This window comes from Coloeus monedula, assembly GCF_965178545.1.
Source record: "Coloeus monedula genome assembly, chromosome: Z".
NCBI classification, from domain to species: domain Eukaryota; kingdom Metazoa; phylum Chordata; class Aves; order Passeriformes; family Corvidae; genus Coloeus; species Coloeus monedula.
This window is the reverse complement of record NC_138822.1, coordinates 1,098,133-1,242,311: the sequence shown is the minus strand read 5'-3', so window position 1 is coordinate 1,242,311 and position 144,179 is coordinate 1,098,133. Positions and strand designations below refer to the sequence as shown.

The following is a 144,179-nucleotide window of genomic DNA, read 5'->3' as shown; positions in this document are numbered from 1 at the left end:
CAAGTGTAAGTGGTTTGAATAGGACTTACATTAAATGGGATCCTGATCCTCAGCGTTGTGAGGCTGCACTGGTTTTGTTTTCTCTTGATGAATGAAGTTCTGTGTGAACACATATCAGCTTCTAGGTATTCCACATAATTATATTCCATGTAATGCAGCAACATTCTGCCACCATCCATGTGTGAATTCTGCTCTTCTTGAGTTATCTGTGGTGCTGAGTGATTTTTAGGGAAAAGAAAGGGGGGAGAGGGAGGTAAATGCCCATGGGTCCGTTCAAAGAGACAATTGTAGCAAGTAGAAGTCATTTTTTACTTCTTTATTTAAACTTCTGGGCACATGTCCTGCACAAAATTCACCTGAATTCTTTCATAGCTCCTGGTTCACCAAACTGCATTTTCCTTTCCCTCTAGTGACCCTCCCCAGCCCTCTGAGGGTCAGTGACTGCCTTTGCAGCATGACTCAAATGATGAAGTACGGCCACAAGAGACCCAATTTCACTGCTCTCTCAGGATTCTGTCCCCCTCAGAGCTATGCTGGGGTACCAGAGCAAGGGAAGAAGCACCAGCAGCTCACCTCCCAGCCAGGGCAAGGGCTGCCAGACAAGAAGGAAAAGAAATCCCTCCCTCCCTCCCTTCAAACTTGAGTGCCTTTGGTTTCTGGACCACAGCTACCAAAAATAGTCTCTGTGACTCCTAAACAACAGCAGACAAAACAAATGGGAAACTGTTATTGTTGCTAATAGGTGGGAGGGAAAAGAGTCACTCACTGCTCTTTATTTTTACTTATTATTGCTGATTTTTTTTTTCCTTTTTATTTCACTAACAAATGCAGAAAATGAACATCTGCTTGGAGAAGGAGCATGTTTAAGTAGCTCCTCTTGTTCAGGATTTTTGTTAAAGTTGCCCTTCTCAGAGCCATAAACCTAAATACATGGCCTCTCCTGGTACTCTTCCTTGGAAGAAGACATAATTTATAGCTGATCAGACAAAAGAAACCCCACAGTTTTCTCATCTAATAACATTAGAATTTTGGAAGTTTTTATCTTCTTTATTCAGGCAGGAAAGTTTGAATTTCACAGTCCCCCCCAAAAAAAAGCTGAAAAAAAACTTTGCAGGTGAGTAGCAGCATATGTATTGTTCACCACCCTTTTAACTTCAACCATACTTCCCCTGCTATGTTTTCAAACAAAAACAATGACTAAATGCAATGTCTCATCAATTTTAATTTTTTTCTCCCCTTCAAAACATTTTGTGCATATTCATCCAAGCTGAACTACTCCCAAAAGAGAATCTCCATTTCCACATATCAAATGATCTTTCCTAAACCCACCACTGCTTTATTGATGTAGACAACACTCCATACCCTTCTTGTCAGCACAGACCAATGCCCAGCTCAGTCTTCCCCATCCTAACCCTGCATTTGTGAACCATCTGCAGGGAGAGGAAGCGGGAAGAGTGAGCACAGCTGTCAAGAGATTTTGTGTTCCCCTCTCCTTAGCTACACAATGTTCACCCCAAATCTCAGAATCAGCTTTTGTACGCACAGGACAATTCATTCCTTGCTTGTATCATCCTCTCTGGAGCAGGGATGCTGAGTGAGACACGGACACCAGGATTAGAATAGCTGTTGAATAACCTAAAGTGCTTAAGTGGAGTGAGGAATGACTCCTGCAGTCAGAGAGACTCCAATAAAGTGTTAATTTCAGTAAATTGCAAGCCCCTTGAATGGATAAGGATTGTTCATCACAGTCTCACAAGAACAGGGTTGGATAGGTAGAGTGCAATACATATGCAAAGACTTTATCTCTCCTTACTTTGATAATACACTCATTGTCTGTGATGGAGATCCCATAACTTCCCACAGGAAAAGTCAAAAGCTGTGTTCTGGAGGGGAGCACTCCAATTAGAGTTGGAAATTTTCCGACCTGACTTTTTCCTTTAGAAAGATATCGATTCCATGAGATCAGCAGGGTCCCTCAGAACATTTTGATTTCATCAAATGCTTTGAAGAAAAGCAGCTGCCTGGTTCCAGGCCAGTGTTCCAGCTGGCCCAGCAGCCCACCCAACAGACAGCCAGGACAGGAGCCACGAGATTCGGGGCTTCTCTGTTCTGCCCACAGACACTCTGGAGATCTGCAGCCTAAATCCCTTGTTTGCACAGCAAAAACCACCCAGATACCTGTGGCCAGGGCTGAGGGGCCTCGTGCTGCATCAGTGTTGTTTTGAAAACAGGTGGAAGGAAACGTTCCGTCCATGAGAAATTGCAAAGGTTTGTGCCAACACAGAGCTGTTTCTTTTTTTTGAATTTCCCACAGGCCAGACACAATCAATGCCATCTGACTCTGTACCACCAGATGCAGCTGTCACTGGGTTTGGGTTGGGAGATATAAATACATTAAATTTATAGGAGGTAATTGGCATCACATTTACAAAAGTCTCCAAGTGTCCTGTAAAATGCAGGAGAGAGACACACATGGACATGTAAAGCCAAAGTCTAATTGAGCAGGATTCCTCTTTAATACACACCAAGCGAACAAAGATGATACTAAAAAACAAAGAGAGAATTACTCAGAATTGTTTATTTAATAAACCTTAGAGAGAGAGAACCATCTTGCTCAAAAGAATAGGAGTGAATTATTAGCAGCATAAAAGTCATCCAGGAAAATGTCTTGGCTGAGCCTGTAGTTTTTTGAGCTGCGCTTCAGGCCCTTCAAAGAGGAATCCCAGGAGTGCTGAGCAAAGGCTGTAATGAAATCTGAGCAAGTGGAAACCTTCTATCAGAGAGTCTAGAGTAGCTCAGAAGTAAAAGGACACAGAAATACACATATTTCTCCTGTTCTTCCAGCTGCAGTAGTTACTGGGCAGTAAATGATGGCATAATTAACAAAATGTAAATGGGGTTCAGTGCGAGAAAGTAATTGCCACTTCACCTAAGGCAGGCTTTAAATTATATACTTTCTGGTAAATGGGAGCAGGAATCCGGGCTCCTCCATGACCTGAAGAGAATCAAGGAGGCCTTTTGCCCCCACAGCTCACTCTCAGGGATATGTATCACCTTTGCTATTCTCCTGCTTAAGAGAACAGAAAGTATCAAAGAAAAAAGAAAAAACCTGCAGCTTTTTTCCTACCAGGTTTTTAAATAGAGGCATAGAACCATTAAGGTTGGGAAGATCAAATACTTGCAAGGTGAGGGAAAGATTTGTAATAGAAAGTGCTCATTGCCATGAAAAGCTATAAGCAAGGAACACGGCTGGGAAATTCAGGATGTTACCAGTGGATCATCCCAGCCTACAAACCCTCCAGCAAGATGTAAGGACCAGCATTACAGAAAAACAGGACTAAAAGGCTCATCTTTTGAAGGGCTAAAGCCAAGGTAACTGAGAGCAACTCTTATGCTGTAACTGTTAAAGATACAAATCCAACACAGCTGCACTGTGCTATAGAAATCACACACAACCACCCCCATAATAGGGCTCAGCTGTAGATTCCTGCTAAATTATTGAAATAGATTAAAGATATCTAAAAGAGAGATTCCTCTATAAAATACTTGGTTTGAATGCCACCAAAGAGGGATCTCAAGCAAAGAAGCCCCTGGGCACTCTTATCCTCACAACCGAATTTGTCCAGCTCTTCCACGATGGTTTTGACCAGAGGTGATAATTGAGTCTGGGGTCTTCCCATCCTTCACTGGGCCCTTCCACTGTCTCTGTTTGGGTGGTTTGTTCTTTTACCTCTAAGGTGGCAGCTTCCCCTAATGAATGTGGCTTCCACATGCTTGAGTGGCTCTGAGGCCTTTTTATTGACAAGGTAAAAGTTCACCATCACAGTGAAAGTTCACTGCCTGCAGCCCAAGGCTTGGGCAAAGTTAGCTCCTGCTGGTGAGCAACTTATGCTGAACAGGTTCCACATAAGTGCTAAAAATGTTATCTATAAGTGCAAACCAAGTCCTACCTAACTAGTGCACCAAAATCACAAACAACTGAATAAAACACTGACAGACTTGGAAAACAAATTGCCCCAAAACTGAGGCCACAAGAAAGGCAGAGACCAGAAATGGCTGTGTTGAAAAGAAAGCCTGTGAATTAATCATGTAAGCATACTAGAACATTATTAGTTTTGAACACTGAAGGTGAAAGAACATTTGTTCACCAAAGGTCATTCTCCCAGCTCAGGGGGGGAGTTTTAAAGAACACATGTTGGAAAATTTGCCTCAGTATTCATGTTATTTCACCCCTGGGCATCATTTGCAGTGTAAAGAAATTAGTCTGGTAGCCAATGAGCATCCTGGTGTTGAAACCCTCCAGGAACAGTCAGCATCACTTAAAGTAACAATACCTCACTGCTGGTTCTCACAAGTATTTACTCCTTATTAAAAAAAAATAAAATTATCCCAGGCAGGAGATTGAACAAACCAGACTGATATAAAAACTACAGATCTGCTGCCAGCAGCAGAAAGGGAGCTGCAACTGTGAATCTCAAAGCCGTCACCTTTGGAAAGGGGAGAAAATTAATGACAGCGTTGTTTTAATGGGTGGAGGAGAGTGTGAGCACACGTCTGGGAAACAGGCCTTTCTGAAAGAAGCTGTCACTGTGAGCGGGGCATCCCGCACCCAGCTGGAGTTTCACAAGGATTTCTGTGGAGGAAACACCGTCAGAGTGGCTGTGACAAAGGACATGGTGAAGCAGCTACAGAGAAAGTCTGACTGCCATCCAACCGCATGTCACTGTTTCCCTGACTGTCAGTTTCGAAGGAAAGTTAACATAAAGTAGCTTTTTCCCCGTTTAGTTTTCTCTAACGGAGGCAATAGTAATCTCCTTGGAATTTGGTGCCTCTCCAATGTTTATCACACCATTTATCATCCAGATTTCCAACTTGCAGAGATGTATAATATGAAGCACAACTGTTAAATCATGTTACACTTCTGGCAAGAGATACCATTTATCGTACATGAAAGGAGTCCAGGGGCTGATTTATTCAAATGGTTACATTAGTTACTTAATCTGACCGAAAAGGCAACAAAAAAAATGCTTTAAACTCTGATAAGGCACACTGCACGAGTGTTCGTAATGCGAATACATACTGAAAGTTATTTTTAAAACTAACATACTGTACTACTGTGGAGCATGTTTTTCCAAATGTACACTCCATATACTTGGGAGTTTTGCCACTCTAATTTTATGGAGCATCCTTTACCATCCCAAAAGGACAGTTTCTAATTCCCCTTTTGCAGAACCAGAATTTTTAAGAAAAACTCACCCAAGGATCCACCAAAATAATGCACACTGACAGCCTGGCTGGCCCATGCTGAGTTTTCCACACTTCCAGCTTCTGGAAGATGCCTTGAAGGTTTCCCTGCAGAAGTTGGACGCACACACTGTATATACTGTAATATATGCAAATTAATGTGCATACTCTATGTACATTAATATATGCAGTCACTTGCATATCTGAACATAGGAAAGAACAATATAGTGACTGTCAGAAATCCTGTATTGGTCTCATCACAGACAACACTGAGCACTTAGTGCTGTGCAGCCACTCCTCTGTGTAAAGGAGGAGCATCTTCCCCTGTTCCCCACAGGAACAACTCAGTGGCTGCAAGCACATCTTAGGTATTTTGTGGGATCATTACACTATTAACAGAAATAACTCTAATTTTTTTCTTCGTAGTACAGCAGCCTGCCAGGTGCCCTGCAGTTTTGCCTGGTAACTAGTTAAGGACTTTAATAGTTGGACTGCCCCAGAGCAGGATTTCCAGCACTAAAATAGAAAAGAAGTCTCCAAGTCAGAGCTATTTAAACTGCAGGTTCCCAGAACTTGTAGTCCCTGGAAGAAGAAAAAAGAACAAAAACATCAACTTAAGCATTCACTGGTGGCATGGGGGTAGGGGAGGGAGAAACAAGTACCTGAGGAAGTCTGCTGACTCATTTTCACTGCCAGAGAAACCTCTTTCACCACCTCCACAAACCTCTCCAGCCTTCGTGTGTCCCTGTGGCCAGACTGTTCACACGTGGTCAGTGGAAGCAGTGAGAGGTCAGCACTGAGAGACATCACAAACTAGGAAACACAAAACTAGGATATGAAGTGTGTGGTGTGGAAGAGGGGTTGCCTTGGAGATGGTCCTGGGTGCGCAGCAGGGATGGGGAGGGACTGGCAGGGAATTCAGCTGGACCAGGGGCTCCATGCAGAACAAGGGCTTTTTCAGAGTGCAGGCCACATCAAGTAGACAAAGGAGCCTGCATCCTTCAGGAAGATGCTTCCTGCAACCCAGCAGCAGAAGAAACAATAAAAAACACCAAAATGAGGGTGTAGCCCAGCTTGTTCTAACAAGAAGTGTAACAATTTAGAATTCTTGTTCTAACAGCCCAAAGGTTGAGGAAAGAGGTGCAGCCACGCAGATAAACGTGGAGCTGGTGAGACCATGACACAAGATAACCAAGCTGGTAGGACCACAGCTGAGGCTGTGTGAAGGACAAGCTGGGATCAGTGATTGACAGCTCCTTCAAAGGATGAATGATGATGATGATGTTTGTGTGTCTGTTTCATCAAGAGGACAAGGGGAAAGGGCCTCAAACTGTGCCAGGGAAGGTTCAGGTTGGGCATCAGGAGGAATTTCTTCACTGAAAGGGTAGTCAGGCATTGGAAGGGGCTGCCCAGGGAGGTGATGGCAATAAAAAAGTGTTCAAGGAATGACTGCACATGGCTCTGGGCTGGGTGATGAGGTGAGGATCTCTCAAAGGTTGGACTCGATGATCTTGGAGGTCTTTCCCAAACTCAGTGATTCTGTGTTTCTGTTTTCAGAGCATCTTTCACCAATAGAAGAGCTCTGAAGCTCACAGGCTTCTGTGTGTAGTTGAGGTCTGGGTGAGTCCTTACTAAAGTCAGGACTACCCAAGCTTCTGCTCCTCAGCCCTGTGATGTGGTAGAGGAGCTGAAAACAACACCCAAATTTCTACACGGTAGGTAATGTTGAGTGCCACAGAGACACAAAGAGGAGAGAATCCATTTAAGAATGACAACAAAAAAGTAGCCCATGGTAACCACTAAGCAATAAAACTGTCAAGATGTTGGAAAATAGCGAATGCTGCAGTTTCTCTCACCATACCCAGTAGCTGTTATGCCTTACAACACTTCACGGCACAACCACAATTCCCCTATTATTATAATGAAAGGTATAGCAGGAATTACAAAAGTTTAGGAACCACACAGCACCATTTGCTGAGCAGCAGATGCATTTTTACTCCGGATCTACCATTTTCACTGCTGTAGTTATCAAATAGTCACCTCTGCAATAAAACACTTCATGGTAGCTGCAGCAAGCAGCTGAGGGGAAAGAATTATACAGTCAGGAAATGGGCAATAATCACTGAGGCAGCAGAGGAACCAGATGTTAATATGGGATTGTAAACCTGCTAAAAAAAATACCCATAGTCAGCTCTCTGATGCGAGGCCTGTCTATGCCAGAAGGAGGTGAACAGGATCACTGCATGGATTGCAGGCAAACAGAACATGGCTGGGGTATAAAGCACATTTTTCTCTGATATAGCTGTGGGGTAGTGCGTGTGTTGAGAGGTTATCCAAGCCTTGCTGCCAGTCTGGAGGAGCTCAGTGCAGGCTGTGCTGGGATGTTCCTTCACTCTTTGCTGCAAACTAAAGGCTGGAATTGAGCCTCAGGAGTTAGGAGAACAGCAGACAGCCCTCAGTCTGCAAGTTCTGAGCTTTTCCTGGGTTGGGTTTCTCAAGGGAAGTGCCATGAGGGGAGCTGCTGACTAAAGTTTATTCAGTTGATGCCTTTTCCTGATCTTAAAATCAAGAGGCATACACGGTTAGAAAGAGAAAAGGGATTTTACCTTGGTATTTATTTGAAGGATCCTTAGGTGCACACGTCCAGGTCAAACGCACCGAAATGCACCCCGCCAAATGCCCACCCCAAAGGAGTGGGTATAACATTATAGGTGTTACTAATTAGCAGATCTATCAAAGACTCCCCAATGAGAGGCTCAAGTGAGCCCCCTTCTCTAAGGAACCTTCCCCTGGATGGTTCTATCTTGGTTTACAGAATGTGTTCTGGAGAGGACCTTGGGCTCTGGGGCACACTGATCCCTGGCTATGAAGCTTCTAAAATGTTGAGTCTCTCAGCTTGACAAACAAGGCCAAGAATGTAGGCAAAAAGCACTGGGAATACAGAAGTTGTAAAAAGGGATAACAGGGGGATAAAAGAAAAGGCAAAAAAATCTTCATGGCATCACAGTGGCACTTATCACTGAATCATGGAATCATTAAGGCTGGAAAAGACCTCCAAGATCAAGAAATCCAAGCTTCACCTGAGCACCCCCACATCCACTAAACCGTATTGGCACATCTGCTCATTTTTTAACACTTTCAGGGACAGTGGCTCCACCACTTCCCTGGGCAGCCTGTTGCAGAGTGACTTGAAGTCATTCTGAATTGCTTTTGCAATCATTACTTTGATATTTGATGCATAAATGGGGGGGAAAAAAAGTCCAGAAAAATAATCACACCTCTTTTATATTTTTGTATTTGTTGTCTTATATTTGCATTCACTTATTTTCTGAAACAACTCCAAAATAAATCAGAAGTACATATTATTAAAAGTAAAACCAAGGTTGCTAGAGGCAATGGAAAAAAAGAAAAGCAGGGTAGCTGGAAAATCTTTAAATGGTGTCTTGGGAGTAGAAGGATGGACAAGAACAACACACTTTTAAAAGAAAAAGTGCAAAACCCATGCAAAAGGCAGAGTCTGTAAGTCCCATTCTCTGTCCTATGAATTGTTAACCTTGGCAGTGAGCAGCTGACTCACTGTACATTGGATCCCGACCAAGTAAAATAATAAGCAGGGTTTCAATCAAACCCTACATGCTAATAATGCTGAACCAAATACTGAGAGAGATGTACAAACATAATCTATCATTGTGCAACCTCCTTTCCTTCCTTTTTTTTCTTTTTTTTTTTTTTGCTTTTCCTTAAGGTGAATTTAATGCTTATGAATGCTTCCAGATTTATGACCCCAGACTGCAGTTTTCTGGCTTTTCCCCATACAGGAACAGAGAAAGCATCCAGCATTTAACTAATCAGAGTGTAACATCCACCAGTGTGGCTGGAAAACAGCACAAAGAGCTGCCCAAAGGCCCACAAACCCAGAATCCTGTGTACTCTGAAATCACTCTGCTCCTCCTGCATCACCAGCTCAGGAACAGTTGGAAGAAATTGTGGTTCATTATTGGAAAAGAAATGCTGTCGCTTATGGCACTTCAGAGCTGAAACAGTTGTTGTGGTTGAACGTATTTTCAAAAAGAAAATTAAAACTTTGGTTGTTGGCATGTAGAAAAAGAGGCTGAATAAAGCACTGAGGTTTTTCCTGCTGATTAATAGCCAGAGGAAAGAACTTAGTTGAAACCACACATGTTCACAAGATGATCCCTGTCTTCAGAATTAACATTACTCGACCAATAAAAATCTAATGTGACGTTTTGGCCCAGCCGTGAAATGAGAGAGGCTCTTGATCAATGATACCATAATCTAAAATAAAGTACATCTTCAGTGGCTGTTCAGATCAGAAAGAAACCAGAAGCTGTGAAAAAAAAGACCAGAGAGTGGTGAATGAAGCAAAAGCACCATGAAGAATAATGTTCCTTCCTGGCAAAAGAAATTCACAATCACCTTCTGCAGAGGGAACTCTGTGAGGAGCCGTGGTCCTTCACCAAAAAAACCTAGGGCAGGGCACACAGGAGTGAAAAGGGGGTGCTATAGTTTTAAATAAGGAAAGTGAAACACAAATAAAAATAATGCTTTTTACTGTGAGGAAGGAAAAAAGATCTCCAAATAATGCATCAGGAAAATAACAGAATATAATATGAGAATAAACACCCATGGGGGCACTGCAGGTACAACTCTGGATAAAAGTAGATAGGGTTTGCCTAGAGCTGGTCTTTATAGATGGAATCACAGAACCACAGAATATCCTGAGCTGGGAGGGGTGCACAAGGATCCCTGAAGTCCAGCTCCTGGCCCTGCACGGGACACCCCAAGAACCAGACCGTGAGACTGATGAGGTTGTGATAAACTTATGATAGGCACTGAGGGCTGAAGGGGCTTAGAAAGGTCCTATGAGCAAGGAAAAGAGTATATTTCAGATACTAAGGAAACATAAAGGGCACAACAGAACTTCTCAACCTCCTGAAAACAGAAGGTGATGCTTCCTGGCATCGCAGTGCCTCTGCTGAGAATTCGAAAAATTTGTCAGTTTGTCTGTGCAGTGTGGTCGGACACATGATGCACTGAAGGATCCCATTTTTCAGGTATTAGATAGTTTCTGGTATCCATACAGTCAGCAGGGAATCCAATCACGTGTACACGCTGCCAGTGGTGTGGACTGGAAATATCTCTCTGGTAGCCCACTCCTTGTGCAGCTCCTCAGCCAGATCTTGGTGCTTGAACCGTGAGTGATGCTGCCCAAAGCAGTGAACCCCAGAGCCATGTCAGTGTCCACCATGGCAAATCCTACACCCCTGCTGCGTCTCTGCCTTCCTTTGATGCTGCTCCAAACAGCCAGTGCGTGTAAGCTCATCGTTCTTTCAGCTGTAGGGCCTGAAAATTGCAGGAATGAGCCACTATTACAGTAATTATGAAGAGCATTTTGGAAATTATCTTCCTTTTGATACAGGCCCTCTCCTGCTGTGCTTCAGAGGATGCACAATTGCTGAACCCAGAAGGGTAAATCATCTTAAGGAATAAATGACAGCTCGTTCTTTGAAAGAAGAGACAGCTAGTTTCAGCACACTGCTAATCTTTGTGATTTCATGTTACAGCTTTCATTTAAGGCAGGCTATAAAATAGACATCTGAAGAATTATGAAAGAAATTATTCTTTTCATAGCTTTAAAATTTCAAAAGAATTTGCAGTGATTCTGTAAAACATTTGTTCTGCAGCTTTTCAGAGACGAGAAGCCAAACCAACCTCATTACGGACAAAATTATGTAAGTGTGGCACTTAAACCTGTGTTTGGAACTCCAAATAAAAAGTGCATGATGGTGACCTCCAAATAACCCCTGACTTAAATGCAATCCTTAGTCTCAGCTGCTTTAATAGCTCCATAACTCCAGCACAGCCAAGTTTTCCTCCTGGAGTTTCGTGATGATGTTCATTTATTCTGGGGAAATAAGCAAGACATCTACAATGACATCATAATTTTCCCAGTGCTGTGCTCTTTGGAGAGTGTCCTAGCAGCTATAGCTGGATGTAACAAACTTAAATGAAACTCTGACATCGCTCGTTAGGGAGAAACAGATTTGGTGCTTTTGGTTTATAAGTTGTTTGTTACATTTCCCAAAGACAAATCACCAAATATAAAACCAGGGCTAGCAAACAACGGTGGGGAAAGTAGGAAGAGAAGTCCCAAAACTTATCTCACAGCAGGCAATTTGTCTTGTAGGATGTGCTAGTCATCATTTGACAGATAAATTGAAAAGCAGATAAATTGGCAGATAAATTGAAGATGAGTCTTTCCCTTGAGTAAGTTAGTGGCCCAGTTGCTATTTTACAGGTTCAGGACGTTCCACTTGATGTCTAATGCTGAGCACAATTTCTTTGTCAATTTATTTCAAAAAGTGTCCAGTTGACGAACCTGAAGAGCCTCCTCTAATATTTTCCAGCAGTTTTTGAGGTCACTTTGACTTTTTTAGGGCTTTGCATCTCCCAGCAGTACAGGGACACTGTGAAACCTTCTCCAGCTGAGATGTCCAACAAGTGTGCCCAGAAAAATGAGGAGAGATTCCTCCTGACCCCTTAATTTCCTCCATGAAATCAATGATCTCTCATTTCTTACCTTAAAAACCCAGCTAAAATTCCTTCAGAAGGCAGCGGTATTATCTTACCACTGCCACCTGTATTGGGCTGCCCCTAGAAATGGAGTCATGAAGCTCAGGGTATATTATATTATATTACATTATAATATATTATATTATATTATTTGTATTTTATTTTTATATATATACACATATATATATACACATATAATATGTGCTATATTATATCACTTTAATTTTTATAGCTATTAGATTTTTTATTTCCTTTTTTTTTTAAAGAGAAAAGCTCTTGGAATGATCTTGCAATGAATGGTCATTGCAAAATCAGTTGCCCACTGCCTAGTGCTATAAGGGACTGGGGCTTCTGCAGAGACCAGCATTGCATTTACATGAAATTATCCCAGCAGGGCAGAGACAGCGAGAAAATGGAGCGCCTAAGACAAAGGAAAAGCGGAAAACAAATTTAATGGTGGCATCTAGCCTTGAGAGGGAGGAAATCCAGAGCTAAAGATCACAGGTTTGGATCTCTGAGCCAAGAAATTTCCTGTTTCTACTGGGTTTGGGCTAGGACTTGGAGATAATGAGGATTACCTGACTGCTGGCTTTCTTGTGTAAAGCAACCTGCCAGTTCCCAAATATCAGCCACCCATATACCCACAAGTAAACCTTCACCTTACATCTGAAAAAGCAGGACCCATGTGTGACACTTTTCCTGGTGCCATTGTTAATTTAAAAATAAGTACTATTTACATCTTCATAAAGAGCAGCTAGGAAGTCAGTGCTTGTGCCCAGAAGCCTACCAGTCAAAAAAAAAATCCCCATTTCGTTAACAGGAGTATAAAGCCAACTTCTCCACACCAAAAACTGAGTTTAAAAGAAGTTCGTGGGGTAATTCAGGAAGGCAGAAGAACACAATGAGAAGGCCAACAATAAAGCAGCAGCACCTCCTAGGCAAGTCTCCTGTGACCCAAAGCAAACTCAAAGATACCAGGCAAGAGTGGCCCCTCCACCCCATGAGGTTGTTCTTTCCCCTTATTCCACCAAAAGAGATGCTGGGTCCCCTTTTCTCTCGGACTTCAGCTTGCTGGACTCAGATAAAAGCACAGTGGCGACAACAAACGTAGTAGCAAGCAGAGTCTGGAAATGTTGTTTATTCTGAAGCAAGCAGAACCCAAAACTTCTCAAAACATTCAGGGGAAGCAACGGATATATGTCCTGGAAAAGCAAGTGCAAAGCCTGGGGGTGGACACTCCTGCCACCCTTTTCCTCTCAGCAGAGGCACACACAGCCCTCCTGAGGCTGAGAGCCTCATCAGGAGGAGACAACAGAGCAGAGCTGAGAGTGAAACACCTCCCTGGCTCCTGCAATAATCCCAGAACCTGTTCTGAGCACAACTGTCAGCAGAACTGGTGCTTTCTCCCCTTACAACACTTTCCTCCTGATACAGGCAACCTTTTACACAGGTAACCTTCCTTCCTCAGATGTAGGAACCCAGAGTGCCCAGAATATTTCTCTGCCTGTTTTTAAGGGTTCTTACCCCCCTGAACAACACTGTTTTAAACTCCAACCTTGGAAAAAATTACCAACGGTCAGACAAGAACTAGAAAATACAGTGGTGTGAATTAGGTGATAGACTACGATGTAAGACTGTCACAGGGTGAAAATTTAGAGGTTTTAGGCTTCTCTTTGTAGTAAATAGATAAGAGTAAAAAATATCAAAATGGAGGATTGTTGTTGTTCTCTAGAAGACCTTCTTCTCCTTCTTCTACCACTCCATGTTCTGCACTCAAAGTAGTTTGGGATGATTGGATAGAGAATTCTGCAGTTCCTGCCCGTGTTACTGAATAACTGGTAGGAAAGTCAAAATAATGTACGTTCTTAGTAACTATTGGTTAAAATATCTTTCAAAGGCCGTGTAAATCTTGACAATTAGACTTCACTCCTGCTTTCAGTGCTCTATGCTGTACCTGGGTCACGCTAGTGGCTCTGTTCCTCTGATAAGACTTCATAAACAACTATCTGGAAGCATTGAAACTCCAGGAAAAGTTTCAGTTTATCTCTGAAACTCCTTGCAAGGACTTTTAGAAAATTCTCTCCCATCAGGAGAGACTTGATTTACAGCACGGTAAAGTGTCACTCAGATGTCCAGTGATTCCTTTCACTGCTTTCTGTAAATATTTAATCCTAATTTCATAACAGACTCTTTCCTTTAAGCAATATCATAGAACCATAGGATGCATGCTAACAGTTCCTGAAGTTCATCAGGTTTTTTTACCACTCACGTTTTACCATTTATATTTATATTCCAGTTTTTTCTCTTTCTTTACCATTTTCCCCAGTGTTACACGAAATTAATTTCTCCTTATTTTCAACTTTCTTTTACATTTCAAAGAAGCAAAAAATTAGTAAGGGTTCATTCCCACCTAAGCTCCCAGCTACCTCCTGTAACCCTATTTTGTTGAATGTCACTTGAGGAACTAGAGAGATCAGCAGATTAGGCAGTCATTCAGGGATCAAATCAGAAGGCTTATAAACTGCTCCTCCTGACATCCAAATGAACCTGTTACTCAACTTTTCTGACAAAGGGAGATTTTATCTCACTTAAATCAAGGGAAAAGAGCAATAGGGCAGAGTAATTATGTCGACTACTCTTTCCAAGCAGCATTACAATGAATTTGTCTTCTGCTGTTGTTCTTGTGACTCATTCTTGGGATATTTGAACCAAAACAGTGTTGACCTGCATCAAGAGAATCAGCAATTAGAAACAACAACAAGCACATTGCAACTCTGGCAATTACTAAGAAAGGCACAGTTTTTTACTTTGAAGTAAAAATTCTGCACGTTTATAATCTGCTGTACAAAAATAAAAAGCAAACAAACACAGGAAGTAACAGAATAACAGACAGAGAGCATGTGCAAATGCTCAGATGAAATTTACCAAGCAGACAAAATTAATTAGGTACACAAACATTGTTGAACTAATATTTTGGTTTATCAAGCCAGGAAGACAACAGCAATACATGTGCACAATTTGAAAAAAAAAAAAAGTTATTACTATAATTATTCTATTCCTCTGTTTCCTGGGCCTTGTGCTTTAACGAGGAATTATGCATTACCTGAAAATAACAGATAAAGAAAACTTTGAGGAAAAGGTGATAGATTTGAAGGATAAGCCTGAGCTTAGGGAGCACTGCGTATACCACAGCACCAGAAGATAAAGATGGGAATGGCAGATAATGCCCAGCATAGGACATTGTGTTCCTCACTCCCTGTTTTGCACCAACGATTCAGCCACTTGCAAAAATTGAGGTGGTCGAGGCAAGGAGGTGTCCCAGAGGCAGAATTTCCTGACCTTGGGTCAGGGAAAAACCCTATCACACAATGTTTCTGAATGGCTGCCATAACTCAGTAAGGATCAAAACGTTTCCTGATGTTAAAACATAAAGGGGAGAGTGGTAAAAATGAGAAAAATAGGGAAAGAAAAACACTCCTGGCACATGGTAGGTATCAGAAGAGAACCAGCAGTTTCTTGCAGCCAGCAGGACCTGGCACGAGTGCCAAATTTTACCTCGTCTAGTTTTTGGGAGAATTTTGAAGAACCTCCTGCAGAGAGAGCTCCAGGTGATTTATCTCATCTCACTCACGTGCTCTGAGGTTTTGAGTATCTGTTTTCAATCAACTCACCAGCACTGCACCTGGAGGGGTCTCATCCCTGCTCATCAGTGGTTTGGGAGTGAGAGAGTAGTCCTGCTTAAGGTTTTATTTTGCACACTTCAGAGCAGGGCACTGAGTCTGGCTTGTGTTGGTGCTAGGGAAAGGGGACAGACTGAACCAGAACCGAAGTAAGGGTGCAGAATGCCCGTGTTTCAGGGAATAAAGCACTCCCAAATTCATCTTATAATGCTGTGATATCCTTTCACAGACCCCATCCCGACTCAGGTCGCTCACACACAGCACAAAGCTATCACTCCATCAGGGAACACCCTCCATTATAAATAACCTCCTACTTCAAAGGCTAACAAATTACTTTGATGCACTTTTAAAGTCCATTCTCCAGCCTTCTTGCCTGATGGGAAATCATTAAATGGCTCAGAACACGTTGTTTGCATTTCCAGCTGCTGCCTCTGCGAGGAGGCACTGGCCCCTTTGCCCTCTGAGATACCACTGTCAGTAGCATCCACATCAAACAACCTCAGGGAAAACTAGAGGTCCAAACACTGCACGTGCCTGTATTTTTCCAGGGAAAGCTCGGATTAGGCCGTGGCGATCACCAAATCAAGGAAAAATCATGGCTAGGAGTCCTTTGTAATCAACCAAGCAAAAGTGTCACAAAAGCACAGTAACCAGCTATTAATCACATCTCTTTGATAACCCTGACCCTGCTAAAGCACAGCATCTGTCTTGTGTTTTTTGTGGCTGGAAGCCAAACCTGGGATCAGGAAACAACTATTTCACTGGTCAGATGTTAACATTGCACAGCATGTTGACTTTATAACCACCCTATGAGCTCAGAGAATTTAATGGAACTGTCTTTTATTTGGCCCTGTCCCATTTATTAATATTACCGGAGTGAGTAACTCATATGATCACACATGCACTTGAGAGAGACATGTCTAGACAGACCCAGAAGTGCCCACTCTCTCTTCCACAAATAGGCAAAACCTGAAGCTTACAGCAAGCAGAGCTGGAATAGCTGTTCGAGTTCACACTGGAAACACTCCCATCATTTACTGTCAAGGTGGATACATGTGAACAGTAGCAGGCAAGAGCTTTCAACCAAGGGCCAGATGGTAAAAATTAGTGGCATTTATGCCAACTGAATGATTAGGGAGAGAGAGAAGTGATGATCAAAGGAGTCCTATCACCAGAGGAAAAAAAAAAAACCTAAACAAAATTAATTATTGCAGTCCTTGAAAGTGGAATTAGCTAGCAACTAGTAAATCCATCTAGGCTCACAAAGCCACCTACCACTTCTTGATACCCCTGTGCCTGCTGTTTGGCCAGCCCTGGTCTGCATCCTTTATAACACAGCCAAGACCTGGTTGTCACGGAGGCTCAAAGCTTGTGCTCTACTGGCAGCTCCTCCTTCTCCTGTGTGGGATTAGTTCTTGCACCATTCTTGGTTTTTTTGGCATTTCATGTTGCAGGAACAAACTCTGCTTTGGGAGACCAGCATGGGCACGATGACAGCAGCTGTGGTGGGCTTAAATGGCCAAAGGAGACAAAGGGGAGCAAGGAAAGATGGGAAAGATGATGAATCGAAGCCCAGATAGATATCCCAGGTAGTATCTCTCACCCAGGGGATCTGTGGCTGCCACACCCCTGGCAGTGCCCAAGGCCAGGCTGGACATTGGGGCTGGGAGCAGCCTGGGACAGTGGGAGGCGTCTCTGCCCATGGCAGGGGGTGGAATGAGATGAGCTTTAATCCAAACCAGTCTATGATCCTGTGAGCCTGTGGTTTGATTCACCTCACACCATTAAATCTGGATGGAAACTGAGTTTGCTAAACAGAACTGCCCCCTTAAGTCAAGGGAAAAAGGTGAGTTCTTGCCCCAAAAGCAGCCCCTCTTACCTGCCTTCCAAGGGGTGATTTGCCATTTGTCTCCACTGACAAACAAGGAATCCAGGTATGTAGATGAGGTTCTCACCTTCCTTTTAAGATGGTTAAACTCCAGACATTAGAAATCTGTGCTTAAACAGAAAAAACTGAGTGAACCTTGGCTTCACTCTGAGCCTAAATAGACAGAAGTCAGGGCCTAGACATTTCCAGGCTCACTGTACCATGTATTTTGAGCATTTTCATTTATTTCACATGAGATTTAGTTATTCATGCTCGAACATGCCTGTTAGAGTAAATTGGAGATCTGACAAAACAAACCCATCTTGCAAACACTTGAAGCACCGCCAGCTCTTACACCCATGATGCCTAATACAGGCTGCTAAACTTTCCCTGAATAGTCCTGTCTTTGTCTGTCAGAGACATTTCCCTGATTATCTTGTCTCTCCTTTCCATTCAGTAAACTTCACTACATCATTTAAATAACACAGGTGCAACCCTGAAATATGCATTGTTTTGAGCAGGGGAGAGGACCAAACACCTGGGAGCCCTGTGTTGCCAAAGTGCTCTGTGTAGTCACTCAAATGCACTTCCATATGGTGCTAATTCCCAGATCAGAATTACTCTCCCAAATCACAGTTATCCTCTTTTAAATATGCGAAACATTTAAGCATGTGATTAATTTGAAGCCTTTGCGGCTTTCTCCTGGGCTCCTGCTGGATGACAACTTTAGTTACTCGAGTGAGGAAATAAGTGATTCAGCAGCCTATTGGTTTGGGGCCTGCCTCTTCCCTCTAACTAGGGGATAAATCCACATGGAAAGGGAAAAGCTTCTTTGTTGGGGAGAGAAGGAAGGAAGGAAGGGAAGGAAGGGAAGGAGCTAAAGAGAGAAATAAAAAGATCAGGCAGAAGCTGATATCCCATACACACCACGAAGAAAAGAAAACAAACTCGGTCCATGACCTCAAGAGGTGCTTATGTCACTTGGCATTACAACGTTTTCTGTAGAATCTACCAACTGCCTCCTTTTGATGGTGTTTTCCAAACATTTAAGGTCCTGAAGGACCTAACAGAAACTAGAAGCCTCAAGGTAACCATTATTTTTATTTAAAACAATAGGGTTAAGAGCTTTTTTCCTCCCTCCTCCAGCTACACTCAGCTCCCCACACAGTACCCGCAGTGGGAGAAAGTGCTTGGAAAGCAAACACACGCCAGAAGGGTATTTAGATTGAATCTGCAGTGTGTAAGACCACAGCTCATGCAGTCTGTCAGCATCCACTCTGACAGCACTCAGGCACAGCACTCAGGTGTGCCCCTCACCTGCCACCCCTCCCAGGGACAGCCAGCCTGTCAGCAGAAGCTGTCTGGCAGGAGACTGGGAATGAGAAGGCAGCTGGGCTCTTTTTTTCATTTTTTTCCCTTTCTTTTCAGTTGAGACAGGGTTGTAATTATCCAGATGTTCATTGCTGGAATTTGTTGTGGGCTTTTCTCCTCCCTCAGCAGAACTAGGCTCCGAATTCCTCATAAACCCAAGTGGAAAAGGGGGTCTGGAGTGGAGGAACACACATACCAAAAAACCCCTCTGGCCACACCAAAGGATCCCACTTCAAAATCAGCAGGTTGCAATTAGCTGGAAGAAAATGAGGTAGGCAAAATGGATTATTTTAAGTGTATTTTTTATATCATTGATCTGTACAGAAAATCTTCAGTGTTTGTCTGACTCACAATAAAAGGAAGTACTGAAACACTGAAGACTTTTCTGAGGTTGAACAACCATCTCCTGGGTACGTGTAGTAGGGACAGAGATTTTAGGACAGCGAGGAAAGTGTCAGAGCTGGGGAGAACATAAATCCCAGCTTATAGAATCACAGATTCATTAAGGTTGGAAATGACCTCTAAGTTCACTGAGACCAACAAAGAACGAAAACGGGGCAGGAGGCCACTTGTGAAACCATAATGCGTGGCCTGTGCAATTAGCATGCTCTGTGCACAGAGCGTGTTTTAATGAGAACAGATCTTTAATTGAAACTGTCTTTACAAACAAGCTGACCATTTTCCTTTTGCCTCTCTCCTGTGTTTAAGCACAGGTGAGTGCAGATGATCAAGAGCCAGGGACTCCTCGATGCTGAGCTGCACTTGGAGCTAACACCTCCTAAATAACTGAGGGTAGAAGAAAAGCTGCTTGTACTCACAGTCCTGGAGGGCTGTCCCAGCCCTGCCCTGGCTGGGGACATTCTGTGCCCTTCCCCAGGTGTGTCACAGGGGCTGGGCCATGGGCACTGCCCAGGGACCCTCAGACCTTCCCCATGGCATTGGAAAAGCTGAGGAACAGGAACACCAGGGGCTTGGGTACCCCTCACACGCCGTTTTTGTGTAATTTGACTCCCTTATTTTGGGTGGGGTGCTCCTGAGCAAACAGGCAATCCCTGCTGGCCAGTGCAAGCAGAAGTGTGTTTTGGTGATACAGCAAGTCGTTGAAGTAAGTGAGGAGTTTCCTTACAAGAAAATCAGCTCAGGGTCAGTCTGACCTAAAGTAGATGGTTCCTCCTGTTTTTTAAAAGATGGAAAATTACCTTGTGGCCCTTGAAGTGCCTTTCCACAGCACAAGGCCTTGTATGTCCAATGTATCCTTTCAGCACACATATTTAAATGCTAATGGACAAGCAAAATGAACATAAGGGCTCCAAACCCTGCAATTCCTAGCTCACATCCATTTCCCCAAAGTCAACCCTCTTGACAGCTGCCTCAGCGGGCAACAAAACACATATAAATACAGACAGAGTTGATTTTGGGCTATCTCTGTTAGTATTTACATAGCCTGCCACCAGGTGTTTCAGCAGCACAGCTGCTTCCAGCTGATAACTCTCTGCCTGCAATCACAGCTGCACAGCTTTATATTGTGGGGAAATATGTATAATCATAACCATGATATGAGTGTCCTGCCTGGTTTATTAGTCTGGGTATCTCCAAGGGTCACTTGGACATTCCAGATGCACTGAGTACTCAAGAAAATCTGCGGGGACTTCAGGGACTACTGGATTTCGGAGGGGTCCTGTAATGTTTCCTAATAAAATTGCCAGTGTCCTCATTACAGGGATGCAACTGCAATAAAACCCAACCACGAGGCAGCGAGGAGTGACTGTCAATCCCTAATCACACACAGGGATGCAGATGAACAGGTAAATTAAAAGACAGGCAGATAGATACATACACACATATACACACAGAGAGAGATGCACAAGGAATTCCAAGAAAGGAGAACTTATAAGTGATCAGAAGCATCTAGCAGCCCACAGAAAGATTTCTTTTTCTTCCTCTCCCTCTCACAGGAGTCAAAACCTGTAGAACAACACTTCACCACCAGTGAAACAGAGTCTGGGTCCTTCTCTTGTCGTGTTGGTTCATCTGCAGGAGTCAGGGAATAAAGCCATGGGTGTGAAAAATGGATCCACTTCAGAGGTGTCCATTCCTTATCTTCAACCAGGTGGTTTTACCTGCCAGATCCAGGGCAGGTGAGATGATGTCATGAAGAAACTCTGCTTAACTGCTCCTGGAGGGCAGGGAGTCCCAAATCTGATGTGAGACTGCTAGGCTGATCCACAGCACAGCATGGCAAACCCTTGCATCTGTGCATCATCCCACCAGCTCCACTTTGGATGCCAAAGGACTGGATAAACGAACAAAATTTTTCCAAAAATGCCCCAGATTCTTTCTGCCTTCTTCCTCTTTTTGAAAAGGGTGGCAGCTGCCTGTGTGTGATCCCCAGTGAACAGTGCTTTGATGTGGAGCTCAGAAGACGTATCCTGGTGGTAATTCGTTTATACGGGAGCAGACAGTGAGCCTGGTGTGTTACGTACACATATTGTCTTCTCAGATGCTGACATTTCATCTTTTTTTCCCAATAAATCATCTTCTGAGCCAAACTGAGGATTTTCTTCTAAATAGCAGAGCTGACAATGATACATTTCAGCACAACTGGATTATGAAGCTGTCAGCCCCAGCTCTGCTCCCCAATCTCTATCCCTGTCAGCAGTGGCTGGCTGTGGAAATTTCAGCCTGGAAACCGCTCTGTTACTGAGCAGGTTTTTGCAAATCTGCAGAGGGAAAGGGAAGCAGGGAGAAGAGCATCCCCTCTTCTCTGTGGTCAGTCTTGAGGCACAGACCAAGGCAATCAGAGAAATGGAAATTACTAATTGCCTTCCACGACATAAATGATATTTTTGTGCACCTTGGCAGGCTGCGTGTTGGGTGGATGCTGATCCATCATTAATCATCACCAGATAAATTTAATCACATATCACCACCCTGTCCAGTGGGTGCTCTGTTTGCACTATGAAGGCAATGCTACTACTGTTGTATCTGCTTTTTTTAATTGCAGGGGAAGCCATAAAATCTTCTCTATGAGAGAAAAGCGTTCCTACAACTCCCCCCCAGCCAACCAACCCTTGTGCTACAGTCAAATCTCAGCCACCAACAGCCTGTGGAGCTCAAACCCCACCTCAAAAACTCAGCTGAACAACTGAAAAAGTGAAGGGTGGGAGGAGTGAACACAAACCCAGCCCATTCTCTGCAGCCACACGTGAACTCAGCCTGACACAAAACAGGGAGTGGGATTTCACCACAGCCCGGGCTGCACATAAACACGTCTGCTCAGTGAGTGTAATCCATGGGAGACTTCAAAACAAAGCAGGAGACAATACTCAAGCTATTTAAAAATCATTATTAAACGAGCTAGAATCCAATTAAACCATTGTTCCATTGAAGTAAAAATCCCAGAGAGGACAGTGCAGCCGGGAGCACACAGTAACATAGAAAGGCCCAGAAATTTCTGTGGTATAAGAGATCTGACAACCACCAAATGCTTCAAATGAGGATTCATGATCTGTTACACAGAACCAGGATGGGTGATTTGCTGAGTAAAATCTCTTATTATTTGCAAGACATTAGAGATTAATTTAAAACCTCAAGAGACTTTACAGTCTTGTCAGGAGCATCTGGCTCCAAATGTTCTTTTTACAGGCGTGACCTTTGATTTTCTCTCATTTTTTAGATGTAGGAGCATCCCTTGGCAGTGAGTCCACAGGCAGGACACGCTACTGGACAGAGTATTTATTTTCTGTGTGCAAAGTTAAAAATCCTGCAGCTTCAAAATTTAATGTCTTCCCTCTTGTGTGTTACAGGAATGAGAGAAAGGTGGCTCTCATCTCTTCTGAACATCCTTCTCCAAACTGGTGGACCTATTAAGACCTTTTACACTTTATTTATTCCTCTCCTTCTATCACCAGCTATCTCAACCTCTTCAGTCTCTCATCAGAGGGACAATTTTCCAAGTCCCCAAGTGTTCTTGTCACCTTATGCTCAACCACTTGTATAAAAGGTAGTCACTCATCCCAGAGCTGTGACCAGACTCTGACACAAGAAAAAAAATGCTGACAGGCTTTGTGAATCACATTTTTTTTAACTGTGTCCAGGTTTGCTTGCACCTCCTCCAGTAAATTTATTTGTCCTCTTCAGAAAATGTCAATTGTCTTTGTCAGTGTAAGTTTTTCCACTGCAATGAGCTGCAGGAATGCAAAGCTCCAGTATTTCTTTTTGTTAAGTTTGGGCATCTGATCCCTGGGAAAGAGCTCTGTTCATCTCTTTACATCAATACCATTCCATAGTTGTTTCATATTAATCCTTTCTTGGGGAAAAAAATGGATGCATTCTTCTCAATTATTCATGTGGGGCTAAAAATATGTCAGCATGTAAAAAATAATTACTCATTTCAGCAGGCTGTGTAGCAGGTGAAGTCCAGCTGGAAAAACTAAGCACATGTTACGTATCCGTGTAAAAAGAGCTTTTCCTTTATCATGGAATCATGGAATGGTTTGGGTTGGAAGGGACCCTAAAGATCAGCCAGTTCCCACTCCCTCACACTCCTCTTCACTGGATTAACTCCTTCTCTGAGCTTCCCCCTGCAGATTGACTGATACCCTCTCTCCTGAGCCCAAAGTGTGTGACCAAAAGGCAAAGCTACTCCAGAGAGAAGAAAAAGAAAAATGTTTTGTTCGCTCCTGCTGTGTAAGATGCTTTTGTAAGCCCCTCCATACAAGCACAGCACTTGTGGCTGGAAGAGGCTCTGTGTCCCCAGCCCACCCCCTGCTCCAAGGGCCTGTCACCACCACTAGACCAGCTCCAGAGTGGCTTTGCCCACCCACTTCTTGTCCATCCCCATGGAAGGAGATTCCTCTGGGTAGCCCAGCACAGTTCTGCAAGACCCTCCTGGAGAAGAAAGCCCTCCTGGACCCAGCCCAGTGCGTGGTGTTTGCTCCCTCTTGTCTTCTCTGCCAGGGCTGCACTTTCGGGTTCACCTTTAGGAAACACCTTCCAGTGACCATTTACACCTCAGTTTTCCCAGTAGGACCTGGACACCTCTTATCAGCTGATAGATGAGTGACCACCTCTGGTGTGGAGCTGACGTGAAGCCATCCAGAGTCACAGCTGCTGCCTTGACAACACCAATCATCACTCTGGTCGTTATTAATGAGACAAGTTGGGCTCATAATTGCAGCCTCTCCAGATGTGGCATCACTGCAGTCTCCAGTGCCATTTCTTCCTCCGTCAGCCAACAGCACAACAGCTCCTGAGCTAAAAGATTCAGAGCAGCTACGAAAACAGAATACTGACAAGTAAAAACACTAAAATAGATGTACAACCACACAGATGGATTTTCCCATGAAAGATGAAGCAGAAAAAAAAGATCTGGAAAAGGGTTTGGAAGAAAACTCGTGTGATTTTTTTTTTTTCCTTCAACCCCCCCCCCCACTCCCCGTTTTTCTAATGACAATAAATTTTCCACAGGATTCAACCATGTGAATAGTCTCTAGGCAAGCTCATCAAATAGAATAGTCCCTGAAGTCCTAAGGGAAAAAAATAGGAAGAAGACAAAACCTCTTAAAACTCAATGGGTAGCCATTATTACATTTTGCTTAGCGGCCAAAGCAGCTCCTAACAGGAAAAAAAAAATTTGCTTTTCATTCCTGGAGCCTGGAAGGAGCCATGCTCATGCATCTCTTGCTCCCTGCAGTCAGATCAGCGTGACATGTCTGTCTGTTTTGCCAGCCCTCCTGGCTCCACGGCAGATGCACAAACGATTCCTGCTCTGCCTTTTGCTGTTTTATGACACTGCATCTCATAAAGCCCCTCACTGACCTCCACCTCTCAAAAGGGAAACAAACCCACCAGTTCTCCTGCTTGGGTGATCCACCCTCCGTGGCTGGGGTGGCTCTCCAAAGCCACCAGTGCTGACCCAGCCGTGTCAGCAGCTGTCTGGGGTTTGGTGGGATCTGATGATCTCAAGCGCGGTCCTGTTTCGAGAGTTTCGGAGATGCCAAACGTTTCCCTTGTTCCCTGGCAGTTGTGGTTTATTGTTCCTGCATTAATGCGAGGTAAGCCCGGTTTTAAATGCCCCAAACACCCTAGATTTCAGTACTTTACCTACAGGTCCATGACACCACTACAACCACCTCCACGTTCCCTTTTTCACCCCATTCCTCTTAATTACACCCCAAATGCTGAGAACCATGGAAGATGACTTGACTTTAATCTCAGCTCTAGCAGTGGCTGGGGGAGAGGCAGAGCCAGCCAACATCAGCATGTATTTGGCAGATTTAAACTATTCTTGATGTCAGCTGGGTTTACCTCATCAGCAAAATAACACCCCACTTAAGGAATGATTGCTGTCCTCCTCTTTACTTAATCTCTTTTTTATTATTTTAGCATGAAAGTCAACTGCAGAAGAAAGCGTTTGAATGTGCTATTAAAGAAACTGCCTTCAATTTTCACTGCCACTCCTAGCCACCAAAGTGAAACAAAATGCCCAGTTCTGGTTTCATGTATATTTTTCATTTTCACAACTCAATTGCAGCATTTTTTACAATTTAACTTTCGTGACTCAATTGCAGCTTTTTTTTTTTTTTTTTTTTTTTTTTTTTTTTTTTTTTTTTTTCAATTTAGCTTGGAAGTGAAAAATTACTTCCAAGGTCACAAAAAGCCAGAAGGAAAAGTTCAAAGGACTGGGAGGACAGTACCTCTGATTGAAGAACTTATCATCACAGTCCCACTCCTACTAAAGAGCAGATGAAGAACACCAAGGTCACTCAGATAGAGGAGCATTAGGTGCAGCCTTTCCACCACCTTCCCCACAACCACCTTTTCCCCGTGTTCTGATAGTCCTCACTGCTGTAGCCATTTAGTTGCCAAAAGACAGAAATGTTGCTAACTATTAATCATAAGGATAGGAATTCATTGACATTTCCAACACATTTTAAATAGAAACAGAATATGGAAACAGATTTCGCTGTCAGTTACAATCTTTGAGTTCAGAGACAGTGAAACTACTGTCATCTATTTCAGCTTCAGCCCAAGCAGGAGCAGAAACTCATCCAAAATAATGTGCAAAGTCTTATTTTTGACGTTCCATATCGTCTTACTTCACCAGCAGTTTCGATCAAATTAATTCCGACTGGCACAAAACAAAAGAGAGGGACAACTACAGAAGTCATGCCACAAGAGAGAACCCATGAGCCTCAACACTTGTTATCTGCTGCTACTGTTACCCATAAATGGGCTTCTGTTCACTAAAGCTGTTGATAATCACACCAACATACACAATCATATGGAGTAAAGGAATTAATTAATTAACTCCTCTGCCCACCATTTACTTTATGTTGTCCTGCATTTGCTATCAACGTTCTGCTTTTTGAAGCAGAAATCAGTGCCCTGTGATCCAGGATCAATCAGTGCAGGGGAGCTGTAGAGATCTACTTCCATCATTGTGGAAACGATTGAGTAAATGCAGTCAAATAAACAACTTTAGGTTATAATTATTACTTGAATAGAGATAAGAGCTCTGTTTTCTTAGGCACTGAAAAAGCACATAACAGTCCTCCTCCTAAAAGCTCAATTATTCCAGTCAAGGAAGAACTATTTATTGACTTAACATTTATTTCTGATTTAACATGTGCCAAACGACAGCAAATGCAAACCAATTTAAGGGAGTCCCCAGAAGGCAATTGATTTAAGATCAGTACCTGTTGACTGAGTCAGCTGGACTGGTTCAGCTTGAGCACCCAGAGCTCTACCCTACAAGGTGTCACAGCAGCCACTTCCTGAGCATGTTAAAATTAGCTGCAGACCTGTTTAAGGTCTCCATTTATCTGCAGGAACATTTAAGAAAGCTCCAAGGACCAGCTTTCTTATCTTTTTGGGTGCATTTTATCCTACAACCCTGGAACAGCCCAAGCTGGAAGGGACCTCAAAACATCACTTAATCCAACTTTTGTGGGACAGGGGACCCTCCATGCGATTATCCAGCATCCTGCCCAATCACACCTTGGAAACACCCAGCAAGGAGTTGCCCTCTGTTTGGTCCCCTCCAGAGATGAGAGATTTCCTCCCTAGAAATAACCCACACCCAGAGTCCAGCCTACAGTGAGAAGGTTCAGTGAAGGACTCCTGCAGTCTCTCTGGCCAGACGTAGCTTTCCTCGGGGTGATGAAGCTGGAGGAAACTTTGGGGAGCTGGTTTTTGTCCACACAGAAAATTAAGTATGAGAGCAATGCAAAGGGATGTGAGAGATGAGCTGGTGGTGGGAGGGTGTGTCTTGGGTTCAAATTTTGGGTTCAAACCCCAGGTGAGCACCCAGCTGTCCCTGGTCTGGCAGTTTTGTTGTTGTTTTCTCTGTCTTTTGGAGCTGCTCAGCTCTGCCTGGAAACACAATGTGCTGGGTTGCAGCCACAAGCTTACATGCCTAGTCATGGGATTTCATCTTCTTTATGCAGAGCGGGCTCTTTCTGGCAGAAGACAATGAGAGAAACCCACTTTGAATAACCAAGAGGCCAGCCATCAGAGCATCTGCCCGGGTCCAGGAACGCATCCGAACACTCCCTGCAAGTCAGGAGAAAAAGAAGGGACTGGGACTGGTCACTCCCATTGATGTCTAAGCACTGGGATTTTCCAGAGGCACCCAGTCCCACCTTGGTGGATTAACTGTGTTTTGAATATTAATGGAGAGTTACATGTATTTGTGAAAGAGTGAGGAAAACCTACTTAAATCACCTTGTTCCAAAGGGATTGCTGTTTTCCCCGGGGTAAATGTGTAATAGGAACCGGGGTGTTTATGGGATTAAGAAGCATCCCACTGACATTTTAAAGAGTGCCTGAAGTTCACTGTGGGTAGGTTTGGGTGCCTGGGAAAGCAGAAAGGTGCCATAAAGAATGAGAATTTTATTTTCAAAGGAAGAACAACCCAGGGAAGGCAATGGAGCTGGAGCTGCATCTCAGGGTTTGGCTGGAAGCCTCCTGCCCTCTGCAGAGGCCAGCAGAGCTCTGGAGAGGCAGATAAAGTCAGGCACACACTGAGGCAGGACTCGCATCCCCCTCCTCGCCAAGCTGGGACCAGTTTGAGCGTGTCACTGGGAACAGGTTCACCTCTCCTGCAGCGCCCCGGGGCTGGGCTCCAGGCTGAGCCTGTGCAGCAGCGCTGGCACGAACCTGCCCAGCCCCTGGGGACCCTCAGCCTGGCGGCGAGCAGCTCCGAGAGCCCGGCCGCCCACACGGAGCCCTCTCAGCACCTTCCGATGGCCCCCGGGATGGGACCGGGACCGCCCGAGCCTCCCGCGAACCGGGAGGGATGCATTCACCTGAGAGCTGCGCTGCAGAGGGCGAATCCGCCGAACAACACTTCAAGCCACCTCTTGTTTTCTTTCGGTGGCTTACAATCGCATGGCGAGATTCCCAGCAGAGGTACAGATGCCTCCCGGGTTTGTTTCCACTGTCGGGAGTCGCAAAGCTCCGTTTAACCCCAAACCCTGACTTCCCCGGAGGTTCCCCTCCTTGGCATGCCCAGGAGCCTCAGCTCTGGCCCAGATCTTTAAGCCTGGCTTTGCTAAGCCTGGAAGGGGTTCCCAAGAGAGATCTTTGGGTGCCTTCGGGCTTTGCTCTCGGGGATGCAGAAAACACAGCGGCAACCTACCCCGCTGAGACGTGCCCTAAGCCAGGGTGGGGAGGAACCACCCTTTCCATTTCCTAGGAAAAACACCGATTTTGGGGGTGTGGGGGCTGAGTGCTCCCCTGCTGCCGCAGTGGTGAGGCTCTAAGTGGTGGCATCACATTGAGAAGTCCTCCTCGCCCAGATTTGGAGACTGCCGAAACCGCCCTCCCGAATTCCACCTCTCTGAGATAATGAGCTCTGGAAAAAGAGGGGGTTTTGATATCAGCTTCCTTCCTTGCCAAGCTGCTCAGGCTGATGTCTCACTTCCCTGAATTCTCACTGGCTCTTTTGAGCATGACCATGACATTAATCTCACACCCTGAATAAATTCCTACCGGTTGTCTGGAGACTTTCCCACCCTCCTATGGGAAGCCCTTTCCATCCAGGGACATACAGCTGGTTGTTGACCAGTGGTTTTACTTGAGAATTTTAAAATTCTTGCAACACACTCAATTAGCTTTGAAACAGTCATGATACTTTTTTTTTTTTTTTTTTTGGTAACAATGACAAATTACTTCCTGAGCAAAACAATGAGATGTCAGCATATTCACAATATTTCAACATTATGTGCTAATCCATTTGTATCCACAATGATGCTTCTAGAAAAAAAAAATAGGAGGCCAGCATGATGCCAAGGATACTCCAGCTTATTATTTTTATTTCTCCTCTTTTTTTCTTTCTCCTTTTTTTCTTAATTTTTCCTCTCTTTTTTTTTCCTTTCTTTTTTTCCCTCCTTTTTTTCTTTTCTTATTCAAAATATTCTGGGGCAGAGCCTGCCTCAGCCTTGATAATTCAGAAATGAGACCAATTTCCTTCTCAAGGTGGGCAGTCAAAATAAACAAAGATAATATCCATCAGTGCTAAGAACCATTGTCCTTCTTCTGAGAGAACAACCTCATCAGAGCTAAGGATGCAAGCACTGCCTTTTCTTCTCTGGTCCAGACTGCTGTCACCTCCCAGTTACAGCTCTGGAGCCTAAATCCTGGAGACGGATTTATTTTCCCCAAAGTTTAGGAGGTATCCATATCCTCCAATTATTGTCAAATTGGCTGGTTCTAATAAAGCATGAAAAGGCATCATGAAAATATATTAAAACCTGTCTTTTTCTACTGGGTACTTTACCTTACACTAAAGGCACAAATCCAACTAACCAACCCACTAGAAAACTGGGCCAGTGAGCCGGGAAGATTTAGCCTCTTTTGAAGAGCTCCATTTGGGAAAACCTTTCCAGAGATTCTTTAAAAACATGTGTTTGGGAGAAGGTAATCATGAAAGGAAAAAAGACTCAGCTCAACAATAGGAGCTGGATAATTCCCACAAATGTTATTACTGATCCTTGCTTCCAGGAAAAAAAATCCCCTCTGGATAAATTCAGCTTTCTGGAAAAGGGTTTAAACTTAACACTTCCATTGTACTGGTGTTTTGCTTTCCAGAAGAGATAAAAGATAATGACTGACTGGACGGCATGAAATCTTCTTGCTTATCCACACCTCTGGAAAATATGCTGGGCTCCACTTCCTTCCCTTCCCACATTTTCACCCTGACATAATCTTTCCCATGTGTTCAAAAAAAACTGAAGGTTTCTTTGTATCTGGAGAGTAATCAAGTACTCACATGCCCTGGTGATGTAAAAGCCAATTTGTGTCCAAGGAAGTTCTACTGGAATTTAGGAGCAACTCCTCTCAGCCATTGTTTGTGCCTCTCCTGATGAAACAGCCCAGAGATCACCAGAAATCCTCTGTTTTATCTGAGCACCAGAGCAGCAGCCCTGGCACAGGGGGATCATCTTAGACCCTCCACTGACGTCTCACCTGGGGCTGAGCCAAGCAGCCAGGGAGCAAGGGCAGGTGGTGGCAGCCCAAAACGTGTGAGAGAAGCTCCAGCAAGCAGAGATGATGCTGGAGCTCAGGTGATAGCTGGGAAGAGAATTGTTTCTTGGTGCAAGGCTCTCGTAGAAAGCACCAAAGTCAGCTGAACTCGGCATCTTTTGGGAAGGAGCCTGGACCTGAGGTGCTGTCTGGAGTGGTCCTCAGGTGTCACACCTGCAGGAGGGGATGCTGCTGCTGGGGCTGTGGTCTGTGTTGGCCAGGAGGGGTCAAAGCCGGGCAGCAGATGCACACCAGGACAGCTGAGGTTCCCACAGGCTCCGCTCCCCAGGCACCCACAGCTCCTGAGGAAGCAGCCCCCAGCCTCGCTGGAAATGGAGCTGGTGACAAATGAGATCCTGGGACAGGAAATGTCGGGGCAGTGCCTGTGCCTCTGCGAGCTCCTCTGAACTGTGAAGACATTTAGTTCACATTTCAGGCGCCATTTATTTCACTGGCATCTGTGGCTTTGTCTTCCTTTGCTTTTCCTGGCTGAGCATCACCCTCGTAGTGAAACTATCAGTTTCCGGGGGATTTAGAATCAGAGGAAATGAAAGCACCTCTAAAGAAAAGATGCTAAAACTTGTACATTTTTACACTGGGTTCAATATTCTAGCAATCCCCCTCTTTCTCTGCTCTCTGAAACACAGGAGAAAGAAAGGCAAAGAAGAAACTGCCTCATATCCCTAAGAGCAGGGTAAATCTCTCACAACAAAGGGTCATGGTCACCACTTCCAAGACGAATTTCATTGCCTTTCCCATGCAAGCCAAGGTTCTTCATCTCTGTATTGATGAAAAAAATCCTGCCCTTAGGCTGCAGGAGCACAGTGGTTCACCCTAGGGGAACATGGTCTGGTTTTACCCTAATTTAGAGGATGTGAAATGCAAGAAATAGTGTTCACAGCACAGGAATGATCCAGTGCTCTTTGTTTCTGTTGTCCCCAGGCTCCCTGCTCAGAGCTAGACACGCAGGGCAGATTTCTAAATGTCTCTGGCTGCAGCCATCTTAGAAACCTCCATTTGTGACAAAATCCTTTAAAGGAAACAGCAAAGGCCGCAGCGTGAGGGAAGGTTGGCACCATCCGGTGTTGCTCCATCCACTGGTCCAAGAACCTTCCCAAAAATCTGAATCCAATTTCCAGGATGCCGAATGGTGACAATGTACCAGCAGCTTCATAAGCTTTTTATTTTCCGTTAAGAAACCGATTGCCTTGGATTTTGGATGAGAACTAAAACAACCCAGCTCCCTCTCGCTGTTTGTTCATTGTTCACGGGCTGTTCCCCATTTGCCCGGCTCAGTGAGCTATTGTTCCACAGGGGCACTGCAAACCTCGGCGAGCACAAACTCAAACCACATTGTAAACAGCACATGGCTTTGTTTAATCCGGAGCAAACCCCTCGGCTGCAGCTGGAGAGGCAGGCACAGCAGAGGGACCTGCCCCGTGTATCACTGCCTTTAGGTGCTGCCCACTCTGTTCCGGTGCCAGGACACTGGTGGCCTCGTTTATAATTTATTTCTGAAGGTGCTGCAGCATGAAATGCTTCCCGGCGCTGGCTTTGTCGGGGTTACGGGATGCTCTGAGGGTTTCCATGCGCTGGTTAAAGCAGCATTGTCCTGCTGAGCTCTGCCAGCGAACACTCCCCTCGCTGCAGCCTTCAAACGCAGGCTGCGGATGCCCTCTGCTGCTCCGCCGCTGTCACTTGAGGGGTTCTTGCTGTTTTCTGCAGAGATCCTGTTGTTCCTGCAAAGATTAACCTAGTAGGTATCATTTCCACTCCTAATAAACACGTGTGTCCCGCCAACAAGCTCTTGCGAACATTTTGCAGCTCGGAGATCTATTAACAGAACAAACTGCTCGTCACAGTTTAAATTGTAGGTTTTCTGTTTTGAAGAGGTGACATGCTGTGCTGGTATTTCAGCAGTTCCTACAGTATCATGGGAAAGGAGAGGAGGCCATTGTAATAAAAATACCACTTGTTAAGTGCTCCAGTTCCCCCAGCATTTACAGTCGCCACCCTGGGCTGGGAGCAGTGGAGAGCCAGGTCATTGCTCTGACAGGGAGAAGGAAACCTCGGCAGCCAGTGGTCCCTCAGCCTGAGGAGCCACCTGGTCTGATCCCCAAGGAAGGACAGCAATGGGGGGAGAGTGTTAAAAACATTTATTTCTGCCTTCTCTGGATAAGCACAGAGCATGAGGAGAGCGTCCCTGGCAGCAGCGGGGGGAGGTTGGCTCTGTGGGGCAATCCCGCAGCACTGTCACCCTTTGCAGTTCGAGCAGCTAGCCAGAATTTGGGGACAGACATGCTGTTTCCATTAGGAGAAGTAATTGATGAAGAAATCAGATACTTGTCTGATGCACTCCTATTTTTCTGCAGTGAATGTACAAAGCCCCATTTCCCTTCCCCCATTGTGTTCGAGCAGCAGGAGACGAGACTTTTCCGTTCAAAACTCCAAAACTTTTTCCAGCTAGGACCCTTCCTGAAGACTGTTTCTTACCCTTCTCCCTATGGATGCTTTGCAAACATGCCTTTGGCTGTCTGTGGCCTCTCTCTCGCTGGCTTTTCCACCCACACTGCTCTGAGGGCTGTGTCCCACACGGTTTGGTGGGGTAATTCCGAGGTCTGTACTTCTGCATCTGCCCTCAGTGCAGGCAGCGCTCCCTGGCTCCTGACCAGCCCCACACCTGGCCTGCACCTTGTTTCCACCAGCTGCGATGGAAAGGAGCTCCCTCAGGGGCTTTATTTCTCTTTCCCCCACACAAAGGATGCCTCTCCACCTCCTCGGTGTGAGATCTCACTCCAGCAGGATGCCTGAAGAAGCATTTTCTGTCAGTGCTTGGTCCTTGAAATACAGATTTCCTCCTGTTAGCAGGTACTAAATTAAAAGGTAGTAACCACGTGAAGAAAGCAACACGGGGAGATGATTTCTCCCTCCAGGTATAAAGAAATCCTCCGCCGCAGGAAAAAAAAAAAATTTTAAATCTTGAAACAAAGAAGAGTAAATAAACCTTCCCTCTCTTGTGCACACTGCACACAGCTGTAACTTCAGTGCTTTCTGGAGAAGGTCATGGAGTCCATCTGCTAATGGGTTTCCTGCCTGAGGGTATTTACAGGGAGAGCACATTTGATGGACAAGGGCCATCGAGGGTGAAAACAATTCGGCAGCGCAGAAGATGAAAGCAGAGAGTGACCAGAGCAGCTCAGAGCAGTGTCCTTTCAGGACGTGTCACAGAAACAGCTCGGACACCGCACCCTCCTGGCAACAGCTTTTGGACAAAGATGCTTAAGAAATGCATTTGACGAGGGCTGTCATGAAAAGTGCAGCTCTGAGCAGAAAACAGGGGAGGGACGGAGGAAGGGAGGAAGGAGCAGGCGCGCATGGGGCCTTCATGAGGAAGAATTCCGCTCAGGAGATACTTTTCCAGGTAAATAAAAAGCAGATCTACAAGGAAACTGGCAAAATATGCTAAGATTGTGGAAAGCAGTGAAGAATTGATCAAGCTTTTATCAATAAAGACATGATAAACTCTCTTTTTTTATTATCCTTCATATTGCATAATGTTAAGAGCTGGAGAAAGGGCCATATGGAAAAAGGTCACAATGGGGGTTTTTTGTCCCTCAGAGCACAGGAGTTGCACACTCTGACCATCACACACTGGCTTTTAATATTCACATTATCTACCTCTTCAAGTGCCAGTCACCTGAAATTACTCTGATCACCCTCTTTGTCCCGTGCCCCTGCACCTCCCTCTCCTGCTGTGGCATGAGCAGATCCATCGGCAGCACTGCAAATTGCACCTGTAAATGACAGTTCCTGACTGTCCCCTAATCCCAGCTGTCTGCTGAAGGCAGAGGCAAAGGTTTCTGTTCAGAAGAGGTTTTGAAGCCTGGTTAGTGAAGCCCCCATCAGTCAACCTGATCCTTGGCCACGTGTGGTGCAGGGATGGGCACAGGAGCTGCTCTCCTGCAGTGTGGAGAAGTTACCCCGTAGAATTGTGGTTTTAAAGCTCATTAAGCTGCCAGCCAAGCTGCTGCCAGGTGTGGAGCTTGTCTGCTTGGGCATGCTTCGATGCAACCCGAACTTCTAGCTGGGCAAGCCAGCTCTTGGCTTTGCTCCTCCAGCTCCAGCCCAGTGGGAAGCAGTGAAACCCCTATTGTCCAAGGAGATGTCACTGTCACTCTCCACTTGGCACATACTTCCAGTCTTTTTCTGTCATTGCTTGCAAAATGGTTTGGTTTGGGGTTTTTTTCCCTTGCAATAAACTCCTGCAGCTGGCAGTTTATTTGCCTTTCTCATGTTTCCCCCCATAGTACAGGCATTGTTTCTCCCTTCCTCTCGGGCCACTCTGTTTCTCATTAGTTTGTGTTTGTCTGTCGTTTTATACGTGACAACCGAGCTCCATTATTATTACACTTTCAGCTTTCATCATCAATTCTTTTCTGCTTTGCTGCTGCAGAAGGCACCACGGGGACAGTGTGAGGACTGGATCACCAGCTCCACAGTCTGCATGTTTTGGGTGCTTCACCTTCCCATCTGCAACAGCGAGGAGGACCAGATGTCTGAATCAAGGTTGTTGATATCTCTTTGGGAACTTTGGCCCTGCGTGAGGGCACAGATCCCCTTCCCACGGAAAGGAAGGCAGGGAGGGGGCCAGGAGGGGTGCTCAGCTCTGGGAGCATGCAGCAGTTTAGGCAGTGTGATTGTGTCTCATTTTCTAATGTGCAGAATCAACGTGTCCTAAACTCAGAGGTGTCTCAGGGGCCAAGCGGCGAGTTGGAACGCAGGAACTGTGACCTCGGGGAAGAAGTAACTGAGACAACCTGAGTTAATGTGAGATACTGGACTCTGGTTAATGACTCAAACACTGGACCTGGTGTTGGACAAGCCGGGACTGTTGGTGCTGATGGTTCCAACAATTGTGGGTGCTCTGCTCATGATGCACAGAGCAGCTGCCAGGTGCAGAACCTGAGGCTGCAAACTGGGTCCCCAGGTAAGGGAGGAGGCTGATAAGACTCGAGGGGGGCTAATCTTATCATGGCAGAGTCCTCCCTTACACACTGACCCAGCTGCAGAATCTCCCCTCTGAAGAAGGGTTCACCTCTGACGGGCCACGATGGATTCAGGTACACCGACCTAAGCAACAGCTGCAACATCCTAGAAGGTGTCAAGGACTCTTGAGATGTCCCTGATCCACACTATCACACCACCCCAGTGTCCCGTGGCCCATTACAGTGTCCAGTGTGAAACTCCCTGCCCTGGGGGAGGTCCCTGGGCATTCCCACCTGAACGTGGGCAAACACAAATCCAGCAGAGGTTGTGTTCCCTGAACTCTTCCCTCCACCACCCGGTGGATACAGTCTGCAGCCACCAAGAAGCCCAGAAGAAGAGCATCAATGGGACTTCACCAGAATCTACAGAGTGGTGATTTTTTTCTACTTAACCTGTTCTTCTGTCACTCTCTTTCTCTCCCCCTACTCCCTCCCAGTCCTTTTTCTTACCTTTCTCTCAACTTCACATTTACTGGTAAATAATAATCCATACTCTTGACTTTTGCATGCGGTCTCAATTGCGCCTCAGCTGGGGCAGAGGCATCTCTCTAATAATTTTAATAGCCAGCTCTTAGCAGCAAAGGACCAGGTAAAACAACCAGCAGAAGGTTAAAGAGAGGGGAACTCCACCAGGAGAGGGGATGTCCTTTCCCTCTGTTACTTTTCAGGCCACCCTGAACCCAGAGGAACCCAGAGCCCCTTCCCATGTGCTGCTCCAGCCGTGATCCCGATGAGTGTCAGGCAGGGCAGCTCCTTCCCTGTGCTGATCCATCCTGGCAGGCGTTTCACCCCGCCTGCTCATCACTCCTCTGCTCACCGCCAAAATCCCGCTGAGGAATGGGGCTCCAGGCAGGCGTTGGCGCTTGCTTTGTCACACAAATGCCTCAGGTTAAAAGGTGTTGATGGAAGGTCTCTCGAGTGTTTTCCAGTAGGATGAGCTGCTACCGGGCAATGCCATGATTTTTTCACCTGCAGGAGAATAAAGGTTGTGTGCAATTTGTTAACCTTGCACTGTCACTTACGTGCTTTAAAAATAAAAGCAGCCCGCTGCAAACTCCCACCAGCTGATCTTGACATCCCAGGCACAAATCAGACTCTGCCCCTGGACACTAAATCTATCCCAAAGCACAGTGACTCTGCAGGTACTTTCCATGGAGAATCTCATTTGTGCAGTGAACAATTAAATCATCATTTTGAATTTCTTCCCTGTCCGTTCCTCTTTACAAAAGAAAGCAACTCCTGTTCCACCTTCTTGATTAGGAAACTGAAATCACTCAAATTTTAGAAAACTTAAATTCCTCATGTTTTCTGATGCTTTTGAGACATGGCAAAAAGCTGTGCAAGGAATTTGTCAGAAAAAAACAAAATGAAAACCTGTCAAATGGCTGTTCTCTCCGGGGTTTGGTTTTCCTTTGTAAGTACGTGCTCCCATATTTACAGAGCCACAGAATCACCAAGGTGGAGAGAGACCTTCAGGATCATCCAGTCCCACCATCACCCCATTTCCACCCTAACCACCCCTAAAACATGTCACCAAGTGCCACATCTGGACACCTCTTCAGACACTGACTCCACCACCTCCCTGGGCAACTTACTCCAATGCCTGACATCTCTTTCAGTAAAAAACCAAACTCCTAATATCTAATCTGAACCTATCCTGGTGAACCTGAACCTCACCTGACTAAAAAGGAACATCCTCGTGGAATTCTGCAGGCCTGGTCCCGTGGGATGTCAGCTCCTGAGCAAGGGACCAAAGGCTCACAGCCTACAAATCCAAAGGGCTACAGTGAGCTTCAGCTGTGGCCTCTTTTTATACCCAGAGGATGGGAAAACCCTCAGACTTCTAAATTAAGTCCAAAAAGACATATCCGCAGCAAACTAAGAGAACCTACCAAAACACCAGCAAGTGCTGGGTGTGTTTCAGCTCAGCTTCCTAAGCTCCTTGGTAGATCTGGGTGTCAGGACCAACCAGAAGCACAATTTGGGGGCAAAAGAGAAGAGGAGGTGGCTGTGCCACAGTTGTGAGCAGTCCTTCGGTGTGGTGGCCCAAGTGCATCTCCACTGGGCACCATGGGCAGTGAGCAGCCACCCAAACCATGCTGGGCTTCAGTGGCTGCAGGAAAAATCTTCTTGTGGCGAGTCCAAGGTGGCCAGAGTCCTTTCTGTTTGAAGGCAGGCTCTTAGATTGAATGCTCAGTAAGGAAACAGTTTGCCACACTGTCCCACGTACAGCTTGGTCTTGGAAAGCATTCACGGTTTGAAACCCCAAAATAGCTTCAGCTCAATGATTCCTTTGTACCTTGTGAAGTTAATAACTGCAAGTTAATAAAGGCTAACTCAATTTTCCTTCAAACGAGAGCGTCAGGTCTGGTTTTAATCATTGCTGCAGTCTAGACCAGGAATATTGTCTAATTAGAACCCGGATGCAGACAGCGCCGGGGTCGCGCTCGCAGGTGAACTTGGAACCACAATTTCCGCTCCTCTCCCTCCCCCAGTTTTTAACCAGCCTGAGATGAAGGTTTCATTGTAAAATTTTAAATCCTTCAGCCATCCCATGCCAAAATTAAGCCAGCAAGCATGGTTTACAGCTTCGTCATCACAATCTTTTCCATTTGCCTGCACAACCAGAGAGGGACTGCGCCGGTGAGTGAGCTGCATCTGCCATGTTTTTGATTGTGACCCACTGACCAAGGCTTGTTCTCACTGAATTTCCCTGAATCAAACACTCAGAGCCATTTTTAAGAAGGACAGAATTACCCAGAACAGACAGAAGGATGGCATTAACAATGTGGGTGTATATGATTGGTTTATAAAAACTTCACTCAGGTGCAGAGCCCAGCCCAGCACAACACTTGGAACACACGCCTACCTTTAACTGCAGTGGAATTCAAATTTAAACCCAAAAGTTTAGATTTAAACCCAAAAATCATGATGGCTTTTTCCCCTACCATCATTTCTACTTCATAAAATTACCAGTGAACGAAGAGGCAGTCAGCCCTTGTCCACTCTTTCACAGCAATAAATGTGCAAAACGATAAATAATTTGCCCAGCTTTTTGCTTCTTTTCATATAAGATTTCAGATTATACATCCATAACTGCATATGCCAAGAAGTGCGTTTTCCATAACTGTGAGCAAAATAAGGGGACCTTGTGATTTGTTGGGTTTGGTTTTTTTTTCCCAAAGCAAATGTCCACTTTTCCAACAGTCATCAGACATTCCTAATTAAAAACAAACAAAAAAAAACCAACCAAACAAAAAAAATATCAAGCATTGAGCTTTAAAAAGAGCTAACATTAAATTAAAAGCATGACTCAGAAGAACTCTGGAGAGATGATGTGTGCTGCTTGACCTGGTTCACTTGTCAGACCTTATCTTTCATCAAAAGTGATTTTCATGCAGGCTTTACCTAGAATCCTTTGGTTTTTTCCTTTTTTTTTTGGCTATTTTTTTAGTTGGTTTTTTGGTGGGTTTTTGTTGTCGTTGTTGTGGGGTTTGGGTGGGTTTTTGCGAGTGGGAGAATTGGCTTTTGGGGTGGGGATGGGGTTTTTTTGTTGTGGTGGTTGTTGTTGTTGTTGAATGAATATGATCCAGAATTCTTAGTCTGAGAAAAATAATAGTTTTAACAAAATCAATTTCTTTTTTTGGCTTCCCTATATGCATATCATCACAGTAGCTTCTTTCTCTGGAACAGAACATAAAATAAAGTACATACTTCTTCCAGAGTGGTAATACCCAGAACCGGCAAATATGGTTTCTGTCAATGCAGTGCCATCACTGTGAAAAAGAACCAAATAAAAAGGTGAATCTGCCCAAATTTTTCCCTCATCAGTTGCACAAATAGCACAGGCAAAAACAAGCAAGCAAATCACACCTGTGACTGGAAGAAGCTAAAGCATTCAGGGCATTCTGGAGTGAAGTGAAAGATATGATACTGAGTTTGCATGTTGAATTATGTATATTTCTGCCAAATACTCTCCCCTCATAGAGCCCTGAGGCTTTGAATCTGGTGGTGCAACTCACTGATGCAATTTCAGATTCTGAAACTGCTGCAGCTGATGGTGGAATAGAGTGATTTAACCTCTGAGTTTGTATTTCTGTGAAATTACATCTGTCCCTCTGCAATTTCTGACTTTGGGCATGTATGTATGTGAGAAAAGGTGGAAAAGGGAAAGGGAAAGGGAAAGGGAAAGGGAAAGGGAAAGGGAAAGGGAAAGGGAAAGGGAAAAGGAGAGGGAAAGGGAAAGGGAAAGGGAAAGGGAAAGGGAAAGGGAAAGGAGAAAAGTGAGAGGAAGATGGAAAAGGAAAAAAGGAAAAGGAAAAAAGGAAAAGGAAAAGGAAAAGGAAAAGGAAAAGGAAAAGGAAAAGGAAAAGGAAAATAACTCTTCTAGAGAAAAATAAGACAAAAGTGACAATCTTTCCAGTGTAAAGATTAATTCCTCTTTTTTCAGATTTCAGCACAAGCTGTGTGCTGTTCCAACCCACCCTTATCCTCCTCCTCCTCCTTCCCTGGCCACTGTGCTCTGCTTTGTCACCTTCCCTGTGAGAAATGAGATAAAATCATTTCACCTATGGCCACATCTGCTCAATCCTTGAACTCACCCCATAAAATTCTCCTCTTAGACTTGTCCCATTCATTGTCTTCTGATTTTTCGTTTTTATAGTTTAAGGACAGAGGTCTTATTTCTGCCAAGTCTAACACTGCCCTGGTTTAATCAATACTGACACTACCCATTCTTTTGGACTTAAAATTATTGCACTCTTTTCAATTCCTCATTAACCTCTGCTTTCCCTGCATTTCTTCATGAAGGGATGGTTCATCCAACCAGATCTAAATCCTTTCCTTGCAAGGACTTACTCTTTGCAGGGATGGGAGCTCTGCACTGGGCAGCAGTTTTGGTGTAAATCTCCAGAATTTTCTCTGCCGAAGTCCTCCACCTTGTATTCTCACCTTTGAGTGTCTTACAGCTCCCAGTGCTTGGAACTTCAAATCCTTCTGCAGCACCCAATTTTTGTCAAAGGGACAGTTGCATCCAGTCCCAGGCATTGAAATTGTTTCTCCACCTCCCATGGACCTGAACTGCACCCCCAAACAATTATTTGGGCCACCTCATCTGTACACACTGGCCTCTGCAGCTGCCAGCTCCTCGTGTGCTCTGCTTACCCTGGTTAGATACATGTGTTCCTCCTCCTTTAACCCTCCAAAGTCTCTCAGGTCCTTATTTTCCATCCCAAATGCCACCAGTTACGTGGATGGTGTGGCTTCCATCACGCTCCCACCACCAGCAGCCAGCAGGGACCACAGCCCACGTGCAGGATGTGCTGTGCTCAGGAGACACGGAACGGCTCCGTCCCAGAATGCCAGAACTGCCGCACGGAATTGCACATTCAACGCCAAAGATTTATGTGTAGAACTGTGCAGTCGGAGTGGTGATGCCTGGCTGGAGCCAAGCAAACCCCAGATGGGGGTCAGGCGTGTGTGCCCCTGGTGCACTGATGAGCACATCAGACCCTCTTCACCATCAAAGCCAGGGAAATGCATCCTCTGGCTTATCAGGCGAGGGATCCAGGAGACAGGTAAGCCATTAATGCTCTTTCATTAAACAGGGATGAACCCTCATCTGGAACGGCCTTTGCTGCTGAGCCATCTGAGTTCAAAGAGGAGCTGAGGCTGGAAGTGGAGCTGGCTGGATTGCTGGGACCACTGGGGAGGAGCCAGGGCCATCCCAGAGGATATGGGAAAGGCTTGCTTAGCATATCAAAGCGAGGCAGACCGGATTGATCTCTAAAAATACACCAGTGGGTAAACCCTGGGGAGGAAGAACGGCTGTCAGGCTAAATCACAGCACTGGCACAGCAACAAAAGGGTGTAAACCTCGTGATGCTGCACAGCTTCATCCCGAGGGCAGCTCCGGTCTCTGCTCCGTGGGACAGGGACAGGGAGAGGACCCAGGCCACAGGGCAGGCTCAGGCTGAGATCAGGAAAGGTTCTTCCCCCAGAGGGTGCTGGCACTGCCCAGGCTCCCCAGGGAATGGGCACGGCCCCGAGGCTGCCAGAGCTCCAGGAGCGCTGGGACAGCGCTGCCAGGGATACCCAGGCTGGGATTTTGGGGTGTCTGTGCAGGGCCAGGAGCTGGGCTGGGTGATCCCTGTGGGTCCTTCCAGCTCAGGATATGATAATCTATTCTATTCTATTCTATTCTATTCTATTTAAAATCTGATGGATCACATAGAATTGGCAGAGGCAGTGAGAGGCAGAAATTAGCAAGCTTTAAATAAGCATTTGACAGGTGAATCCTAATTAGACCATGATAATGGTCTGACCTTGACACAATAGTCCATCGCATCCTCTATCTTTTTTACCTTACTATTGACTCCTATTGACCATGTCAAGTTCTTTCTAAGTCTTTCATTCAGGACTTGTTTAGACAAAGTCCGTATGGTTTTGCCTGATTGGTAACATGGGACATTATTTTGTCATAGTTTTCTAAATTCCTACATATCAGCCATCAGCCTTGCCGCCCACAGAAGCAAATTCTGCCAGGCAAAAGTGCATGAAGCAGCATTCTTCTTGAAAAGTATATATATATATATATATATATGTAAAGGAATGATTTTCCACCTCAGCTCATTGAATACAGTACCACAAATGTCTTTATGATTTAGGAAATGCTAAACTTTTCTAAGTGGCATTTTTTTGCCTTTTAAATACATTAGTATTTAAATTTTATTTTAAATAAATATTTTAAATATTTAATTTGCCGTTTAAATGCAGAGTAATTTTTGACAAAAACTTTTAATGTTCCAGTTTGAAAAAAACTTAATTATTCTTTTCGGAATTTTAATATTTGCCTGAACCTAAGTTCTTTATTGAATCAATCATAAGTTCACAAAGTCTTTGGGTTGACGGGAAATTGTAGTTACACAAAACATTTCAGCCAGTCTAATAAAGCAAGTGATGTACAAATACTTTTACATGACACAGAGCATTGTAAAAAAAAAAAAAACCCAACAAGAAAAGAAAATAACCCACACGTGGCATACATTAAGTAGCAGATTTCTAAGTGTAATTGTAAACAGAAAACCAAAAACAAGATGAGCTTCTACTGCAATCACAGAAATTAGTTATTGACTCTGTACCATACAACATTTTGTGAATGATCCTGGGTAAATATTTAAAACTGTTGGTGCTGAACTTGGCAGAGGACAGCAAGACTGGGGCAGTAATAAACAACGAGGAGAGAACAGGACAGAGCTGTAAAGACCCCTGATGCTGACTGAAGAACGGGAAAATCTTTATGGTCCCTTCCAACCCAAACCGTGCTGCAATTTTAGGGGCATTTTCTGGTGATCCTGTGTTACCACCAGCCCCACCTGAGGCTGCTGCCCCATGGCTGGAGGGTCCTTGCTCCCCCAGACAGAAATTTCCACTGCAGGGAGCCAAACCTCCTCTGCTCAGCACCCACACTCACCCCATCTCAGCAGTGCCTGAGCTCTCACTGTCTTCCAGGGACAGGCAACAGGGACCTGACAGAGCCAGAACCATTCTGTGACCTTCTACCACACTAGCAGTCCGCTTCTGAGGGTGCTTCTTTATTTGATTGTTTGCAGAAATTGCCCAAAAATACCTTCAAAAAATTTCTATTTATAATCATGGTAAGGAACTCATAGAAATGAACTTCGTCTGGTGAGTTTCTTGTTTTTCCTTTTCAGATGAAGCACACAGCATTGTCCACAGACTCCTCCCTTCTTCCATCCCCATTCCACGTCTTCCCTTCCTCCTCTCCCACAGCACCCACAGGCAGGCAGCAACAATCTGCATGCAGAGGTGCTGTCACAATGAAGGGACAGCTTTTACCTTCAGAAAACCAAAACTGTTTTTCCCCATCTACATCTTTTTAAAGAACATATGAGGTAATATCACAGAATCCCAGGATATGTGGGGTTGGAAGGCACCTCTGGAGCTCACCCAGCCCAAGCCCCTGCCCAGCCCCAGGCAGGGTCCCCTGGAGCAGTGGCACAGGAACGTGTCCAGCTGGCCTGGGGATGTCTCCAGAGAGGGACACTCCAGGCCCTCCCTGGGCAGCTGTTCCAGGCCTCTGCCCCTCCATGGACACAAGCTCTTCCTCCTGCTGGGCTGGAGCTTGGTGTGGTTTATTTTATGGCCACTGCTCCCCACCCTGTCCCTGGCAGCACGGAACAGAGCCTGGCACCATCCTCTGGCACCAGGGGACAAACAGCTCTCTGTGGATTTCCAGCAGATCACTCAAAGTCCAGAAACCCTGGCCTTAGGACAGGGACCACTGGTTCTTCATCAGGGACCACGTGAGGAGTCCATATTCTCCACAGGAAGCCTCTTTTAAAGAGGAGGATGGAGTGTGAATGACCTGGAACAGAGTGAAGCTTTTTTCCAGAAGCATGGGGGTGTGAGGGGTGAACAACATTCCTGCTGTGTGTTTTGAGCACGCCACAGGTCCTGCTGGTACTCCAGGAGTAACTGCACCTGCAAAAGTGGTAGCAAAGGACAGCGAAGTAGCAGGGGTTTAATCATGCAGCAGCTGGGAAGTATTTTAAACAAGCTCCTTAGCGTGCTGAATCCACATGTCCTGCAGTTTTTAACCAAAAAAAAAACCCGGAATCCAGGTGTTTCAGGTATCTGCAGTGAATTTTGACCTGCACTGCATCAGCTACAGGGAAAGTCCTGTCATGCAGAGGAGAGCATCTGCTCCCCATCTGTCCATGTACCGTGGAAATAATCTTGCAGCCCTCTTTAGTGCTGATAAATCCCTTCTGTATGCAGTCCTAAAATAAGTGACAACTTAAAAATAAAATAATATGAATTACCTGAGAATCTGTAGTTTAAGATGACCCAATTGTGCAGCTGTTGGTATTTTTTCTCTAATTGGAGGAAATTCAGCTTCTTACTCCATGGAACAGGTCAAAAAAAGTCTATGCCAACCTTCTGTTTGATGTGGCCCAAACAGAAGCTTCCTTGAAGGGCAGAGATCTCCCTGAATCCACAGTAAAAATGTAAATCTTGTGGCACGGAGAGGAAGTTGGGTTAACTGGAAACGGCACAAACATGACCTCACATCTTTACACCTGCAGCTGATAAACTCTGTTCACCTCTAAAACGAAGAGTGTTGCTCCACAGCCCCAGCACATCAATCTCTAAAGCAGATTTATGTAGGCAAAGTTACCTAGGTAAAAATCAATGTAATTAAAAATTAATATAACTAAAAATTAACCATGGTCTAAAGCAAAACATCTTTAATTCTGCAGAAGCTCAGTTACTTTGGTTTTACCAAGCCCATGCAAACAAGACCATGCCTGGAGACCTAGCACTGGTTAATTTAGGTTGAAGAAAAGTCCATTAATTAACCAGAAAATCAGTTTTTTAAAATCAGTTTTTTAGGTTTTTTTAAACTTAATTTAGTTTTTTTTTAACTTAATGTCTTAAGTTTACCCTGAGATCAGCAAGCACCAAAATCATCTGGGCAGTGAGGCACGGATTGGTGATCCCTTGAGAAATTTAAGAAACATTGACTTGTACCTAAGAGGGAGGCAGAAAGAGAAGAAACAGCAGATGAAGCTGTTGCTTTTCAGTGTTTGTGTTCTTTCAGCACTGATGCTGCAATGTTTTAATTCCAAGCAGGCTGCTTCCAACAGGAGCTCCAGTTTGCCAGAAGAACACGTGGGTTTTCAGTTGCTTTGATGTAGAGATAGCATGAGACCTCTCAGCTGCTTAAGGAGTTCAAAATAAAAATCTTTAACCATTTAGATTTCATTAATTTTTGTTCCAGTTTCTCCCTGGACCAAATGAAAGGTTGGAAGTTCTCTGTCAGATGCCTGCAGTTTGCCACAGCTCGTGGTTTCCTGATGTGAGAGCAAAGCTACCAGGAAATTGATGTGCACCCACCTTCTGGAAGGAGCATCTGTGCACTCAGTTTCCCCTAGGTCCTGTGTGGAGTTGCTGCACTCCACAGTAAATAATAATAATAATAATAATAATAATAATAATAATAATAATAATAATAATAATAATAAATTTTCGGGAGGGATGCTGTGATCAGTGCACCCTGGGGGAGGTACCTGCTGAATTCTGGGGCTCTCCTCACTCTGCAGGGCTGGGTGCTGGGTGCAGGGTCAGTCAGGGAAATCTTAACCAGCCCTTAATCTTCCCTGGAGTCCTGGAAAAAGTCACAGGGGACTATAATTAAGAGACAGGAGAGGGAGATTTATGCAAGGTACGGCAGACGATCCTGGTGCAGGACATTCTGAATTCCAGCTCCCTGCACCAGCAAGGACAAGGTTGGTCCACGGCTGCAAAATACAATTATATTAATGAGGCCAGGGATAATCCTGCTAAACACACTGCCTGTCTCCCACCAACCAGGAGTGAAATCAGACCTGCAATTTGCAGATTTACCCAGAAAACATCGCACAGAGCAAAACAGGGTCAGGGTCAGACACAAACTTGAAGGAGGGAGCCATCTTCATGCTGCTCTAAGATGGAAAGTGCAGCAACATCTCCTGGGGTCCTTCTGATCACTGTCTGGAAAAATGGGCTGGGTTTGCCACTCTCAAGTTCTGTCCTCTCGTGGCCTCTCCTGTTCCCACGTCCCTGGAGGACACCTGGCTGTCTGTGTCCCCACATGCAGCATGTGCAGGTGACACAGAGTCACCCATCCTGGCCCCCCAGTCCAGAGCTGAGGACTCCTGAGCTATTCAGCAGCTCTCATACTCCAGGAAGGGTGTCAAGAGTCATTGTCTGGGTTTTCCAGATGCTGCCTTTGAGATGCCATAAAACTGCTGGTAATGGAATCCCACGAGGGGGTGTTTTCAGAGCAGTTTGTGAATCAAGCTCTGTTAACAAATAAAGGTTTTCTCACGTTGCTCCCTGAAGGAACGTGATTCTGCAGATCCTGAGGTTTCTGGGTCATTACCACAGCTCAGGGAAGGTGTCTCTCAGGCAGGCTGGGCACTGGGGTAGCATGTGTGTGCAGGGAGGTGCACATGATCTGTCAGCAGGGGGAAGGTGCAGGAGTGTGGCTTTGCAGGGGCAGTGGATCAGCCTGTGAAACACCTGCTCACGGTGCTTTTCTTCCAGTGGTGGAGTGCCCATCCCTGGAGGTGCCCAAGGAAGGCCTGGATGTGGCACTCAGGGCTCTGGGCTGGGGACAGCGTGGGGATGGGGCACAGCTGGGACCCGATGGTTTGGGAGGGCGTTCCCAGCCTCTGGGATTCTGTGAGTCTGTGATTTGGGTATCTGCCACCTGCCAGTGACAGCTTTCACCACGGAGCCTCTTGGAATGTGGCACAGGACCCAAATCAGATATTTGCAGTTGCAGAAGTTAAAACTCACAAGCAGAATCTCCTTACCCTAGGGGAATGATGTACTCCAGCTGCCCAAGCATCCAGAGGAGCTCACTGCACAGAGAACCAGACCCAGGTGCAGGCAGGGGAGAAAAAAGCCCCTTCCCAGTGGTGCAGAGCCACAGATCCCCTCTCCTGCTCCACCAGCCCACGTGCCTGACAGAGAGCTCCCATCTGGGGAGAGGGAGGAGAGCACTGTCTCCCTGTGCTGCACATGTGCCCAGCACGGGCTCCTCTGGGCACAGTCGAACCCTGGGCCAGCTGGAGGATCCCAGTTTGGGCAGCTGGAGGATCCCAGTTTGGGCAGCTGGAGAATCCCAGTTTGGGCAGCTGGAGGATCCCAGTTTCTGCAGGTGAAGGATCCCAGTTTGGGCAGCTGGAGAATCCCAGTTTGGGCAGCTGGAGGATCCCAGTTTCTGCAGCTGGAGGATCCCAGTTTGGGCAGCTGGAGAATCCCAGTTTGGGCAGCTGGAGAATCCCAGTTTGGGCAGCTGGAGGATCCCAGTTTCTGCAGGTGAAGGATCCCAGTTTGGGCAGCTGGAGGATCCCAGTTTGGGCAGCTGGAGGATCCCAGTTTGGGCAGCTGGAGGATCCCAGTTTCTGCAGGTGAGGCTGGCCAGAGCAGCCCCCTCCCTCTGCACCCCTGGATTCCCTTGTGCTGTCCTGCACCACACATGTGCATGACACAAATAAATTCAGCTGGCTTGTCTGAGAGATACAACCCTGCAAAGTGACCCCATCTCCTTGGATTAAAGGGTTTATGTGAGAAAATACCTGGTTTTGAATCTTTCAATAAAGTTCTTTGTGCCATTGTGTTTCCTCCTGCTGTTCAGATTTCCATGGTAAGTAGTTTTGGTGTTTTTAAAGTCCTCCTGACGTGGTTGTCCCTCCCTGGGCAGTGGGCAGTTTTCAGTGCCACACTCCAGACCCTTTCCACCACACAACAGCCCTCTTTAAACTCTGCTCCAGCGAGGCACAGTCAATGCCACGAGGTTTTCAGGATGCGAGGAGGAAAAAAATTTCCCAATCTTTAATTGGGACCAGTTTGGGATTGTAGGAGAGCTGCCTTCTCCCCAAGCATCTGCATCCCCTTATTAAATAGATTGCCTTCCCCAGACTGGCAAGGCTCATCACAGCCAGCCATGACCTGACCCTCTCCTGGAAGAGGAAGAAGCGCCTGAGGCTGGTGGCTGCTCCTCTGCCTCACATCATCCGTGTGCAGGACCACAGGAAATCACATCTGACAGCCACAAGGAGCGAGGACGGGAAGCACAAACCCCAAGGAATAAATCTGCGGGAGGGGAGGCAGCAGCACTGCCTGGGTTTGTTGAGGATAAAACCTCCCAGAGCTCAAAAGAGGTTGGGAGGAAAGGAAGGAGAGGGAGGAGAGCAGGAGGAAGACAGGAGAGAATTCCTTGCTGTCCTGTGAGGTGGGGTGAGCAGCCGTGGAGAAGGTCAGGCAGGAGCTGTGTGACAGGGCCCCGAGCAGAAGCCAGCAGAGGGAAGGGTGTCAGCAGCCCTGTGTGGCAGGAGGGGCACGGGGACAAGGCCACAGGCAGGATGCTCCTGGGGCTAATTAGGGCAGGTGCCAATCTTTGTGAGTGACAGCCAGGAGGGGAAGATCACAGTGCATGAAACCAGGCAGAACCAGGGAAGAGGGGAGTGTGTTGCAGAATTACTGAGGGATCAGGGGCATGGATCAATGATAGAATTATGGGATCCATAAAAGAACCATACAAGCAATAGGCCTGCAAGCAAAAGGCCTGTGTGTGAGAAAAACTCTGCATGAGAAAAATCCCTGTGAGAACCAAGCTGGGAACAAGAAGGGAGTTTTGAGAAGGTACAGCTGTGGAGATAAGACCGGGAGAGAAGGGAGGTGAACTCTGAATTCTTTAATCATAACATAACATTAGAAGTTTGCCAATCTAAGTCCAATTATGTAGAAGTAGAAATTCGCTTTGGTAAGTTTTAAGCCACTTAAGAGCTAACAAGCTGGTATACTATATAAGTGCCTCTGGATTGCTAATAAATGGAGCTTGCTTTTATCAGCCACATTGGTTTTGGACTGCAATTTCTCCCCTCGCCAGAGCCACCGGGCCTTTCTTTTTTCAATTCCAACAGGAGTGGGATGGGCAGAGAGAACAGGAATGAAGCTTCCCAGCAAACACGGGGCCAGAGGCACCTCCTCCTGCTGGAGGGACCCCTGGAAGGCTCCACATGGCACAGACTGCTGGGGTCACCACAGCTGCCACAGCTCCCCCTGACATCCCCCGCTGCGAGGGGGGACACAGGGCTCTGCTCTGACCCACTCCTGCCAACTCCAAAGCTCACTGGAGAGATCCCCACTGGCTTTCCCAGTATTTCAGTCAGATTCCTGTGTTTCAAATGTGGCCACAAGTGGTAGGAATAAATCAGGCAGAGCAGCACATTCAGCCTCTGCAATGGTTTACACACCAGCTGAGGATCTGATTCACCAGACCAAGGAGTAATCATGACCAAGCAAAGCCTCTTTATTAGGCTAGGTGTGTTCTGTGCTTCACTCTCCATAATTCCTCTCTGAGTTATTATTACCTGCATTTCCCTCACGGTTGCCAGCCATTCTTCCCAGTGTGTCCTGGAAGCAATGAGATTTTACTAATTCAGAACAATTCAGACGTTATTGCACTAATTCAGGCCTCCTAAAGGTCCACCCCAGCAAACCTCTAATAATTGCAACCACTAACTGACTTCGGAGTTTGGAAGGAAAAAAGAGAAATTAGTGAGGTCCCAGCATCAAGCCTAGAGCACAACTTGCACATAAAGGGAGAGTTCCCCCTAAAATTACTTCTGTGGAACAAAGAACAACAACAACAAAAAGTATTAGAACCTGGCCTAGAAATGTCTTGCTCGCAGTTAGCCCAAGGAACAGAACCAAACGTGCTCAGGCACTGCTGGACTGTGATGCTCCAGCTACTTCCACACAAATTGCTACCAGGGATTTATGTAATTCACTAAGCAGATTTTCAGGAGAACTGAAGATTTCCTGATCACTTTAATGACACGAAGAATCTGCTTTTGGAGAGGTTTACACCACCACTGCCGCTCTGGTGGTGACCCATTAACCTTCCCAACACTGCAGCAAGATTGTATGTGTAATTCTGCACCTTTTTCATTTTCCCTGCAGAGTTTTGCACAATTCCAGGGGCTGCCTGGTGTATCCTGGGCAGAGCATCAGTTTTACTGTAACTGTGTTTATACAAACCAACCCTTAAAAATTCCCAGCTGGCACCACAGGCAATGGCCCCAGTACAAAAGGGATTTAAGATTCTTTCTTGTGTGGTACAAGGAGCCAAGTCACCTCAAGCCGGCTGAAACAGAAGCAGATCTGAAATGGAAGAACATCAATACTGAGGATATATTTGTTTGGGAACAGGTTTAAGGGTTTCCACCAAATTCATTTTGCTGATTAGGGGCAGGATTGCTCACGATCCCACACTCCATTTCACAGGCCATGCTTGCAGAGTGGTTGAATGTGGGACTTTTCAAGAAGTGAAGTCAAAACTGTCCCTTTCTTTGAGACTTCACATTTCTGAAGTTGTGGGTATAACTGGAACAGGGCTTTTCAGTCTCGTGAAGAGCCTTGATTAATATTTTGTGACAGAAAACTGCAGCTGGGAGTGATAAACCTGCCCATTGTTGATAAGACAAAATGCTGCAAATTCCTTTCCACTGGAAGGACCAGCTTTAGCTTGAAGAAAACAATGAGAAATCACATCCAGAGATGAGAAACTTGGATTTGGTTTTTTGCATGCATGTGTTTTTGGTTCGGAGTGGGATTTTTTTGGTCGTTTATGGTTGGGATTTTTTTAGTGAGAGAAGACTGATAATGAATTCTTTTCATTCCAGGCATATAGGCATAGCAGATAAGCTGTAGACTGGTTCCAGAGCACCTGAGAGGCAGCTCAGTGGTGTGAGAGGCATCATGGGGCCAAACCAAAATTGTTGCTTCATTTATTTGGAAAACCTACTTTTTGAGCTTCCATCCCAAGTCAATATTCCTTTTTACTCCCAAGCAGCAGCACTTACCTACAAAAAGCCTAAGCAATTACTTGCAATAACCAATTCAGATATTTAGGCAGCCAACACAGGGCACCCTGGTGCACCAGAACCAAAAAACCCACCCAGAAAAAGCACTCAGAAGTAGCTGCAAAGTGCTCAGGAAGGCTGCTCCAAAAATTTGCAGGAATAGCAACTCTTTGTTACGCTTCAAATACAATGTGAGTCGTGAGTAAATTTACACTACTGACTGAAGAGAAAGAAATTAAAATGTCTGATGATAAGCTATCTGCTTAAAGGAAAAAAAGTCAAATATATATAGATACAATTTTTAGCACTTTCTTCTGATTTCTTACAGCTTTTGCCTTATAACATAAAATTTTGTATTGATTTGCTGTATTGTTAGAGTGAACACATTAAGGGGTGATCTAGAAACCATTAAACCAGATTTAAGGCTGTAGCGGGTTCAGTTTGTAAACTGGGCAGAAACACCAATTAAGTGTAGTGGTTTGGTTCAAAATATCCATTACTTACTTATTTTCCTTCTGTGAGATAAGAATCAGGAGAAAAGCAAAGCAGGCACAAAACTTAAAAGAATATAAAGAAGTTTATTAACAGACCTAAAAGAAAGGAAAAAAGTCAGACTAAACCTTCAGAACACTTTCCTCCCCCCACCTTTCTCCCTTCTCCCACTGACAATGTAAAAAGACAACCCTTGAGATTTTCAGTCTGTTTACCACCTCTATAATAATCTTTTTCAGTTCACTTAGGGAGAGGAGTCTCTCTTGCTCATGCTAGGGAGACATCTCCACAAGAAACAGTTCTGTCATGGCTTCAGTGTCACAGCAAGACAGCTGCCTGGGTTGGTTTCTGCTCACATGTGAAAGTCCCTTCCCTCGTCTTACAGCTTTCCCAAAACTGTTTTCAAGGGTCCAATCTTGAGCTACTGGGGTACCATTTTAAGGACGAGCTGTTCAGAAGGAAAGGTTCTCTTCACATATCTCTGGGAGCATCTTCACCTCTAGGAACAGAGGTCTTCTTCCCTGGGAGCAAGGGTCCTCATCACTTTCATTTCTCTCTGTTCAAGATTCTCATCAAATCACAGCTACTTCAACATTTGCTCATTTCAGCACAGGTCCTTTTGCTCACGATTGCAATTTGAAAGCTCTACCCCCCCCCCCCCCCATGCTTCATGAAATTACAACAGGTACTCTGATGTCTCATAGTCCATCACCATGGCTTTACAACAGAATTTCAGCTTCTAAGCTTGAAGCATCTCCTCTTTCTCCTCCCTCAGGGTTTCCGCTCTTCCTTCTTCACTGACTTTGGTGTCTTTATGGTGTTTTCATCACTTGCCTTCACCTTTCCCTTTCCTGTGACCTGGGAGAAGATTGATGTCTGCAGGCTTCATGTGTTCTGGAGAACCTTACGGCACTGAAAGGGTTAATCTCACCCTGCCAGCAGCTGGAATTCGGCTGGAATTCGGCTCTCGATGTTGGTCACCCAGCTCCTGCCGGGGTCCAGCGAGCAGAAGCAGCTGAGCTCCCAGCCCAGCCCCGCCGAGCAGGGCCCGGCCCCGCTGGGCCGCCTGCAGCCCCCATCACCTGCCCGAAAGCCAGAGGCAGGAGAGCCTTCCCAGGGTTTGTTCTCCCCTAAATGTGGATCACAGAGGCGTGCCAAGCTTCTTAAGTGGCTTCAAAGAGAGCTGCCAATATTCAAAGCAGCCAGGTGATTGGTTCTGTTGGGTCTAGAGGAAGCTGTAAGCACCTCTTTGCAAAGAATCACTTCCGTGGCTGATGGAGGCCTCTTGAACTAAAAACCCAAACTATGCTAAACCATGACAAAGGCCTATCATACACCAGTTAAATGCCATGTCACAAGGCTTACTGGAGATGGAGAGCACCTCTGGAGGTGTTCCATAATGGCAAAGAACCAACCCACCCTGAAAAATGCTTTCTGAGCTCCTGGGGACAGTTTCTGAAATGAGACGTTGCATCCAGCTTTTTGGAAATCCTTGATCCAAAAAAAAAAAAAAAAAAAAAACAATAGAAATACCAAAGCTGCTATGGCAAGAACCAGTGTTTCCAGGAGGGGAGGGAAATGCCAACATTTTAAAATCTTGAAGGAAAGAAATAAATCTGTTTCTCTGTTTCCCTGGGATTCAGTACTACTCACCAGCTCGTGGGCTCATGGGTTGTCTCCCTGCCTTCACAGTGACATTGGCTCTGATTAATCCTTGTGCATTTTTGATTACTACTATGCTAAAACTCCACCGCTTCAGCTCAAACAACAGTGCCTAATGTGCTGTCTGAAAGTCTACTTTCCTGCCAATGTGAAGTTGCCAAATATTGGGGTGAGGTGCAATTATACAACGTTTTAAGTAGAGGAGATGAAACCTGTGAGGAACACGTGTTCATTTGTTCCTTTCAGCATTATCACAGTCTGTGAGATTTCTCCTGCTTGAGTTAAGGAAGGTGAGGCTCTTCCCTTTGGCTCTGAGTGGGAGTGGATGGGACCCTGAATTTGAAACAGGGAATGGGGTTTGGAAAGATGCTGGGAGGGTTTTGTTTGAATGAACACATACATGTTGGAAAGGCTGCTGTGTTCTCGTGCAGAAATAAACTATGCATGTAAAAGAAGCTTCTATTTTATAAATTAGACTGTTCGTGCCAGCGCACTTTATTTCTGCAACAGACATATCATTTCAACTGGAATTTTCCTGTTTCAGGACCAAGGCAGTGGAATGTCTCTGTTGTTCCAAAATGTGCAGTTGATAAGGATTGTTTGGCTCACAGCTTACTGGAAACATAAGAATACACATTTTTCTGTTTTTCAGCCATGGATGCTTGCTTTTATGCATGGCACCAGTGGACAGAAACTGCAATTAAGATGATTTTTTTTTTCTTCCGGTGCACTTTCTACCAAAGCATCATTAACTCCTTACAAATATATGGCTCCTCCTTCCAGTCCTGTGATGAACTTTGTATTTTCTGTCTAATTCAAGTAGTGTATTTATCCTTTCTAAATCCTTCTGTCATTTGAGTAGGACTGTGATGATACAGAGGATACCTGGCAGAGGAGCATTACCTGCCACTGGCAGGCAGAGCTGCAACACAAAAAGTCACAGCAGAGATAACTCCTATGTGTACTCCTTTCCCCAGGATATCCCAGTCATCCCATGGTTTAGAAAAAGCTGATAATTGGAAAGAAAAAATTTTTTTTCTTGGTAATTTTAAAAAAATTTTTATCTGCATTCCCACTTTTACTTCTGAAGTTTTCCGTGTAAGTTATCAGGTACAAATGACTGTCTCTTGGTCAGGAGGGCCTGGAAGAGACACAAACACACACGAGTCTTGAAATGCTGCACCACAAAATCTGGACTGGCACGTGCTGGAGATTTGCAGTGCTGAGCCTCTCGAGCACAAAGCCTGCAGATAGTCACCCTGAAAACAGAGTTAAAGCAAAGGGAGCAGCTGGGTTGGAAAAGGGTGCGAGGAGTGAGGGAGAGGACCAGAGGGGAAATTCCCTTATTCCCAATCTCAGTCCTGTAGAACCTCTCACAGCTACAGTGTGAAACCATGCAAGGACATGACAGGTCAGAATTATCCTGGCAGCACCATCAGACACCAGCCAGAAGGAGAAATGACCTCTGGGAGAGGGAGAGATGCCCTTGTGCCTCAAGAACTGGGGGCTTGGGAAGTGCAGCTCTGCCAGCTGAGGATTTCACATCAGCGACTCGCAGCAACTTTGACACTCAGGCTGCCACTGAGCAGGGCCAGGTTTTTATTTCCTCAGCCCCAGGCAGGACAGCCCTGCTCTTGTCTTGGGGTGACTTTAGGATGTTGTATCCCCAGTCATTGCTCTACGCCCAGAAATGAATTTTGTGCCTTTCTGTGCCCTTAGACTGAGCCCGAGAGGGGGGAGGGAAAAAACCAAGCGAACTTTTCAAAGCAGTTTGTTCAAGGACACAGAGATACACACACTCCTCTGCATCCTCCTGCTTTCAGCTCCTTTTCTCCAGAGGGAGACCGAGAGTTGAATATTGTTTCCCTGGGACTTTGGGTTTTTTCCATTCTTCACTTCTGGACTGTTTCAACATCAGAACACACCGGGAGAATTTTCTACCACGGCCCCGGAGGTGAACCCACACCGACCCAGCTCCCAGGAGGAGGAGAGAGAACACACCAACAGAAGGACTCTGAAATCCTCACAGGTTTCTCTCCACAGCGAGAGGTTTTATTATTTAGCATTATTATCCTTTTCCTGTGTGTTTGTTAAATAAATAGTTTTTATCTCTTTCACTTTCCTCTGAGGAAAATTTCTTTTTTCCCGAACCTGGTAGGGGAGGATTGGTTGTAACCTGCCTTCTACCAAGGGATATTTTCCTCCAGATTTGTCCAAGCTGGCACAGCTCTCCAGACCACGAGGAGCATCTCCTGTGTAGCACTGGCCCCCTGAGCTCTGTCCAGCACCAGACACCTCTGCCAGCTCTGTGTGCAGCACAGGGACCAGCCTGGGCAGTGTTTAACTCTCACCTTCTTGTGCCAGCCTCACTCAGGTTCCCAGGCATTCCTGCTTTAGCTTGCTCCCTTCGTGGAACAGACAAAAGTTTGGCAGCAACTGGCCACAGGCAGCCTTGGCAAGCTCTCAAAAGCTTTTGTATTACGCCTGGTTATGTGTCAAAGATACATTTTTTTTCCATCTGAAGTGCCTTCCTAGATGAACTAACCACTTAGGACTCCACAGCTAGTCTGTGTGACCCCTGTTCTAATAAACAGGATGTCTTTGGACATCTCTCAAGGTGTTTTAAGACAACTGCAGTATAACTTGCAAAGGCTACAAACAACTAATTAATTCTGTAATCTAAAATAAAAAATGTGTTTGCTTGCAAATCTGGTTTTGATTGATTTTCAGTCATACTGGGGTTTCCATTACTTGTAACATAAAAGCACTTACAGGGCTAAGAACATTGCTGTGTTCTTACTTCCTAGAAATCAGGGCCAAATTATGGCTAATTTGGAGTTCCCAAACTTTGCCTCTACCAGAAAAAGGGATGAGTGGGGCAGCAGTATCCTAAACTCTTAGAACCAGCAGTGAAAATCATATCACAGTACCCTTCTCACTGCTGGCAGCTTCCACCTCTCTGTTTATATGTATTTTCCATCTGCAGATCTCCATTCAGCTGAAGTCCCCAAGGGAGACTGATGGGATTTGGTAGAAAAGAAATTAACCTTGAATTACAGGATGGCTCATAATCCATCTCCTGGCAGGGAGCTGAGCCGGGATGTTGAGGGTAAGCCTTTGTGACCAGATGTCTGGAGTTTTCCCATCAGATCCTTGGGGCAAACCTCCAGCTTAGACACAGGGAAGTACCAGGATGCTGCTGTCCTGCAGCCACTACTTCATCTGTGCAGCGGATAAAAATGCAGCCTTTGTGGCCCTGAAGATTCTAAAGCAGGAAAGGGAGTTTATGGGGACACAAAGGAGGGGATGTAACTCGGGAAATAAAAGGAAAGCACAGACTGAGAAAGAAACTGATGCTGTTTTGTCAGGACACAGAGCAAATACAGAATAAGGGTGAACCTCGCCTTCTCAAAGAATAAGCAAGGAGTTTGGTTTGTGGGGGTTTTTAACCTTTATTGAATTGCAAGGTGTTCATTACTGATTCTCTCCTCAAGGCTTGGTAAGCTGGGTGAAGAGCTCTGCATTTTGGCATTTTGCTACAGGAGTAAAGTCCCACAACATGGATACCTCTTACCCACAACGGAATTTTTTTTCTCACCTTCTTTCCTAAGGCATCTTTGAGATGATTATCAGTGAAAAACTGGCTAAACAATCTGTCACCTACTTTTCCTTTCATCAGCTGGTAAAAAACCTGCACAGACTACGTACAACAGTGCCAGAAGAAGAAAATACCTTGTTTCACTGAGATACACACTGCTAAATATAGATTTTACTGAACTGTTGGTTTCTAAGTTCATAGGACTCATTCCCACTGCTTCTCAGTGGCTCCTTCTCATCCCCCATGTCATTGTCTTTCATCTGTGCAAAATAGGCAGGAGAAGCCTTGCACTCGTAGTGCCTGTCGAGAGATTTCAGGTGGATGAGCATGTGCAGAGCATAGGCCAGGACCAGCAGCAGAATCAGGGACATCACCAACCCCATCAGGATTGCAGGGGAGAAGAAGGATGCACAGTCTCTGGCGTAGGCAAAATGTCCTTCTTGAACGTTAAAACCTTGAATCTACAGAGAGAACAAGAGGGATCATGTTAAATAAAGTACTGGTCCTTTGTTAATTTTCTCCTGATGGCAGTAAGAATTTCAATTTAACACCTGCACACAGCAAATTTGTGTCTCCCACTGATAGCTGGAGTTAATGCTCAGAGTTTATCCAGGTCAGTCTTCTGGAACTGCCAGCTATTCTAATCCCCTCCACTCTGCTGCCCAAAGGATTTGCAGCTGTGTTTCAAACAAGATCTTCCACGCTCACTCTTTGTTGGCCCAGCAATATTGAACTGCAGGTCTGGTACCTTTCATGTTAACTGTGCATCTCCAGCACCAGTTGTTGAGAGTCCCCAGAGTCTCTGCTTCAGACTGCACAAACTTCAACACGACAAACCAGGAAATATTCCCACGTGCCTGCCCTAGTATAAAGGTTTTCCTCACCAGTTCCACATGGGTGGTACATGGCAGCAAACCAGCTAAACTACAGGAGGCTGCCCCCAGCTGTGGAAAACACCAATGAGTTTTACTCGTGGCTTCAGTTCTGATATGGATTTTACCACACTGGCACGCAGGGAATTGACTGTCTGCTCTACTAAATCAGTCCATGGACATTTTTCACAGGGTGAGAGAAGGGGATCAGCTTTTTTCACTCCCTTTTTCAGCTCCTCATGCCCTCTGACTCTGGTATCTAAAAGCAAGACAACTTAGTCCTGCCATCTTAGGCTCCCTCACTGTCAAACACAGAAGAATTGGCACTTCCAGAAGATTATTAATCTTATCCTAAAATAAGGACTTAAGATGGGTCAGAGGAATTATCCAGTGGCTTTAGAGGCAGGCTGGGGTGACTATAATCAGGGCACAGGGTTAAAATTCCTCGGCATCAAAAGTGAAGTGAGATGAATCCCATGCCTTGGGTGTGTGGTGCTGTTACTGATGCCAGGTGTGAGAGCTCTGCTCAGAACAATGAAACTAAACTCACTCCCCACTAGAGGGAACACAACCAGAAAGACTACAAAAAATAGCCCTTAATGTCCTTTGACAGGGAAAGTCTCAGCTTCTATTTCGTGTTCCACGACAGGAACAAGTGTAAACTTGCTCATGGAAGGTGACCATCTTTCCTCGGCACAGAAGGGCAAACCTTCCCCCGAATCTACCCATGGGATCCATTTAGCTTCAGCCCATGGCATCACCTGGAAGTCAATGAAAGTGACCTCCCAGAGCTGGGAGAGGTCGTTTGCAGAGCTGGGCACGAGCAGGGCATGGTATCTCTGCAGGCTGCTGACGTGCTCGCAGTGGAAGGAGTAACTGGCCGGCGCGTGGATCCCCGTGGCGTTGAACGTCGCCTGCACTGAGTGGTTGTACAGGAGCTGCAGCCTGTGCAAGCTGAACCAGTTCTGGACAGACAGCTGGTAGTAGCTGGTAGTTAACAAGAGCCTGGAGATGTTGGAGGAGAGGCAAGTAAGAAAATGAGTCAGGGGGATTGCAGCTGTTAAATTGAACAACCTTAGGACACTTGCTGGCATGGCCGGTTTTTATCAGAATGAGCTCCTGCTCCTTCCGTGGAGTCTGGAAAGTGAGGGACAGCTTTCCATGGAGGGGCAGAGGCCTGGAACAGCTGCCCAGGGAGGGCCTGGAGTGTCCCTCTCTGGAGACATCCCCAGGCCAGCTGGACACGTTCCTGTGCCACTGCTCCAGGGGACCCTGCCTGGGGCTGGGCAGGGGCTTGGGCTGGGTGAGCTCCAGAGGTCCCTTCCAACCTCAGATGCCCTGGGATTCTGTGATTTGAGGTTGTTCGTTGTGGCAGCTGAAGGAGTCTGCTGTTTTTCCCCAAAGCAGGAAGAGTATGAGGGGATTTTGCCTAATTAGTGGGGAAAATAGGAATGCAACACTGGTATTGTACCTCCACCAGGGGTATGGAAAGTCACTCACCAAGAAATGCTGTTTTCATCTATCAACAAGAAGCAAACATAAAGTAAGTCACAGTGTGATGCCCAGTCTGTATCTAATCAGCAAGGCTTAGCTAAAATCTCAGACATGGGAAGATTCTACACAAAAGAGATGAACCAAACTTTTCCAGGAGTGGAAAAGTCAATGTAGAAGAAGAAATGCCTTACTAAAACAAGGCAGGTGACAGACAGACATACTGAATGCAGGTGTTTCAATTATACAGGAGTTTCTCTCACATTATATTTGCTCAAACAAATTCTCTTTAATTCCCCAAGCAACTCTGTAACAATGTATTTTAACATGTTATTATCTGGTGAGGGTTTTATTATATAAACTTACCTGATAACAAGTCCTTTTAGATTGCCAATGTCACCAAACTTCAGGGAAAGTCTGGGTCAAAAAGCAAGTAACATCAGGATAGGAAAGAAATTCAGAAATCTTCAGAGAAAAGAGCAGCACAAAAGATTAAGCTCAGTCATACATGGAATTTTTTGCTCAGCCTACCCTTAAAGTCAGTGGGGAAAAAACCTGAAAGGGTTAAATATTCCTCCAGTGAAATACACCTGCTCACCTGCTAATTGGAATGAGGCCCAGGCTCCCCAGAAAGAAGAGAAATTCATGTTTAACTTCCAACACAACTCAATCCCACTGCTTCCCACCTTAGCTGATAATTAGGCTCAGTGGATATCTGTTCTCCTTCTCAAGCTATGACATCTCAGGCAAGCATCACCCCTGCCTGTCATCAGAAAGTGTAACCAGACACCTTGTCCTCATCTTTGTAAATATCAGAGCATAAAGGAAAGCATATGGAAGGGTTCAGGTTTCCACATTCCTTCCTTACCGCCACACACATGCCCTGGCTGTGAGGCAGCTCTGCAAAGCCTTGGGCACCTGAGCTTTAATAAAGTGAAAGCCCTATCAGGTTAATTAATGTAATACGTGATTAAGTGGAATATATTCTTATTGCTTAGAATTAATATTTTGCCTCTTAAAACCTGCACTGTTCACATAAGACAAAAACAAAACGTTGTGGAAGCATGCCGATTCTGAAAGACTTCCAAAATTAAAGTGGAAGGATATTTTCAAAAACAAAAATAAACCAAACAAAAACCAAACAAACAGAAGCCCAAAACAAACCTAAACAAAAAAACAAAGGCCAAACAAACACACAAACAAAAAATAATAGAAACCAAACAAACAGAACCACAGCAAACAGGGAGCCCTACAATTTCATAGGTGATCTACACTTCTTGGGTAGCACTGGTCCCATAAGACAGGACACTGAATCCAGACATTCCCTTGCTTTATTACAAAGGGAAATCAGAGACAGTTGAGGATTAAGCACAGGCAAATGTGGAATTCAAGGAAAAGAACTAAGCAGCTTGGATTATTATATCTGATACCATTCTCTGTGTTTTAAAACCCCTAATTTTGCCTTAGTATATTTTCTATTAGGTTACGATAATTTCTAATCAGACTAAGATTATTTCCCAATGATAGGCCAGAAGAGAGGGAGGAATGCTTGCCATCACTGTTTATATTTAACATATTTTTATTCCATTCTGTACCTCTGCCTGTCAAAACAGTGCTGGATTAGTTCCCATGCTGATGATGTATTATTCAGACTGCCTTGTTGAATATTATGATGCTATAGGCAAAAATCCTGGGTTCTTTCTCAATTTCACTTTCAGTTTTCTAGGAACCTCACCAAAATGCCTGTGCACCTTGTGCTGTACAATCAGAAAGAGGTAACACCTACTTTTCTGTGAAAACATATTTAGATGTACAGGTGAGTTGTTGTATAGAAGTGAAACTGCTGGGATTGGTCATGTTATTTTTATTGCTGTTTGTGTCATTACAGGTTTAAACTCCCTTTGTGGGGCAGAATCAGTGCTCATGCTCAATTAGGAATCTCCCTCCTGATTTTTAGGCCTCCCAGAGTGGAATCTGGTGTGAGCCATGAGCCAGTACACTGCATGAGGGAAGAGGAGCAATCAGGCATGTGACAAAGGAAATAAAATACCACCTGCCTTCCTAGGACAGCCAAGACACTGGAGGATTTGGGATGCAGTGCGGTTAATATTTGTCTCTCACTCAGGGTGAGAAACATAAAAAGCAAAATTTTGCTGAATGCTTCTCACTCAGGGTGAGAAACACTTAGCAAAGCTGCTAAATTCTGTTCATACTGAGGAAATTAGTGACTGGTGTGCAGAGGTCAGGTTTTCAGACACTCTTGTGCCACATGCAGACCTGTGATGAACCCACTCTTTGTGTCCAGCACCTCACGGATCACAGCTTGGGATTTGGGGTGACCTTCCAAACACAGCCCTGCACCCTGTGCAGCACTCCTGGCACACACCCCAGGATAATGAAGGGATAATCAGTGATGCACAGCACCTAAGCCCCTCATTCAGCACAGGGTCCTCTCTGCAACTGTTGGGGAGGATGAAAGTTTGGTAGAAAGTTTCACAGGTATGTAGGCTTGGGAGAAAGGTCTGTGAATGTAGAAACTGGGGATGAGATAGAAATGGAAGCAAGTTTTGGTACAGAGTAAAAGATGTTTTGCTGAAACAGTGATCACTGAATAGCTGAGAAGGCAAAGGTTGGAGATGAGTTGGAAGGAGATTTTTAGGAGCAGGACAAAGGTATGTGACTGCAAACAAAGACATGTTTTTCACCAAGTAAATAAGTCTCAAGAAGAGCATAAGTAAATAGAAAACATGTCTTTACCAAAAAGAAAGATATGGCAGGCAAACAAGAAATGTTGATGTAGCAAGAAGAAGAGAGGTCTGAGAATTTTCCACTGAAAGCTTAAATTGTAACTTACTTACTTTTGTGATTGGATAATAATGACTATAATATGGTGATGGTAGTAGCTATGATAGGCTATAGGCAAATGTAAAGGTATTGTGTATGGTGCTTATTGGTTGTTATGTGTTAAGATACTCTGCAAAGAAAAGTATAGAATGCTCTGTAACTTGAACAGAAGGCGGCTTCAGGTATGCCTGCAGCTGGAGCTGGCAGTTGTAGGGCTGACTCTGGATAGCCACTCCCTGAGCTGCTGTAACTTCACCTGTGCAATAAACAGCTTTCAAGAGAGCCACCTGAAGTCCAGACATCCTTTGTGAAACCTTCTCCTATATGCAACCCCACAAGCAGCTGTGTAAAACAGCTGGAGACTGAAGAGACCAACAGCTTCAGCCCCACGGGCACTGAGAGCAAAGCTGGCTGCTAAGGAGGAACCACAGCAGTGCAACAACTGAATTATGTGTGTCCACGAAAGGCTGTGTTTATCTACACACCCCCCACTGCCTGCCATGGCAGGACATCACCAGAAAGAGCCTGGGGCTCTGCAAGGTCTGTTCCCCCACACACACTGCCCAGAGTGGTTATCTGGCCCCAGATAACCAGCAGAGCAGCATTCCCCCCTTACATGGCACTGTCCTCGCTGCAGTTTGAGTCCCCAAGGTCCACGGTGGCGTGGACACCGAAGGTCTTCTCTGTCAAATCCAGCTGGGTGTGGTTTTCAAACCTGATGGTGATCCTCTTGGCCCAGAACAGGATGCAGGGGGTGCCGTTGACGGTGACGTTGAGGGGGCTGTAGTGGCTGTGGGGGAACGGCCTCCAGGATGCTCCTTCCCACTGTCCTCCCCCACTCAAGTTGTAGCTGACAACCTGAGGGACCACACAAGAGATTTCCATCAGAAGATGTGATTGCAGGAGTTGCCATCTCCCCAGAACACGTGGGGCTGGCACTGGGAGCCAGCCCAGGGTTGAGGAAGCAGAGGGATATCTGGCTGTATCCCCTTCCCACCTCGGGGATGGCACATCACAGAACATCCAGGACAGCACAGAAGGGCTGAGGCAAAGCAAGAACCACAAGGTGCTCCTCCCAGCAGAAGACTCTCTAGGACGGCTCTAAGAATTGCTTCAGCACCCTGGAAAGGACTCAGGTTGTGCAAGGACACAGCCTACCATGCTGGAAGCACACTGGGCAGCTGTCCAGCTGAGAGAAATGTCCGAGTTTACCACTACCTGCAAGCAGCTTGGCTCACCATGGCTTTAAAATCAGGGAAATACCTGCTGCAGAAGGGGATGGATCAAGTATGGATCCCTACTTTTACAAAGTCAGCTGCAAGGCTAAAACCCAGGGACTGCAGCTTCCAGGTCATCTGCAGGCAGCAGGAAACTGCCATCCCTTACAAGCCAAATTTCATGGCAAAAGACACTTTGACTGTCAGGCAAGACAATTTGACTCAGGGCTCAGAAAGAACTAAAGAATTTAACTTCCATTTTCAGATTTCACACTCAAATTTCCAGGCCCCATCTCTGTCCTATCTGAGGAGGATAACACACACCACACCTGCATGGCTGCTTTTAGCATGTCATATGATTGCAAGTTCACATCAAAACAGGAGAGGTTTTCTGAGTCCCAGGCATAAACAGCATCTTACCAGGCTCCAGAAGGGACACAGTTAAGCCCCAAGGTTTTGTCTGGGCTTAAAGAGAGATTCTGTGAGTGTGTTTTTCAGATTAGCAAATCATAACTCTCAGCTCAGACCCCAACAGATCCCTTTTGATACTGGACCTTACATATGGCACAAGGATGTTTGAGGATTAAAATTAATAAGTGCTGACAGCAACAAGCTGAAAGCAAGGCAAGATCATGCTCAGGAAATGTGCTGAGTGGCTGTGACTGTATTTATATAAACGACAAGGCTGTCTGCTCAGAGGTTCATATGAGAGAGATTTATTCAACACGTTACTTACATTGGTAAGCTTCTTTTGGTGAGGAAGCCTTTTATGCTCAGTTTTTGACAAGACCTACAGCCTGGTCTCAGGAAAAAAACTCCCACCAAAAACCTGAAGTTTTGCTGCAGCTCTTCCTTCAGTACCAACTGGTAGATGCACAAGACTGGTCACAGCAGTCAAATGCCATTGTACAGGATATGGATAGAAGGATTTTGTCCTTTCAGACAGATCCTGTGCCCAAACCCGTGGTCAGCCAGCACCAACAACAGCACCTGAGGCGTCACCTCAGTCCTCAGAAAAGCAGAGAATATTTCGTACAGGTGTTGAAGCAGAACTGTACCACAGTGTTTTAGATGGGTTTGCTGGCTGTCTCTTGTAAACAAATGAAAACCAATTAAATTCAGCAGTGTAAGCTGAAGGATCTAAATGTGCTGTGAAAAGGCTTCACAGATCCAGTCCTCCAGGCGTTTACCTGTGCCATCGCCACTCGATTGACATTGAACTTTGGCTTCACACCACCATTGTAATGCTGACCTGCAGAAGAAGGGGTGTCATTTCAATACTGGCATGTTATAAACACCCAATCAGTTATAAAAATTTTGCACATTCTTATGCAAACAGTAATTATCCCTGCACAAAATGTGTATGTCAGAATTACAGATTTTGCCTTGGAAATCACTTGACTTCCAGCAAATACTGCCTTGAGGATATGTATTTTCTAATTTACCTTTCTTGTTCACCACAGTTCCTCTTCTTCTCACTGGACACCTTGTCACCCTCGCTGGGAGGAACTCCAGTGCCCCAAAATTACAGGATTCAGTCTATATCTGTATTTATTCACCTCAAATACAACAAAAGCTGCTTTTTTCTTCGCACAGCAAATTCATCAAAGGGTATGTGCTGAACTGCCTGGCAAAAGTGTGGTAACTGTGCTGGGAACTTCTCTCCCTACACTGCCAGGGACAGGAAGTTGTGACAAATACCCCTGACATCCCAGGATATCCCACCCCTCCTGCTCGCCAGGAGGGTGAAGTTCCACAAGCACAGATCATTTCATGGGCACTCTCACAGCTCCATCCTTCAAACATTTAACCCTGTTTTCATCTGATTTTAAAAAAGGTGAATGCTTTTTCCTTCCACATTCTCGCTGCATCTCAGAGTTGGACAGTAATAACTTTTTTTTAACAGGTTAAATCCGTTAAAGGATTTTTACCCTTTAAAGGCTATTTTTTCAAGAGAGTCATGCCTTAACAAAATATGTGACAGAAGAGTCACCAGTGCCAAGAGAAGGAACATCTGGGAATGAAATCTTCTACAGCCACACTAATAGAACCAGCACCCAGGGATTCAGCCCACTAAAAGCCTTACCATTTCTCTGGAGAGAATCTTGATCTGAAAATTCATGTGAACTAGGAGAGAGGAGAAAAAGATTTATTGTGCAGCATCTGGTTTTAAAGTCTGCAGCAAGTTTAGTGCTGAAAGCTCCTGTTGCTGCTTCACTCCAGCAAACATTCCAAGGGTAACTCAGGTCCTTGGCTGGTGAGTGCCACGGGAACAGGAAAAATTATCCCAAAGCTGCAGTACCCAGGCTAAAAATGTCTCATTTTCAGAGATCACCCAGGTGAACCAGCCCTGACAGGCGCTCCCATGTCCTTACCATGCTGACAAAAGGCCTCACTACCCCTCTTGTCCCGTTCCATGGGATGTCAGTTTTGGGTTAGGGACAGAGCCAGTTCCAGGGCTCAAGCAGGAGAACCAAGGAGGGCTCGGCGCCACTCTCATTCCCCAGTGAGGATCAGAAGCAACACGATGGATTTAGAGCAAAAGCAGGGGGTTGGCGTGCCTTAAGCACAGCTTTACACCATGTGATGTTAGCTCCTGGATGGATCCAGGCAATAACAAATTCCACGGAAGTCAGCTGCAAGGCAGGGCTCAGGTGAAGAACATCTCAAGTGACAGCTACCAGGCTGATGAAATTGTCAGCATTTGATTTCTCTCTTAGGCAGAAGTCTTCAGCTGGTGTCAGCACAATCTGCTTTCCTGAGCTACAGACTCAAGCCCAGTGGATTCACAAACACCGACACCTAAAGATCAAAGTCCAAGGCACCAGGACTCACTGAGTCACAGGAGCACTTTCCTTTCCACACCCCAGCAGCTTCCTTGGGACCTGCATCCCATGTTAGTGGATTGATTTGCTCTTGTGAGCACCAACCCACACACCCTGCACGCCCTGCCCTGCCTGTGCCCCTCAGTGCCTTCCAGAGCTGCCTCACCTCCCCCTGCACATGGAAATACACTTTGCATCTTCTTCTCTTGCCCCATTTCTTACCACCTTTCCAAACCACCACAGCAGGAAAATTTGTGGAAATACTTACACCAAGGCAGGCGTGTAAATATTAGGAATCAGAGCAGTTTTCAGTATTTATGTGCAAATTTCACCGTAAGGTGTTGGAATTGCAAAGTCCTGGGGAGTGTTTGGACAGCAGGGTGAACCCTGCCCCTAGGGGGTTCTGGGCAGGGGGATCTGTGTAAGGAGTGATCCCAACCTAATTTCCATCACAGCATCCTCAAGGGCAGATAAATATGCATCCAAGAAACAGTGGGACAGCCTAGAGCCCACCCTGCTTGCTGCCAAGCTGAAAGAACTTTATAAAGATCTTACATTCAGAAAAGTTCAGCTTTGTTTAAAATTCATCTCGCAGTTTTATTTACATATGGAGAGACCAGATTTGTCCTCAGTTGCAGCTTTGAAACCCCCGTGGCTTCAAGAAGCACTCTCAGAGTGAGTCCTCCCTTCTCCCACTGTTTTTTGGGTGCCAGGGTTAGTGCTGGGCTGGGGTCTCCAAGGGGCTTGAGGCTGCTCAAGCCAACAGCAAACAGCCTTCAGAGATGGGTGGAAATATTCAGATTTTGACACAGGTATCAAAAGATGTGGCCACAATGGACCAAACCTTGTTTTCTTGCTCAAACAAAACACTCTCTAAGGCTGTTTTACAGTTAGGAACATGGGTCTTGTAATTTGATGCAGTCTTTTCTGGTTGTTCTTCATGACAGGTTGTGCCTTCCGGCTGAAAAAGGCAATTTGGGGGCATTTTTTTCATGATGATAGCTACAAAACCAAGGCATGCTGAAAAGAAACTAACGTGAATTACTTAGTTATTCTGACTTTAGTTATACTTAGTTGCACCTATTTATCTATCAATTCATGCTTATTTATACTTTTATCTCCTCTCCATATGCATAATCAAGCACTCATAGCTGGTTATTCCAGCTTGGAAATCACCAGGCTGTGCTACTCGGACTACAGCACTGGGATTGGAAGAAGAATGGTCTAAAATTGTGCAATTCATTCCATTCCCTGACAAGTTTTTATGCTGTTCCAGGAAGAGGAAAGGTTAGTTCTCTATGTGTGACTGTCCATTAAGAAAAAGGAATCCCGGCTCCCGCACACCCCGTGTAGGCACAGCCACTGTGGAAGAGATGTCACGTCTCTGCTTTCAGCATGAAGATACTCAAAGAGGGATGAACGTGCACAGCTGATGAAATATTCACGTTTCCGTGAGGAATGCAGAGCACAGAGTGACCCGGGAGCCGCCACGATGTCCCACGGCACCGCGAACACGCTCAGCCCCGTGTCAGGCACGTGAGGCAGGTGCCTCCAGCCAGGCCCTCCTGCTAATTACTCTGCTAATTAGCAGTGCTGGCTGCCTCCTCTCCTCCTGCACAAGGCATGAAGTCCCATGGAAGGGAAATCCATCTCCCCACGCCACAGTGGCGCGGCCAGCCACACGATCACGTCCCGGTTTCAGGGCAGGCACGAGTGGATGTTGATGTCATCAGCTCTGTCAGCTGCTCTGACACTCAGCCCTGAGGTGTCACGGGGGTGTGATCCGTGGCAGGAACGGGTGGGTGGCTGTCCACAGCCACCCTGCTGCCAAAAGAGGAGCTTTTCCACCAAAAAGGCGCGCTGGGGGGTCCCAGCGCCCTGGCGTTCTCAGCTGGAGCACGTTCCATGGGAACAGAAGGATGGGGAGTAAAAAACTGGAAAGTAACTGCACGTTAAAAAATACGTATCCCCTTTTGATTATAAAAATGGTAATTATGTGTATAAGAGAAAAGGAACCAGCTAGCACTGAGCATTCTCCAGAGCAAAGAACTTTAAGCACACTGAGTGAGAGACCAGCCTTTCAAATTCATCACCCTTTTATCAGCCTCTCTTACCCTGAAATTTCAAATGCATTTGATCACAAATGGTGTATGTTTTGGTGACTGATATTTTCTCTTACCACTTGGTAAACAACTCTCCCAGATACACCCAGGCATGTATGTTGTATGTTGAATTCACCATACCAAGTACGTTAGGAACCCACATGAAATTGGATTAGCCCTAATACAAAGCACTGGAATGACTAATCACCATGTAAAACCCAATTAAATAAGATTATAAGTATAAAGAAGTGTAAATTCCCTCTTATCAGATGACTTTATCCATCTACATAAGATAACTGAGTCTGGCTTGTTTGTCTGCAAAAGTTGATAAAGACTCTTGAGGACTTCCATGTAAACAGAGTTTTCCCCATCAGATGAGCCACATGAATAATCCTGGCACTCAGCAGGGTTGGAGTGGAGGCCACAGGCAGTTTTCATGCCATGTCCACACTTCTCTTCTTCATATTACTACTCTGGTGAACTGCACCAGATGGGAAAATGCACTCTACATCTACAGAAACAGTATCCCTATTATTTCAGAGTCATCTCCCTCAGGCTGATAATCTCCAGCTGCAAAATTCCTCACTGGCTGCTCAACTGGTTTCAGTTAATTTATGAAATATTTAATTGGACAATAACGTGTGGCCTCTCAAATGCACTAGAAATAAAGTTATGAAAGGTGAGGAGCACCTGGGGGCAATGCACTGCTTGTAGTCCTAGGGACACTCAGCATAAGGAGTTTCAGTGAAGTTATTGACACTATAAATGTGTAAGTTTGGAGAGACCAGGTTCAGGGAAAGAGCTGGTTCCTGCTAAGAAACATCCTAACAAAAAACATCACTGACTTTTAAATGGCTCTATGTAAGTTCTGTCAATACGAAATACCTACAAAACCTACAACTCTTTAGGTTTTCAAATCTTTAATTTGATCCAGGGAGACAGATCTCCATAAATATTTTACAATGCACTGATTACTGGGGTTTGATTTGCAATTTAATGGATGTCCAAAAGCTCAAGCTTCCATTTTTAATACAAAAAAAGGGAAATTGAACTCATAGTACTTCTACCAAATTAACACTGTGCAGACACAATCCCATTGTGCCTGCAATGAGGCAAAATTCCCATTTAATTCCCTGGCATCAAGATTGTGACTTCGTCTGTTAACACTTATTGCAATGAAGTTCAGGTAATGCTCTGCTGCTTGTTCTCTGTCAGATTTTGGTCTGATTGGGGGGGGGGAAAAAAAGAGTGGAATCATACTAAGAAGAGCAGTAAGAAATCTGAGAGCTGGCAGAGGAGAGCAGCAAGTAAGCTATTTAATGAAAACATATTGTACTATTTATCAGCAACTGGCTACCAGATCTCCTAATACAAGCTTAAGCAAATCACCACATGTCCTTCTTGCCTTAAATGCACAGATTTTACTGGCAGCTGCGACCTTCACCAGCATGTTTGTTCTGTGTGTTTTTGGTGACTTTGGCCATCATTCAACTCATACAGCTCAGGCTGCCTTCACTTTCATCATGCTTGACTCTACAAGGTCCCCTCTTCCCCCTGCTATGATCTGGGCTCACTGTTTGTGTTTCATTGGAGGGTGAAGCAGCACCACTAACAATAAACTCAAATCTCCAGTAATTCTGTAAGTTTAATACTCACTTGCAATATTGAATTCACGCTTCCAATATTCTACAAAAGTAGCAAATTTTCATGCCTGTGTTTCTTGTAGTAGTTTTCACACTCTTTTGCTGTTACACTCTTTATAACTCCGTTTTCCCAGGGACCAGGGAAAGTCAGCGTGAGAGTCATCAAAACATAATGAAACGTGGCACAGATGCAACAGAAAACACCCGATTTTAAACCACGTTCACAAAACTGTGCCAGAGTTACACCTCTAACGCACCGCCTGCTTCAAAATAATTAATTCCTGCATTACCTCGGGTGTTTCCAAACCTGGGCAGGAAACCACGGCCAGGTCCTGGCATTGCGAACGCGGCACGAATGACAGCGTGCGAAACCTGCGCCCATCCCTGCTCCGCCACCACGCCCGGGCACCGACCTGTTCCCCGCGGGGCTTCTGTCCTCGGAGCCGCCGAGCCCGGCGCAGGCGAGCAGCAGCAGGAGCCGCAGGGCAGCGATCCCGTCCATGGGGAAGCGCGGAGCCCCTCCACGCCCGGCACAGCATCAGCGCCGAGCTCCGGGGGCGGGACGGGGGCGGCCACTGCGGGCGGAGCCGCGGCTGCATCCCCGCTCCATCCCCGCTCCATCCCCGCTCCCATCCCCGCTCCATCCCCGCTCCATCCCCGCTCCATCCCCGCTCCATCCCCGCTCCATCCCCGCTCCATCCCCGCTCCATCCCGGCTCCATCCCCGCTCCATCCGTGCCCCATCCCTGCTCCATCCCCGCTCCATCCCCGCTCCATCCCCGCTCCATGCCCGCTCCATCCCCGCTCCATCCCCGCTCCATCCCCGCTCCATCCGTGCCCCATCCCTGCTCCATCCCCGCTCCATCCCCGCTCCATCCCTGCCCCATCCCCGCTCCATCCCCGCTCCATCCCCGCTCCATCCCCTCTCCATCCCCGCTCCATCCCCGCTCCATCCCTGCCCCATCCCCGCTCCATCCGTGCCCCATCCCTGCTCCATCCCCGCTCCATCCCCGCTCCATCCCCGCTCCATCCCCGCTCCATCCCTGCCCCATCCCCGCTCCATCCCTGCTCCATCCCCGCTCCATCCCCGCTCCATCCCCGCTCCATCCCCGCTCCATCCCCGCTCCATCCCTGCCCCATCCCCGCTCCATCCCCGCTCCATTCCCGCTCAAACCGCTCTCCCTGTGCCCCCCGCACCTGCCGGATCCCTCCTGCAGCAGTGATCACTTGGTCTGGGGAAATTGTACCGGGTGAGAGCTGCTTGCTAAGGGGGAAGCAGGAATTAGATCAGACAGGCTCTAAAATCACGCTGAGGTTCACTTCTTATCTGTACTTAACCCTAACCTTAGAGGGAGGTGAGGGTGATGTTTATAAGCAGCTCTGGAATTTCTCCTTCTGTTCACAGCAAGAATTGCCTGCATTTTGAACTCTTATAATACCTCCTGTCATCTATATATTATATAGATGAGACAGATATATGTGTGTTATATATCTTGACTCTACAGATGTGAAAGCAAGACACTGCAAGCCTCAGAGCCAAATATTTGGAAGCAGTTTCCTTTCTTCAGCACGAATTCGGTTTGTGTGTGTACAGCTTTCTGCATCAATTGTTTTGGTGCTTTGAATTCAAAGATTACTGAATGGTTTGGGTAGGAAGGGATCTTAAAAGTCACCCAGCCCCACCCCTGCCATGGCAGGGACACCTCCCACTGTCCCAGGCTGCTCCCAGCCCCAATGTCCAGCCTGGCCTTGGACACTGCCAGGGATCCAGGGGCAGCCCCAGCTGCTCTGGGCACCCTGTGCCAGGGCCTGCCCACCCTGCCAGGGAACAATTCCTGCCCAATCTCCCATCCAGCCCTGCCCTCTGGCACTGGGGAGCTCTAGGCCAGGCCACAGCTGTGGAATGCCCACGGAATCACAGTGTCTGTGTTTCTGGGCCGCCAGATCGAGACACCAAAGCCCACACACATCACTGTGAATACGGGAGGTTGGCTCTGGGTTGTCCTCAAGAGGTTTGTGGGTCACACACAGTGGAACCCCCGAGAATCATGGAGCCATAGAATGGTTTGGGCTGAAAGGGACCTTAAAGATCATCCAGTCCCAAAACCCTTAAACACCAGGCAGGACACAGCCATGCACCAATTTATAGGCATCAGACACCTACTCCTGTCCTGCTACCTGCTGCTGTGACCATCAGTGAAGCTTCGCTCTGCTGATTAACAGCTCCTGCCTGTTGCATTCCAGATATTACAGAAGGATTGGGGCTTTAGCATTGCAACCATTAAAAAGGATTTGCCATCTTAATTCATTTCTGCTTCTGGGATGCAGAGAGTATCTGCTCATCTTAGAAATCCCCCAACAGCTTGTCCTCTGTAGAGCAGCTTCTATCCAATTTAAGGAGGAGTAAAGATACTTATGTGAGAATCCCAGATTGAAAAATGAGATGAGGGAACGTAGGATTAAGCAAAAACCACTTGAAAATAACCCCTAAATTTTCTGGGAAGCACCAGGAACACATGATGATAAGCCTAGAACAATTACACCAGCACAGACACATGGCTCAGGTAGAAAACTTAAGCAGCCCTGGGAAGGGACGGAAGCACCACAGACTCTTCTAAGCAGTGTGAGGTCACTAATGTCACTCCTGAGTCACTCAGCCCTCCTGAGTCCTAACTAAGTGGAGGGAAAGGCACAGAGAGGCTTTCTGATGGTGCCTTGAGATTTGATCCATGTGCATCCATTTCCCAAGCATTCCTCACCCACTCGGGAACAAAAGCTAAAAAATATAAAATCTCTGAAATGCAAACCAGCATGGCCCAAAAGAATGAAAAAAATGTGTCCTTTGAGGGCAGAGAAAGTGGAAGAAAGTAGCATAAACAGACGACCCAGAAAACACCAAACTGTGAACATAGGTTAAACCAGAACGAATCAGTGCAAATATCCTGACTTCCCCAGTGTATATTAATGCCAGGGGTGCTGATAGTACATCACTAATCAGCAGTCACCCAAAATAATGGTGAAGCAAAGAGCAAGAAGAAAAGTCTTTCCTCACCCCTTGAATCTTGCTGATAATAACAGCAATTCAACATTTCTTAAAAATGCTGCTTTTTAAGGAGGTTCCAGCATAAACAAATACACTTGGTACCTAACAAGAAATTAGATCCTCATTCTGGTGAAGAATGATGACAAAATCAGCATGTCTGCATTACTGGGCTTTAAAAGAAAGTCTGAGTAGAGCCTTGCATGCAGCAGTCCTGACAAGGGCAGGGTTAGGGCAGCTCTTGTGATTCAGTTGCTCAGTTGCTGTTGTACTTTTGTCTGGTTTGTGAAGAAATCAACCGGGAAAAGCTTCATTTTTGAACTTTTTGTGGGCACAAAGGCCAGAAATGAACCACCTGCAGGGCAAAGTCAATGGGAAGTCAACAGAATCCCAGAATCCCACAATCCCTGAGGTTGGAAAAGCCCTCCCAGACCATCGAGTCCCAGCTGTGCCCGATGCCCACCTTGCCCCCAGCCCAGAGCCCTGAGTGCCACCTCCAGCCCTTCCTGGGACACCTCCAGGCATGGGCACTCCAAAGCTCCCTGGGCAGCCCCTGCCAAGGCCTGAGCTCCCTTTCCATGGGGAAATTCCTGCTGCTGTCCACCCTGAGCCTGCCCTGGCCCAGCCTGAGGCCGTTTCCCCTTGTCCTGTTGTTTGCAGCCCACAGGATGGACTATGGTAGGCTAAAAGTGTCCAACATTCCAAGTAAAAGGGTTAAATTGTTGTTTATCATCCTTTCCCCCCCCATTTGGAGATGAGGTGGTGGTGGTGATTGCTCCTGATGCAGAAATCCTCCTTGGATGATGAGGCAGCAAGTTGCCACTTGTCCGCTCCCCATCTCCTACCGAGGCAGCCCAGACATTCCCACCCCCAGGAAGGAGACACTGCAGCTCTTACTGTACTTTAAACAATGATTTTTTTTTATTTATTTATTTACCTGGCAGGAAAGGTAATTATATTCAGTTCAAGTCAGGCTCACAGTTCTGTCAGGGCTGCGAAGCAGTCAGAGAGTGGCAGGTCAGACGTGGCACCCTGCCCATCCCCAGCGTGTCACCACTGTCCAGCCACCCCCTGTCACACAGAGTGACCACAGGGACGCTCATGCACACCCTGGGCTGGCAGCTCTGCTGCCTGGTGCTGCAGCACTTGTGCACACGCTGGGTTTGCCTGCCATAAAGATGGATAATTTCTCCCTGTGGCTGCGTCTCCCCGGGCGCACAAAACACAGATCATTTCCAGCTGTTTGCAGTCACCTCCCAGGGCCACATCAGGTCACCACGAAGCTTCCTAAACTAAACAAAGTGTGAGGTGTCAGCCATTTTACAGGTTTGACCACTGAACACATCAGTCCATCCTTTCACTCTAATACATGGTTGTTGTTCTGATTCGTAGCGCACTGACAAAGCTGCAGAAGCACGGACAGAAAACTGGCCTTTAAATACAGAAAAATCTTGTCTCAGTTCCAACACAGTCCTCCCTCTGGGAAACTAATCAGGCCAAAAAGCCTTTCTGCATCCTTCTGGGATGGGATGCAAAAATTAATCCTGTTACAGCTGTTTCCTGCTTCCCTGGCAGGGTGGTGAGGCCCTGGCACAGGGTGCCCAGAGCAGCTGGGGCTGCCCCTGGATCCCTGGAGTGTCCAAGGCCAGGCTGGACATTGGGGCTGGGAGCAGCCTGGCACAGTGGGAGGTGTCCCTGCCCATGGCAGGGGTGGGATGGGATGGGATTCAGGCTTCCATCCAACCCAAAACAGTCTGGGATTCTGGGATTACCTTCTGGTCCCTGTGCCCTTCCCCACATCCCCAAAGGATCCCATCCCCATGCAGACTCCACGCCTACCTCCACCTTCACGGAAGGGTCGGGGGGGAAACTACCCCAAAAAAAACCACAAAAAGCCCAGTGTGTGTCCCAGCCCAGCTGTCCCCGGTTGTGCAGCGCTGCAGGATGCCTGGCATCAGAGATCAGATTATACTGGGAGTTTTAGGATAAGTGGTGGGATTTTGGGTGGATTTGTCTGCTTGGCCAACCAAGACATTTAATTTTAGAAGCGCTTATCTGGCAGCACTGGTGCTCTCCAAAGAGAGCAGCTGCCCACAGTGCCCTGAGGGCTGTGCCCAGGGGAGCTCCTGTGAAAGGAAGGAGTCCCAGACTCTCTGTGGGTCCCAGAATCACAGAATGGTTTGGGCTGGACACTCATGGTCACCCTGCTCCCACCCCCTGCCATGGGACACCTTCCAGGGACACGCCTTGAGGCCACCTGTGCCTGCAGACCTCTCACTCATTAGCCTTAATTGGCTTTATTCTTACTTGTTGTCTCAACTAAAACAGTTGTTCTTAACTCTTACTACTGACTGTATTTCAGTTATTAAACTATTCTTATCTGTACCCATTTTTGGTACAATTCCCCGTCAGGAGAGGGATGGGAATGAGGAAGAGGCTGTGTAGTGTTCAGCAGCAATTTGGGGTTAAGCCATGACATATTGGATCAAAGAAAACCCCAGCACTAATTTTGAAGAATGTGGTGAAATTAAGAAAAGCTGTCTTAACAGGTGTCCCAAAGTCCTAGTGTAGTTTAAAAAGAAAGAGCAAACCCCAAAGCAGCTTCATGGCAAACCACCTCTTTCCCAAATCTTGACCTCTTAATGAGTATTTGTCCAATAATGCCAGTTTGTTGCAGTACATTTATGTTATATTCACCAATTGCCTTCCTAGCCAGCTTTTAAGTATTCCTAATTCCTAATACTCCTAACACTGTAAAGCAAAGCTGCAGCACTTTCACAAGGCAAACTTCCCTGGTTTTAAAATTATCAAGCAGAAACTGCATTCCAACATTGGAACTGCATCTTTGAGAGCTGCTTTTTATAATCTTAATGTTTTCTCCTCAAAGTCTTAGTGGGGTCTATGGTTTTTGCTTGAGATTGGTTGAGGTTTCTTTTGCGGACGCAGGTTGGGTTCTTATAATATTTAAAATTTTTTTATTACTTATTCTACAAAGACGGAATGTAAAACTAGCCCTACATAAACACACAAAGTGTGCATTTTCTACTTAAGCCGTGAGCACAGGCTGTGTTAAGAAATACGTGTTTATATGTAATTACTGCCTCTTCAGAGTCATTCCCAAAAGGGAAGGGAGCGTTCATGATTTGGATTGATGCAGTTTGGCAGCGTGCACTGAGGCAGCTTTCAAAACTGGGAAGTACAAGCCTGTTTGTGTTACAGGGCTTCGCTATGTGCAGATCTGCTCGCGGGCAGCGCAGTAACTCAAGTCACAATGCCCCTGGATCCTTGGAAAAAGCTCCAGGCCATGTTGGACAGGGCTTGGAGCAGCCTGGGGTAGTGGAAGGTGTCCCTGTCCATGGCAGGGGTGGCACGGGACGGAGTTTAAGGTGCCTTCCAACCCAAACCATTCCATGATTCCATGGAAAGCTGGAAGTAAGAATGACAGAGTCATCTAGGTTGGAAAAGATCCATAAAACCAGTGAGTCCAACCATCCCCCCAGCACGGCCAAGGCCAGCACTGCCCCGTGTCCCCAGGTGCCACATCCACACAGCTCTGAAACCCCTCCAGGGATGGGAACTCCACCGCTGCCCTGGGCAGCTGTGCCAGGGCTGGAGAGCCCTTTCTGTGAAGGAATTTCCCCAATATCCACCCTGAGCCTGCCCTGCTGCACCTTCAGGCCATTTTCTCTTGACCTGTTGCTTCTTCTTGGGGATAAGATCCGAATCCCACCTCAGGACAGGCTCCTTCCAGGCAGAAATCCTGGCTCAAGCCCCACCAGGCCTCCTGGGCACGGTCCTCGTCCAGCCCAAACGCCTTCTGTCTGCGGGACTCGAACCCAGGACCTGCGGGACTCGAACCCAGGACCTGCGGGACTCGAACCCAGGACCTGAAGGACTCGAACCCAGGACCTCCGGGACTCGAACCGTCCATGCCAGGGATGCCGAGAGGCCTCCGTGCAAACACGGGCCCGCTCGAATAAACAAACGCTGCAGTTTCACCTGTCACTAACAATAACCAGATGATCTTTCATCGGCGGTTCTGCACACCAGTAAAACATCCAGGAGCTCCTCTGCGTGGGCTGGGCAGCCTGGTGTCATGGGAAAGGCCACCAGACTCAGCCACCAGGCATCAGCTCGTCCGTGTGGCCAGGTGAGGGTGAAAAGAGCTGGGGCGCTAAAAGCTGTGAGATGGATTAGCGTGCGTAGAAAGCTTTTTGGGAACGGGTGTAACGCTGTTGGAATGTAAAAACACACCCGTGTAACAAATGGTATATAATCTACAGAAGTGAGCGCCCCGGTGATTGGAAGAGAGGCCCCCGATGCCCGTGGTGCTGTAATAAACCGAGGTCGGTTTTCTAAGTCCAACATTGATGCCAAAGTTTTCCTTCTCGGTTTTTCTCTGAGGCCGGGACTCGAACCCGCGGCCCGGAAGCTGCCTGGGGTCCTCGCTGCGCCGCCCTGCCGGGACTCGAACCGCGGCCTCCGTGCTCGCCGGGCTGCCCCTCGTGGTGCCGGTCGGTATTTTGGTCAGGCGCGGCGCGGCCAGCCCCGCGGGTCCTGTCGGGCGCGGCTATAGGCGGCGGGCGCGGCGTGCCCGCCCCCTTTTCTCGCTCGGCAGCCGCGCGGAGAAGATGGGTGAGCGCCGCGCCTGACCGCGCCGGGGCCGGGAGTGGGGCTGGGGCTGCGGGATCCCCGGCGGTGCCCGCGGCGCTCCGCAGGCGCTGTCCGCCCGCCCGTAGCCGGCTCGGTGCCGTGCAGGCAGCGCTGCGGGCGGTGAGGCCGCGTCCGCCATTACCCGCCGCATGTCCGCCATGGCCTCCCGCCTCCTTCCCCTCACGGCTCCTTCCCCCCCCTCACCCCCGTCTCGTCTCGCCCCGCAGGGAAGTGCCGAGGCCTCCGCACCGCTCGGAAGCTGCGCAGCCACCGCCGGGACCAGAAGTGGCACGACAAGCAGTACAAGAAGGCGCACCTGGGCACGGCGCTGAAGGCCAACCCCTTCGGGGGCGCTTCCCACGCCAAGGGCATCGTGCTGGAGAAAGTGTGGGTGCTCCCTCCGGGCTGGATGGGGTCTCAGAGCCCCCGAATACGGAGGAATAGGGATTGGGGGTGCTTTTATTCCTCCCCCAAGAACTAGGGGAAAAAATGGCAGGAATTTCTTCCAAAAATGGGGGAAAAAAATAAAGATCTTGGGCAAAAATTAGTGAAAAAATAAAAAGGGAGGGGTTGGCACAAATTATGGCAAAATTAGAAACGTGGGGTTATTTCGAAAATTAAGGAAAACGAGGATTTTGGGCAAGTATTGGCGAAAACAAATTTCTTGTAAAAGTAGGAAAAATAGGGAACTTCAGTCAAAAATAAGGGGAAAGGCGAGGGGTTTTTTTGCAATGGTTATAATCAGGGTGTTAGGCACAAATGAAAGGAAAATTGTGTTTGTCCTAGGTCCTACCTACTTCTGCCTTTTTTCCCTCTCTTTAATAATTTATAAATCTGACTGGGATGCTGCCAAGGTTCTGTTTTTTGGACACGGTTTCTGTGATTTGGGTTGTTGGGGAATTTTTGTCTTCTGGTTTTTGTTAGCATTTTACTGAGTTATTCTGGAGATGATTTAAGTTCCTGTTTGGCTTTGGAAGTGGTATTTTATGTATTCATATATAAATCTGCATTAATATATATCATGTAATACTGATTGAATATTAATTCAGCACTTTTAAACAGCTCACAGGTGTTGAAGTACAGGTAGAGTTTACACTGAATACAAGGTGAAACAGCTCATTGTGGGTGATAATTGATGACCCTCCTGGTTCTCCACACTGATCTCTGTGCTGGTGGTTTCTCTTGCAGTGGCGTTGAAGCCAAGCAGCCCAACTCTGCCATCAGGAAATGCGTCAGGGTCCAGCTCATTAAGAACGGAAAAAAAATCACAGCTTTTGTCCCCAACGATGGCTGCCTGAACTTCATCGAGGTAATTGTCAAGAAGCCTCAAATGTTGTGAGGAAAAGGTGTGAATAGCAGATTTATTCTGTCGGTGCTGATTCGGTCTGTTAAGGGGTTTGTGTCCATGGATTTTGGCCAGCACCCTCGGTGTTGCCCGGCTGTCTGGGGCAGGGTGGGAGGTGCTCAGTGCCCGGTTTGTGCCCGCGTTTGGGGCTCACAGCCCGTTCCTGTCACAGGAGAACGACGAGGTGCTGGTGGCCGGCTTCGGGCGCAAGGGCCACGCCGTGGGCGACATCCCGGGCGTGCGCTTCAAGGTGGTCAAGGTGGCCAACGTGTCCCTGCTGGCCCTCTACAAGGGGAAGAAGGAGAGACCCAGGTCGTAAATGGCTCACCAGTGTGACAAGATCACCAATAAAATTTTTGATTTAAAAGGAGTGCTGTGCTCGTTATTCAGGGGGTGGTCTCAAAAATCTTCCCGTAGAAACTGAAGTAATGTTTCTTCCTAGATCTGGCCAAAGAAACAGCCCAAACTGTAATGTTCCTCTGGGACTACTAATCAGGAATCAAAACATCCCCTCAGGGGAGTGGAAGCTGCATGAATTTCAATGCATAATTGTAAAAAAAAGCCTTCTTCACATCAGAAATGGTCACTGGAAGTGGTGGAAATGGTGTTTGTGGCAGCAGTTCTGGCCTCTGGTGTGAGCACAGAACTCCCCAGCTTTGTGCCCTGAAGGGATTATTGAACCATCAGCCCAAAGAGTTTCACCCGGTGTTCAGTACAAATTAACTATGGTTATTTTGGGGTGAGTCTGCCCAATTTGAGGACACCGGTTTTAGTACACTGACTTAGGTGTCTCTGAGTTTCTACCTGCTTAGCCCAAAGAAAAATACAGAGTTGTTCAGAGGCTTCCTTAGTGAAGTAAAACCTCAAAATCTTTACTTGGCAGAAGCCAGAGTGTGAACATTTCCCTCATTACAACTGCAGCTCGTCTGTGTGGTGAGGGAACGGCTCTGCTGCAAATAATTCATATATTTATATAGAAATTGATGCGGAATTCAATAATTTACATGACAGTGGAGTAGGAATCTAAGAACACGTTGAGAATCTCTCCCGAGGTTCGTGTGGTAGAACCGGGGAAGGCAGAAGGGCAGGGGACTGTCTCCCATCGCGCTTCTGCATCTCCAAATTCCAAAGGAGGAAGACTCAGCGGGCGCTGGAGCAGCTCCCGGCCGGGCGCTGTCGTGAGGCCGCGTCGCCACCAGATGTCGCGACAGGAGCGGGGAGGGGGCCAGCTGAGAGGGAAATGCTCGAGCCGAAAGCTTGTGTGGGCTTTGACAAAGGAAACGGGACACTCGGCCCAACGGGGCTCCAGAGCAGCAGGAGAGCAGCCCCGGGCTGGGGAGGGGCAGATGGAGAAGCGCTGGGGGGCTGTGGGGGAGACCTGGGACTCCAAACCCCCTGAGCTGGAACCCCAAACCCCCTGAGCTGAGCTGGGACCCCAAACCCCCTGAGCTGGGACCCCAAACCCCCCTGAGCTGGGACCCCAAACCCCCCTGAGCTGGGACCCCAAACCCCCTGAGCTGGAACCCCAAACCCCCTGAGCTGGAACCCCAAACCCCCTGAGCTGGGCTGGGAGCCCAAACCCCTGTGCTGGGCTGGGCCCCAGCGTGGGCAGCAGGGCAGGGGGGATTCTGCCCCTCTGCCCCCTCAGCTGAGCCCCCACCTGCAGAGCTGCCCCAGCCCTGGGCCCAGCTCAGGAAGGAGCTGGAGCTGCTGCAGCCAGGCCAGGGCAGGCACCAGGATGAGCAGAGGGATGGAGCAGCTCTGCTGGGAGGAAAGGCTGCCAGAGCTGGGCTTGTTCAGCCTGCAGAGGAGAAGCTCTGGGGTCACCTCACTGGGGCCTTGCAGGGCCTGAAGGAGCTGCAGGAAACCTGGAGAGAGACAATTGCCAAGGGCTGCAGGGCCAGGACACAGGGAATGGCTGCCCAGTGCCAGGGGGCAGGGCTGGATGGGAGATTGGGCAGGAATTGTTCCCTGGCAGGGTGGGCAGGCCCTGGCACAGGGTGCCCAGAGCAGCTGGGGCTGCCCCTGGATCCCTGGAGTGTCCAAGGCCAGGCTGGACATTGGGGCTGGGAGCAGCCTGGCACAGTGGGAGGTGTCCCTGCTGTGGGAATGGATGGGCTTTAAGGTCCCTTCCCATTCCAGCCATCCTGTGATTCTGTGATTGTGCCAGTGCCCAGGAATAGTTTGTTTTACCTGGACACTGCAGAAAGAACTCAGAGAAAGATGACCTGAGCTAAATATCACCACCAAGTCAGTACTAGAGGGGTTTTAAGCCTAATAAATATGTGTTACATACCCCAAAATCCTCCAAAACAGAGGGGAATCCACGGCTGGACATGTTTCCACCTCATCACCAAAACAAATTAGTATTTTCTGTTATTAAAGCAGTTGACCAACCATCTGACACCAGCAATACCCGACTGAATAACGACACTGCTACAGGAGATGTTGTTTTCTAACACACTTGAGAAATGTGTTAAGAGGCTGCTCTGTAAATCCATTCTCTGTTCAAACACAGCAGTGAAATCCTCTCTCGCCTTAAGGTGAATTTGTCTTCAGGAGGTTGACAGCTACAACGAGCTCTCAAGTGGGGAACTGAAAGCTTCCTCGTGGTGCAGGGTTTTTTAAGATTTTAATGAAATCCAGGAGATAACAACATGTGTGACACCTTCCTAATCCTGCACACTCAATACAGGGTTACTTCTGCAGCTCTAAGCTTCAGGTACGTATTTTTTTTATTCTAGGTGGTAAGAACTTATCACTAAAAAAATGCACTAAATTCCTTGAAACACTTTTAAAAGCCTACATGTTACTAAAAATAGGTATAAATACCCATACACACGCTGTTCTCTAGAAGAGAGTATTTTTGAGGAAATAATTGTAACTTCACCATTCAGAGGGAAGAGCAGTTGTCCTTCCTTTGTGCTGGAACTGAATCTGTATGTGTGCAAAATAAATACAGATGTTCAGACTCGTGAAACCATCATCATCATAGCAAACGGGGCAGGGGGGGAAGTTACTGAGAAAGTCTCACTGAAATTCATGGAGCTGCAGCAAGAATTGATCTGATTACTTCGCTGTACTTAGCTGTAATTAAGTATCTCCAAAGGAATGTTCCTGTTAGTAACCAATGCCAGGCAACCTCATATCTCCTGGTAGGGGGTTAAAATCTTACCAGGTCATGCTGACACAAATGAGGGATTATGTACGTGGCTACCAACTGCATTCCACAGAAAAACACATTTTTTGGCTGAGGTGAACACATAAAATTACTTCCTCTTGATGATGCTGGCAACCCAGGGCAGGTATGAGACTGTTCCCCTACAAGAAGTCCCCAGAAGTAAAGAACCTCCCTCAGTGTGTCTTCCCAGATTACCAAAGATGAACAATTGAGCAAATTCACAAATCTAAACTGGAAATTTTCTCCTTGGTAGGATGCAAGAGTTCAGATAATGCATGTAGACAAAACCCAGGCTCAGATCTAAGGATCTTCAACAGGTTCACTACATAATGAATCACAACATAAAATATAATCACAAAATAGTGCCACAATTCACTTGATTTTAAAAAAACATATACGTATGATTTTTGTACATAAAAATTCTTTAAGATAAAGTCATTAAGGTATAAATATAAATGAGAAACTGGGTGCCTACCTCCCACCCCAGCCATTAAAAAGGAGATATCCAAACAGGCTTATTTATCTCCTTGGTCCCAAATATTTATGTTACCCTGTATTTGTTCCTGTATCTAACCCCCGTGTATTTGTACTAACCGAGCTGAATTTTGGTGTTCCAGGCAAATTTCAGGGAAACATGGATACTGATGATGACACTGCGCTGTCACCTCGTTGTTTGTGGTGTTAGGAGGTTCAGAGTCGTGGCAGGGCAGCGAATTCTCTGCTTGCTCTCCCATTTCATGGTCCTCATCATCAGCCCCTGTCTGAGGCACTGAGGAGGGGTTTGGAGGGACCTTTTCAGCAGGGAGGAAGCAAGGCAGAGACAGCTCCAGAATCTGGGAGCAGCTGGAGTGCCCAGCCAAGGGAATGTGTGGCTGTAGGATACCCCAGTGACCCCCAGGACAGGACTGTGACAACGGCCTGGGGCTGTCCCTGACAGAGGAAATCCTGAGCACAGTACAGTCTGCAGGACCCTGTTCAAGTAATCCTCCTCCTTGATTACAAATGCTAAATTAAGGTAGAAAGTAATGGATGTTGAGAATTTTCCCATGTCGAATAAAAATATTTATTCCCCTTTACATATAAATTCCACATTTTGAGGGCTGCTACTCTTCTGTTTCAGGGTACGACAAGTGAAGACCACAGAACAAAGGTGAACATTTAACAGCTCTTAAACCTGCTGTTACCTCTTTTTGTTGGTTTTTCCTACTGTCTAAGTCTCACTTAAATTTAAAAATGGGCTGTGGATGCAATTATCAAGCATGTCTTACCAAAAGTGTCAAAAAAATCAATGTAGCTGTGGGCCATATTTTGTAAATCTTAAACAGAAGAAATGGCTTTTCAGGTTGTTATGACCCTGAACAAAATAAATTATGTGCTTTCATTATTAATTCCAAATGACTGGCAAACAAACTCTGCACCAATGGAATGTGAAGGACTGCACTCTGTATTCCATGTCCACCAATGACAAGTAATGGAAGTTAAAAACATAATCTGAAAAACCAGAATCTGGATGCATTTCACATGGATGTGGCACACACTGGACTCTGTGTGCAACTGACAACTGCTGAATGTACAAAGTGAAATCTGTGGTTCCATCTCAGCTGCTCAGACTCTGTTTTATACTGCTAATAAAACGGGATTGGGAGAGAAGCCAGGATGGGTGGTAGGGAAGTTCCTTGTAATCTGGTTGTCGGTGGCAGCACCACCAGGCAATTCCCCAAAAATCAACAGCTGTCAGGGGAGGCTACAGAAGCAGTGCAGGGTAGGGAGCAAACCTGTGAACAACCACAAGTACAATGAGAAACACTAATTGGGAACAGCAGCAGCTCCCACGGGGCACAGATTCCCTCGCAGGCAGCGGAGCACGGCAGAGCCAGATGTTCCCCACGGCTGCTCCAGGCACCTGAGCTCCAGAGCTGGACGTGCTCTCTCAGCTGCAGACTCCAAGGGCTCTGTTTGTCACAGTCCCGACCCCGTTTGCTCCCTGATGCGTGCCGTGCCTGGGATATTCCCGGGATGAGGATGTTCTGTGGGGTGGGGAACACGGGGGTGGGCCCTCACAAGGCTCTGCTGGAGAAGGTGGTTCCCAGGTGAAGCAGTGTCAGCCCATACTCTGACTGCCACAAGCTCACACCACGTCCCACAAGCATTTCTCTGTGTTTATATTGCATTTTCTGCCCCACAGATGGTGCAGATTTTCTAAAGATAGGTTCAGTAGATGCAGCAGCTCGGCTCTGGTTCGTGCATCTGTGTGCAGCCTCACCAAGGGCACAGGCACAGCAGGCAGGACATGAGCCACTTCAAGGGCCAGTGCAGTCACAAGGGGGTCAGGGCTGGGTGGTGCTGGGGAGGCATTACCACAACTGCAGCCAACTCCCACCATCATCAGTGCTGAGTTCTGGCCAGAGAAAGGGCCATGAGCAATCATTTCCACACTGCCATGGCTGACCAGCCAGGAAGGATCCTTCACCTTCATCCCCAGGGAAGTCTGCAGCAGCTTCATCACAGTCTAACCACCACCAGTCCTTCAGCTCTGGGCTCTGGAGAAGTGACAGCAAACACCCAAAAGGGATTACATTAAAATCCTTGCAGCAGTTACGCCAGACCCCAAACCCTGTGCTGGGGGAACCAACAGAAAACACTTCTCCACACCTTGAGAGAGACCCCAGGACGTCAGGGACCCTCTGGACCAATGAAGGGTGTCAGCAATGGGCTGAGCCCCTCTCTCTCTGCACAAATTTTCATTGCAAAGCAAGTGAGGCAGCAAGGCAGACACGTAACAAAAACAGGGAAAGGTGAGTCTCAAATGAACTGAACCACGAGCTTCAAAGGAGGAGGTAATGGTTCTGCCAGTTCCCCATCTGATCTTTGTAAAAGGAGGATGGGAGAGGAAAGGTTTCCTTTTCTCTTACCTTTCAACCGAGTCAGTGTCTCTGCTCTGCTCGGGTGCCAGCTTCGCGTAACTCAGAGGCAGATTCAGGCCCACAACTGGGCCTACAGTACTGAGCCACAGTATGATGTAATTTGTGTGTCTAGGGGAAAAAAAAAGACAAAAAAAGAGCCATAAACATATTATCCTGGCTTTTTCTGAACTGCAGACAGACTCAACAGTCACAACTTCAGATGGGGCTATTCCTTCATTCTTCCTATAGCAAATATATTTTAATGTTCAGGTCTGAAGTGACAATACAGAAATCTCATTCTGCTTGGACCAAGGAAGTAGTTTTGGCCATTTCCACTCTGCAGCTGATTGACTTCACCTGCATTGCACAAAGCTTTGCAAGGCCCAGCAGTGCCCCTCACCTGTGGTGTTTCTGTGAGCTACCCAGCACAGCAGAGATGAATTCATTGGTTCGGCAGGGGTGCAGGACAAAGAAAGGCTGCCCGAGGATGGGGTGCTCCTAAGGGGGAACAGAAGTTGCTCTGTTACGGAAGGAAAGAACAGGAAACTCATCACATGCATTTGGAAAAGACAAGGCAAGGTGCAATCAGCCCCTGATGCAACTTTTCTCACTTCCGAATCTTAGCTTACATTGCTCTTCCTATGACAGTCATGACAAATTAATATATACTGTATATATTACACATCATTCATACATATTGTCTCTTAAAAGGGAAGCAAGACCAGGAACCAGGCTATTGGCACTATTTTAGTTAAAATGTAATGGTTTGAGAAAGTATCTCAAAGTTACGGTACCAGCATTAACCTGGCTGCAGAGCGGCAAAGCTACTGTGTAAACCAAAGTCTGATCAAATGTAACACATACACCCATCCCCTCAGGAGAAAAGGTCTCCAGCAACCCTGAGCCCTGATATCTTCTCAGGCTGGTGCTGGGAAATACACGTGGTTCAGTTTAGAGAGGGAGCAAGAAGGGAGAAGGAAGTGCTCCCAAGGTGGCTTTAACTTCCACTACGTGGCATATCCTCGTTTTAGGCTAAAGAGAGTCTTAAAGCAGTTGTTCTCCAAGAAGCCCAGTCAAAACTGTCCTGAGGAAGAACAGAAACTCGTGTTTTGACTGCTGAGCTTGGAGTCAGACACAGTCCCTGCCACAGGGCTGGCTCTGCTGTTTCTCGCCCCGTCACTGTGGACACGGCACCGCTGCACACTCAGCCCAGGGCTCCACAAAGCTTTCATGTGATCCACATCATTTCATGTGATGAGCAGGACAAATGCTCTATCTCAGAGCCACAGCAGTGATCCCATTAGCTCCTGCACAGAACCAGCATCTCCCGCCGCCTCGGCGTGTCCCAGGGAAAGGATTTTCCTTCAGTGCTGCCCAGGCCACCAGCACAAGCAAACCCCAGCTCATCCCCACACACGAGGAGCAGGGAATGCCACACTGGTGCTCTGGCAGGGATGTCCCCTGTCCAGGCTGGCACAGCTGCAGCCCAACCCCTGAGCTCTGAGGGGTTGCCTCAGCTCGGGCTGGCACAGAAGAGAAGGTGCTCACAAAGGCTTCCTGATAATCAGGAAAAACTCCTCCTGCAAGCAAGAAACACAGCCTGGAAAACCAACCAGAAAAGCCTAGAAACAAACCCCGAATCCTGCCATCTTCAGCAGGCAGCACGTGTTCAATGCTATTAACTATTAAACAGGGGCTCTCACAGCTGAAGGACACTTGGTTCTGATGCTGAAAATGTTCTCATGAGGATCAATCACTTCATGTCTAAGAGAACTTGAAAAAACTTCCAGAAGTGTCAGAACATACAAAAGAGTGTTCAGAAAGCTTTGTTTGACACTGCAAACAGGTAACTTGCATAAGAATGCTACCATCCGCTGTTGTTAAAAGTGAATTGATGCACTTTTTCTTTGAGAAAAAGTAGTATTTTGAGTTAAAATCCCCTTTTCACTATCTGCTAGCTCAAATTCACTTAGGCCTCCAAATGATTCCATAAAATACATGGATTGTGCCAATGGTATTCCTTAAAGATAGCTAAAAAACATGTATAGTTAAAATAAAGAATATTTAAGTAAGGAAAGGTAACAAAAAAAAGTAAATTGTGCAAACATTTCAGCCACCTCCCTTACACAGGAGAAGAATGCAAGAGGCAGCACACTCCCAGAAAGAAGAGAGAAGTAACCTGGGTTTAAGTGACTTAGCTATTTGAACAAGGCATGAAGATAATTCCCAAAGCTGAATATTCAGCCTGAAGTTATTCCCAACCATCCTGACCCCCAGTATTTGATTCTGCCCTGCAGGTCTTGCTTCAGGAGAACACCAGCGAGTGACACACAGAGGCCAGACCTGGTTTTTTAAAATAGCTTATTAGCTTTACATTCTACATCTTTCTTCTTTTAGTCCTTCCCCTTCTTACAGCATGACAACAGAGTGACACTGAAACCATTCCCAAACTCAGAAATTCCATGCTACTCAAAAGACAGGAACATGTCACACACTGACAGGAAAAGCACAAAAGTACAAGAGATCACAAGAAATCCTGAGCCAAGAGCCATTAAGGAGCAGCCTTTAAAAAGGAAAAAGGCTGAGGTGGGGAGGAGAAGCTTGTGGAGCATCAGGGGAAAACACTCTGAGAGCATCAGCTGTGATTCAGTCAAAATCCTGCCTTCCAAATCCTGTACACAATGGCATCCCTGTGAGGCTCTGATGTACACTCAAGGTTAAACCACTGACACAGCAGCTCTGAGGAGGAAGCACGGGGATGCTGCCAATAAAAATGCAGGAGTTATCAAAACCCTGGATGATTTCAGAATTGCTAATGGGCTACAGAGCCTCTCCCTGCCAGGCTCCAGCCCGGGGCTGGCCCAGGAGCCCCCCTACCCTGAGAGAGGGTGGGGTGTCTGCAGGGGGATGAACCCCAAGTCCTTCCCAAACACTGTCAGAAGTGTGAAAATAAACAAAAGTCTGTGCTGCATCAGCTTCATTAGCACTGGGTTCAGTATCTGCTGCAGTCCCTGGCAGAATGATGACACTCCACATGCACTGAAATGCATCCTGAGCAAAATATTAGGGCAGCAATACAACCCTTCATCTATGCTGGTCAGTGCCAGTTACGCCAAAAATATAAAGTCCTACTGGGACTTCATGAAAAAAAAAAAAACCAAACCAGTACAAACAATATATAAGAATCATCCCAACTTCTAGTTTACAATTAATCTTTCTCCAGTCAGTCATGCACCAGAGCAGTGTGAGAGTTTCAAGCCAATTCCCACAAGCCCTCGCTGGCGTTGTACTGCAAGAACCCATTTGCAGGTTGCCCACAACTCTTCTGGGCAGTAAAGCTCTGACACACAGTTCATTTGAAATCAACAGCATTATTTTCTTGGATCTGTCTATGATTTTGGATCTATCTACCTATGAGGCTGATTTACAGCACTGCCTGTTCAGCACCATACACTGGAATCCTTCACACATCTGCATATCCCTCTGAGTCTGACGCAGCTGGGATGGGATAGGAATACTTCCACAGGCAGGAACCAGCTCCATTGAATTTGGAATCTCAAAATGTTGCTTCATTTATTTTCTGTAGGAAGACCTCTCTCCCAGGTGACCTCAGAAAGGATGTGTGAGGATGTTCTGTGCCTGATGCTGTAGCTGTTGCCTCAACTCCTTCCATCAAAAAACATGGAAGAGAGAGATGGAGGAAAGACATGAAATGTTTCAAGGGGTAGTTTGAAAATGAATGAGAGCCCTGGAATGGTTTGGGTTGGAAGGGACTTACAGCCCATCCAGTGCCACCCCTGCCATGGGCAGGGACACCTCCCACTGTCCCAGGCTGCTCCAAGCCCCAGTGTCCAGCCTGGCCTTGGACACTGCCAGGGATCCAGGGGCAGCCCCAGCTGCTCTGGGCACCCTGTGCCAGGGCCTGCCCACCCTGCCAGGGAACAATTCCTGCCCAATCTCCCATCCAGCCCTGCCCCCTGGCACTGGGAAGCCATTCCCTGTGTCCTGAAGCTGGTTTGCTCAGGAGTGCCGCCCCAGGCTGAGTTTGAGCGAGCGCTGGCAGCACACAGCTCTCTGCTCATTGTCTGTGCAGGTACAGCCCTCCCCGCACAGGTGCTGAGCTGGGAAATATCACAACACAGATCTGAGCAGTGGCAGAGACTGGGCAGCTCCCAAGCACAAGTATAATTACGACTAAACTTCCGTCACATTGGATTAAGTCATTTTATCAAGCAGTCTCCATGTCGGATTTAAACCAAAAATAAACATTACTTCAGATAACGGGTAATTGTCTGTAGGTTTCTGTACCGTGCTCTGCTGCTCTCCTCCCCAGCCAGCAGGAATTTTGTTGTCAGTGTATCTCTTGTAACAGCACCATTTATTTTCTCTGTCATAACTGGAGCTCTTCCAGAGGTAATGGCTTCTATTTTCTCCAGTGCTACATTAAACTGCCTTCAAGCATCCATCACAACATTTATGGTCTCTCCATTGATGATAGTGCAGGGGATTTGTGCCTGAAACTGCCTCTTCTCTGACCTGGTTTGCATGATGTTGCTTTGCAAAAATAAATTCACTCAGGGATGTCAAAAATTTCATGCAGGATCCTACCAGCAAACACCACAGCCAGTGCCAATTGATTCCGGACATCTTCCCAGCAGCATCCAAAACCCCAGTCACCAGGTCAGAAAAAGAAGGCAGAATTAATAAAATATGTCCCACATAATCTCTTCCATTTAGGAAAAGGAAATAGTGATGCAATTATTAAAGAGCATACAAGTCTTTCCCTTCCTCCCAGTTTTTGACCACATTCACTGAAACAAATGGCTGGGTTCAAGTAAAAATTCCTCACTCAAGCTCATACCACAAGTAATTTATGTTCTTGATTTCATGGTCTATCTTCTTTTTCATTCCTTATTTTTATACACATCAATAATAACTTACTTGTTAATGAAATCCAACTCTACACATTCAGAAAGAAGGCAGGAAGATTTCTCTCTTCAGACTGACCCCCAGTCCCACAACCAGAACAGTAACTGCACACATGGAACTTCGAACGTGTGGAACTTGAGGTCAAGGGGATTTTCCTCTAACAATGGAATTACTACGATGGAAACTCTATTACTACGGAATCACTATGCTGCAAGTGCAACGTTAAGGAACTGTAATCATACAGGGAACTTTTATAATCCTGACAGAACGTGTAAATCACAGTAATAAAGCTGTTGGTAGCACAGTAATTGTACAGGGCTTCTCCATCCTACTGACTTAGGGTTACACTGCATATTGGGAAGGAATTGCTCCCTGGGAGGGTGGGCAGGGGCTGGGATGGAATTCCCAGAGCAGCTGGGGCTGCCCCTGGGTCCCTGGCAGTGGCCAAGGCCAGGCTGGACACTGGGGCTTGGAGCAGCCTGGGACAGTGGAAGGTGTCCCTGCCATGGCAAGAGTGGGATGGGATGAACTTTCAGGTCCTTCCCTCCCAAAGCAGCCTGGGATTCTGTGACCTGGGACAGATAATGTGTTTATGGTCACTGACTTCAACTCACACCCAGTAGCCAAGTCACCCTACTGGCACAACTGAGACAAGTTTCCCCGACTTTGCCATAAACAACAGAAACCCCACCAAATGCAGAAGCTGAAGATGGAACAACCTGCCCTGCCTGCGACAGGTGCTGAGGAGTGACCAGGCAAGGGCCACTGCCACAGCTCTCCTGCTTTTCTGAGACAGTCAAAGCTGATCTGCGCTGGCACCGAGCAAGGGAAAGCACGAAGGGGCCCTGATGAGACAAAGAAGTGCAAACTAGCACCAAAAAGCAGATTTCTGTGGTTACTGAGCCTCTTTTTGTCGGAAGAGGCAGCAGAGTGGTTCCATTTACACTCCAGCTCTTTGCAGACAAGCAGTTGCAGTTGCCCCAGTGATTTAACATCCCTGTTCCCCGTGTGCTCCCAAAGACACGCAACCAACTTCCGTGACAACTTTGTATTAACACTTTTACTACTTCCAACACCACGCAGCCAATTAAGCTGGATCCTGTCCTTCTTTCATCAAACACAAAGTGCAAACCAAAAAGGCAATTAAATGGCTCCGTTTTTCTGAGGAAAGCAGAGATGCCTTGGCAAATCCTACAACACAGAAATATAAGGACACTTAACACAGCCAGAATTCCTTTGAGATGAACCACGCCTACCACTTTGCATCTGCTGTTTCAAGTCCATCATGGATCCCAACGAAGGTGCCTTCCAAACCAAACCATTCTGTGATTCTGTAATTCATATTTTATGCCCCAATTCTGCCTGATTCTAGAATATTTACAGCTTTGAAGAGGTGGTGATTATTTTTTATGTTTTGTGACTTTATTGTTTTTTTAAATAGCTAACACAAGATCCCTGAAAGGCAGGAGAGGTAATGCAGGACAAGCAAAACAGTAATCAAGAATAGCCAACACTGCTGATCTATTATTATATATTTTATATATATATATAAAATAAGGTTTGAATTATTAATTTTAAGAACAGGAGGAATCAAAGCAGTAGGTGACACCCAGGCATGTTTCTAAAGCTTAACAAGCTTCCTTCAAGGCTTTAAAGCTTCTCACAAGCACGTAACTTATGCATTTAGGGTTTTTCAAGAAAACTTTATACTTAAAAATTGGCAGGTCCATAGTTACATTGTCAAGAAATGGCATCTCAGCCACTTTCCTAAGAAAATAAACAGATGATTCTTCTTCCATGCTTGCCAAAAGTAGATTAATTCAGTTGTCACCATTTTTGTTATGTAGCATATAGTCTTAATTAATTACTATTTAAAATCTGTTCTTAAGTTATGAGATTCATCTAAGGTGCAAAACTGAACGATCCAACAAGCTGTGGAAGTATGGAAAAGACACTGGAGACAGATTTCCTACCCTGATTAAAAAATGATAAGGGGAGGGGGGGGAAACCAAACCCATACAGGCATTTGACAGAAGTGGCCTGGAAGGGTTCATCCCATAATCCCAGGCATTCCAGAGGGTGCTCCAGCAGTGCCTCCTGCCTCCCCCAGCAGCAGGCTGGGAGAGCACAGGCCTGGGCTCCCTCTGTGGCTCACTCCCCCTGCACTGCTCCAGCAGATCTGCAACACGGGCAGTGGAGGACACACTCCTGCCAGGTAATTTTGCACCCATTTATGGACAAGTGGCCTCATGGATTTGTCTAAATGGTTTTGAACTGCTGACACCACCCGTTGCCACCACTCAAGACCGCAGGTGCTTAGGTATAAACCCCTTTCTGTTAGCACAGATACCCAACTTCCATTCCAGTGGCACTTAAAATGCTTTTTTTTATTAATAGAGTAAAAATAAAATATGGTTTCCAATGCCTTGTGGGCACTCCAAGTGGCCTTTCAAACGGACCTGAGTGTGCCATATATGATCCTCACCCCTTTCATATTGTGCAATCAGTGTTGATGTGTAATTTAGGATTTTTCCATTCGGGGGGAATGTTCAGTAGACAGATTCATTCCAGAGGTCATGGTGGGGGGAAGACAGAACACCAACCAGCCTCAGCTTACAAGAAGAAATGCCAGACCAGGCAGGCAACGTGCTCTTACAACTTACTCCACAAATCTCTGCTTGGGAAGCTCTCTGGAAGCAGAACCACTGATAGATAAATTATCTGTAAATGCAATGCACGGAACTGAAACAGATTTTCCACAGAAGAAAATAATCAAGAGAATCAATACTATTACATTGTAATTTGTTCTGTTAATTATGAATCAGCGTGGAAAATATTACTGAATCTTTATTTCAGAATAACTCAAGTAACAATAGTAGTGGGACTTGAAAGTCTGTCCTGAATTATGCCCAAGAAATTGGCAGGGATCCTCATACTGCTTTTATCTCTACGTGAAAATCATTACAGAAGCCTGGAATGGTTTGAGTTGGAAGGGACTTACAGCCCATCCTGTTCCACCCCAGCCATGGGCAGGGACACCTCCCACTGTCCCAGGCTGCTCCAGCCCCAATGTCCAGCCTGGCCTTGGACACTCCAGGGATCCAGGGGCAGCCCCAGCTGCTCTGGGCACCCTGTGCCAGGGCCTGCCCACCCTGCCAGGGAACAATTCCTGCCCAATCTCCCATCCAGCCCTGCCCCCTGGCACTGGGCAGCCATTCCCTGTGTCCTGGCCCTGCAGCCCTTGGCAATTGTCTCTCTCCAGGTTTCCTGCAGCTCCTTCAGGCCCTGCAAGGCCCCAGTGAGGTGACCCCAGAGCTTCTCCTCTGCAGGCTGAACAAGCCCAGCTCTGGCAGCCTTTCCTCCCAGCAGAGCTGCTCCATCCCTCTGCTCATCCTGGTGCCTGCCCTGGCCTGGCTGCAGCAGCTCCAGCTCCTTCCTGAGCTGGGCCCAGGGCTGGGGCAGCTCTGCAGGTGGGGGCTCAGCTGAGGGGGCAGAGGGGCAGAATCCCCCCTGCCCTGCTGCCCACGCTGGGGCCCAGCCCAGCTCAGGGGGTTTGGGCTCCCAGCCCAGCTCAGGGGGTTTGGGGTCCCAGCTCAGGGGGTTTGGGGTCCCAGCACAGGGGGTTTGGGGTTCCAGCTCAGGGGATTTGGGGTCCCAGCACAGGGGGTTTGGGGTCCCAGCTCTCCCCCACAGCACCCCCAGGGCTCCTCCCCGGGCTGCCCTCAGGCTGCTCATCTCCAGCCTGTGCTGGTGCCTGCAATTGCCCAGACCCAAGCCCTGCTGAGCTCCATGAGATCCCCATGGTCCCACCCCTTGACCCTGGTCTCCACCTGGACATCGACTCATTGACCCCAAGTCCCCATGTGAGACCACCCAGCCCATCACTCACCCACCAAGGGGTTCATCCACCAAACCCATGGGTCTCCAACTCAGAGACAAGGATGTCCTGTCAGACAGTGTCAGGTGCTTTGCATGAGTCCAGGCAGATGCCATCAGCTGCACACCTGGCAGCTGCTTGTCCACTAAACTTCTGTATTTACTCTACATTTAGTATTAGTTCATTATTTGGTCTTTTCCTTCTATGAAATTAGTTGGACTAGATTATTGTCCATGAAGTCTTATGGGGAAATGCATGACTAAACTGTAGGGCAGCTCAACATTATTAATTAATGGCTAGTTTTTAAATAAAACCTCCTTGGTAACTTGTATAGCTTGTTTTAAACCCCAGGAGTTCATCACATCACAGAAGATTTTAGTGGGAAATAAATACCCATCCAGCTTTGCCATCCTTGTATTTTCCCCCTGTCAAACAGCTTTCCAATCTGTACTGGTAAGACTCCCTTTTCTCAGGAAGTTGTACTAATAATTTTCCAAAAATATTAGCAGGGGATCCATAGCAACTGTTGATACGACTCAAAACCATTAAGAGCGATCCTAGCAACCTTCTGTTAAGAAATACTGTATACAGCCTCCCCCACTCAGCAAAATCCCACAATATGGCAAGAAAGATTTGTATGTCTAAGAATAGCTACCTACACACATTTTTCAAACTGAGCCGTAATGATTTAAATCCTCCCTATCACATTTGCAGCAAAATGTGCCTCTACAACACTGTATCAATGTGTTCTGTTCAGAGTTTTGACTCTTCCTCCTTTTTTAAATCACACTGTTAACATCCCTGACATTTTAGAAATAATGTTTATTGATTTTTCTGTTAACACTGCTATAAATTAAGTGATGTAATGGACAGGATTACTAAGGTACTACAAAGAATGTGTTCTCCGGATTCCTAACTCCTGGTTGAAAAAGACTCTGGATTAAGTCAGAAATAGGTGCAGCTCTGTGCAGTGATTTCCGTAGTTTCGGTTTGGTTCACTACTTTTGGATGACAGAAAGGACATATTAAAACTACCTGCTAAGTATCAAATGACAGAAGGAAAACACCTTGTTTAGATGAAACTGAGAAATGAATGGAAGACAAAAAACAAATGCAAAATTAGGATACAGTCAGTATCAGAAAAGTCTGAGTTACTTCATCTGCAGCAACAATGAATTACTAAACCAGGAAAATGCTGATTTTTTGTTGGCAAATCCAGAACCAAGGTGTCACAGAGGAAATGTGTCCCCTCCCATGGCTGGGAGCACTTTGGTAGCAGAAGTAATTGCATCTGAACAGCACTGGTTAAAAAGGAGTGGGGGATGTATGGACACATGTGCTCCTCAGCTCCCAGAGTCCTTTGGAATCCTGACTCACAGATCAATTTTTTAGGCTATTTCTGCAGGATCTTCAAGTCACCAAGTTTTGTTCTTGTTTTATGGGGTAGTTTTTCAACCCTTGAGCCTCCTGTAATAATGCAATTCGATTTCTACCCTTGGAAATGTTTGATTTTACATTCCATCATCACCAAGCATTGATTAAGCCTTAGCACATACACTTGATTGTGTTTACGACTTTGTTTCCTCAGGGGAAGGTCAGGCTTTATGACAACACCACTCTGTTAAAAACAAAATTGTTGGTGATGCTACTGACTGTGATCAGCTTCATCCATCAGCCTAAAAAATTCTCTTGCTAGTTTGCTTCCATACAGAAAAAAAATTAATGGACGGCTTGGATTAGCACAAGTAACAGGAATCAAAAATGGACTTGGGCACCTGTGTTCATAGAACTAATTACATTAATACTCAGCTTCATCATAGTCCTAGAACATTTGTCAGAGTGTTGTCTCTCCCCCTGTTGAAGTCCTTCTGCTTTATCTACACTTTTACACTATCCATCAGTGCAAAAGAATGATGAAGCATCAGTAGTGTCTTTACCCTTCTTTTTTTTTTCAATCCCTTATTCCACTATTGTTAAATTTCAGAAGGTGCCTGAGAAAGGAATGGGTCCCAGTTTACCTCCTAATAGGTGATTGTACCCATCAATCCAGCACCATTCCACACACACTGTGGAAAAAAACTGGATGTGAAGGCTACACCAGTGCCCTGGGTCTTGAAAAAGGCACTTCAAAACAGGTGTAGAGCCCTCAGCCACACCAGGATGAAAATTCAGGCCCTGACAATGCCTATCTCACATCCATCCTAACAAAAATAGCCTTTCAGTCTTGTATTTCAAACTCCACAGTGAGGACCCAACACACAGTCTGAAGTTCTGGCTATAACCACAGAGTCACTTTCTGCTGCTTCACATCTCCCACTCATCTTCAGAAAGATTTCCAAAATGATAAAAGGTCAAATGCAGCCTCTACAGATGAATTCAGTATTAGCTATCCATTTGGTTTTTTTAATTCCTGGTTCTTACACCACACACTACCATGTCACAAAATATGTTCACCTTAATATTTGGGAAGATTTCTCCTCATTTGTCTCATTTCTGCTCTCCACTCTCTCTTTTTTTTTTTTTTTAACTTTTTCTCCTGTTCTTGTGGGGTTTTTTTCTCTCAATTTACCTCACTATTTTAGCATTTGACCATGGCACTTTTGGGCTGCTGCCTTCTTCATTGGGACACTACACCTGCTATTTATTGCATTCATTACACACAGAAGGCCCAGTAAGTTTGAGCTGTTTAGATGACACCACTATGTATTTGTGTATAACCAGTACCTTACACACAATTAATATAAATATTATACCTCATACACATAATGTATGTTAATATATTGTTTAAATTACTAATATAAATAACTAACGCTAAAAAACACCCACCAAGTTACAAGTAAACAATTCAGGAGATGGGGCTGCAATATCTGTAATTCCACTTCTGAATCCTAAAAAGAAGCTGAAAATCACAGTTGGCAACGTTTCTGGAAGGCAACAGTAATCCATAAATACTCCTTAATTTTCCTGTCATTGCAGAATTAAGCCACTTCCAGCTCACACAGATCTTACCAGGTGTGCTAAATTGATGTCATTATAAGTCATCAGGAAATACCCACAGAGACCTGTGGCAACATTTGGAAGTTTTGTTAAACAGCTGTGTGTTCTAATTGATTTGTATTATTTAAAACAGCTAAAGCAAGTTATCTCCGGATGTAGAGAAGGGATGACTGAAGACCCCAGGGAGATTTAACTCACAAGAAAGCCAATCACAGGAACTTCATTTGAGCATTTTAAGATTATTACTAGAGGAAGTGCAATTAAATCATCACCATTTATCAATTATCATTATAAAATACTATGCAACCTTATCATGTTAATTTATTTATGAGGAGGTAACTAGTTGACTTCTGCTTTTTGCAGTAATCTAGTCAGGGAAAATATTTCAAGACGCTTTCCCTGGAAATGAGCGTAACTTCCCACCGTAATCAAAAGTAACTATAAAAGATCAAATTTTACCTAAAATTTGCAAATGTCACATATCTCCACTCTCTGGAGCTTGTCTCAGTTCCTGAGATATATTTTATTATAAATGTATTCTACCACAGAGAGCATACACCAAAATATAGTTGTATCAGAAACGTGCACAGGCCTGGCACACACATCTCATAAAATACATGGGAAAAAAGTCCCAAAAAGTCAGTAAGCCTTTCTTTTCCTGGTCTGCCAATCACAGTGTAAATCAGCCCTAGTTAAAAGTTAAGGAACACGTGTAGAACCCTTGGCAAGCTCAATTTTTCTTCCCAGTGGTGGAGTGCTTGTAGCATTTAAAATTTGTATCTCTTTTGGATTAAAATCCTAAACCTTTTTACTCTGCTGCTCATGTGTACTGAGTGCTCAAGCCTGATTTGACGAGTTTGCCCAGTGACTTGCATTATAGGATCTGTCCCTGCAGGCAAAGCCTAACCCACATAACAAAATGGGTCAGCAGAAAAGCAGGGAGGCAAGACAAAACTCGGCGTTTCAACTCAGAACCCTGATTCATTTGAGGGTGAAAAGCAGTCTTTTTCTTGTAGACCTGACTCCTGCTTTGATCTGAGGCTTGAAGGCCAGTTTTTATTATGTTCCATAATCTTCTTATTCAACAGAAAGTCACATTTTGCAGCTGTTAACTTTGCTAATTTCTCCAAAATGTTCTTCCTGCGCTTGCCCTGGACTCAGAGTTCGCTGTACCACCTCAGGAGAGTGTCCCAGAATCAGATTCATCACTCCACATATTTTGCCACCCAAAATTCTTGTTTTTGCAGGAATTTTTGCGTATGTATCCCACAGACACCTCCAGTTATTAAATGCAGGACCATTTTCACTTTACTGTCCCTTAAGAGGCAAAAATAATCCCTGTGTGGGAGTGACCTCATTTTCCTTTTGGCTTGCACAACTCTGATTTCACACATTCCAAACATCCCGTTTATGCTTTATTCTCAGTAGTGTCACATTATTACATTATGTTATTAAAACCTAATTTCCTCGTCTTCATTCACAGCCAAGCCAGGTAATTAATGCTCCATGTGAAAAGTGTGTATTACAAGAAGCTGCCAGCTCACAACTGGAATTCAGACAGGCACAGCAATCACCAGAACACCCATGGCTTGGTAGGTTCTCAGGAAGCTGTTACAAGATAAATAATAGTCTGTGGCTGCAAAAACAAGAACGCTGCTCGTGTTCCCATGGCTCAGCACCATCTACAAACAGGCATCCTGTAATTAAACTTTGTTATTTGAATTAAGGGAGCACCTCTTAGGACTCAGTGGATGTTACATCCTTGTCGTGCTGCTGTGGTAAGAGACCTGAGCGCCTGGAAACAGCTAAAATCAAAAAAAGGGAAGGGAAGGGAAGGGAAGGGAAGGGAAGGGAAGGGAAGGGAAGGGAAGGGAAGGGAAGGGAAGGGAAGGGAAGGGAAGGGAAGGGAAGGGAAGGGAAGGGAAGGGAAGGGAAGGGAAGGGAAGGGAAGGGAAGGGAAGGGAAGGGAAGGGAAGGGAAGGGAAGGGAAGGGAAGGGAAGGGAAGGGAAGGGAAGGGAAGGGAAGGGAAGGGAAGGGAAGGGAAGGGAAGGGAAGGGAAGGGAAGGGAAGGGAAGGGAAGGGAAGGGAAGGGAAGGGAAGGGAAGGGAAGGGAAGGGAAGGGAAGGGAAGGGAAGGGAAGGGAAGGGAAGGGAAGGGAAGGGAAGGGAAGGGAAGGGAAGGGAAGGGAAGGGAAGGGAAGGGAAGGGAAGGGAAGGGAAGGGAAGGGAAGGGAAGGGAAGGGAAGGGAAGGGAAGGGAATGGCACGACACACTGGTATCTTGGTCTGATGGGAAAAAACCTCACTGAAGAGTCTCAGTTCTTTGTCAGATTTGCATGTGAGACCTGGAGCAAAGGGAAGACACCAGAGCAGGCAGCTCAGCTCTGAGCCATGTGTCATATTAGACAGCAACAACTTATTTTTTGTTGAGAGACGAATTTTCCCTCACTCGATCCTGAGGCTTGCAAATCTATTTAAAACCAAAAATTACATACAGTCTTTTTTGGTAATTTGATTACCAGACAATTCGTGAAATGTTACACTGATATATAAGTAAGTCTGCTTTTGTATTTACCCAAATTCACAATTACTCAGAAACTGCCTGAATTTTTGAGGACTGGCTTTGGAAAAGTATTTAAAATGTGAGATACTGTCAAAGCAAGCCTTAAATGGTGAACACTTACACATCTTTCAAAATCCAGGACTGAAGCAATTGCTGGTAAATGGCTCAGCATGACATGAGATAGACATATACATTTGTTTATTATTTTTAATTTTTTTTCCTTGTGTCCAAGAGAGGAATAAGGCCACTGAGGATTCAGGCATGTATTGCATTCCCCAATTTCATGAAGAACCAGAGGATTCTCACCTGCTGTGTAATAGTGTCCCAGGGCCCCTCCTGCAGACGAGCCTGGTAGGATGCATGAACACTTTCCCATATTTCATCCAGAGTTAAAGGCCTTCCATCTGTGAGTGGGCAGAAACAACCACCTTCAGCCAAAGCTCATAAGCATGCTATATCTTTAATACAAAACAGCAAAATTAATACTGAAAATTGTTCAAATCCCGACTGAAGGTGCACACAGAACTACCCTAAATTCCCTGCTCAGTTTTCTTCTCTGCCACCTGAGAGTAACAGCTCAGTGTTCTGATTGTAAGGTGTGAAGTGTAACTAGTTTTGTAAAGTTTGGATAAGATGCATTTAAAACCACAAAACAACATCATGAAGAGTCACCTAGTGTAAAGGTAAGCAATTCAGAGTGAGAGAGTGGAGAAAATCTAAGGAACAAAACTCTGCAGATAAAACTACTGCATTTTGGTCTGTCCATAATGCTTTCTTGAGCTGCATTTATACAGCATTGTTGCATCAGGTTTTTAGCTGTGATGCTAGAGTTATGCCAAGACATTAGTGTCAACCACTTAGAAAATAAGCATGTCTATTTTTAATGAATATCTGTTTATGGCAAACAGGGTATTTCAATACACTTTGAATAAGTAGCTTCATCTTGGCATTTATCAGGTGTCAGAAACCATCATCCTCTGATAATTAGTTTTATTCTACTGACATTTGCATGTCTGTAAAATGAAAAAAATTTATGCACACAATTAACATTTGAATGCCATGTTAAGATACAAGTTCAAACCAGCTGCCTACAGCCTCTGTTTTACTTTCTGCACATATCTATAAAAAAGCACAAAGTTCTGAACTTATATAAGCACCATCTAGCAGAATCATGTAGCAAATAAAGTGTCTGAGGAGGTAACAACATATTAATCAGCTATTCAATGCTATCCTCATGAAGATGAGACTTGTTAGACCATCACACCCGCTGTCTTGCGATGACAGATACCAGAGCTGTGCTGGAGACAGTCTAACATTTACAAAGAAATTTGCTACAGCAGCATAAATTTACTTTAGAAGGATGTGTTTGCACTCACATCACCAGTGTGCAGGTAACATGAAATCCCATGCATGCCTGCAATTATGTTCTGAACAGAGGAAGTCCAAGTGTAGAATCTACAGTTACAGATGTTCTAGTGCAACATCTGATTTGCCACTCCAGATTGTGCTCTGTACACCTTTCCCTGAGAATTTTCACAGTAATACTTGAGCAAATTCACGTACACGTGGAATGGATTACTCTGACTCTGTTAATCCCGTTTATAGAAATGATCAGATGTTACTGAAGTATTAGCCATGTTATAGTTAAAAATGAGTTTTGTCTTTACCTCATGGTGAATTCATTCTATTCAGGAGTTCCCAGATTTGCTCGCAACATAGGTGTGTATTCTTTGGGCACTCCTACCCCCTTTTTCCAGCAGTCTGACATGTTTAGCAGCCCTGTTACATATTCTTGCAACCCACTGAGACCTCAAACATCCAGCTGGTGTGACAGAGCAGTCACTAATTGTTGCTGCTGGCAACAAGAGCCCACTGTGGCACCTGCTGAGCCAAGCAGCCTCTTGCCTTTGTGCCTCTTTTTTCCCTAGATGGAGCTGAACTGGGAAGTTCAGCCAGAAAGAGAAGGAAACAGCAAGGAAACAAGCCAAGAGAAAGGGCAGGAGAGGAAGGTGAAGGCTCCAGATTCACCCGTCAATGCATTTATTTACCCACCATCCACCCACAAGGACACAGCTTGCCGTGTGTCCCAAGGCTTATCCCAAGTCCAGATGGTTTCGTTTTATTATTTAAACTGTTTTGACTACAACAAACTTTTCTGAGAAAACCCTAACTGGACAGTCAAGAAGCCTTAACTCAGTCATGCCATCACAAATAAGAAATAGTTAAAAGGCAGAAGGTTGAGTGCCCTCTCACAGCAGCAAGGTGAGGCTGTCAGACCACACAGGAGCTGCAGCTCTCAGCTGGCACTTTAATTTCTGCAAAGAGCATAAATCCTTTAGGCAGAGAAGATTCCATATTTATTTTCAGAGAAAATTTTCAGGGTTCCCAAGTTGCTGTATTTTCTTGATGTTTAGTGAGGGCTTTTAGTAATTTCTGAGATTCCCAATTAAAAGCTTTTAACAATTTCTAAAATTTTCAGTTAAAGGTTATCATTTGGGTGAAATGGTGCACAAATTGTTTGAGGCTTCATTCTGATGTATTTTATAAAGAAACAATCTTAACAAACCACTGCCAAAGGAGGAAAAAACACTCTTACAAGCTTAAGATAATATATGATCATAGAAATTATTCTATTTCAGTTATGTCCAAAGCCACAATAAAACCAGTTCTTCCAGGATATGGTCTTTAGAGCAGCTGTGTTGCTGAGAAAGAACATAGTGCTTACATGTTTTTGAGCTCAGAAAGTAAATCTGTATTCTGGAAAGCACTTCAGTCAGGCCCAGTGTGGTTGTGAATACAGAAAGTTATGCCTTTAGGGTTGGAGGAAGTTGCCCTATCTCAGAAGCTGCCTCTCCCTAACCATGATTAGCATGGTTTTTATTGGCAGGGATTTAGCTGTCACTGAGCTGAGAGTATTTTGAGCAGGTCAGACTGAAAACCCCATTCCTTCTCTCTTCTCCAGAGGAGTGAGGGTGCAGTCCTTGTTGACTCCCATTAGTCCTGCTCTTTCTTCTCAGTGTTTAGCCACCTTTTGTGCTGCTTCCTCTGCCTTTGCAGGAAAAAGGAGAAGTGTGAGATGAGCCACTATTTTCTTTACACACAGGGTGATTCCTGAATGGTGCCTGTGCTCACCTGTGGCTGTGCTGCTGATACCTCACTGTGGGTTTTCTAATGTATGGCAAGAGGGTTTTGAATGCCTAGCTTCAGATGGGGATGGTTCAAGAAATGACCAAAGCTCCTTGACATCTTGAAGACTAAGAGAAGAGGAAAATACCCTGCTGATTAAAGAAAGCTTACTGGACCTAGCTCAGCCCATCTGGCTGATGCCAGCACTGAAGGGGAAGGATAATTGCCTATACCATCTGTCTCCAAGAGGGCTAATTGCTGACATCAGATATCAGCAGGGGTTCATGCATTTCTTCAACTACCTATTTGGTAGTCTCAGAAGCCAGAGAAAGAAAGAAGGGCTCCGTTTCCAGAAGGTATGGCAGGCACAGGGCTGATTTGGGAGAAATGAGCCTCTGCCCTGAGCTCCTGACACTGACTGTGACTTCAGCAGGTCTGAAATTAGGAATATATGCCACGTGGAAAGTATCATGAGGCAGTGAAAAATGTTTCTTATGTATATACACACTGCCTAAAAATATCTTCTTGTACCCTATAATGTTCCCAAACACCTTTCCAGACTCATCACACTTAATCACTGTTTTCAACTGAAGTATTTGTTCTTGCACAGAACAAGATCTTCCCTGTAAATCTATCCCCTGAAACTACAAAAAGTTTAGATGTCTCTCAAAATGTTTTAGTTCTTTTGCAATTAAAATTTCAAACCTTACCTTACACCACCTTACGTATCAAACTTCATCTCGCAAACAACAAAAAAATGGTCTAAAGATGAGCTCAAGAAAGTAAGTTATTTCATGCAATTTAGACAGCAGCAAGGACAAGCATACAATGCAACTTTTCTCTTTCTGCAGGAAGAAGTCATCTGTAATGACTTAACATAACTGCTAGCAGAGGACTGAAAACTGGATGTCTTCACTGACATAAGCTCCTGAGGATCCCAACCGAGCTGGAGATCACAGGAGAAATCTCCCAGCAACTCTACGGGGACCCTTTTTCCTAGGAGGGACTGAGAGACCAGGTAAATGGAAGCAGGACTCACATGCAGCAGGAGAAAGGCAGGATTTCATTGATTTCCTTATTCCAGAGAAGTTTGTGAAGAGTCTGCTGGAGTGCAGATTTGGACAGGCTGGCATCAGCTGCTGTCATACAAAGGGAGGAAGTGAACACTGCAAAAGCCCTCAGCCGGGCTGAACAGAGGAATTATTGTTTCCCAGGTGTGGTGGGCATTGCAGACACTGCCAGGGAGGAAGCAGAGCTCTGAATTCCAGCTCCGTGCCCTGTGCTGGGGAAGGCAAGACGGGGCAGGGCTGTGGAAACACTGGGAGGATTACAGCTCACCTCCACCTCCCGCAGCCAGCTCTAATTAACACCAGGATCAGTATGGACAGGATCCCAGGGAAACCAGGAACAGCTCAGAGCAGACTTGTGAGGAACCGATCCTGCTACAGAGTCCACAAATAATGGTAGGAATTTAGACTGGGAAATTGAGGTAGGTCTCGGGGAGATTGTTCCTTGATTAGCTCAGGTGAGGAATGCAGTGAGTATTGCTGGTTGTCTGTGAAACAAAGTGAGGAGCCCATCACATGAAGACTATTGCCTCAAAGGGAAAAAACTCAGGGCATTACCTAGAGCTTTCCTCACACCAGGTTTTGGGCAAGTCAAAGGATACTCTGCTCAGGTATTGAAAGTGATTGTGAGCCTGTGCCAGCTGCACACTTCCAAAAATCTCACTTTGGGACCTTCAGACAGCACAGCACAGGCAGGCCAACAGCGTGCAGGGAAGACAAGATTCTTCATTCTCAAAAGTGAGCTTCCCATAATTAAAATCAGAGAATACTAGCTGGAAACATTGTAGGTAACACACTTACTGCCAGTATTTTGTATCCTGCTCCCTTCAAGAGTCAGATACTGATAAATTTAAAAGAGAATGTAAAATGCTGAAGAGAACCCAGGTGACCTTCAGAAGCATCTAAAAAAAGCCCTTGTTTTCCATTGTGAAAGGCTCCCAAGAAGTGTTTTAAGAGATAATTGTACTTGTAGGAACAATTACAGTTCTGTACTGCAAGGGGAGCTGTTGGCACATAATACCATGATTGTGCATTAGATCATCCACTGGCTCCTGTAATATCCACTTCCAGCTATAAGGAGTCATGTTTCAACACCTCCGATTCCCTGGTGCTGACAAGCTAAACAACTTGTTTTGTCTCTGTGAGCTCTTCTCTGGTGATTAACTGCTTATGGTGAATACTAATTATATGAAAGTACAGTACAGTAGAGATAGTGTCCTACTTCCTCTACCTGCAGCGTCTCCGTCCTCTTCTGTAGAGACACTGCACTATAAATTCAGCAAAAACCAAAGAGGATGACATTTTTCAAGTCCACAAATAGGCTAACTCGTCTCTCACAGCAAAACTACCTTTATCCTCCTGTCTGCACAATAAGTTCAAAGGCAAAACACTGCACGTTTGTAAATGCCTGCAATAATGCTGGAAATAAATTTGCAGCAGGATGTGTGCAAATGAGTTCTGTTGGTGGGAAAGGCAGAGCAATGTCCCCAATTCCCCATGTCCCACTCTGAAAATTTACCCCAAATTATCCATTCCTGAAACTGCACCTCAGACTAAAATATTTCCACCAGGGAGCCTATGAGAATTTGTTCTTCAATTTTGAATCTGAAGTGCTTTTCGAAACGCTAACACTGCAAAATTAGAAACCATTAAACAATATAACGCAGAGAGTGATTAAATCTACCAAACACATTCAAAGCAGCTTAAGCTACTTTTTAATTAAACAGGAAAAGATATCACTGGCAACATTCAGACATCTTTATCTAGATAAAGTTAAGATATTATTCAAAACACAAAAGATGCTGATCATAGAAACATTTAGGTTGGAAAAGAGCTCTAAGATGATCAAGTCCAAGCCTTAACCCAGCACAGCCACGCTCACCACTAAACCTCATCTCCAAGTTCCATAAGCTGGTCCTGCTGGCCACAGCACTGCAGGGACAAGCCAGGTGCCACTGGAGCACAGGTACACAGGCTTTGGGCAGCACGGAACAGAGCACAGCCAGTGCTGCAGTGTGATCACTCCGTGCCTGCTGATTAAATGAGTGACACCAGCAGTGGCCTCCGTGGGAGGCTGAGGGTTCCTCCTTCCTCCCCTGACAGGATTGGGGGCTGAAATCACAGTGGCCGCAGCCACGGAGCAATGGGTAACAAGATGTACGTACCAGGGAGGAGACAGGATCAGCTACTGTTTCAAGAGGCAGCTTTAATACCAAAAAAAAGTCAGTACCATATTGGTATTATTTTATTTTCCCTTAAGCAGCAAATTTAAACAGAAAACGGCATACATTTTTAAAGATACATTTAGACCCCAGCCTTGTGGCTCAAATTGGGGCTCCAAAGAAACAGAGAGAGCTCTGCTGAAGCACTGTGGCTATGTCCACTGATTGCCCAGCCCAGCTTAAACCTGCAGCACTAAGTTTTTGCAGTCATTTCAAGAAAAGAACAAGAAAAATGACCGGCAGTTTCAGTAAACCACAGGCAAGATGCCAGGAGCCAAAGATCAGCCTCCCTCAGGCTGAGATGGTATCATCTCCTCCACGGTCCTGGAGCTCTGAGTCCAGAGCATTGCAAAATTCACTGGTGAGCAGCCTCATCTCTTAGTTTCTTATTACATCTGCTCCTCAACTTAATATAAAATCTCTGTTTTCAGCATCTATTGCACCCAACACATTGAATCCACAATGGCCTTACCCAAAAAGCATGCTCTGAAATACAGCACAGGCACTTGGTAGCTGCTGGAGTACAGCACATGGTACTCATAGCGAACCACTTCTTCTGTGCTGCCAACTCCAGTGGCCTGAGAATCATCCAAAGGCTCCTGAAACGACAAATGACCACAGCCATACATCAACTTCTGTATGTGTACTGAGGGAAATTGTCATAAATTCAGTAAGTGCACAGAACAGAAATAATGGCAACCACCCCTTCCACGGCACTACTCATGCAAACTCCCAAAGGAACTTTTCAACACTAGCAAGAAAATCAGGGAAATCCAAAACCTACAGAAACATCTTACACACTTACTTCCACAAACTGTGAACTATTTGCAAGCCTTTCCAGAACTGAGGTCTTTCTAAGCTGTACCAAGGCTCTCTAAAAGCTTCATAGCACAGCAACTGGCACAATAAGGGGATTACAGCTGTACCTCTCCTCATTACATTCAGTATAGACCATTTTAGAAGTGTCTCCTTAAATAATCTGGTTTTGCTTGCCAAAAGACAAATCAAATGCATCCACCAAAAATCCTCTGATCTTTACAGGCTTTTTGCCAGTTGTTTTTGCTAATAATTTAAAATACATAACATAATTATAGTAACATAAAATGCAATTATAAAACTGAGAGGTTTTTTTTTCCTGTTAGTGTATATTCCAGGTGTAAAGTACTAAAGTTTATGGTAGATTTGAAACAAATCAAAATAAATGAAAGTAACTGCATTGAGATATACCCCAGCTGCAGCACAAATTTCATAACATTTCAGATTAATATTCCAACAGTGCTAAGCACCCAGTTGTTTGGACTTTTCTAAAAGCTGTCATAACTCAAACGTCTCTGAAAATGGAACCATTAAATTAATACTGCCATTAGGATTAAATGTAAGAATAAACTTTCCAAGAAGACACTCAGGGTGTGGACTTATTCAGTGCTCAAACCCCCAAATTTACATGCATGAACTAAGCAACCATAATGCCCCACAGGTTGGGTGTGCATTTCACAACTTGGCTACTGCCAAGCAACTCTGAATATTGGCTTATGGTATCTGTCCAAGCAAAATAGAAAACGACTGAGCAGAAAAGAAGAACCAGCATCCTCTGAACACTATGTTCATATAACACACAAGAAATTTAGAACTATTTTGCATTTTTATGTCATATCCATAGTCAAATCAGCAATGGATTAATCAATATATGAAGATATATAGAAACTGATAAACTATAACAGTAATGACACCCAAGATATTTTCAAGTTTTTGTCTGATGTGACTCTCCCCAAATTTAGTGTATTAGACAACCAGATGCTGCTGAGGCACATGGACAGAAGTTCACAAATGAAAGCCCAGACCCTGGAAAAGCTGCAGACCAGGAAACTGTCTATACATATTTGGACATGAAGTGAGAAGATCCCAGATGGCCCCGGAGCAGAGGTTTCCTGGTAAATCCTAGATGGCTGCAGGAATGGTTGATTTTAGCTTACGGGAAAACAGGTGCCTAAAGCACTGAAAGGCAATGTTTAGAAACTTGTTACCTGGTTTAATCTGGTTTTAAAAACTGTATGTGAAGAGATCCTAAAGTCAACCTGCCAGAAGGACAGTGATGATTGCTATTCTTGATGTCACAGGCCAGATAAAGACAGGTATGATATGCCCAGTCCCCACATACATGAGTGACAGGCCAAGAAAGGGAGCTCTTTTCCTCCTCACACAAGTCATACCCAGTGGTTAGATGTAAAATACAGGCTAAAAAAAAAAAAAACCTCTAGAAAACACAAGTTTCTTCTCTATATAATGCTGAACCTTCTTTAAAATTGATCAGCGCTTCAGTAAGAATAACGGAAGAAAGACCATCAGCAGCCTGTGGGAAAAGGAAAAAACCAAACCCAGCTACAGATTGGTTTTCATTTGTGTAGGGGTGGGGAAGAGAAGGAGCCTGTGCTGAGAACTGAGCCTACATGGTGCTCCTCGGGCATTAATGTTTCATCAGATACCACAGCCTTGCCTCCTGCTTAGACACCAGCTTACCCTGCCCTAAAAGATACTTCTGGAAATGTCAAGACTACCTGTTCATGTGTTAAATATCAGTGTTCTAGAAAAGACAGCTTACGCTGCGTTCTGTACATAATGGCAAAATGACTAATTTGTGGCTATTTTAGATCTGCACACAAAGGCAAATAGCTGAATCCTTCTTGGGGCTACTCTAATCCCCTTTCTTCTCAGTAAACAGCATTTTCACATTTTCTTACTTAAAAAGATACATCATTGATGTGCAATCGTGCTCTTTACAGTCTCTGTAAGTACAGCCTACAGTATTTTTGCAGGAAAAGTACATTTTGTAGCCCACAAGTTTTGATGGTATCTCTGTAGCTGATGAGATGAACTTTGCTGATGAGATGAATAAAACGAGTACAGTCATTTCAGGTGATCTTTGAAACATCTAAAAATCCACAAATGGCTCACTAGAACCAAGGAGTCTCAGACAGGTTTGTATCAGCCCACAAGACTTCATTTTCACCCTTTAACCAACTACTGATAAAGCCATAAATACAAAACACAGGTGTAACTTATTTTAAAAAAAAGCAAAACTCCCACTTTATTTTTATATATGTTATTATAGTCTATTTTAACTCTTTCTTTGAATAACTGTTAGTTTCTTTTTCTTATATATAGTGGTGCTCTCTTCTTGAGCTAATGCTGAATTTTAGTTACTGTACTAGACAACACTGAGATCAAATTTAAATTTAGATGGTTTTGTAACTCTTGAAAAACATTCACATCTATATACACACCACAAAACAAAAGACAAAAACCACACCTATCAGCCTTAAAAAATGTCATATAAAACATTAACCAAACTGCAATCATTAAAAATGATACGAAGAAACTTATTCCTCAAATTTTTTGTTTCTGATTTTCAAATTTACTTGCATGCCCGCCATGCTTCAAGTTAAAACTGTGAATCCAGAACTGACTGGCTGCTTCCTAAACAGATTGGGAAGTTGTCATCAGGAAGCATCTGCTCCTCTATTGCTCTCAGGTAAAATCACTCCTGGGCTATCATAATGGACTATTGAGCAGATGTTTAAAAGCAATGTATGTATTAGTAAAAAGATAAGCAGCAGCTACCTAATTAATTACATTAGTTCCATCATAAATGAATTACCACTGATTTTAATTGATATCAAATTGTCCTCAACCTTTAAGTATCCCCAAAACAAATTAAGTCGATTTGTTCCTTTTAAAATGCTAAATTATTTAAATCAATAGATAAGAAACACTGCCAGGTGTCATTCTGAAGGCAAAATAACGTATTTGTAGTATTTCAATTCCTCTTGATGAGGAAGGCGAGTCTAAAACCTGTGGTAACAAGTTAATTTGACAGCAGGAGAGACTTAATAGTGGTTTTGGGTACTGTTTAGTGGCACCAGGGCAGCAGGGAGATGTGGGTTAAGGCACCTTTGGAGGGAGACGATGAAGGAAAGGTGAGGCAGACAGGGTAAGCTGAGATGGTGACAGAATTAGCTAAAAAAAATGGGTTTCTCTGCTGACACCAAACATTTCCCCCTCTCCACCTCACCTGCAGAGGGCCATTGAGCCTCTTGCTCAGCCTAAATTCCCTTTGAAATTAAGAAGCAGACCCCCTTTTGGGGGAAAAGGTAAGAGAAGCGGTGCAAATAAACATTTCTCCCGGATGTCTAGACACTGTGGCCTTTCTCCCAGTTCCCATGTTCCTCCTCTCCCTTCTTGCTGCTCTGGCCTCTGCTTACTCCTGCCTTATCCAGGCTCCTGGGAGATGTTCCTGTGGGAACACAGCAGGACTGGGAAGAGGTGACACAGGCACAGGTACTGGTAATGCTACTTTCAGTGTGAGGAGGGGAAAAAGGAGATGCAACCCAGATTAGTAAGCAAATTTGCCTTCATTGCTTGGAATGCGTTTACATCTAATTTCATTTCAGCTTCTAAAGTTGGAAAGGTACGGCTCTTTCTCTTCGGAGGCACGCAGTCACCACTGAAACACAAGAGCTCTCAGGAGCAGCTCTTTCAGCACTTTCCCCTGGCAAACAGGGAGATTTGAACACGGAACCTGAATGGTGGGACAGTGTTCATCAGGGAGAATTAAAGCAGAGCTTGGCGAGCAGGGTGTGGCCTTGTGGTGAGATCATGTCTCCGTTCTGGCTCCCGGCTGTTCTCCCAAGCATTCAGACCGTGCCCCACGTTCTTGCTGCAGCCCCCGCGGGTACAGTCTCTGAAGGTCATTTTCCTGCAGGTTTTGGTCCTTCCTGTGCAGGATCTCGGCTCAGCCCCCAGCCTGGCACAGCCCTGAGACCTCCAGACCTGATCCTGCAGCGCGGGGGTCACAGTGGTCAGCGAGGTGACCCTGCATGGGGAGGGGGAGACTGAATGCATTTACTGATTGTCACTTTTTTCCATCACTACTAAATATTCACACTGTGCTCAAATTTACAGGCTCCAATCAAAAGTAGCCTATTCTACCACAGCCTGCAAAAACACAGACATCTCCCTGAAGAATTTCAGTGCAATATGAATGTTGTACAAAATCCTTTACCACCAGTTGCACCATTTTTATGTACATTGACAAACTGCTCTTTTATGTGAAGAACACATGGGGAATCCAACAACCTCCAGGTGTTTTCTGGTGCTGACATCATCAGTGACAGATGAGGCAACACAAGGATAACGGGAGTGGTCTCAAGCAGAACAAAGTTATCTTACGGATTCATTTTCTGTGTGCAGCTACAAAATCCTCCCCACTGTCTTGAACTTCTCACAGTTTAGTCATCCAAGTGAAGAACCTGATTAAATGCTCAAAAACAAAGAAAGAAAGTGGCTCAAATCATTTGGTGATGCCTGAAATATCACGTGCAAGGAGCCTTCTTCTGCAAGAAACAGCTATCCTGAAAAGCCACCATGTCACCAGTGGAAAACTTCAGAGGTGAGTCAAGGTAAACAGCTAGTGGATCCCTGAAATATGTCATTTTCCAAAGGAAATCTTCTGACTGAACTCAGCATCCTGGCCATGACACTGTGAAAGGATCGAGTGATGTTCACTGCATGGAGATGTCCAGCATTTTCAGAATAACTATTTCCAAAACGAATTTGCGCCCCTCCCCATCTCCCAGCCTTCTGTTATTCAAGGCATACCAAAACACCAAAAACAAGACTTCCATCCCGAAAAGACATGGCACATAAAACTGCAGTTTTATGTGCCATGCAGTCCTCATGCATGAACAATCATTTCTAACAGCTGGAAATTAGATTTGTCTTTTGATTGCTTCAAAACCACTATCACAAGTGAAAGCAAAGCCTTTTCAAGCAAAAGAAGCAGCGGACCGTGAAAACAGAACAGTTGTGAATTTTGTCTTCACATAAAGGTGGGGAATTGTTACAAAACCACTCCTCATTCTTCCCGGGTTGTCACATACAAAATGCAGAATTCGGTGGCTTCTCTCCTCCCACAGAAGAAACATTTTCTCTTGTTCTAATGTAGAGTACAAGGCTGTCTGCACAGGGCTGGAACAGAGGCATGGTGTGTTAGGAAACCTCTTCCGATGGGAATGACAGCAAATCTGGGAAATGAGGCAAAGAAATCAAAGGAGACAGAGGGACACAGCTCACCTGCTGAGGGAGGATGGACCTACCAGGCTACCCGAAATTCCTGAAAGGAACGTCCCCCCGGAGCTATGGACACAGACCTTGCTGAGGATCACAGCAGCCCCACCTGGAAGCTGTAGGGATTCAACCACTTCCACCACCCCCTACCAATGTTCTCTGCCAATGTTATTCCTCAGACTGAGGAATTTACAGTGGTTTTCTTTCCACTGAAGTGGGATATGGAGCAATCAGAGATGGTGGTACCTGTACCCACACTTTTTTGGCACCCGCCTTTCAGTAAGAATCACTGAATCCTGGGATCACTGAGGTTAGAAAATCCCTCACAGACATTGAGCCCAACCTGTGACACCACCCCCACCTTGTCCCCAGCCCAGAGCACCGAGTGCCACCTCCAGCCTTTCCTTGGACACCTCCAGGGATGGGCACTCCAAAGCTCCCTGGGCAGCCCCTGCCAAGGCCTGAGCTCCCTTTCCATGGGGAAATTCCTGCTGCTGCCCACCCTGAGCCTGCCCTGGCCCAGCCTGAGGCCGTTCCCTCTCCTCCTGTCCCTGTTCCCTGCGAGCAGAGCCCGACCTCCCCGGCTGCCCCCTCCTGTCAGGGACTTGTGCAGAGCCACAAGGTCCCCCCGAGCCTCTTTTTGAAGGATTTTCCCATCATTTTTGTCATTATCTTCCATTTGCACAAATTGGAGTAAGCCACTACTTTGAGGTTAAGTACTATTCCACAAGATTATTGCTTCTTTTGAACTGAAGCGCTTCCAGGACTGGGCTCTGTGCTTTACAACAGGCAAAAAAAGGGAAAAAAAATTGCTACACTAGAAGACAACAGTAGCAGTTCAGCTGGATTTTAGGTCAGCTTTATTTTTTTAGAACAAGGATTATTATTTCTGCTTTGTGAATCGCAGCAGCAACCCAGTTTTGGCCACGCTTAATTCAACAGGGAGACTGACAGCAAATGCCTACAAACCTTTACTTTTTAGAAGACAAACTCAAATCCTCATTAATTTCTCAGATGGGAAACTGTATGAAAACGATGCCAAGACTGACAGACAGTGTTTAACAGTAATTCTGGTGAAAAAGTTACAGACAGAAATGCTCAAATTATCACAAAATCTGGTGCTGTAAAAACAAGAAATTCGAAATTACATGTTGCAATTAGAAGTGGCTGCACTGGTGCCCACCCAGGACACTCTGAGGGAACAGCTATGACACTGGGAAAGTGACTTACTGCAAGAAATAGAACAGTTGGATGCTGCCCACTTGAAAAAGGAAATAGCATCTGATTAAGTTAATATCTGACAAAATGATACATCTTGAAAGTTACCTGAGATGCTAACCTAAGCTTGGCCATAGACTATATTAGATAAGCACAGCCATTAGAAACAATCATCATAAACAATGTGGCTTAATTACAACTGGTTTATTTGGATGTGAGAGATCCTATCCTATTAACTGTATGTTAGGGCTAAAGCACACGTGTTGTTCTCTTACTACAAAAGCAGGAAGATGAGACTAAATTGCAAATTTAAAATAGCCTGAATTCAAAAATTTTAGCTACCACTACAAATAATTATGAAATTACTCAAAATAGTTGTGAAGTTACTCCTAAAATCTCCAAAAGAAAACCTGAATTTGTTTTTACACTTAGACAAAAAAATGGTAGCACATTAAGATCCAGTGACTGTTTGCATTTGGAAATACCTAAGTGTAATAAATAAATTTTTAAATGGAACAGGGGCAGACCCTACCAAGTCAAGTATGTTCAGCTTTTGTCCACTTTGAAAAGCTGTTTGTTCTATTCATATATGATATAATACAAGTGCACTTACCTTCTAATCTGTAAACACTGCTACAAAGGAAATGTAAAGTTCTGAACTCAGACTGGGGCAGGTCAAAAGCCCTTAAGTTCACTTTCAAACAAAATACTCTGTAAGAATATTCTAAGAATTAACATACACAAAGTTATCAAATGTCACTGATCACAAACACACCAAATGTATATTGGAGAGATTCACAGTGGCTGGAGAGAAGTACTGAATTACTTCCTTTATTAGTCTGATCTCAAATGAAAACTGCCACAGAGCATTACATGTTATTTTTAATTTCCAGAAATGTGGTACATAATAAGTCTTGATGCAAACTTAAGCACTTGGAATTTGCTTTACAATTCCTTAAAGCCAAGTAGAAAATTTGGATGAATTATTGACAATGTTTTTGTCTGGAATGACTCTTCTAACAGTCTCCATTTAAACTGTATTTTATTTGACAAGAAAGCTGAGTACACAATCAAGAATACCCAAATATTTCCGCTGCTGTATGTGGTGGAAAACATGCAGTCAATAACACCCACAAGCACAATGACCAGACAACACCACTGTGGCAGAAGGGTTAAAATCACCAAGAAATGGTACAGATGTACATAACTGCACTTGGCCGAGCTCATGTAATCTCACAAAGATATTACACATCTGCAAAATCAACATAATGGCTGAACTGTTAAATAAATGAATTTATCTTATTTCGAGGAATTATTCTTGTAGTTGAATTGCTCAGAAGTAGGTGGAGGGACCTGAAGAAACTGTTCTGTATACAACTGTTCAATAACCATATCAAATTTTCCCTTCATACTTTATAAATAACCTACATAAAATACTTCAAGCAATTAGCAAATTGTTCCAAAAAATGTTCAAACTCATTATCCCACAGGATGGGAAACAAGAAGCAAGGAAAGAGCCACTAATTGTATACATGTGCAGAGAAAGAGCCAGAACATAGCTCTGACTGTTGGGACATTCTATCTGCTCTCATTTCCCTCAAAAGCTGCTCTATAATTTATTCCTTCAATTTGATTAAGGTATCTCAGGGGTTATTCCATATATTCGTCCCTATTTGCAACTAACTGAAATCATAGCTAAGACAATGAAGTACAATGAAGTACAGAGCTGGTTAAATTGCTCTTGCTTCTCAAAACTGAGATATTCCAAGTGTCCTGAAGGCATTTAATTCCAAAACAGGAAGCCAGAGAGGAGAGCACTCAATAATTCTAATCATGTGCAGATCTCTTGGAAAGTATTTTCCTAAACATTTGCTGAAAGAACCTTTTACTGTACTGCATGCTGCTGCTGGTACCCCAAACAGGGTCCCACAGCAAGATATTTACTATTTAAATTGTCCCTGGTTATGTAAAGGAACCAATCAGGAGATGACCAAGACCATGCTTCCCTAAATTAAACTTCAGCAATGTGCAAAACCAAAGAAGTTGGGGAAGAAAAAGCAACTAAAAATATGTTAATATATTTTTAACATCCCATATGATGACTTATAATGCAGAGGCTACAAACGGTAGAGCTGCACCAAAATCAAAGACAATTCAACTTATTTTTTTCTTAACTTCAGTTTATAGGTTTCTGCAACTCAACTGCAAACCCTGAAGGAATAATTTTAGAATAAAGGCCTGGTGTCCATATGATATTTCAAACTACTGCCAAGGTCCCTATTCCATAATGTTTCAGGTAAAAGAAGAGTTTCTGACTTCAGTGAGTCTGGAAACAACACATGAGCAGATCAGGAATTTATGGCTGCAGAAATCAGCTCCGAAGTACCAGGGTCTTTCATAAGCTGAGTTCTAGAGGACTCTACCCAATTTACAGAAAAAAAGGCTAATGTTGCCTTTTTGTATCAATTTTCAAGTTTTCACAAGCATCTACACACCTGCGCACAGCACGAGTGCAAGTATGTGGAATTCTTTTCCACAGCAGACTTCTTTCCCAGAGGATTTTGATTTTTTGCTTTGGATTTTGTAGAATCATGGAATCATTTAGGCTGCCAAAGACCTCTGAAACCATCGAGTCCAGCTGTTAACCAGGATGTCTCATTGTTGATAGGCATTCACACAGAAGTGAGCTCTCTCAATAAAAAGACACCATGGTCACTCATATTCACAGCATAGTTAGTGTTTTAAACCAGGGAAAGTGTTATGAGAGATTTGCCTGTTATCCAAACAGAGAATAAAAGCATAGATGAAGAAATAGCAAAATATAAATAATTTTTTTTTTAAAACCCAAAACCGCAGTAAATTATGTTTCCAGTATTTTTGGATGCAATATTGGTATTACTTCTTCACCTAAATTTCCTGAATTAACAAACAAAAATATTTTTATGTGGATTAACAAAGTTTTAAGATGATTACAGGATAGCTGCTTACATAAAATAAATCTGACTCAAAGATTACAATTCTATACAAGTACAAATCAAGGAAGATAGGTGCACACATCATACTAAGCTTATTTGACTTTTGGGTCTTGCTCAATCTCTCAAAAACAACCAACTGCAAGACACAAAGTCATGTGGGAATCTCATGTGCCGTCAGACTAGCAGAGATTACTGAAATTTTAATGTCTTGAATGGAAAATCAAGAGTGTGCTCTGCTTTCTAGGATCAGACAGGAATTTTACAAGTTCAAGAAGCGGCAGTCAGGATCTTGTAACAGATCTTTGTCTGGTGGACAGGGAAATGTGTTCTGGTCTGCAATGTCCAGGTGACCACAGAACAAGCATGTCATGGGTCCTCCTGAACTCGGCATCTGTTGAGGAACTGCCCATGATTAGCTTTCTAAATCTATGTTTACATTTTTTTAAAGTATTTGAGAAATAAGGGAGATAGTAAGTTAAAGCAGAGAAATTTAAATGGGGAAGGACTGGGATTTGGAAGAGGCTTGAATTTTATTTAAATCAAAGATACAAAAACTTCCTAGAATTTACACCCTGAACAACTGAAAACAAAATATAGGATAAAACTGCAGATCTAACTGAGTGAATAATCACTTCAGAAAGGATACAAAGAGTATGAAAAGAAAACCTCTACAGAGAACAAAAAAGAGGTACAGCAAGCAAAAAACCCCTATTTCTTGAAGCCTAAGTTTAAAGGAGAAGGTAAGAGCTGCCAAAATTCAAGTTGTACTTACAAATGGCAAAAGGGATTAGAACCATTTTTGAAGGAAAGAATAATTAATCATACAGAGCTATGTAGAAACTGGATTAAAACTTAACATTGGTTTGTCAAAGAGAGAGCAAGCCAAACGAACCTGGTATCTTCCCCTGATAAGATAACTGAATTAGTGGCCAAGGAAATGCAGGAGACTCAATCTGGCTGGATGCAGTAAAATATTTGATACCGGGCCAAATGGGAAGCAGTTCTTTAAAGCAGAGAAGATGGGGATTATGTTCAAAATGTAATACATAAGAAAGTGAAAAGGGGAGAGTATGTGAATAGCTAAAATATGTGAATAGCTAAAAAGATGTGAATAGCTAAAAAGAGAATTATTGACCAGGAGACAGTCAACTAACAAAGCACCTCTAAAGCTGGGCTGTAATCTTAGTTACAATATTCCTCAACAACCTGAGCACAAAAGCAGGGGATTGTTGACAAATTTTGCTGATGATACAAAGCTGGGCAGCACAGTCAATAGAGCAGGAGATGGAAACCGTGGCAGGAAATGGGGTTTATAACACAGCATTGCCACGCTGAGATTGCCCACGAGCTGATCTCAGCTCTGCTCTCCCCCTGTCACACGGGTATTGACAGGACCAACAAATCACAAGACAAATGCCCCTCATTCCCCGCTGCCACCAGGGATCCCACACGCACTCCAAGCCTCAGCCGTGATTTACACTGAGAACAGAGAACGAGAAATGCTGAGGTTCAACCAAATACTGCCATTTCCACTCCACGAGAAAATCCAGTGTTTTAACATTTGTCTTTTTCTTTAATCAATACGGAAGTTAAATATGAACCCTTTTCACAGGACAAAAAACCTACTGGTCCGAGACGGTAAATACTAAAATAGAAAATGTCAGAATTTCCAAATTAAAGTGTGCCATATAAATCCGAACTGGCTCACTCGGAATCAGCTGGACATTCAGTTTGATAATCGTGGTAGTCTGCGTTAGGGCATTAGTGGGAAAACATTTTAAAAACACAGCTCTGCTGGGCAATGAAGCAGATTATTAAACCTGCTTAAAAAAAAACTTTCAGAAAAGTTTAAAACCTTGTTGTATTTTCAGTAGAACTAATCTGACCCTAGACGAACTACTTCATTTGTCTAATTAGAAAACCAAATTCCTGAAAAAAATCTGAGTTTGTAGAAAATGGATTTTCTACTCAGAAATTCTCTTGACACCTTCACCTGTACTGCAGTACCTACACAGCACTGCGCAAAACTGAGTGTTCATTAAAACTGCAATCATAACTCTGAAAAAAAAGAAAAATAAAGCCACTTCATACTCAAAGAAAATCCATTTATTTCATATCACTACATTAAAACATGTAAAATTAAGCTAGACAGAAATTTAACCCCATTTTTCTTGGTTTTGTTATCACCCAATTTTGGGATGGAAGAGGAATGCAGACCACTAGACTAAATACTGATTATACACAGTTCTACTGTGGAATAAAGTTTGTTCTAACTTTCAAGGATAGCTGACCATCTGTAACATAAGTATCAAACAGCTCTGTCCTGAGGTTTTTTATCCTCAAAAACAGTCTTCAGTGTTATGATTTTTTTTTAAGCTGCACCATGTTAGCTTATCCTACAATTCCACCCTTAACAAAAATTAGCCAAAATTTTCAGCAATAAACCCAAGAAGACCAAGATACAACAGGAGAGGCTAAGTCGTAAACAGAGGTTTTTGTTGTTTAACATAGGAATAGTTGAAAGGAAGGTAAACATTGCAAAGCAGTGATGGAATTCAAGGTAAAGCTCTTGCCTTAATAGTTTCATTGAATATTTTAAGAAGGTCTTCCAATACAAAGTGACAATACAGAGTTCACTGAATATTCTGTATGAGGATTCTTTTTACAAAGCTATTTTGTTCTGTTTACTTCTACCCCCTACAAGCAAGAGCTACTCTGTGAAAACTGAGACAAAGAAGTGAAAAGCTTTGATCAAACATACACTGAAAATTCACAACAGAACAGAGAGTATAATTTAGTTATCCTGATTCCTACTGCCAAAATACTATTTCCAAATATTAAAAAAAAAAAAATAGTGACTTTACAGCTCACTATTTTAGCAAAATTACTTCAAAACTGGTTCTGTTTACGAACATTAGCAACCTTGAAAACAAGGGATGGCAGTAAAGTACACAACACATATTTTAGATATCTTTGTTTTAAAATCCAAACATTCCAAAATTAAGATCAAGTATTAACAGGCTGTGATCATCCAGTGGTAAAATACCTATGCATTTTAAAAGTCCATTTAGTAACTGTTAAATTTTACAATTGAAAATGGTAAAAAAACATGCTTCATCACAGGTCAGGAGAACCTCTAATTACAAGACAACATTACCGTAACCATGTCTCAGACAACCTTGGAATACACCCTGGCACCTTCACAGCTTTAGCAACTGTAAAATCTGTGTTTTGAAACCATTTAACAAATAACTTTTTGAGGAATAACAACTCTCTGAACTAAATACCTAAGTTTAAAAACCAAGTCAATGCCAAACACTTTTGTGAACTATTAGACATATTTTCAAAGGCTGGATACCCCCACATCAGCAAGAATTCCATTTTTAGCCATCTTGAGGAACAGAATGCAGTAATACCTGAAGCTGGCAACACCAAAATTTATTAATTTCTTCAGGTGGTGCAAGACTTTTACCAGATATAGCCCAGGAAAACACTACAGCTGTGTCTGTAGAACTAGTAATATGACCATGCTAGTAAATAACTTCCAGTGTAAACCTGGGTGACAGAACCTGATGCCAGAGAAGCAACAGTAAAAGCAAGATTTGTTTGTATCTTTAACTTGAAAATACAATTTAAACACTGGGAGGGTTAAAACTTTTGCAAATTTTGTCTTCTATTCAAAAAAGCATTAATCACAAAAACAGGTGCCAAAAGCATACTTAAAACACATCTGAACATACTCTTCTCCCACATTTTCCTCTGTACAAGAAAATGCCAATTCTTTATACAGTCTTTGGAGGAAAGACAAACACAGGAAAGAAAAAAGAAACACGAATTTTATAACAAAAACTAAAAATACATATATTTCCTTGAAATTATGACAGATGATGTGTGTGTAACACATGGCTGGAATCAGCTTTCCAAAACAGACTGACCAGCTATGGTGTACTTGCTTTGCTCCATTTTGCTATGGTTCAACAGAATTTCTGTGGCTTTCATCCCATTAATATTAGGTGCTCTTAAAATAACTAATTTTTTCTTGGTTTATCTCTTAACCACACAGGCATTAAAGGAATTGTTGATATTACAGATATTAAGTAATAGACATAGAACCAAGCCAAATTTGGAACGGGCAAAGGGAAAAATCAGATGCTAGATAGAAATACGTAACTTTGCTAACGTAAAATAGAAAAAAAATAGCGATATGAATTCTTAGCTATGGAGATAAGCCTCAAGAAAACATGAAAAAGCATACACCATGTTAGGAAGTGAAAAAAAAGTTATTACAGATTTTAATTTGGTTTTAAGGTATAAGGTTAGAATCTGTTGAGTTGCCAATGTTTAGCACGACGTATTCAATGCCCATTCTATTTTATATTTACATTTCCCTCTTTGTCCCTGGTCCTTTACATAATAAGTTTAGTCCCACAGACTTGTTCCTTTGAAAAAGAGCAGTGCAATCACATCTGTACCTGTGCAGAAAAGCAAACAATTACACTGTCTGCTCCGAGCCTTGTCATTTCCATGAGGAAACATGACAGTGTTCATATTATTGCTATTGATTGCCAATCACAACTGCAAACTGTCTGAGTCACTCAGACAAAATTAACCTAAAAAGAGCGCATTAGTATTAGATTTTATCACATAAAACTGTAATTCTGTCATCAGGGTTAGCTTCTTTTTTTTTTTTTTTTCAGTATAAACCTCAACTAAGGCACTCTGTACAGATACTGCCAGGGTGTTTTCCTACCACTCAGCAGCTACACCAGGTGTCTGTGGACCCCTCCAGTTGGCAGCACTCCTGCAGAGTTCCAGAAAACCCCAAACTTCTCTCAAGTTGTACATCCCTGCTGCCTTCCTACAACACACTCTCTTTGGAGAAGACTGTCCATCAGTTCTGCTCCTTTTCAACACCAAATGACTGACAAATGAAAACAAATTCCACCCAGGAAAGGAGAACACTATGTTCTTGGTAACAAAGCTGGATTAGAGATTACCAAGGAAAAGGTAAAAATCTAAAGCTATGAATTATCTAAAATTGTGTGTCATTAAAAACGGCATTTTTAAAGACCAGAGTGTTTCTCTGCTTCAAGACAAAGCTTGGCTGCAAAGGTGAAATAAATTACTAACCTTGCAGCACCCTTTAATCCATCAGGACATAAAAGAAGAAATTCCTAGCTGAACTTCACATGAAAATGGAACCTGGGAGACAGCTTTTTAAAAGAATAAAATCTGAGGGATTTTGAGGATCACACACACTCATAATCAGATCCCAGGCTTTCAGGATCTCTTATCTAGGCCGAATCACAGAGCTATGTAAAGATGAGGGTCCTGTTTCACACAGGGAAAATATTCATTCTTGTGCAATCTCTGCTTTGATTTCCTTGCTCTCCAAGCAGCCTTGCAAAATCTGATTTTACATATAAACAAAGGCATTAACTCTAAATGTGCATCTTCCACTGCAGCCATGGACAACACAAATGAACAGTGATCTATGGAACAGGAGGCCAAGGGACCTGCTGGGTGATTAAGGTCAGTATCTCGTTACCACAGGTACCAAACATCCTGGAATGGCTTTTTCTATACTTATATTGTTTTATCTGCAAATTAACAGACTTCAGGATACTATTGCTCCTTTTGGAAAGCTATTTCAGCATCTCACTTCTCTGGTTCTAGCGCAAGTTTATCCAAGTTCAGTTTATAACTGTAAATTCCCATGCCAACATCATAGTTTAGTTTAAGGAGCTTTTTTTCATTCCTTGGCATTTCAAACCTTTTTTGCCCAATCTATTAACAGAGATAAATTATACTTCTTTCAGGCTTTCTTTTTTTAACACTAAACAAGAATCCTTTTGATTTTTCCAATCAACACAAAAAATCTATTACATTTTAATTATTTTTATTTCAGCGGGAGTAGCTGCAATTAAACATACAACACGACGCACAAGTCCTCAACATCCTTGTTTAATACCAACTCCATCAGAGAGCAACACCCAGACAGAACCTAAACCTGTCTTTATTTCATTCATGCCCATGAGCAGTTCACAGTAATCCTATGATCAACTAAAACATCCATTTATTTCTCCGCCTCAGTCATTTCCAGATAATGAGCCACGAGCTTCTGAAGCAGCATTACCTTACCCGTACTCCCCAAGTACATGACCTTATACTTTGCACCACTAAATTTCATCCTGGTTCTGTTGTGCCAGTCCTCGAGCTGCTCTGGTTCTCTCCACAGGAATTTCCTACCTTCTGCTGTATTGACAATGCCTCCGCATATTTTGCCATCAGCAAATTTCATTAACTCTCTCCTACTCCCTGTCCTGCAATTGCAACTTGAAATACGAGATTTGTCTGAGGGTGAATTTTTGTGGTATTATCACACAGCTTTGCTTTCCTGTGGGCCATTGATATAAAGTTTTGCTAAACGCTACACGGATTAGGAGCACTAAATTTTCTTTGTCCTGTAACTCAGTTATTTTGCCAAATGATAGGTAATGGTTCAATACACCCACTACCTTCTGTAACACCACCTTGCATTCCATCCTATTTCCATATTCAACCTTTACTTAAGTCTTAATAATTCCTTCGAAAACTTTGAATACCACTGATGCTAGACTAATAAATGTATAGCTTTTTGCCTTTTGAAATAGAAAAAAACCAAATCCAAAACCCAACAGATTTCTGACACCTGACAGAAATTCTAGGGTAGAAGTTATTTCCTACTTTCTTCTTCATGATCTCCTCTCAAAAATTGTTTCCCCCTTGATTGAAGTATCTACTATCTACAGTAGTTACTCATCAGACCATCCTCACAAGACATCCTACCTTGTCTGAATCTTTACTGGAAATAGGAATTTATTTCTGTTTACCTGGTGAACAGAGTCAGATATAATTTTGTCTGCAATCTTTTCCCTGGGCTTTTTTCTCTTTCTTTAATATTGCTATATGCAGGGTTCAATAACCTTCTGGTATTTGTCTCAGCATCTTTTCAGACCTATTTTCCATATATAAAGCAGGTTCTCTTTCTGGAAATTCTTGAACCTAAAAAGCCTAAGCTATACTTTTGTGCCATTTCTAAATGTTGCTTTTTTTCCTAACGATCTTGCTAGAATGGCTGCTTCTCAGACTATCCTACACATCTGATTGAAGAAAGGTGAAGTGTGCTTCAGTCAAAACCATTAAACCTTTTCCAGAAATTAAAATTTGCCCTTTGGAAATTAAGAAACATAAACACTCAAATTGTCCATCTATTTATTTTAAACAGAATCAATTAATGATATATCCTCTCAAGCCTGTTTTCTCATGCCAGCTGTTCTGTAGTTCTTACTACATGCTAAAACCAAGTCTGAAAGAGTTTCAGGCTTTGCTCATAAAGAAACACAACTGCTGAGAAAAATCCATCAGCTGTTAAATGCCAAAGACGCTTACCATTTTTAGAAATAATAACCAGAATAGTAATTAAATTTAATAATGCCATAGTTATCAAAAAGCCACTTGCACAAGACTAGTGGGGAAAAATAACTGTACAAGTCTGACTTCAAATCCGATTAGTGACACACTCAAAACTTGTTTCAGCTGTTCTTTTTAAACTAAAAAGTTGTAAATCCTCTCAAACTGACTTCTGGTCCTGCAACAGCTATTTTCCCTAACCTATTTTTTGAGAGAAATGTTGAAGAAGCTTTCTGTATTTTTCATACTATTTAAGAAGAAATATTTTGCTTCAGGACCAGCTGAATGTAGCTGTATCTACTCTACAGTCAGAGAAAAAAAAATTTTTAATATCTGGTTTTTTGATAGTGGTAGGGGAAAACTTAAGTAAAAGACAGTTCAAAAAATGGACAGGGGAAAAGAAAAAAAACAAAAAAAGCAGGGAAAACCCACCCTTCTGCTCTCCTGATGCTGAAAATTAAACTGTTTGCAATCTGACTTCTGGCATTAAGAAGTTGCTAAAGAAAAGTCTGTAAAGTACTAGAATGGGCTCATCCCCTTCCTTACCAAAGTATTGCATCAGCTCACTTCCCTCCTACTCTTCACGCTTCTTTCTATTCATCCATTCACTCCCTCCCTGTATGACTACAAATTATTAATAAGTTCAGCTCAAAGTGTAAGTGTTCAGTTCTTAATAATTATTATTTTAAAAACTTTGAGGCACATGATTCTGATTTGATTTGCTTAAGGACTTTGTTGTATTATTCATGCGTGGCCATTAAATGTTCTTTAATCACTAAAGAAAACTGATTATGCTTTTTAATTACGTATTATTTACATCTTTGAGGAGGGCTGTCCTTTATGAAGGACTTCACACATGTAAGGGAACAGCTCATCACAGCAAGATTCCCAGACCTGGCTGAAAAACCAGACAACCAAACACCTGCTACAGGTGTTCACACATGGTTATGAGATTTGTGATCCAGGGCTGCCTTGGAAAAACAAAGTGAATTCTCAGAAACAGTTTAAAATACCAATGGACAAAATCTGAAAGTACCAGCTAATTGAAATAGTGTGAGAAGACCTTCCAGAAAACTAAGTGTACCCAAACAGGGATTTCATTTGAAAGTAATGAAGCATATTAACTGACAAACATCACTAACCACTCCACTCATGTTATTTTTCTCTTTCTTCTTTTTTACCAAGATTTCTGTCACAGTATTATCTCAGCCTTCAGAAAGACTTTTTTTAAAAAAAGAACATTAAAGTCTAGTTATTTTTAGAGGTATTTCTAGAGATGGGTTTGAAATAAAATTCTGTAATGAGATCCTACTGTGGCAGCTCTTTCCATGGAGAGACAAAGAAAATCAGTAGAGTTGGTAGATGAGGTAAAAAGCCTGGAGCAGGAAATAAAGTTTAATACCACAAATCTGGTTAACAGTGGAAAAAAAAAAATACCTTGCCAAGGTATCCTTACTGTTCACAGGCATTTAAATCTGCCATTCACAGGGACAGATGTTGATCAGCTACAGGTAAGCCAGGCTTCACCAAAGAATGCAAGGTTTTAATATCCATGTACTTTGCATATTGTGCCAGGAATACAAGGGTGCCTTTACTCACATTTAATCAAATGCTCTATCTTCCCAAAGCACAGCCACTTGTGGAAAGAGGGGAGGGAAAGCAATAGCAAAAAAGCAGTCTTTTTTTTTTATGCAAGCATAGCTCTTCAATCAATTCGTATTTATTTTTTTGTATTGCCTCTAATTCAGATGACAAAATATTTTGAAGCTGCTTATCAAGTTGCTTGCTAAATACTGTAAGACCAGAATTACCTGGAATTACTTAGAAATGTTTAGTCTGGCTGATTTTTCTTTCCTTCAGATCTGCATCAAGTGTTAGGCCCAAGGAAGGAGAGGGCTCTTGCTGCAGCTGGGACGTTTACAAAGTCCTTTGTCGTGTGGATTCTCTGGCACACAGTAAGTTACCTCAGGCAGAGAACTTTCATGCCCTGTCCTCCACTCAGCCTCTTACCTCCATAAAACTTGCAGGAGTTTAATTATCTTCAAAAAACTTTGCTCAAATGTGGTTATCATCACTCCACGGAAAGATGAATTTCTGAGAAGGGGCAAGGGCAGAGACTGAAGCACACATCACAGACAAACAGATCAAAACAGGTTTCCTAGCACAATCCAGAGAAAAGTATTATACCTTGCTAACCTTAGCACAGCAGACCTTTTGCAGACTCATCCTTCCAATGTTTAACATTTCTCTTAGAATTCAAATTTGTGCAATTATGGTTTACACAAAAACTACATCTGATGTTAAACAGCAACGGTGTTTCTATCCTTCTAAAATATAGAACAAGACATGGGGAATTTGAAATTAAGCATCTAACAAAAGGCAGCAATTAGAAGTATTTTAAAAGTTAGAAATTCATTAGAGTGTCTGCCATTTGTATTTAAATGGATAGCAGTAACAGCAGTAGTAACACCTTTTTTTTGAGAACTAAGTATTTCTAGCTAATACCAGACCATGGGATCAAAATTTTGACTCAATACTCTCTTCAATTTTTAACTGCACTTCTGCATCTTAAACACTGGACTAATTAAACATACATTAAACATGCATTAGAACACATGCTGTGACTCTGCTGAAAGACAAGAATGCTACAAAGGAGATGTTTCAATATATTCCATGCATCCTACTTGGTTTCAGGATTTCATTTAAAAAGCTTTTCCTAGCTCTTGTGTTCTTCCTTGCAAACCTGTCCAACTACTCAAGACACTTCACTTTGCCTTAGCTTCAAAATCTTGGACAACACCTTCAAAATCAGAGATTCTCACTCGGATTGGCATTGTTCTGTTTTAAGTGCCTATGTGGCCTGATTTTTCCCAAGCGTCTTGTGCTCAGAAGCTTCTGCTGAAGAGAGGCAAAGGACCCACTGCTGCCAAGGACCAGGTCAGTTCAGACACCCGCCTCAGGCTCCAGAACTGCTGGAAATTGCATGGCCCATATAACAACATTTAATTCTTCTGACACACCTCCCTTCCAAAAAGATCAGTATTACCTACTAACATCCCAGAAGTATGGATTTCACTGAGCATACAGGAAGGAAAACAAAACGTTTCACAAGCGCTAACTGAAGCACTAAATGAGCTGAAAGATGGAATTCAGTTTGCTTAAGCTAGACACTTAATTCAGATTCATTTAATCAGAGCTGAAATTCCAGCTTAGCTGGGGAAGAAATAACTGGTTTTTAAGGTTGCCATGACCATCTATCCAGCCCACATCTGCACAGCTGCAGGCTGAACTCAAGCAGATAAGATCTTTATTTAGAGATACTCAAAAGCACAAAAGAACTGGCAAACGACCTCAAAAGCACACTGTGGTGACCAACAGACTGACTCTACAGTGATCTCCAGAGCATTTGCAAAGGAATTGAGTCAAAAAGAGGCATAACCACTGGCTCCCACATACCTGCCTTTGAGAGCTAAGCTTTCATCCTAAAAGCCCTGAGGCGCTCAAGAGCAGATCTGGTGGTTGGTATTTGAGCCACTGCACGCACAGCACATGGAATTATAGCAGTGTCAGATCCCACACACAACTACCACGGTCACATCAGCCCAGGCAGCACCAAAGCCTTCCAGGAAAAAAGCTGGAAAGGACAAAGGCACACCGTACAGCACCTGGAAATGTACACATGCTGAAATGAAGGTTTCCAAGGTCATCTCAACGCACCCCAATTCTGCTCACGATTTTTGAAAGCAACACAAGATTTCCATAAATGTACATCATTACGTAACATTCAACTAAAATGGGCAGAATGCTGGGAATTCCTGTAATACTTTCAGGAAAACTATTAATAAGCCCATTTACTTGCTCAATACCGCAGGACTGAAGAGACAAATTTAAATTCTGGGGTAGGATAATGTATGATAGGTGATGGCTAGCCCATCTCACTACAAACACCACCAAAGACTGTTGCTGTATGAACATAGTTACTTCAGATGTTCAGGGAGGACCAAGAGTTGGACATTTTTTCACGGTTTGTGCTCAAAAATTATGTATGAACTCCTTTATCTCATGGTCTGGCAATAAGAACTGTGTCTTCACTTGTTTTAGTTCCTTAAACCATTCCTCCCTCTCAGAGTAACACCTTCCAGTCAGTTGCTATCTCACCGTCCTGAAAATTAACCAGTCCAGATGCAACAAAGAAAATAACCACACAGATCCTAAGAAAAGAAGGAAAACCAAGGCTGTAATGTTAGCTAACACAAGCCAGGAAATTTAAAGCGGAAATTGAAATTTCAGCCTGAGATAGACGTTTTGGCACAGATATCGCATGATTTTCCTTTAAGTATTGTCAGTCAAGACCCTCGCTCCTGGGACTACACCTTCACAGCACATTCCAAATATACACAACATGCGGAGAGGCTTTGAGAGCTGATGATATTTGCATTTGGACTGACATCTTCTTGTAATATGTTTGACACTGAGCACTTCTGCAACAAAGAACTGAGCCGCTTTCAACCTAAGTCTTTTCCAAAGAATCACGGGCAACTACACAAGAATGAATAAGTGAACAGTTTGCTACAGCAGTGAATGCCTCCGAAAACAGAAAGTTTGCAGGCACCAGATGGAAGAGAACATTATTGCAATTCCTGCATCCCATTGTGTAACAGCCAACAGAGCCGTTAACGCTTTCTGGTGATTTCTAAGCTTTTTAATGTGCTTTCCTTTGAAGGTGGGGGGGGGTTTTTTGTGCCCTGTCAGTCTGCAAGCTAGGTTCAGCTGTCTGGGAAAGAAATTTTATTGGCAAGCTATCAAATAGGGAAAAACACAAAATACAGATGGAAACACTAATGATCATATTACAAAAATCACTAGATGGACACAAAGCTTATGTTATAATGTATGACCTACAGCACAAGTCTTTTGTCCCTCAGATTTCTCTCTCCCATACTAGACACATCTGCCTTTCCACAACTTTGTTGATCACTTATCCGAGAAAAATGTCTTATCTCATGATCACAACGAGTTCTTACACTTTATTGTTTTCCTCTTCAAACAGCAAACTTAAATCTTATTTAGTGCATGGCATTATACCTTCCTCAGAATTCAGAGCAAAATGGTGGTAAGAGATGTTTGAGTCAACTCAAATAACTCATTTTCATTGCTACCACCACAGATCATCATGAGAAAGCCACCCATTAAGTTAAATACTCCCCATTACAGACACCCGTTTATGCCCACAGTGTATTTTCCACTCCCAAGCATTAATGTCCCCTGTGCTCAGGATGTGCTCTCAGTATCTTGCACTCAGTAGAAGTGAGTCTCATTTAAATAAGTCAGTGAGCATGTCCAAGTGCTGCCTGAACTAGTCCCTGGCAAACCAGGGCAGAAAGATTACACAACATTAACAAGCTGAATTCAAGTGAAAAAAACCTGCTCTGTATTAATGATCTATTGTCTTGCTCATTCAGGAAAACACCTGTCTCATATAAATTGACAGAACCAAATTAATTTCTGCTGTAAACCAGAATAGCAATTTTGAAATTGGGGCATTCATAATCTCATTAGTACCAAATTTTAACACTCTGCATTGGCAGCATCATGTTGAATACCACTGCAGTATGAGAAAAGTCTTATGTTATATACATACTTATATATAGACACGTTTTTAAACTATACATATTAAGTCTTGACTCCTACAAGGTAAAAAAGCAGTGTCTCCTCTCTGTGTGTTGGTCTATATGGGGAAAGGTAAGTTATTTTTATGATTCATGAAAAATAATTTCTAACTCTAGAACACATTTCCCAGCACAAGTTCCTAAGTCTCAGTGAACTTTGATGCTCTTTAGTTATATCTAGAAAGGACCTGACCTCAAAATCACACACTGATAACATAATATAAGTCTATAATTTTCTTAAGAAACGTCACATTCTGATCTCAACAAAAAAGCTAAATCGCTTTATTTACAATATTAACACAAACCCAGCAGTGTAAGCTTCTTAATTAATAAGGGTAACAAAAAGGTTTATGGTAAGGAAAACCTTATCATGCAGGGGGAAAAAAAAGTATGAGACTGCATCTTTTTCCAGAGCAGAAAGTCACAACCATTCTTTGTAACAAAGGGGAGAAAAGGATTTTTTCATGTATCTTGAGAGGTCAGAGACAATGAGAATGAGATGGTGTTGGGAAGGAAACAAAACTCACAGTTGGACCTCACAGCTAAAAGGACAATAACCATGAATTTTCCACAAAGCAGCAACATATGGAAGTTTGGCCATTTTGCCTGGTTCTCAGGAAGCCACTCTGAGGCCCTAAATCTGCAATATTCACTCCGAGCCAACACGACCTGTGCGCTGCAGGCGAGCAATCCAAACACACTGAAAGATAATCATATGACACTGCTAAAAACACAGGCACTTGGCCAAAATAAAAGCATTGTTCCAATACAGATGAGCATCATCATCCCCAGAAAATTAGAGCGTAACATTGAACCAGTACAATTTAATTTAAGAGAAACAAAGGCAGGCATATATGCAAGGCTGGAAACATGAAGTGTTTTGAGGTTCACCATTAAAAATAAAATGCTAACACAATTGACCAGATTGTGATTTTGTTTCTGTTGTGGTAAAACAGTATTGACAGTGTAGTGTCTTTCGTCTGCGAGTTAATGTCATTAAGTATTTGAAAATGCATATTTATCTATAAAATTTATCTACACCTGGCACAGTCAGGTTGTTACAAACACACTGGAGATTTGCTTTCAGGAATGCCACGTTAACATTGATCTTTTTATGATATTTAACATCACATTTCAATGCATGTGCTTTTTTTGGAGAAAAATCCTTTTGCAATGTATATACCTCGGTGCTTAAACAACTCTGAACAACTATGACCAGTATGAGCTGCATTCTACTGCATCCTAAAGTATGTCTTGATATTAAAATGCATAAAATTTGGGGAATTTAGACCCCCTCAAATTCTTCATTCCCATCATCCCCAGGCATACAGCATGTGTAGGAAATGTCACAGTGGTATTGTGTTACAACATGCACTAGTTTCAATATATTAAATAACATAAAAGGAAGCCAAGGTGTGGCCAAATGTGCCAACATAAGCACTGTTGACACGGCCATCAGTTCAGGACCTCCTCCATTCATGGCAGCTCATTCTGAACATTTTTTGGAGGAGAAAAGAAGAGGGAGAGAGAGCGGTTGAACAATACAACAAAGGAAAAATGTCTTTTTTCAAAACCGTCTCTCCTATTAAGACCACAGCAGCAATATTTTTTAAATTGGAAACAGAAAAACAGATTTTAATTTCTCACAAGCCTTTCCATTGATAAAACTGCAGAAGCTGAGATCTCCTGATGTTTTGCCCGGCTATCAACACATGCCAAGCATCCAAACATTTGATGGAAGAGTCGCCAAGACTTGTAAAAAATCGTATTAACCCACCAAGCTGAGAGGGGAAGCACACAACCCACGTAGGTGAGTGACTGTGTGGCCTACACATCTCTGATACTGCTGCTGTATATGCAATTACACACAGTTCATCTTCTGTGGGAAGACAACCACAGTTCAAGTCCACTCTGGCACAATTTTTAAAAATTATTTCTTACAATCTCATAATAATGACTTACTGCATAACGAAACCCCACCAGAATGTACATTTATGACAATAAATCAAACTAGAATTATTTAATTAAATTTTAACTTGAAGAATTTTAAAAGTGTAAATACTTTACTCTGATTTTGATCTTGTCTAGATGCTCTAAAAAACCACCACACACATTTTTCAAAACACCTTTCTGGATGTCATGAGAAAATGCACTAAATGGAAACAAAACAACAATACCCCTTCTTAGTATCTAAAACACAGGATCACCAGGATAAAAGGATGAGCTTATAAATAGTTTTGTCACTGGTATTACTGCTCTCTCAAAGTCCAGATTCTGGAAAAATCACCTTCACTTCCCACAGCCTCAGTGCGTGCTCCACAGGAAATGAATGTTTATTTACTGCAGAAGAAAGACATTCTGCTGGAATGACATCATGCCTTCAACCACGGTAACTCCAACTAAACTGTCACATTCACTTACCAAACCTGAATTAGAGCATCTTTTCCTGTGTCTGATGTAGCATTTATTTGCTAATATTAAGTGACAGCTCTGAATACCAAAATGGCAGATAAAAAGTAGAAATCACCCCATGCTAACATCTAAACAGAAAATGAATCACTTTTGGAGGTCACAAAAAGTGGTCCTCCAGCTCTCCCAAAAGCGTCATAATTAGTTTATATACTTGCTTTTGATATATTTCCTAAGATTTGTGGAAAGTTATTAGTGGGTAAAGCAGAACAGCCATCAAAGAATGTGCAAGATAGAGAACTCAGATCAGGGTCCCACCACCCACAACGACAGTCAAGCCAACAGCATGTCATCAAAGCTGTTGGAAACTAAATGTAACTACTGCTAACAAGATTTGCCAGGATTCCAACGCGACACGCAGAAAACGATGCACAAAGGTCTGTGTGTGGGAGACAAAAACTTCCTGTGCCTCCAGAACTTTACAGGAGCAGAAGCATTTGAGCCTCTTCCCTGAAGACTCAGGCATCCCATCAAAGAAGGAGCCCAAAAGCAGGATTGGGACTCAGGTAGCTTCTGTCACCATTCTTCTTTTTCTGAGGGCTCTCCAGCTTGAGGAAGGGGTGTAGTGTCTGCACCAAAGTTTCTTCCAGCCTTGGTATTTCTAAACAATGCCGTTATTTTGCCAAGCATTTCCTTTTATTAACAACAGTTAATAAAATCCACACTGGCATATTTTCCTGCGGTTTAATAAAGGCTAATTCCACTTTCAGATTAATACATTTTTAAGCAAAATCACAAGGATCTTCACTGTGTTTTGCAACACACTTTAGAACTCTTTGGAATAAGTGATTTCTTGATTTATTTTTTACAGGTCTCCATTGGGGTTTCATTTCTGTGACATGACATTTGAAAATGGTGCTGGTACATGAGAACTCCACTGCTCATGAGCTCAAAGCATTCCCTACAATCTGATGTTTTAGGTATGTAATACTTGATTTTCTCCCTCTTTGCTAAGGTACTTCCATTGTTTCCTGCAGTGAGTGCTGGATTCTATTAAAAGTATTTACATTTCTCTCCTTAAGCACTGTTTGCTGGGTTTTCACTTAACCATCCAACAAATACTGTGGTTATGCAAATGTTTACACTGTATTCATCTTATTTATTTTTGCACAGAAAAAAGAAAAAAGACTTGTTCCCAACTGTAAAAATACTGGATGCGTTTAGAGAAAAAATGATTAATATTTGCTAAAAATTGTAATTTTCTATTTGCTACAAACATAGAAGCACAGCTGAACAGCAAATTATGGAATTAGGACGTTTAAGAAAGATGTCAGACTCGTTCCCACATCCCCCATTCAGGCAGATCTTCACTAACACTCATGAACAGCTGCCAGCAAAGGTGGAGCCCACGATACAGCAAACGCATAACTTCGCCAGCGTGTTTGCTGGGGTTCAGCACTCATTTTCCAAAGGCAGTATCAGGTATGAACAGACTCTCAGCATTCCCAACCTGCCCACTCCCGTACAAAGTGGCAATGGCTCCAGCTCCAGGAATGGTTCCATGCTGACTCACTTCTTCTGCAATACCCAGAGGAGCTGAGACAAACCACACACTGAGAATTATTACTCCAAGTTATTGCTTCCCTTGGGCTATTTGAATAACAAAAACAAAAAGAATGCATAAAGTGAATCCAGATTTTCCCATTTTACTCTTTTAGAGTGTAAGCTCTTTGAGGCAGGAGAACTACCTTCACTTTGAATCTTGCACAGTATTTTTTACCTTATCAACAATTCATGCAGTAATGTATGTAACTGTTCTGTCCTTGCCAGAAAAGAAGACACAGTCCCATGTTCACTGATAAAGACCCTGACAGATGTCCTGAGAGGACAGATTTGATTTGGATCAAGAGAGAATACATACTGAAGATTGTTGTTGAATTAGCCAGAACGCTTTATGGTGGTTACACAAGATTTATGCTGTCTGTGGAAAAGTACAGATGACACTCAGCTGGCATGAAGTCAGAGCAGCTCAGAAAGACAACAACTGATTCAATAAAAATTTAACCAGAACAAAATGGCAACTTAAAAATTTTCAAATGGCACCCTTGTGTTTCTATCTGTCCCTTCCTTTGCATCTCAGGCTATTTTTATTCTATTGGAAGAGACTCTAAAAGGTTTATGGCTCTTCAGCTCATATCCAAGGGACTGAATCTGATCTCACTGGTCAGAAGGGCATCCTCAACCAACTTGGCCTAAAATTTATCATCAGTCACATGTCATTAGTAGTTTCTGTTTACCAATCAGGATGTTGAAATGAACATCTTGATTAAACTAAAACCACAAAAACCAGAGGATGATGTACCAGAGGAACAGCATGAATCCTTTTCTAGGAGGATGGCAAATGGACAAATAGGGTCCGCCTAAGACAGGATCCCCCAGGCACCTCGTTAAGATAAACAGCTTGACAACTGAGACAATGCCAAGTATAAAAAGACAGACTTGCTTAAACCGTCTGTAAGTTGCTACTTTACAAAACATAATCCTCAACCAAGTATGAGCTTCACCACCAAAGTGAAATCTCGGCCTCAGTGAAGTCACCTGCACAAATTCCCACAGCTCCCAGGGGCCCAGAGCCACGTTTTGTTGTATGGGGCTCACAGGACAATATGCAGGCACCTACAGCCTGGTTAACCGTGTAGCTTCCCTTGATCACCCCTGAGGAAAAACACACACTTTTAGACTCATCTTCTCTTAGAGGAGACACCTAAAATAGGTCAACTGATTTATACCCAAAAATGCTTTCTTACCTCCTCAGGCTGAAACAAAGATCTAAGTGACAAGCTCTCTATTGCAGATATCTAAAATAAGCAGAAAGAAACCCACATAGAATTTTATTCTTGGTTTTCAGATGAAAACACAACTTGTATAAAATGGAACCAGCACACAATACAGACTGCTCTGTGGAAAAGACCATCTTATGAAGTTATTCATCACTCCTTCACCAGGAAGGCTCCTGATATTTAGATACCAGTCAATGAGAGGGGAAGCTGGAAACATTAACTGTCCATACTGATCAATGAGGTGAAACAAACTCCAAGTAAACTGGTTAGGTTTCCAGTACATCCCATAAGACTAGCACATTTTTGATACTATCATAACTGATAATCGATTTCGTATTTGAATAAAGCTACTTCCGGTTGTTTGTGTATTTTCTTTATTGTATCATTAGATTTCAGTGTCTCTTCAGAGACTGAAAATGAGTAGAACAATATTATTTTTGCCTCTCTGCAGTTTCATCATCCCAACTGTACCCCACTACAACAGGACATATTTATGGTTTATTCTACATCACCCCCTCTCGATGTGCCTTGGGTTCAGTCACCTACACAGGAGTTAAATCCTCACTATGGATAACTTTACCATAACTTCACCCAACTTCAAAAATCTGTCTCTGATCTTCCTCTGAATTTTCACCTTGTCTGCCAATACTAATGTTCTATTTCTAACCTTTGAACTGGATTTCCAGGATGAGGAGAGGAAAATCCTCTGGCCTCTTATGCCCTGGCATATTCCACACTACAGAGTTTTTTTATTTTTGTCAACAATGGCTGTTCCTAACTATGAACGTTGATTACTGAGATCTTAATTTCCGTATTTTTCCTTTCTTACTGTTCCTAGTTAATTATATTATTACAGGCACATGTATCGTATCTACCACACCTTGGGGGAGGTCAGGGAAATATTCCAATAAGATACAAATAACAGAGACAAAATATAGAAAAATCGAGATCATAACAGTAATTCTGGAACTGAAAATTGTGAAATATGCAACTATCAGTCAATGGCCATTTTTTTCCAAAATGAGTTTAATTTCTTATTTAGAGCTTCTTTAAACTCCAAATACATAAAAATAAAATGTATTACATTAAAAAAAAAAGAAAAAGATAAATACTGAATGCATATAGCCATAAGAAACTACCAAGACCACAACTTTTGCTTTTCATCAGAATGTATTTCAATAACTTACTCAAACACATTGCAGTAATTCCATAATACCATATGATTTATGGGTACAACATGTATTAAAACTAAAAAAATAAACCAAAACCCAACACCTATTTAAATAACAGATTGTTATTAGAGTGGTATTGGTCTCTAGCATTCACTATCTGTGAAAAAGAACATGCATCTTACACAGGAACTACTGTGCTGAAGAAAATGTAACCCCTCTACAGTCACCATTTTCATCTTTCTTAGTGCTAAACACACAGCTTTACTTTACATATCCATAGCAAATTTCATTTTCCTACTTGATAGATTAAATAACTTTAACAGTCTGGTTACCCTTCAGTTCAATGAAGAATGTAAATTTGACACCATCTCTATTAGGCACTGAATATTTGGGAGAAAAAAATAATTCTTTTTTTATGGTCTTTTACCTTCCATAATTTTCTAAGACCTTTCTCTTGCTTCACTCCTCATCTTTACTGCTCCTACACGACAGGTACAAAGGCTCCTTCTCAAAGAGGCTCCTTCCAACCTGCACATTACTGTGGTTCAAAACAAAGAAATCTTTCAAACTATCTCAAGGACTAATCACTTCAGTATCCTGATAAATCACAAAGCTTGGCCTGGAATCTTATTTCAGGTTATTATTTATTATAATATTGTGGTGTATTTAAGACTCCATTTCAGTATGTTAGAGACTCTGAAGTCTGTTCTATGACATTTTCTATAACTGACACCCTCTTTCCAGAAGAAGGACTCAATAGCTTTTTACAGATGTTCTTTTAAAATGCACTCTGTAATGAAGACTTGATTCATTATTTAAAAAAAAAAAAAGGTCACAGTCATCAAAAGCAATTTTCAATATAAACAGTAATCTGCTGTTACAAGTCAGGACTGAAATATACAAACACTGTTGTTAGTGACAATTAAATAACAACCCCTGAAGCACTGATATCAGCCTTCTTTTTACAATACCAGAATTCAATATAAGGGAAAACTTGAAAAATGCTTCAGCTATTCGTTAAATGACTTAGATATCTATCCTTCTTTAAAATGCAGCTGAAACCTGTGAGTGAGCTCAAAAATCAGTAGAAATGACTGTATCACAGACTAATAGCACAATTGTTTTAAGTGCCATTTCCTTCAGAAACCAGGCCAAAAGAATACTCATTTCAGACCAGAAAAGTCTTAAATGTACCAGAGTCTCTGTGGGGGGAAAAAAAGCAATCAGAGTGCTGATGAAAAAAGGAAAGGAATTGCAGAAAAAGGTAACTGCAAAGTATACCACATCCACCTATTCAATAGCTAATAACACACAGAATACATTGCTTTCAGTCTATTATAATCCAAGATTTATTTTCTTATTTATGGTAACAACATAACAAGGGAGGGAATCCCTGTCATTTATATCCTGATTAGTCAATAATCTGGAGGTCTAATGCAGACTCAAACAAGCAAATAATTATTCAGATCAGTCCAACCAGAGTTTAATGAACAGTTTTAATTTTCTGGAAGAAAGATGTTTATTCTCCTTCAGGAGCACCAAGGCCATTTCATTGCCCGCCACCAGTTTCAAAGAATTGCTCAGTCTCTTAAGTCAGTTCCACAGTAGAAAAGTAGCCACTGAGTATAAAAGTCTTATTCAATAAATATCACTTCAAATGAATATTAACCTCAAAGTTTCCTTAATTCTTTTAACGAACATTTACCTCTAAGATAAATAAATCTTGCCGTTTAATCTTTTTCCAAACACACACACAAAAAAAATTTCCTTAACGTTAGTGAATCAACATGCTAAGAAATATTGTCCTATGAGGATAACACCTACATAAAGGATGCTGGAATCTTTTCCATTTCTTCCCAATTTTCATCACCAATACAGATGTACACCTCAATGAGGTGTATTAATTAATTTTCCTATTAACTGTAGGATAACTAATTAAAAGCCACTGATAACTTCAGATCTGAAGTCTTGCTGGAAGGACTAACTAGCATAGTGCTTTTTGATTTTATTGTTTATTTTATAAACACTAAAGTTTAAAAATCTGTACTTACTTCAACATGTGCAAATAACGTTGGTTCAGTGTTATCATTGTTTTTCTCCTCAAGGTCTGGTGGGATGTGTCTATTTCTTACTTGGAAGTGTGTCTTACTAAGATAACCATCACCAAGGTCCTGTGTTCAGAAAAAGAGAAAGAAAGAAAGAAATTTTCTGTAACCAAAATGGTAAATGCCTTCACTGTTCTAGAAAATAAACAGAGCATGGTATTTAGGCACAGGCTCCAAGTCTTTTTATAGGTACCGATGACTGCAGTGCTCCTCAGCACCTTCTCACAGATAGTTTACACCAGTTCTTGGTGTTGAAGGAAGTCAAAGACCTGAGCAGCAAAAATAAAGTTTAATACAGCTATTAATGGAATAAGACGACTGCTCCCTGGGGATCAGGATAAGTGCCAAAGAACAGAAAGGCAGTGCACCAAGGTGATGAAGAGACAAGGAGTTATTAATGATTCTAACCTATTTCAATGCATTCACGCCAGGATTAACTTCCCAGCTCTTGCAAGGATGGTTTGGTTTTGCTGTTTCCCCCTCTAACTTTACAAAGTTCTGAAAACAAAACAAAGCAAAACCACTTCAGAATTTATGTATGCAGAGTCACAACTTGTTTCCTTCTCTTGATCACCTCTGAGGTCAAATGTAAGAGAAAACAGATGAAGCTGTGCCTTCTCCAGTTCCCATTTTATCATTCTGCTTCCCAGGCCACAGAGTCCACGGCTGTAAAGGGCCCTTGTACAATTCCAGAGTGGCAGAAGAAAGGTTTAGGAGCTTTCCTGCATTACTGGCCTGTCTACCTGCACATTTTATTTTTTCTTAATTAGAAGCAAGAGGAGAGAAAACATTTAATAACAGGTACACTCTGAAAGGGAGAAAGCATGTACAGAACAGAAAGAACAGTAGTTGCATGTCGAGAATTTATTTCTCACAGGAAACAAATAAATTGGGGGTTTATTAGCTGTTTCATTACATTTTATTTTAGACAAACAGAGAGCATATGCACAACATCTGATGAAAAAGGATTCTATTCAAAACAGTCTTGCTACAAAATTCATTAACGTAGCATTAAATTACTTGACAAGACTGAAAATTTAACTATGATTTAAGTCTTTGGTTAATCTGTCATTGCTGACAGTTTATGCCATTTATTTTGACCTTTAAACCATCACAGGTTTTATACTGACACACTAGATCTCTCTTTCCAAAGACACTGTAGATTATACGTACCTCCAAAATCTACTATGAGCTACCTGTTTACTTTGTTCTGATCATGTTTCACTCATAAAGGAAAAGGATAATGCTCTCTACATGTATTTTTTCCATTGATTTTAAAGCATGAACAACACCATAGGCAATTACATTGCTCACAACATCTCCTACTGCATGTCTTATTTTTCAATAAGATCTCATTAAGAGCATGAACCCACCAAATTTTCTGCAGGTCCTGGCTGCAGAGCCAAGTACAGCCTGTGCATGGAGGAATCCAGTGTGCAGAGAATGGCGAAAGAAAAACCAAGCCTAAACTGGTGACAGAAAATCCATTTCTTTCACTCTCAACCCCCTCTGAAGTGTCTACTTGCTCCTCTCAACTATCTCCTCGTGGAGCTTCCCAACAGTGTCAGCAGGAGTAAAGATACCTGCAGAGGTATTTGTCCCACTAAGAGCAGCAGAGGAAGCACTGCAGCCACCCAGAGAGGTGAAATGCCCCACAGCACAGCAAGCTTTGCCAGAGCAGTGTTGGACAGAGCCTCCAGCCCCCTGAACCGGTTCTTCCCCCCAAAGGAGTGTAGTCAATCTTCACAGCCTTCACGTTCTGTGAGCGCCATGAAAAAACACGGATGGATGGATGGATGGATGGATGGATGGATGGATGGATGGATGGATGGAGACCTGGAGCCAGCAGTCTCTGTGTTTCATAGCTGTGTGTCAGGGGAGGCAGGAAGGAGGAGCATCCCTCCCGTTGCACATGGCAGTGTTTTGGACTCTGTACACTTCTATAACCCTATCAATCAAAGCTTTAGCCAGAGCCTTGATCCCACGAATGTGCAAAGGGAATCCCTTCCTACTGCAGCTGTATCATAAGCAAAAGGGAACTAGTGCAGCTTTCGGTGTGATTACCTGGATTAACCTCACTAAATATGAAACAAACAAAAAGCAAGAGAGAAAACAGGGACTCGTTTGCTTTAATAAAATCTCAATTGCCACAGCAAGATTTAACTACCCATCCCTAATGGCACCACCCAAGCTCAACTCCACCAGCTCCTGCAGTAGAGGTGCTCCTGGCTTTTTTACAGCTTTCTTCCGGTGGAAAAAAAAACCCAAACCAAGAAAACACATTATAAAAATAACATCATTTAGAACATTTCACTTACAGCTATAAATACAGGGTTCTGCCTGGGCCATGTGAGCTTGTGCACCAAGAGCCAGCTCCACGAGAACAATGAGTATTTCATCATCTAAATTTAATCTCCACAGAAAACACGGGAACACAGGAACACAGTTCTACCAGCCTGGTTCACTTGTGTGGTCTCACTGCTATCAATGGGCCTATTCACGTGCATCAGGAATGAGGAATGGGATCCAAGTGCATTACATCAGCAAAATTAAGAGTGCCCCAAACTACCCACAACACATATACTGGTTAAAAAAAAAAAGGCAAAAAGACAATGAGACATCTTGTTGAGGAAAACCCTTCTTCCCAGACTCCACACTATAAACGGATGGTCTCCATGGCCAGGTTTTTATCACACACTGAAATCACAGAGTCGCCAACTCGGCCCATTAAAAAAAGAAAACAACATCTTAGAATTTTTTTATATGAGAACAAAAATCTATCCCATTCTGCTATTTTCAGAAAAGCTTCTTATTTCACAGAAAGTTCAGACTTTGACCCATGTATTAAATTCCCAGTAGAGGCTCAGAGCATCTTTCTTTGTTGAATAAATCCTCACAAATATAGCCTTGGACTGAAATCTAAAGTTTCAAATGGTTTTCTGTAAGAAAGGGTGCATTGTAACACTTGGCTAATATTTGCACTCCTTTAAAAACTCCTAAACAGAACAAATCTAAGTCCAAGGTTCTCCTTCTTACTGAAATTCTGATTGTCTGTGAAGAAAGGGTTACAAATACAAATGTACAACTACATACATAAAAATGATGGCATACACTGGAAAAAGCATGACTTTACTCCCCAAAATTCATGAAAGCATGGGAAACCACTAATGCCACTAAACTCTAACAAAAAAAATTTCTACAATAGAAAGAATACACAGAAAAGAGAACATGAAAACCTACATGCTGGAGAAAGCCAGCATGTATCAATGTCTTCATATACTCTAACAATACATTTTTATATACTGTATTAATACATATTTATACACTATAATACATATACTGGCTAATTAGTGTACCTATACCCATATTAGTTTGACCTTATCCTGAGCAAACTAACAGAAGTCATACAGAATTCAGTAGATGAAAAAATATGTACAGTAAACACATTTTTCTTAAAGAAAACAGAATTTGTCAGTGTAATTTCAAAAGACATGTTTGGCTGATAAACATACAAGTTGGAACAATACACACTCAGAATTCCCTAAGATCCCTGTTGATTCCGCAAGTGAAGATTAAAAAAAATTAAAATAATCCCACACTTATCTGACTCATCCTATATGATGAAAATTTATTCATTCACAGATCTCAAATGTAACTTAAAAAATGGGGAAATCATCATGAAAGAAGTGATTCTAATGGGGTCCTTTGAGACTACTCTTAGCCCTGTGCTATTTAAAATTTTGATTAATGACCTAGAAACAATATGTAATTATTATTGTAGAGGTTTGAAAGTTATGGAGAAGCAGCAAATAATGAGAACTGATCATTAATAGTGGCAGATACTTCTGGTTGCTGTATGCAACTGGCAGGCATTGTAATGAAAATACTAAGCCAAGGATCTAGAATAAAGGCTATGTGCTATTTCAGCCTAAAGGGTTAAAGTGAGCCTTGGGTATAAAACCACGAGCAATTGCCCAGAGTAGGAGGGCTTGAATTTCACATTCACTTTCACATTCGTGGTCTGGTCCTGCCCACAGCTGAAAAAGGGTTTTGATAGCTTGGCCAGGATTCAGAGACCCACAAGCCTATTCAACACATGCACTGGCCTAAACCCTCATGTCAACACACCTATGCACTATCATGGTCTCAGACCTGCTGTGTGAAAAATTTGTTTCATGTGTCGTTAAAGGATGTTCCAGCTTGTGGTGGTTGTCAACAGCCCAAAAAGAGCATCAAGGGTCTCTAAAAGTTAACACTCTGGTTGCTTTACCTTGCTAGTTCTCCACTCCCAGCCATCTCCTATCTGCTGTGAATGTTTAACAAAGTCTTCACAGTACTGCTTGAATCTTTTCTCCTCCAAAAAGAAGTCTTCTTCACCTGCCATGCTGCAGGATACCTGCAGAGTAAACTGAATGTTAGTGCTGGCAGATAAAAAGAACACCAAAAAATTTCACTAATTTATAGCAACTGAATAGTAAAGTAACAAAGCATAGAGAAAAAAAAACTATTGCTTTAAAAAAAGCAAAGACTTTTCTTCAATTCCATTAGAGAATCATGGATATGGCAGAAGAGCTGAGGCTGGAAGTGACCTTTGGAGGTTGTCTGGTCCATTCCCCCTGGTCACAGCAGTGTCAACTGCAGCAGGTTGCTGGGGATTGTTTCCATTTGGGTTTTGATTATCTCCAAGGATGGAGATGCCACAGCATCTCTAGGGAACCTGTTTCAGAGCTCAATTACCATAGCAGTGAATATTTTTTCCTCTGTTTAGCTGGAAACATTTACCTATCAGTTTCTGCTTGTTGCCTCTTGCGCTGTCACTGCACAGTACTGAAGAAAGTCTGGCTCCATTTCTTTATTCCCTCCCATCACGTATTTATGGACATTCAGAAGATCCCACTGACCTTCCTTTTCTCCAGGCTGATTCATCCCACCTCTCTCAGCCTTGCCTCGTGTAACACCCTTAGTTGAGGCAAAAAAGCACCTTTGGGGCTCTTTGCTGGACTGGTTCCAGTATGGTGGTGTCTTCCTTATACTGGGGAGCCCAGAGCTGCACTTTTAACATGTATTTCCTTCATAGTGCTGCACAGCTCCCTGTGGCCCAAAAATATGGCTTCAAAACCTTCCCTATCCCTCAAAGTGTTTTCTCCCAAGGTTTTAAAGATAAAATTTTTCTCAGAGAATTTATTTATTTTTACTTGCACCCCTGTCCCCTCGTCCATTTCAATGAGGATGTGTCATAAACAGAGCTGGTTTAATGTGTTTGTGGACATCAGGCAGCACTGCAGCACCACAAACAAATCACTGAATCACAGCATGGTTTGGGATGGAAGCAACCTTAAAGCTCATCTTTGTCCCATGGGCAGGGACACCTTCCACTACCCCAGGCTGCTCCAAGCCCCATCCAACCAGGCTTTAGACACATCCAGGGGCAGCCACAGCTTCTCTGGGCACCCTGTGCCAGGGTCTGCCCACCCTCAGAGGGAACAATTCCTTCCCATTATCTACTCTAAACCTACTCTTTCAGTTTAAAGCCATTCTCCTTTTCCTGTCAGTGGCTATCACAATAATAACCTGTAACCATTACAACCAGATCACACCTGTCCTTAACAAGAAATGCAAGTGACACAGCACCTCATGCAATGCTCATTATTTTTCAGTATCTGACCCTGAGTCACATCACCATCCTGTCTACCCACGACAAAAATTATTTTTTAGCACTTGAAACACTTTACTTCCAACAGCAGTTAATCCAAGGCTCTGCTGCTCTGTGCCTCTTGGATGCCAGTAAACAGGAAAAGCAGAAAACAGACAGTGCAGGTGCCTCTGCAATTCCCCAAGTGCCCCAGCCCTGATGATGGGCTGCAAACCACCTTTAGTGGAAAACGTGAGGAGTGCACAGCTCCCACACAGGGTTGAAGCAGAGCTGCGTGCTTCTGGAAATCGGCAGCTGCAAAGAATCCCAGCACACCTGGGGTTGGAAGGCACCTCTGGAGCTCACCCAGCCCAAGCCCCTGCCCAGCCCCAGGCAGGGTCCCCTGGAGCAGTGGCACAGGAACGTGTCCAGCTGGCCTGGGGATGTCTCCAGAGAGGGACACTCCAGGCCCTCCCTGGGCAGCTGTTCCAGGCCTCTGCCCCTCCATGGACACAAGCTCTTCCTCCTGCTGGGGTGGAACTCGGTGTGGTTTATTTTATGGCCACTGCTCCCCACCCTGTCCCTGGCAGCACGGAACAGAGCCTGACACCATCCTCTGGCAGCCTCGGAGGTGTTTGTATGGATTGGCGGCATTCCCTCTCAGTGTTCCCTTCTCCAGACTCCGTGAAAGAGCCACGAGCGGACCCGCACGGGCCCGTCCCGCTCGGACACGGGCCCGGCCGGCTGCCGGAGGCCAAGCGAGCCCCGCACAGCTTTTTCCTTCTCCTCCTCTCCTCGGTCTTCCCGGCCCCGGCGGACAGGTTCGGGGAGAGCGGGAGGGACCAGCCCCGCTCGCCGCCCCTCACGTACCGTGCGCTCCTCCTCCTTTTCCTTTTCCTCCTCTTTTTCCTCCTCCTCCTCCTCCTCCTCCTCCCGCCGCTCCGGGCGCGCGCCCGCCCCGCGCCGCTGCGCATGCGCGGCCCCCGCGGCCGGCGGCGCGCGCCGGGGAAGGAGCGGGGGCCGGCTGCGCGTGCGCGCGGGGCGTGGTGGGGCGGGAATGGGGGCTGAGGGAAGGGGGGGGCGGGACGAGAGGGATGAGGGAATGGAGGAGTGAGGGAATGAGGGAATGAAGAACTGAGGGAATGAGGAGTGAGGGGATGAGAATGA

The 144,179-nt window shown here is 44.2% G+C and overlaps 3 protein-coding genes across 3 annotated transcripts; 1 reads left to right on the top strand and 2 right to left on the bottom strand.

Moving 5' to 3' along the window:
* Positions 1 to 56,680: 56,680 nt before the first annotated feature.
* LOC309584834 (V-type proton ATPase subunit S1-like protein) lies at positions 56,681 to 70,018 on the bottom strand (the record flags this gene model as incomplete). The annotated part of the gene is made up of 7 exons (XM_082301131.1): positions 56,681 to 56,983; positions 58,156 to 58,399; positions 59,252 to 59,302; positions 62,346 to 62,587; positions 64,137 to 64,198; positions 65,033 to 65,073; positions 69,807 to 70,018. The coding sequence occupies 7 exons, from the start codon at positions 70,016 to 70,018 to the stop codon at positions 56,681 to 56,683; spliced, it is 1,155 nt and encodes a 384-aa protein (XP_082157257.1).
* A 7,151-nt stretch (positions 70,019 to 77,169) lies between these two features.
* Positions 77,170 to 78,923, top strand: RPS23 (ribosomal protein S23). Its single transcript, XM_082301450.1, has 4 exons — positions 77,170 to 77,190; positions 77,436 to 77,595; positions 78,397 to 78,517; positions 78,726 to 78,923. The coding sequence occupies exons 1-4, from the start codon at positions 77,187 to 77,189 to the stop codon at positions 78,870 to 78,872; spliced, it is 432 nt and encodes a 143-aa protein (XP_082157576.1). The 5' UTR covers positions 77,170 to 77,186; the 3' UTR covers positions 78,873 to 78,923.
* A 630-nt stretch (positions 78,924 to 79,553) lies between these two features.
* Positions 79,554 to 143,926, bottom strand: ATG10 (autophagy related 10; the record flags this gene model as incomplete). The annotated part of the gene is made up of 8 exons (XM_082301130.1): positions 143,883 to 143,926; positions 141,651 to 141,776; positions 137,327 to 137,446; positions 105,890 to 106,016; positions 99,309 to 99,406; positions 85,038 to 85,135; positions 84,647 to 84,766; positions 79,554 to 79,782 (listed from the first exon to the last, which is right to left on the bottom strand). The coding sequence occupies exons 2-8, from the start codon at positions 141,762 to 141,764 to the stop codon at positions 79,554 to 79,556; spliced, it is 906 nt and encodes a 301-aa protein (XP_082157256.1). The 5' UTR covers positions 141,765 to 141,776; positions 143,883 to 143,926.
* Positions 143,927 to 144,179: the final 253 nt, after the last annotated feature.

Coding starts and splice junctions, on each gene's coding strand:
- RPS23 (XM_082301450.1), top strand. Junction 77,596..78,396: donor GGCATCGTGCTGGAGAAAGT/GTGGGTGCTCCC, acceptor TTTCTCTTGCAG/TGGCGTTGAAGCCAAGCAGC. Junction 78,518..78,725: donor GCTGCCTGAACTTCATCGAG/GTAATTGTCAAG, acceptor TTCCTGTCACAG/GAGAACGACGAGGTGCTGGT.